This window comes from Delphinapterus leucas, chromosome 3 (genome assembly GCF_059928025.1).
Source record: "Delphinapterus leucas isolate spDelLeu-1000000601 "Yukka" chromosome 3, BTC_Dleu_Yukka2, whole genome shotgun sequence".
Taxonomy (NCBI): domain Eukaryota; kingdom Metazoa; phylum Chordata; class Mammalia; order Artiodactyla; family Monodontidae; genus Delphinapterus; species Delphinapterus leucas.
Window position 1 is genome coordinate 159,617,632 of NC_143131.1, and position 140,225 is coordinate 159,757,856.

General features: G+C 49.7%; 5 protein-coding genes across 14 annotated transcripts; 3 read left to right on the plus strand and 2 right to left on the minus strand.

The window, feature by feature from the left end:
- The first annotated feature begins 5,394 nt into the window (after positions 1-5,394).
- Positions 5,395-53,229, plus strand: TBC1D9B (TBC1 domain family member 9B). Of its 7 annotated transcripts, XM_089909820.1 has the most exons (23): positions 5,395-5,585; positions 8,574-8,684; positions 12,880-12,998; positions 17,516-17,744; positions 18,788-19,046; positions 20,548-20,755; positions 23,234-23,446; positions 33,251-33,412; positions 33,723-33,873; positions 34,355-34,569; positions 36,321-36,438; positions 37,591-37,876; positions 39,609-39,738; positions 39,869-39,967; positions 40,743-40,811; positions 41,818-42,058; positions 42,473-42,538; positions 44,216-44,287; positions 44,551-44,601; positions 46,364-46,423; positions 47,007-47,113; positions 48,218-48,847; positions 48,970-53,229. In XM_089909820.1, the coding sequence occupies exons 1-23, from the start codon at positions 5,468-5,470 to the stop codon at positions 49,024-49,026; spliced, it is 3,771 nt and encodes a 1,256-aa protein (XP_089765946.1). In that variant the 5' UTR covers positions 5,395-5,467; the 3' UTR covers positions 49,027-53,229. The 7 variants fall into 7 exon arrangements, with proteins under 7 accessions (XP_089765946.1, XP_022419014.1, XP_089765945.1 ...); XM_022563306.3 differs by having other exon boundaries at positions 48,218-53,131; XM_089909819.1 differs by lacking the exon at positions 33,251-33,412 and having other exon boundaries at positions 48,218-53,133.
- On the plus strand, positions 53,229-71,044 carry MRNIP (MRN complex interacting protein). Its single transcript, XM_089909822.1, has 8 exons — positions 53,229-53,407; positions 55,427-55,486; positions 61,427-61,515; positions 65,703-65,778; positions 67,042-67,199; positions 68,481-68,568; positions 68,843-68,944; positions 70,292-71,044. Exons 3-8 carry the CDS (start codon positions 61,505-61,507, stop codon positions 70,775-70,777), a joined length of 921 nt encoding a protein of 306 aa, XP_089765948.1. The 5' UTR covers positions 53,229-53,407; positions 55,427-55,486; positions 61,427-61,504; the 3' UTR covers positions 70,778-71,044.
- SQSTM1 (sequestosome 1) lies at positions 70,972-83,155 on the minus strand. The gene is made up of 8 exons (XM_022563302.3): positions 82,912-83,155; positions 80,744-80,839; positions 79,657-79,886; positions 79,420-79,561; positions 78,536-78,616; positions 73,328-73,542; positions 72,867-73,062; positions 70,972-71,861 (listed from the first exon to the last, which is right to left on the minus strand). The coding sequence occupies exons 1-8, from the start codon at positions 83,114-83,116 to the stop codon at positions 71,704-71,706; spliced, it is 1,323 nt and encodes a 440-aa protein (XP_022419010.1). The 5' UTR covers positions 83,117-83,155; the 3' UTR covers positions 70,972-71,703.
- Positions 83,156-123,187: 40,032 nt separating this feature from the next.
- MGAT4B (alpha-1,3-mannosyl-glycoprotein 4-beta-N-acetylglucosaminyltransferase B) lies at positions 123,188-133,254 on the plus strand. 4 transcript variants are annotated; one of them, XM_022563353.3, is made up of 15 exons: positions 123,188-123,533; positions 128,656-128,841; positions 128,927-129,067; positions 129,229-129,281; positions 129,681-129,727; positions 130,059-130,172; positions 130,403-130,478; positions 130,607-130,721; positions 131,084-131,214; positions 131,390-131,497; positions 131,618-131,811; positions 132,233-132,311; positions 132,394-132,481; positions 132,561-132,673; positions 132,779-133,254. In XM_022563353.3, the coding sequence occupies exons 1-15, from the start codon at positions 123,437-123,439 to the stop codon at positions 132,800-132,802; spliced, it is 1,566 nt and encodes a 521-aa protein (XP_022419061.1). In that variant the 5' UTR covers positions 123,188-123,436; the 3' UTR covers positions 132,803-133,254. The 4 variants fall into 4 exon arrangements, 3 of the variants coding, with proteins under 3 accessions (XP_022419061.1, XP_022419062.1, XP_022419060.1); XM_022563352.3 differs by having other exon boundaries at positions 123,192-123,533; positions 129,148-129,281; XM_022563354.3 differs by lacking the exon at positions 130,059-130,172 and having other exon boundaries at positions 123,191-123,533; positions 129,148-129,281.
- Positions 133,255-134,196: 942 nt separating this feature from the next.
- LTC4S (leukotriene C4 synthase) lies at positions 134,197-137,071 on the minus strand. Its single transcript, XM_022563356.3, has 5 exons — positions 136,877-137,071; positions 135,004-135,103; positions 134,828-134,898; positions 134,657-134,738; positions 134,197-134,425 (listed from the first exon to the last, which is right to left on the minus strand). The coding sequence occupies exons 1-5, from the start codon at positions 136,932-136,934 to the stop codon at positions 134,296-134,298; spliced, it is 441 nt and encodes a 146-aa protein (XP_022419064.1). The 5' UTR covers positions 136,935-137,071; the 3' UTR covers positions 134,197-134,295.
- Between the last annotated feature and the right edge of the window lie 3,154 nt (positions 137,072-140,225).

A 140,225-nucleotide genomic window follows, 5' to 3' on the forward strand; every position in this document is an offset into this window, starting at 1 on the left:
TTTGGAAAGAGAGGGAGATGGGGTCAGGGTGAGCCGGGTAGGCCCTGCAATGCCTGAGTGCTGGGGTCTGACAGTGGGAAAGGAGGGAGCCATGAGATTGAAGAGGAAGCCCAGGCGCCAGTCTTGGTGACCCAGTGGTTGTTGGTGGGACACAGGGAGAGAGAGCCCTTGTGGGGACACTTTAGATCTGGGGGCTGGCAGGACCTCTAGGGGAGGCACAGAGATGTAACCTTGGATCTCAGGCAGTGGTTTGGTGAGGCCCCTCTGTGCCTCAGAATCCTGGGAAGCTGTGTTTTAAATGTACATGTCACCTACACCTACCAAAGTAGTCTCCATGTAATCCAGTCCCTCAGGTGCCCCAAGTCTCTCCCTCTCCCCCCTCCCACACACACTCACTGGAGTTAGAATCTCCCAGAGTGGGTGTCCAGCCAGGCCTGGGGTTCCTGAGCTAGGTTCAGATGATGATGGAAGTCAGAATGCGGTGAAAACTGCCCAGTGATTTGAGAACCAGGCTTGGGATAAAGCCCTGGGTACACTTAAGGACAGAAGGGGCTATAGACAGCAACTGATTTAGAAAAACCACTGAGCGTAACTTCCTAATTCAAGAAAAGTGAAAAAAAAAAAAAAAAAAAAAAAGAAAAGTGGTGTTCACCTCACTGCCATGCCAGGAGCAGCCTCACTTATGCCCAGAGATGGGGTTTGGAGTTATTAAACTCAGCATTCACTCCCAACTCCACATACGGGAGTCGACACCCACAGCTTAAAATAAGTGTCTCTTCCCTGTTAAAGGCAGTTGTTACAAGTGGGATGCATCTAGTGTTGCCTTTTCTTTTGGCTTTGTTGGTAAATCATTCCAAAGTCCATTTGGAAAAGGATGAAATGAATGTCGAGTATACAGGTTCATTTGACATCTGTAGATGGTTAAGATCCTTTCAGCAGGACTGGAAAACGCCTTAAAGATTTTGTTTCATAACATCAGAGAAAACTCAGAAAGAAGGATACAGAAGTAAGGTGCCTGTGTTTCCTTCGTGGAACTGTGCTTTTTTTTTTTACTGTCCTGCAAAGCAGCAGGAAAAGCAAAGCATGCCAGTTCCCACAACCAGGGAGAAGGGTTTCTCCCACAGGGGCCGTGTCCCCAACTGGCCAGCTTCTATCACTCCTCTGGGAGTCAAGTCAGGAGGTTTGCCCTCTTTCTTAGGGGTGCCCTGAAAGGTCCCAAAAGACTGAGCCTTGAAGAAGAGAGTCCAGTGGGTCCTCACCAGACATAGGGTAAAAGCAGTCACCTGTGTTCTCCAGAGCTGCGTCCCACCAGCCTTCAGTGACCACGGAGGGGAGGTGATGCTCGACTGCTAAAAGGACACGTCTGCCCAAGACTTGGTTCTAATGGTCTCACAAGGCCCTGGTGGGGGGGCCCAGTCCGTAACCTGGGACTTATCTGGGGTTTTGCCTCTTGCAGTTCCACCATAGCTCAAGCCATTTTTTTCTTCACTCTGACTTGGGGAAGAGGGAAGATAATTTATGACAAACAAAAAACAGAGAAACATTGAACTTCATACAAACTTGAGAATTAAAGTTTCATAAGGATTCAGTGCAGTTGGAGTCACTCAGACCTGTCCCAGTCTTTCCTGGTCCCTCCCACTGACTCTTCCACATACACATACACAAAAAGATGGAGGTTTGAGGTGACACAGACCCAGTTTGGCAGCCTGAAAGGAGTGACTTTCTCAGAAACAACAGGCCTGGGGAAGCATTGCTGGTGGCTCAGAGGCAGCTGCCAGAGCATGCATGCTCAAGCCAAGGGTGGCGTCCAGCTCAGCTGTAAACACCTTTACAAACCACACACATTCTCCTCTGGAAAAGCCAAGAGCTGGAGGATGTCATTAGCACATTTTTCTCAGCTGCAGTGGGCCCTTGATCCCCTGGGACACAGCTTCTAGGGTCCCCCCCCTCGTTTAATGCTGGGCTGAAACGGCTTATTTGTCACCAGTCCATTTGGGCAGGCGTGTGTGTAAGGAAGGGTCATGCCGGTCATCTGGCAAGTCTGACTGGCCTTCATCAGCTCCTTATCCCTCAGCTGATTATCACCCTCTCTCTCCAGCTCTCTTTACAGCTATTAGTTACAGATGAATGTTCTGAGCTATTTTTTACAAATTTAACCCAACACAAAGTGAACTCTAATTTGCTCTTAGAATTATCCTTCATCCATAATTTGGTCCAAGGATATTTACACTATGTGATATTAAAGGAGTTTTCTAGTGACTGGGCGGTACTGAGCCAAGATGTTTGTGGAATACAAAAGATGTGGGGTAGGTAGACTATCACACCTCAGGCCATATCTTTCCCAGGTGAGTAAGCTGTTCCTAAGCAGAAAGGCTAACTGCCTACTGCTTACTGCCACTGCATCCCACGTGGACCAGGTCAGTAGGTGCAGCCAGTGCCAGAGTCCCAGCTCCTTTGCTGGGTGCCCAGCCTGAGATGACATGTGCCATCCTAGAGAGAAGTGGAGAGGGCACTATGTCTGTTCATCCCCTAGAAGCCCAGGCCTGTCTTGCTGACCCAGCTGGATGAGGGGTACCCTCGGACTATGCTTGGGGCCAGAATCTGGTGTCTTAAGCTGAGAATGGAAAGCAGGGTCTACTTCTGAGCAGCAATGGCTCTGGCTAAGGAAACTTGACCAGTGTGATTACAGAAACAGGAAAAGACTCCAAGCTAGGACATGCTATTTGGAATATGGGGAACACCATCACCTAATAGAACAATCCTGTTCCTGTACAAGAGAAGGAGTTGGTCCAAGTCCTAGGCCACATATGTCACAATTGTTTTTTTACCTTCAGTAGCTTTTATACGCATATCAAAGTTACTGCTTTCATATTTAGGTCACTCAAAGAGTTCCTCTTACTCTGGGTTCCTGCTAACTATGCACAACATCTCAGAGGGTGAGTTACAAAACTATTTTTCTAACTGTAGCAAAGGTAATTTGGGGTGGGGGAGGCTTGGGATATACCTAAATGTAGCTAATGACATTGTCCACCTTGAGGGATGAAAGGGAAACTGCACTTAAATTTAATTCACCATTGGATAGCTCGTGCCGTAAAGAACACACATCAAATATCCAAGAAGCAAAATTGATCATTAGCTTAATTTGGGGGTTCACTTTAGGGGGGTTACTTTGTCTAGAACACAGGCACCTGCAAGTAGAATGTGAGCTGACTTCTTGGCAATCAGATCTTAGCCCTTTGAAATGTATGGTTGATGTAAGTATAATTAAGTAGTAAACTTGTATGGTATATACCTATATTCCAATAGTGTATACCTGTATGTGTGGGATTTGCTAATATAACCATTTCAATAAAAACCTATTGAAAAAGATGCATTGGCCACATGGAGTACTGTTGGTGGTAACCTGTATCAGTGAAGACTCTTGGTTGCAAATGTCAGAAACCCCAACCCAAACTGGCTTAAGCCAAAGAGAAGTATGGTGTCTCACAAAAGCTTAAATGCCATGGGTATGCTTACGTCACTTATAGCATGGTTTGGCCCTCAGACACTGACACCAGGACACATTTGCTAGCCTTGCTTCCTCCAAGTAAACTGCATTCTCAGGCTCAGAGAGGTCATAGCCCCATCAGCACAAGAGCTGGTTTAGTTCCCCAAGAGACCAGAATGGCATCTCCTTGACCCTGATTGGCTTGGTTGGAAGCACATGGACATCACCGAACCACTATGGTCACAGAGGTAGAATGTGCCATTAGCTAAGGCCAACATGGGCTCTACTTCTGCAGCCCAGGAGTGCATTCAGCTTCACCTGAAAGATAGGAGCTGAGAGTTGTAAGGTGTGGTTGCCACAGCAAAATCATGATGCTGCACATGAAGAAAAGGATGTTGGGGCAAAAACAGCCAATGTCCAATACATGTAGAATAGAGTTGGAACCTTAAAGGTCTGGACATTAATATTACCTCTGCCACTTATTAGTATGAAATTGGCAAATCACTTCACCTGTCTGGATTTCAGTTTTATCTCTTTAATATGGATCTTAAAATATCTAACTCGTAGGGTAAATGAGTGGGGATTGGATTTAAAATAATGAAAGTAGGCTTAATATCATATATACAATAACAGTCTAGTATCTGGAATATATAAATAACTGTTACAGCTCAACAATCAAAAAGACAACCGGGGTTTCCTTGGTGGCGCAGTGGTTAAGAATCTGCCTGCCAATGCAGGGAACACGGGTTCGAGCCCTGGTCCAGGAAGATCCCACATGCAGCGGAGCAACTAAACCCGTGTGCCACAACTACTGCGTCTGTGCTCTAGAGCCCACGAGCCACAACTACTGAGCCCACGTGCCACAACTACTGAAGCCCGCTCGCCTAGAGCCCGTGCTCCGCAACCAGAGAAGCCACCACAATGAGAAGCCTGCGCACTGCAGCGGAGTAGCCCCCACTCAACGCAATTAGAGATAAGCCCATGCAGCAACAAAGACCCAACCAGCCAAAAATAAATAAATTTATTAAAAAAACAAAACACCTTAAGCCTCCAGGGATGATTCTAAAGTGCCCCCTTCCCTCTGGCCTCCTTCCGGATTCTGGCGGCCTCAGGCCAGATCCTGCATCCCAATTAGCCCTGGATATTCTGGATTTATGCTATTGCCCCAGACGGCATTTAACCGCTCTCTCATTCACTCAAAAGGGTCAATGTTTGGACTGTGAGGCGGTCGACCCCTACAGGCCAGCACTGGGAGAGCAGGGATCCACATCCCCAGCCTCCCTTTGCTGCCCGCCCCATACCCGTTCAGAAGCCCCTGCTGGCCCCAGGGCAGGCCCTGCCCCCGACCCCAAGACCACTCAGCCTCAGTGATCCCATCTATAAAGTGAGGGACTGTACTGGTTTCTGAGGACCCTGCCAGCCTCAGAGCTTCCTGACAACCTGTCCTGGACTCCCGGAGGTTCTCTTTGTCTTAGGCCCAAGTGCCAAAATTGAGTTACCAAAATCGACTAACCCTTTTCCAGCCACCCTTTCCAATGTTAACACGCACTGGCTTGCCCTGCACAATCAGCCAAAACTGTACCTCCAAATGCTGTTTCTCTACATTTTCCCCGCAAACCCTGGATGGGTTTTTACAAAAGGCCAGAAGCCCTGCTATCTGTGGACCGTGGACTCAACCATTCCGGCCAGAGGCGCGTGGCCCCGGCACCTGGCCGCTCCTCCTAGATGAGGCTGCAGCGCAGGGGCCTGCAGCGAGAAGGGCGAAAGTGAAGCGGACACGGCCGGGCTAAGCCGGCCTGTGGCCCGAGGACTGGGCGGGTGGGCGGGGCCGGGTGGCGAGAGCGAAGGGCCCGCTGGTCCCGGCGGCCGCAAGGGGGCGCCGCCCGCTCGCCTCGCCCCGCCCCGCCCGCTCGCCTCCGCGCGGCGACTATCGCGGCGCTTCCGCCTGGCCGGCCACGGCCCGGTGTGAACGGCGCCACGATGTGGCTGGGCCCGGAGGAGGTGCTGGTGGCCAACGCGCTGTGGGTGACGGAGCGGGCCAACCCCTTCTTCGTGCTGCAGCGGCGCCGGGGCCACGGCAAGGGCGGCGGCCTCACGGGTGAGAGGCGCGCGGCGACCGGGCCTGTGGGCGCCGCCGCGGGGCGGGCGAGGAGGGGGCGCCGGGCGGCGGGGCCCAGGACTAGCGGCCCAGGACAGGCCCAGCCTCGGCGCGTCACTGCGGGCGCGCACGTCAGCGCGTGCGGCGGGGGCCTGGGGGCGCGAGGCCGGCACTGAGTGGGGGGGTGGGAGGTAGGAACGCGAACCGCCCGTGGGAGGCAGGGACGGGGTGGGGTGGTGCGAGGTGAGGACGGGGCCAGGGACTCGAGGAAGACAGATGCGCTCGCGTTAGGAGGCGGATGGGGAGACTTCGGTCAACCAGGGCTGCCAGGAGAAGGCTGGAGGCGGCCTCTGCCCGGACTCGCTGCCCGTGAGCTTCCCGGTGCTTAGCGGAGGCGTGTGCCGCTTCCTGGAAGGGGATTTCACAGCTGAAAGTCCGCGAGATCTTCTGGTCTTCTGCTTCAGTTTCTCCAAGTGCCTCCAAGGAGGGGTCAAGTGATACAAGCATTCGTTTTCTTTTGCCTCCTTCATTCCCAACTCACCAAAGAATTGCCTTTTCAGCAAGATCAGAGTTCGCCCAGCTAATGCTGGCCTCAGCCCCCATCCCTCCAGCTTCTCCTCACCCACCTTTCCTGGTTCTTGGTGCGTTGGAGCTGCAGACCGAGGCTTAGCCGAATCACCAGTATATGTGTTCCGGTGAACCAGCCAAGGTGCCTCTTTGCCCGTCTGGGTACTACACAGGACTAGACTAGACCGGCACCTCCTGGAGTGTGTGGCATTTGGGATCCAGGGGATGCCTACTGGGCATTCCCTCTACAGGGGTTGTCCAAGGTCCCTCATGCTCCAGGACCTGCCCCAGGCACTCCCAAGCAGACCTGGGTCAGTCTTAGGGCCAGACCAGTGCCTGCGCTCCTCGGGTGGCCCATTGTTGCCATTTAGGACCTCAGGCCCAATGTTAACAGGTCTTCCAGTTATCAAGAGAATTTTCTGTGAAATGTCCTAATTTTAAACATTAGCAGCTAATGCAGTCCTACCAGATGCAGATAGAAGCTTCCCATAGGAGATCTCTTCCGTCAGTCTTTCCTGGGCCACACCTCCTGATGTGGAAGAGACTGTACCATTCCCAAGAAACCTGTTCCTTTGGTGCCTTGAGCTCTTTCCCAAAGGCCTCTAGAATCACAGGAGCCAGTGCTGGACCTACCTCCTGGACTAGACTGTTCAGTGGTGGTTAGACAGCAGCCCCTCTGGAGAGACTGACCAGTGGTCAACCTTGAAGCCCAAGTAGAAAAGCAATGCTTGGGCGACCAGTATCTTTGGTTGCAGCAGCATACCGTTGTGTCAGATTTCAGGGCTTGTTCTGTGCTCTGTTTCTCCACAGATCATCTCAGCAGGTGGGTGGGTCCCTCTGTGCTCTGCTTTCCTGTACAGAGAAGGCCCTTTCTACCACACTCATCTCTCCATGTCCCCCAAGGCAGAGCTCCCCAGGTGCCCCCTGATAACCACACCTTGAACTCTCTGCTCCAGCTAGGTTTGGTGAGTCCTGGCATGGCCTTCCCTGTGCCATCATGGACATAATGGCTTCCTGACCACTGTCTCCCTGGGGGAGGAACAGTTAGTGATGTGGTTTTATTCAAGCTGTCTTTTAAAAACAGATACCAACCTAGATTCTTCATTGAAGAATGTGATGAGATGGCCTGCCCATTAAAAAGTTTTCAAGTCTTGCAGTATGGATATGCCAACAGTATAGGAATTAAAATAAAATTTCTGAGACCAGAAGAGAAACTTCAACACAAACAGTAAAAAGCAGTTTATTCCAAACACTGATAAGGCTTGAATATGCCGCTTTAACTGAAATTTAGAGAGGCATTTTAGAACATTTCAGTAAAACAAGTGAGAGATTACAGACTCCTGACTTGGATGTATGTGAAGAGTACCTTCTTTTGTAACTGGTTATTTTATTTATTAGAGACTGGAGGGGGAAAAAATCAAATTAAAAATGGAATATGAAACACAAGTGTTAAAATCGAGCAATAAAATCAATAGAAATTATTCTGATATCAACAGGAAAATGGTAACAAAATATTTTCAGATCATACCAAAAGTAGCTCTTCATGAAAAGGAAAAAATAAGTTTCAAATAGGAACAATGGACAGACTTTTATGTAGCTGGATAATTCAATAAATGAAGAAGAATGAATCGAATAGTGGTAAAAGGTAGATGTTTTCTCTAATTTATTGGGGAAATAGTGACATTGACAAATGTCGATGACATTGTGATGAGAAGGAAAACTTGAAATGCCCTAAAATGCTTCAGTTCAGAGGTGGAAAAAAAAAACAAAACAGAATCGGTGTTTTCCTAAATTGGACAATTCTAAAAATTTGCATGTTCTTTTTATTCATGACTTTTGAGGCTACATTATCTTCCTGTTGTTGATGTGGAAAATGATGTTACAAAATCATTGTCTTATGAAGAAGGCATCAGAGTACACAGCCAAAAAGGCCGCACATGTCAGAGAAACATGTCTTAAGAGATGTGTCTGGCAGTTAATAAAACATACTGTATTATTTTTCTGGATTTTGTGATATTTGTAGTATTGTTGTTTTTAATTGTCATTGTTGTACTTTCTCATTCTGAAGAAATACTTGTTTTCAAACCTGATTTTGTATTTTTCTTGAAGAGGGCCTCCCAGATCGTCTAAGCTTTGGGCCCCATAAAACCTGAATCTGCTCCTGTCTGCAAGTATTTCTGAGTCAGGAGGACAAGCAGAAGCTTCCAGGAAGAAGTGGGAGGGGATTTTTTGATAGGGATCAGACACTGGCTGAAGGCCTTTGAGGAAAAAGAAGTAATTTAACAGACCAGGGTAATGTAAGGTGTTTCACCCTCTTGGCTGGGGCTTTGGGGGCACTGCTACCCTCATGGCTGCCTCCAGCCAGGCCCAGCTCTCAGCCCAGCCTTCCCTCACCCTCCCCTCTCTCTGCCCTGTTGCCAGGTCTTCTCGTGGGCACCCTGGATGTGGTGCTGGACTCCAGCGCCCGGGTGGCCCCTTACCGCATCCTGCACCAGACCCAGGACTCGCAGGTCTACTGGACAGTGGCGTGCGGTAGGTGCCCTGAATCACAAGGGGTGCTGGGCAGGGCCTGCCCCAGAGAGGGAGGGGACGCAGCCTGCATTCCTGCATTGGACATGGCCCACTGAGAACCTGATGCTGCCCCTTGTTCAGACAGCACAGCCCAGGCCAGCATCCAGCTTAGGAAGGCAGCTCAGCTGTGCACAGATGCAGGGCAAGCAGACATGGGCCCCATGAAGCCCTGCGTGCCTCTCTGAGGGCTTGGCCTTGGGCAGTGTCCATGTTCTCCTGCTAACCTTTTCTCAAGGCGGATACAGCTTATCAGTATTCATGGACTACATATTTTTTTAATTCACCTACTCACTAAAAGTTATCTATAAACCCCAAAATCAATACTTGTGGTACTTTTGGGGTCATTTGTGGACATCTGTGGAAATGTGTGTCTGCAGAGCAATGAAAAATTTGAGTCACCAGACACACAGGTTCCCAGCTGCGGTGGAACAAGGCATCCTTCTGCCTTCTTGTTTCAGCTCTCAAACCATAAACATGTCTCCTTTTAGAAGTCTAAGCACCATGCTTCTCACATTTTGTGTTATCTGTTGGTGACTTTGCTGTTTAAAATGGCCCCAGGTATAATGCTGAAGTGCTGTGTGGTGTTTTTAAGCGCGGGAAGCTGTGATGTGCCTTATGGAGAAAATACAAGTTAGATGAGCTTCCTTCAGGCATGAGTTACAGTGCTTCTGGCTGTCAGTTCAATGCTAGGGTATTAAAAATATATATTAAATGAGGTGTCTTTAAGCAGAAAGACATATAAGACAAAGTAGTGTATTGATTGGTTGGTGAAAATGTTGTGACCAGAGGCTCGCACGAACTTAGCCCTGTAGCTCCCCTGGTTTGTAGAACATAACCACTGTGAATAACGAGAATCACTGGTAGTTGTCCTTCTCGGAGGACACACCCACCCTCCCAAGAGTCCAGGGGGAAGTCCCCTTTCAGCCTGGCTGAGGTCCCTGGGATAAAACAGCAGTCATAGCTGGCACTCAGACAGCACTTCCTGCATGCCAGACATGTGAACCTCCCAACAACTCCAGAAGGTGGAACTTTGATTTTCCCCATTTTGAAGATGAGGAAACTGTGGCCCAGAGGGGTTAAGTAACCCTCCCAAAGTCACACAGAACCACAGATCAGACCCAGAGCACCTGTTCGTGTCCACTGTGCTGAATATCTCTCTCTGCTAGAAGCCACAGTGTCACTGTCCCCCAGGATAGTGGTTTTCCTTGGAGACCTGAGAAGTGATGGGAGTGTTCACAGCTGGACTTCAGCTTGGGGGGGTGGGGGGAGAGAGGTCAAGGGGTGAAGGCACCAGGGTGCCCAGAGTGGGGCACTGGCAGGAGAGAGGCTTCCTATGTGGTAGGGCCCAGGGCAGTTGGTGTGTGCCTGGGCTAAGATGAGACGCTTCACTCTAAAATGGGCCCTTGAGATGTTCATCTTTGTCTCAAGGTGTTCCTTCTCAGGAGAAGGGCAGTGGTAGTGAGAGCAGCCTCTTTGTGGGGAGAGAGGGGTATGGCTACTCTGTGGGGCCTTGTGGGAACCCCATTGGTGGCATTAGGGCGTGCTGCTGGGGAGGGACCCAGATGCACTGTGGAGCCCCTGCCCTGGTCAGGCCCCTGTGCTCATCTGCTCATGCCTCTCTGTTTTTACCCACCACCTCTCTTCAGCTCTCCAAAAGCAGACACCTACTGACACCTGCCACTGAATCTCCACTCCTTAGACTGCCATTAAAGGACTTTTCAGGGTCTGCCTGCCTCCATTTCTGTCTTCCTCCCCCCACCAGCTCACACCTGGCCTTCGGCCAGACAAGACACTTGCAGGGCCTGAAGTTCTTAACTGTACCTATCCTGGCTGGTGTACCTACAGCGTCGCCCCATGTCTACTTTACTTCCTCCTGCTCTGTTGAGTACCTACGCAGATGTCACATCCAATGGAAAACCTTCCCAGATTCCCTGGACTCATGTACCTACCCTTCTCCCTCCTCTAGACTTGCCGTGTCTCCACCAGCACTTTTGCATTGAAGGCTCACTGGCTCTCCCACTAGGCCAGCAATTCCTTGAGGGTGTGGGCAGGTTCTGCAGCTGGGCAGCCTGGATTAGCGTTATGGTGTGGTCACTTCCCAGCTAGGTGACCTTGGGCAACATACTCAACCTCTCTGTGCCTCAGCTTCATCCTATAAAATGAAAATAACTGTACCTGTCTCCAAGGTGCTCTTAAGAATCAAATAAGATAATCCATAAAAAGTTTTAGAAAACAGAAATAGCACTTAATAATTTAATTAGCTATTATATTTTTTATTCCCAGTACCTAGCATAGAGATGGCATAGTTTCAGTGTTTACTTAGTGCTAAATGAAGATTGAGTTGCTTTTAACTAATAATTCTTTTAAGTGAATATATGTAAATATTTATAATTAAAGTGCAGACAGATCCACACAGGCATTGTGGACAAAATTCCTGTTTTAGGCTGCCGGGAACATGTGTGTAAGAGGGTTGCATCACATGCAAACTCAATTTCCAAATTCAAATGTGGGTTCTTAGCAAAAAGAGCAAGAAAGAAAGAACTCACTTCACCTAACAACTAGACCTTGGCCTCTGTGCACTAGGGAAAGGAGGCCATAATAGATATACAAAGAAAAATGAAAAAAAATAATTTATGGATGATTTAGGAACTTCCAGAGGTAATTTCTATTTATAGTTACCTATTGTTATGATTATCACTGTTGTATGATTCTGGGTTTAATCATTTTCACATGGGCATCCTCCCACAGACCATGGGAGAGGGTCTTTCTGTGGAATTGCTTGTTAGGGTGGTGAGCCTCTTGGGTAAATGTAAAGAAACAAACAAATCAACCCTAACCAAGTCAGGCTGGACTGTGACATGTGACAGAGCAATGAGCAGATGCCTGGGCCAGAGGAGATGACAGGGACAAACTCAGCCTGGCCAGGGCGGGGTCAGAGCTGAGTCTTCAGCTGATGGAAAAGTTGTAGCCAGGTAGTGAAGGATGGGGTGACCAGGGATCGGGCGCCCAGCAAAAAACGTCTGTGGTCCACAGTCATGTCGGACTCACGTCTTTGCTAACGCTCCCTCCATGCCGAGTGTGTGGGCCTGCCGTGGTCACAGAAGCAACTGGGCCTTCTGGGTGCTTACAGTCCACAGACTGTCCCACCCTAGGCTGCTGAAAAGGAAGCAGAGCCTTCACTCCTTTTCTTATTCTTGTGTTAATTCATTCAGAGAAGAGTTCTTAAGTGCAAAAACCCCATGCCAGACACATGAAAAACCCCAAGAAGTGGGGTGCCAGAGGGGCAGGGGAAGCCAGGCCTGGAAGGGACTTCCCTCATCCCTTCAATTTTCCTCCTGGGGCCCCTTTTCCCAATTCCCTGATGGAGGCAGAGAAAACAGCTGCCTCACTCTTTGGGAGTGGCGATGGGCCGCCTCTCTGAGTTCTCCCATTTCCACTGGGCCTACAGTGCCCACAAGGACCCCTCCCTGAGGAGGGCAGGGACCCCCTCCTAGGTGGGGCAGACACTGGGGGCCAGCCAGACACTGAAAGGTCAGACAGGGGTTCCTGGAAGAGACGGGATCCAGGTTGGGATGTGAACTGGGATGAGGAGGAGGAGGCAAAGACCTGGGTGGGGCATCTGGCTTCAGAGAGAGGGATGAGCACCTCTGGCCCAGCAGGAGACCAGCCAGCCAGGGGCCTGGAGTCCTACAGGAAGCTCCAGCTGCCATCTGTGGATGCCTGCATTCTCAGGAGAGCCACAGTCACCTATACCAAGTCTGACTGTGTCTGGCTAATCAGCTGTACATGGAAGACCACATTAAGTCCTTTTATCTCGAAGAAAAGTAAGTAAGCAAACCTGCAAATGTATAGACTATTTCTGGTAGGACACAGAGGAAACTAGCAGTCACTCTTACTCTGGGCATTAGAGGGAAGTTGAGGCTTTATTTTCCTCATGACTCTGTAATTCTATTGGAATTTTTTTATTTTGTGTTTTTATCAGGACCATTTATGACTTTTGTCATATACATGAAGAAGGAAAGAGTAAGCAGCTCAAAGATTGTAGTCACTTTGGTATAGCAAATTAGGTCAGCCATTTTAATCTCTCTTGAGTTTATATTTAAGGCCTGGTGATTTTATGATTTTCCTTTTCTTTATGCCACCAAACCTCTCCTAGGTTCTTCCCGCAAAGAGATCACAAAACACTGGGAATGGCTGGAAAATAACTTACTCCAGACACTGTCCATCTTTGACACTGAGGAAGACATCACCACCTTCGTCAAGGGCAAGATACATGTAAGATTCACTTTCCACTACTGGTTCTCACTCTCTTCTCTGGGCTACCAGTGTTCACCTTTGTCATCTTCTATAACTTTCAGACAACACCGTGTAGTTCTTTCCCCCATTAAACAGAGATGGAAACAAAGGGTCTGATCTTCTTTTAGTGTCGAAAGGGGCAGTTGAACTCATTGTATGCAGGCCCCATCTACTGGCCAGCCACCGGAGTTTAAGCTTAGCTGGGAGTTTCCATTCCCTGCAAAGGGCCTCAGAGCAAATATGCAGATACACAACTCTGATAGCCAGTTCCTTGGCCAACAGAGGAAGAAGTTGGAAATGACAGGATAATTTTAGGTATATTTCTATTATAAAACTAACATTACTTCAAAATGCACAGACACTTTGACCCAGCAAGTCCATTCCTTGGAATTTACCCTACAGAGTATTCATATGTCCAGAATGACGTATGTATTAGGATGTTCCCTGCAACACTGTTAGCAAAAAGGCTGGAAACAATGCCTCCCAGTCCCATGGTAAGAGGGGAAGCAGCTGTTCTTTCCTCTGCAAATTGAGAGGGCTCATACTTGCTAACATAGCATTTATTGAGTATTTTCTTTATGAGTACTGTGCTGAGCACTATATATTCAGGGGACTTGGTCAGTCATATGTGGTATTCTTAGTGGAATATTTTACAGCTAGCAAAATAATTATGAAGATTGTAGCAATGTGTGAAAACATCACAGTGATGTTTAGATTGTTTCCTCTTTAGGGAATAATTACATAATGAGCATTTATCTGAGTTATCTGTGTGTGTGTGTGTGTGTGTGTGTCTTTTTCTTTCTGTTGGATTATTGCCTTGGATTAGATTCCTCAGAGAGGTGTTACCAGGTCAAAGTTTCATGATGCAAACTTACTTTGGGCAAGCCCTTGTGACTTCATTATACCAGAACCTCCTAGACCTGGGCAGATGGCACCAAGAGTTCCTCAGCAGTTCTCTGTGTACCTTGGGGTTCAGGGTGGCACCTGTGTTGCCTTTCTAGTTCCAGGAAAATAGACAAAGAGAGCAGAGGCAAGTCTTCACTCTCCTAATGAGCCAGCTGGGCAATAATAATAATAACAGCAACATTATGGAATGTTTCCTTTATGCCAGGCCCAAACAAACTAACCAACAGAACAGAATAAACTTCTAGATGAGTCAAAGGAAAAAATGGAAATTAGAAAATATTGAGGGAATCCCCAGGCCATCCAGTGGTTAGGACTTGGCACTTTCACTGCTGGGGCCCAGGTTCAATCCCTGGTCAGGGAACTAAGATCCTGTAAGATGCGAGGCCACAAAAAAAAAAAAAAAAAACAAACTGAGAACTGGGCAATTATGGAAATACTACTGTTTATCAGAATTTGTGAGATGTAGCAAAAGCAGGACACAGGAGGAAATTTAAAGCCTTACATTTTCTGTTTTATAATGTGAGGAAAAGAAGAAAGGGTGGAAATTAATGAGCCAGGTGTCCAATTCAGTAAGTTAGAACGCCAGAGAAACCAGGAAATTAGAAAGAAGGAAATATAGTTATCACAAAAAAATTACTATTCGCTGAAGACTCAGATTATAGTTAGCATTTTTTTAGCAATAAAGTATTTTTTAATTAAGATAGGTACCTTATTTTTTTAGACATAACGCTATTGCGTATTTAATATACCACAGTATAGTGTAGACTTAAGTTCTATATGCACTGGGAAACCAAAAAATTTGTGTGACTTGCTTTAGTGCAACATTTGCTTTATTGCTATGGTTCAGAACCAAACCTGCAATATCTTCAGGGTATGCCTGTAACAAAGGGAAGAAGTTAATTCCTTAGAAAATAAAGGAATGATACAGAAGAGCAACAGGTCCAAAAACAGATGTAAAATATAAACAACCCTGTGGCAAAAGTGATCCAGGACAAAAGAGAGAAACCTCAAATAAGTAATGTTGGGAATGAAATATGATAGCATCTATTTAAAATGCAAAGTTAGGGGCTTCCCTGGTGGCACAGTGGTTAAGAATCCACCTGACAGTGCAGGGGACACGGGTTCAAGCCCTGGTCCGGAATGATCCCACATGCTGCGGAGCAGCTAAGCCTGTGTGCCACAACTACTGAGCCTGTGCTCTAGAGCACATGAGCCACAACTACTGAGCCCACATGCCACAATACTGAAGCCCGTGCGCCTAGAGCCCGTGCTCTGCAACAAGAGAAGCCACTGCAATGAGAAGCCTGCGCACTGCAACAAAGAGAGTAGCCCCCGCCCGCCACGACTGGAGAAAGCCCACATGCAGCAGCAAAGACCCAATGCAGCCAAAAATAAGTAAAAATTTAAAATAAAAATAAAAAAAATAAATAAATAAAAGCTGGGTTAAGAAAAAAGAGAGTAAGGGGACTTCCCTGGTGGTCCAGTGGTTAAGACTTCAGCTTCCAATGCAGTGGGTGTGGGTTCGATCCCTGGTCCAGGAGCTAAGATCCCACATGCCTCGTGGCCACAAAACCAAAACATAAAACAGAAGCAATATTGTAACAAATTCAATAAAGACTTTAAAAATGGTCCACATCAAAAAAATCTTAAAAAAAAGAGAGAGAAAGAGAATGCCATAAACAGCTTTAAGCCCATAAATTGTAAGAAGTGAGACAAGATGGACACTCTTAATATGTTTTAGTTTCCAGTTGCTACTGTAACAAGTTACCATAAACTTAGTGGTTTAAAACAACACAAGTTCCTTTTCTTACAGTTCTGGAGGTCAGAAGTCTGAAATGAATCTCACAGGCTAAAATCAAGGAATTGGCAAGGCTGACTCCTGGAGGCTCTAAGGGGAGAATCTGTTTCCTTGCCTTTTCCAGCTTTCAGGAGCTTCGTATCCGTGATTCTTGGCCCTTACCTTTCTGTTGAATGCCAGCAGCATGGCCTCTTCAGTCAACCAGTCAGTCTCTCAACCCTTCTGGGGATTGGGATGTAAACATCTTTGGGGGGGCTGTTATTTGGTCTATCACATAATAGAACTTAAACTGAGACTCACAAAAAAATAGCAAACTTGAATATGCTTAAAACTATTAAAGAAATTGAATCAGTAATTTAAAATCTGCCCAGTGATTTTTACAGTCCAGTTGTATCAGCAAACAAACAAAATCCCAGTCCTGTGGGCCAGGCCGTTCATTCCCATTGGTGAGGACCATTACTCCTGAGTAGAGGCCAGCGGACAATGCAGAGGAAAATGCAAAGCAGAGTGTCAGCCCCTCTGCTCCCTGCTTGGGGGTCTCCCAGGTGCAGCTGAAGGAGTGGGGAAAGGGGACTGCCAACTGAGACCCAGGAAGGTGGCCTGAGGGACAGGATGCCGTGATGGCCCACAGGCTGTCTGGGGCCCACCTTTCCACTGGTGGGGCCCCTTCCCCAACCTCCCAGTAGGTGCATTTGAGGGAAGCAGAAGACAAGGGCAGGGCCTTAGTAACAAGAAGGGTGCTTTGCCAGAGCCTCTTTCCCAGACATAGAGCTAGTTCCTGCAGTAGTGTTCTGGGGAGGCACCAGAGGCAGCTTGAGAGAGAGAAGAGGTTGAAGTTGCAGCTACAGTGGTACTGGCTATACTGAGATGGAGGTACATCTTACCTTTGGGTCTTCACCCAAACTCCTGGCTGTTCTCCCTGCTCATGGTTACAGGAATTCGAGGCTGCCAGGAGGCTCAGCAGAAGCAGCAATCTGGGCCACAGCAGTTGCCTTGAATTACTTTAGCTTATCAAGTCATCATCCTCCTGGAAAATCTGCATGTACATTTTGAGCCAAATGCGCTAAGAACCTGTTTTACCCCAGGAGGTTTGGGGTTGGCTTTGTGGCCCAGGGTGATGTCTCTGGGCACCCTGAGCCCAGTGAAGATGCTGGTGGGATACAGCATAGATATGCCCTGAGTTGGTTGGCCCTGTGGCTGATCTCTGGACCCTGAACTGGGTAGGTCCTGAGCTGGGTGGGTCCTGCAGCTGGTCTGTGGGCCTTGAGCGGGGGCAAGAGGCAGGAGTCCCCTGGTATGTGGGGGGCGAGTATCAAGTACAGAAGATCCTCCAAGACATTGTCACAAGAAATGCACGTCACAGAACAGTGCCACAGCAAGTTCCCATTTGGGCAAAGAAAGAGGGGAAAGAGCAGATTGCAATGTATTTGCTTAAAGGTGCATCAGGGCCAGCCTGTCTGGGAGGAAACCAACAAAGTGGCTACAACAGCAGAGGAGATGGAGACTCCCTTCTCACTGAACACACTCTTTTACTACTTGCATTTTTTTACCATGTTTATGTATTATATTTTTCAGATATTTACATTAAAATAACTAAAATGTAAATTTAAAAATTCCCTTCTCTGATCCAGTAGAGATAATAGCTCAGGGAGTTAGGGGAAATTGCCCAGCATCTGTCTGGCCAGAGCAGACGACAGGCCTACCTGCTTGTGGCCCTTGGGCCAGCGACCAGGAGTCCTGGGTCCCACCACTTGAGTTCCCTGTGGGAACCAGTCCCCTTGTCCTCCTACAGGGCATCATCGCAGAAGAGAACAAGAACCTGCAGCCCCAGGGAGATGAGGACCCTGGGAAATTCAAGGAGGCCGAGCTGAAAATGCGGAAGCAGTTTGGGATGCCCGAGGGAGAGAAGCTGGTCAACTACTACTCCTGCAGCTACTGGAAGGGCCGCGTGCCCCGGCAGGGCTGGCTCTACCTGACCGTCAACCACCTGTGTTTCTACTCCTTCCTGCTGGGCAAGGAGGGTGAGTGCAGGCAGCAGGAGTGCCCCCTGTGTCCCCCCTAGCCCCAGTCCCGCAGCTGGCCCCGTCATCCTCAGGGCATCCTCCTCTGCCCTCACCCTCGACCTCGCCTCTAGAAAATGTACTGCCTCCCCAGACTGTCGAAGTTCCTGAGGGCTGTCCCTCCTCGGCCCCCGGATATTCTGTCCCCACATACCCACCAGAGAGTCTCCCCAGAACCTAGTGGCCCACGACCAGAACTCCAGACTTGAACCAGGCATCACCGGGCTCTTGGGGGCTCCTGTCATGTATACATCAACTAGCACAGTTCTTCACATAGTGACTTTCTGCACAGGGCCTCCCCTCTTTCAAGTAGAGTGCCAGGGCACCCATCATCCCTGAACGGCTCCAGGTTACATGGTGCCTTGGACGTGTGCCCCTGCAGCCACCTGCTGCAGGTCCCTCCCCACAGGAAGCCCTGGCCTCAGGACAAAAGGCAGACTCCCAGCCAGTGCACTCTGCTGCATGTCGCCCCCAGAAAGAGCCTCCAGGGCTCTAGCTGCTCTCAGTGTAGCCTTTCCTGGGCCCAGCAAGGCCAGCTCCCAGCCATGCACACACACCTGTCACAACCTCCCCTGCCTTTCTCCCACCTTTGCATCTTCTCATCAGGCAGGGGCCAGCGTCCTCTCTGTGCTGGTCACACCATGTCGTGACTTGTTCCCACATCAGTGCACTCCCACTAGGTGGGGCTTCTCAAGTCCAGGGTCTCAGCTAGCTCACCTCTGTTTGTTCATTCATCTCATCCTTTAGCCGTTTGGTGGGCAAACCCAGGAGATTCTCGGGGCTGGGCACTGGGTTAGCCCGGGACGGCCCAGTCCCTCCTCGTGGAGCTGGTGTCCCAGCGTAGCTAGGCTCAGGCATGGGGCCTGGGGGTGGGGAACGGGCAGGCAGTAGATGCTGCCCGCTCCCCCACATGGGTTCCAGGCCCAGGCAGGAGTCAGGAGCCTGCCTGCCCAGCCCTCCAGCTGGTTTGACCTGATGGTGTGTCTGTCCCCTCTGGTGTCCAGTGAGCCTGGTGGTGCAGTGGGTGGACGTCACACGGCTGGAGAAGAACGCCACGCTGCTCTTCCCTGAGAGCATCCGTGTGGACACCCGGGACCAGGAGCTCTTCTTCTCCATGTTCCTCAACATCAGCGAGACCTTCAAGCTCATGGAGCAGCTGGCCAACCTTGCCATGCGGCAGCTACTGGACAGCGAGGGCTTCCTGGAAGACAAAGCACTGCCCAGGCCCCCCCGGCCACACAGCAACATCTCGGCTCTGAAGCGGTGCGTTGTGCCTCCCCCACCCCCAGGAGGGACCTGCCCTCCTCGCCCTTCACAGGCTCCCTGCGTGTAAGGGGGGCCAGGTGAAGGGGTGGTTTTCGATAGTGGGGAGGGCACCAGGAGATTCACAGAGGCATCGTCCTGAAAAACCTACCACTGGCACTGACGTGGAGGGAGTTCTTCATGTATTACTTCTCAAAGCCCTGGGGTGGGGAGGCTCTCACAGGCTCCTTGGTCTCAGACAGGAAGCTGAGGCACAGGGAGGTAGAGCAGCTTGCCCCAGACCCCAGTGCCTTAGCTCTAAGTGAGCAGTGGAGCCCAGGACAGGCGCCCCACCACGTCAGCCAGGGTATCCCCAGAGGCCTCTTCGGGAAGGCTTCAGAATCCCAGCTCAGGGTACACCACCTCCATCCCGCCATGATTGACAGCTCTTCTCAGGACCCCTGGGCCCTGACCCCAGGCCCCAGGAGACAGCCCTGCACAGGTCTGAGGTCTCTGCCACCCTGTCTGTGGGAATTGGTAGACAGAGGAACGATTCACTAGGGCTGGCCCCTCCAGAGCACTCTGTTCTCGCTCTTCTGTTGCAGCTTAGGGGAAACCTGTAGGCCAGCCAGGAGCTCAGATATTCCCTGAGCCCCTGGGTCCCACAGCCAGATTCACACCTATGTATGCAGAGACTGTAGCCTAGGCCCAGACTCTTGGGTGCACGTTCAGGACCAGAATGCTGTCCAAGGATATTACTTTCCTGATGCGAGTGACACGGTGGCTTTCAGAACCTTCCAGAAAGAAAATGAGTAGGGCCGGACTTGATAGTCTCTGGCATTGTCCATCGAGGTGTGCCTGCCAGGCCGAGCTCAGGCTGCTAGCGGCCCCCATGGGGCTGGGAAGAGAGAGATGTTTACGAGGACAGGGCCACCGCGGGGGCGAGGAACAGGCTACCGGGCCCCTGCCTCACACAGCCATCGGACTGGCGAGTGTGCATTTCCGTTAAGCAACAGCACCCTGTGTTTTTTTCTTTTGGCTGCACCACGTGACATGTGGAATCTTAGTTCCCCTACCAGGGATCAAACCCATGCCCCCTGCAGTGGAAGCATGGAGTCTTAACCACTGGACCGCTGAGGAAATCCCAGCACCCTGTGTTTTAGACTTGACTCCACACCTGCCTGTCGGGAAGCCTTGTCTGAGTTTCTAGGTGGGGCTGGTCTTCCTAGTGAGAAGCGGCAGGGCGGGTGCAGGCACCCTCTGGGCACCACCCACCCTCAGTACCGAGCATGCTGTTTGTTGACCACTCCTCTGCTGGTCATACGGATGTCCACGTTTTACTACTTGACCATTCAGTGTGCATGTGTTATTGAACTCTGAGATCCCTGGGCACAACTTGCTCACAGGAGGACCCCCACGAGCCTGAGTCCAATGTGGAAACAGAGGGCATGAGGCCGCCTTGTGAGTGTGCTAACCCCAACTCTTGTCTGCTTTTCTATCTCCCCCACCTTGGTTTCACCAGAGACCTGGACGCTCGAGCCAAGAACGAGTGCTACTGTGCCACGTTCCGGCTGCCCGGGGACGAGCGCCTGGACGGCCACACAGGCTGCACCCTGTGGACCCCATTCAACAAGCTGCACATCCCTGGCCAGATGTTTATCTCCAGCAACTACATCTGCTTTGCCAGCAAGGAAGAGGATGCTTGCCACCTCATCATACCCCTGCGGGAGGTGAGCCCTAGGTCCTTGCCAGCTCTTCCCTCTCTTACCAGGGCACGTGGCCAGGTCCCCAGCCCAGGAAGCCCCTCAGGATTTAGTGATGTGAGTACAGAGGGCACATGGTGGTTCATGTGCTCCCCGAGCACCTGTCCTGTACCAGGCCCTGGCGGGAGTGGGTGCACTGGATGCCCCCTCAGGGATCAACCTCACCTGGTGGGGAGATACGGTGGGCTTTGGCCTGCCAGCAGAGCTCACAGTGGGACATACGAAAACCTCAACAAGGACCCACACGTCCCTGGTCAGAGCCCAGTGGCCTCCTGCAGGTGAGTGTCCCCTAGTCCTGCCTCCTTGGGCCTTGCAGTTAGACTTTGGCAAAGCCCTGCTTTGGCTGGGCTTGGAGGACTCTGATCCCACCCCAGCCCCATGTTACTCTCAGGGGCCACCTCACTGTTCCTCTCCTGACACCTGCCTTGGCTGTGGCCCAGGCTCTAGCAGAGTCATCGGAAGTCAGCTCTTACCTTTCAGGAGTGGGGTCAACTATCACCTGTCAAGGGTGGGGTTAGCTCTCACCTGTCAGAGTTATTTTTTCTCCAGTTTCTTGGGCTTCCACAGTGACTCTGGTAGAAACAAGGCCATTTGTCCTGTGCTGCCGTGAAGGTGTAGACAGTGAGGGAGAGCCGTCCACCCCTCCAAGGCCTCCTTTTCCTCATGGCCCAACAGGGCATACTGGCTGTTTAATTGAGGTTTAAGTGAGGTTCTTAAGCTATAAGCTAAAACACAGTATTTTGTTTCTATTTAAAATGTAGAGCAGTGGGACCTCCCTGGCCTTTGTACAAAACCCTGAAGTTGCAGGTATTGTTGCGAACAGGTGTGAGGTAGTGTGCTGCCTCAGTTTCCCCAAGGGAAGTCAGAGGCAAAGGACTTACAGGAGCCACAGCTCCAGGCTCAGGGGCTCAGAGCTGGCCCCTGACTCCTCGCTCTCCTTTGGCACTAGGTCTGTGGATTTGTCCTGGGTGCTGTACTGATCTGACCCTGAGCCCTGGGGGCTGGCTACAGGGTCATCTTAGGCCCAGCTCCATTTCTCCCGATGGGTCCTGACATTCCTGATGGCAGAGAGCTCTGGCTGAGCCAGGAAGCTCTTGGGATGGGGCTCTGCAGCTGGTCCTGATGGAGGCCCCTGCCCAGCACTGACCTCAGTATCCTAGCCAGGGGGCTTCACAGGGGCTCCTCACTCATGCCAGCCACACTCATGTGTCCACTGGGCTCTTGAATTTGCACTCCCAAATCTCATCCTCACCTCTGGAAGTGACACCCCTTCCATCCGTTTGCTGAGGTGGAAAGCGGGAGCCATCCTTGATTCTGACCTGGCCTCGTTCCCACATCCTGACCATGGCATGTCCTGTCAGCTTGCTCTCCAGAGCATGTCCCTTCCTCTCTACAGCCACCATCTAAGACAAGCTGTCTGCTTGGCTCACCTCAGCAGTACCTTGTCTGCACCTAAGGCTTGAGGACCTATCCTTTAGATCCCATCCTTCCACAGAAGCCAACATAATTTAAAAATCTGCTCACCCTGGGTAGAATCCTCCGGTATCTTCTGTGATTAGAAGAATCTCCAGTTCTACAGTTCTACACAGACATGCAGGCACACACACACACACACACACACACACACACACACACACACACACACACACACACACACACACACACACACACACACACACACACACACCCCTTCTCACTCTGCCCCAGCTTCTCTGGTCTTTCTTTGTCCATCACGCCAGTCCAGCCCCCTCCTCAGGGTGGTTGCTGGCCTCTCCCCTAGCTCTTCGTCTGGCTGCACCAGGTCTCAGCTCAGTTACTACCTCCCCAGAGGTGCCTTCAACAGGAAGCAGCCCAGTGGCCTCCCAGCTTGTCCTGTGGCCCCCACCAGCCCTGGTGACCGTGTTCATTAGCCTGCATGTCCATTGTTTGTACCCACCCCAGACTGCAGGCCCTGCCCCCTAAAAGCCCATCCTGTGCCCTGCACACTTGTACTGCTCTGTTCACACACCTCACAGTCAGAACTGGGCCCAGGACGCACATCAGGAAGTGCTGAGGGAATGAGTGCTCAGGAGGGCTTGCAGGCAGGGCTGCTCACTGTGCTTTAGGGCAGGGACATGACTGTCCATCTTGGGGAAGCTGATCAGGGCCAGCAGCTGGGCTCAGGCTTTACATTCTGTGTCACCATCCTGATGATGGTCCTGCAAGGCTGATATGTTCACACCCATCAGCAGCTGAAAAAATGAGGCTCAGACATGCATGTAACTCACACAGCAGCAAGCAGCAGAGTCAGAATATGAATCGGCCAGGCCTGGAGAGCCCCTCGTCCATTCCCTGCCCCATGCCTGAGAGAAGACGACCTAAGCCCACCATGCTGTCAGCTTCACAAAACCATCTGGCTTTACATCCCAAGATACAGACCCCCAAATGGTGTTTTTGTCTTCTCAGGTGACCATTGTGGAAAAAGCTGATAGCTCCAGTGTCCTGCCCAGCCCTCTGTCCATTAGCACTAAGAGCAAAATGACCTTCCTGTTTGCCAACCTGAAAGACCGCGATTTCTTGGTTCAGAGGATCTCTGACTTCCTCCAGAAAATGCCATCCAAGCCGCCAGGCAACAGCAGAGCGGGGAGGAAAGCCAGCATTGTGGACTCAGCCCCAGAGGTGAGAGGGCCCTTCAGAGCAGTGGGGTGGGGGTCAGGGCCAGGAGAAGAGCCCAGGCAGCCCTGTGGTACCTGCCTTGGGCCTTGGGTGGGGAGGGTCCCCGCTTGGTGCAGGGTGGAAAACCTAACCCAGCCCCAGTCTCAGGTGTCCTGGCCACACACGCGATGCCTAGGGTCACAGCCCTCTCTGTACGCCGAGACGTGCCCCAGTCCTCCTGAGCGTCACCCCTGCCTGCCTCAAGTCCTATTCCACATAAGAAGCCTTCTCTGCCTTGCCCAGCCACCCTCATCTCTGTCCCTTATGAACTCTGCTGCACTGAGAGCCACTCTGTTTAGGCCTATCCAGCTTGTGTTTATTTACCTGTTGGGAGATTGATTTCTCCCATCAATCTTTCTTACAGGGTTACCTTTTACTGCAATCTTTTTACTATACCAACAATATTAACAATAATTCTTTAACATCAAAAACTTGTATTTACATTTCCCCAGATGCACATGTTCTTTTTACAATTTAGTCATTTGGATTGAGGTACACATAGGTCATACACATGTTACAGTGGGTTGGTATAATCCCTTTTTATCTATAGGTTTCTACTCCTCCCTCTCTCTCTCTCTCTCTCTCTCTCTCTTTCTCTCTTTCTCTCTTTCTCTCTTTCTCTCTTTCTCTCTTTCTCTCTCTCTCTCTCTCTCTCTCTCTCTTTTCTTTTCTTGCAGTATTTTGTTGAAGGAATTGGGTCATTTGTGCTATAGAGTTTCTCGCAGTCTGGTGTTTGCTGATTGCATCTCTTGGAAACACTTAACGGATTCTTTTGTGCCCTGGTTCTTGTAAGTTGGTGGTTTAGTAATGAGATCCAGCTCAGATTTGGATTCAATTGTTTGTGTTGGGGAGTGGGGGGCAGGTCCACTTGTAGGCAGGATTGAGGTGCTGTGTACTTCCACCAACAGGTATGTAATACCTGGTTATGTGCTGTTACCAGTCATTGACAAGCATTGCCTAGATAATTCATTAGGTAACTCATTAGGATTGCAAATGGGGGCACTCTAATTCTATCATTCCTTCTGTTCATTAGCTGGAATATTTCCATATAGAGAAATTTACCCTCAACAACTATTTGGTTACAGTGAGGCACAGTTCATACAGAAAAGGCAGAATAAATCTTTTTTTTATTTACCAGTTGTTAAAATGATGAATTTGGTTTTCAAATATCCTCAAAATATGACCAATTCAGTTCTTTTATGTTTACGTTTTAGTATAATTATGAACTTACAGATTTAAGCAACTTGATGTGTTTCAGTCCATGACAGTTATTATCCTCATTCCATCTGTGACCAGAGGAAGCTTATTCAGGTGACATCTGAGTCCTTTTGACATCACCCTGGCCATGTTTGATCACTCCCTTGCTTCTTGGTATCTTGGACAAGATGTGTGTGCTAGTAACAATCTGGATTTGTGAAAACACTTCATGATTAGAAGAGTCCATATAAAAATCCACATATCTGGCTGCTCTGGAAAAATCAGGGGCCCTGACATTACAGGGCCCACATTCCCACTGAGTGGCATTGGAGCTGAGTGGTGGCACGTACACTTCAGCTCCCCAGAACCCCACCTGGTCTGGCCCATGAAAGCCTTTAAATTTTTCACCCCTGTAATCGATGCTCAGTCAACTATTAAATAGATAAGGAATGGAAGGGAAGGGAGTGGGCAGAATCAGTGTGCAGTGGAGACATTAAGAAAGGTTTCTTAGAGGAGGTTGGGCTTGATCTGGGATTTCAAGAAACAGTGAGGTTGGATTGGATGAAAAGAGATGTGAGCAGGAATGTTGAGCTGCCTTCTCAAGGCACAGTGCAACAAATGACAGGGCCTGACCAGCCAGTGTAAGCTTGGCCCAGTGACCCCTTCCAAGCACCTGCCCTTCGTTCACCCACACATTTTGTTGCATTCCCAGTAGGTGCCAGGTACTCTTCTAGGCACTAGGAATAGAGCAGATTAGACAAAATTCATGCCCTCTTAGAGCTTATATTCTAGTGAGAGACACTGTCTGTAAGCAAATAAACATACAATATGTCAGGTGGCAATAAGGCCAAGGATAAAAATAAAACAGGGTGAAAGGATCAGGATTGCTAGGGGAAGCGGGGGGCTCTGATCAAGTGGTACTTGAAGGAAGTAAGGGAACAGCCCTAAGGTATCTGGGGAAAGGGTATTCGAGGCAGAGGGAATGGCAGGTGCTAAGGCCTGGAGGCAGGATTGAGCTTGGCACAGGCTGCTGAGATGAGTGGAGACAGGGCGCAGGTAATGAAATTAGAGAGGGAGTGGGAAGCCAGGTCATGTAGTGCCCGTAGGCCCTTGGGAGTACTTAGCTTTGACTCTGAGTGAGATGGGAGCCAGTGGAGTGTTTGACCAGAGTAGGGACACAATCTGTTTATGTTTTAGTAGAATTGCTATGGCTGTCATATTGAGAATGGAATAGAGGTGTAGCCGCCCAGTACAGTAGCCACACGTGACTATTGAGCACTTGAAAGGCAACCACACTGAAATGTGCTGTAAGCATAAACTACACACCAGAGGTGGAAGATTCAGTGTGAAAAAGAGAATGTAAAATATCTTGATTTTTTTAATATTGATTCCATGTTGAAATGATAATATTTTTACTATATTAAATAAAATATATTATTAAAGTTAACCTCACAATTTCTTTTATGTTTTTTAATGTGGCTACTAGAAAATTTTAAATTACATGTGTGGCTCTCATTATATTTCTCTAGAACAGAGCTGGACTAGAGAGTGACGAGAATAGAAGCAGAGATGAGTTGGAAGGCTCTAACAGTTTTCAGGACACAAGATGATAGAGCCTTGGTCAAGTGTGGTAGCAGTGGAGTTGGTGAGAAGTGGTCAAATTCAGGATACATATATATATTTGTGTGTTTATGTGTGTGTGTGTGTGTGTGTGTGTGTGGTAAAATACATATAACATAAAATTTACCATCTTAACCATTTGTAAGTATACAGTTCAGTAGTATCAAGTATATTCACACTGTTATGCAGCCATTACCACCATCCATCTCCAAAGCTCTTTTCATCTTGGAAACTGAAACTCTGTACTCATTAAGTACTAACTCCTCATTTCCGACCCTCAAGCCCCTACCCCCAGGCCCCAGCAATCACCGTTCTACTTTCTGTCTCTATGAATATGACTACTCCAGGTACCTCATATAAGGGGAGTCATACAGTAATGCGATCGGCTTTTGTGATCGGCTTATTTCACTTAGCATAATGTCCTCAAGGTTCATCTTCATTATAGAATCTGTCAGAATTTCCTTCCTTTTTAAGGCTGAATACATACTAGTGTGTGTGTATGTGTGTGTGTGTGTGTGTGTGTGTGTGTATACATATGCCACATTTTGTGTTCATGGATTGGAAAACTTTATATTGTTAAGATGTTAATATTACCCAAAGTGATCTATAGATTCAGGGCAATCCATTCATCTTTTAATGGACGTTTCAGTTACTGTCACCTTTTGGCTGTTGTGAATAATGCTGCTATGAACATGGGTGTTCAAATATCTCTTCAGACCCTACTTTCAGTTATTTGGGGTATGTACCCAGAAGTGGAATTGCTGCGTCATATGGTAAATCAGTGTTTAATATTTTGAGGAATTGCCATAACATCTTCCACAGTGGCTAGACCATTGTACACTCCTATCAGCAATGCATAAGGGTTCCAGTTTTTCCCCATCCATTCCAACACTGTTATTTTCTGTTATTTTTTACAATAACCATTCTAATGGATATGAAGTGGTATCTCATTGTGGTTTTGATTTGCATTTCCCCAGTGATTAGTGACGTTGGACATCTTTTCACATCTTATTGGCCATTTGTATATCTTCTTTGGAGAAATGTCTATTCAAGTCCTTTGCCTATTTCTTTTAATCGGGTTGTTTGTTTCTGTTGTCACATTGTAGAACTTCTGGATATTAACCTCTTATCAGATACATGATTTGTAAATATTTTCCCCCATTCCATGGATTGCCTTCTCATTCTGATTGAGGATGATTGTGTCCTTTGATGCACATAAGTTTTAAATTTTTATGTAGTCCAATTTATTTTTCTTTTATTGTGCTTTTGATGTCATATCAAAGAAATAGTTGCCATACGCTTTTCTTCTATGTTTCGTTCTAAGAATTTTGTAGTTTTAGCTCTTACATTTAGGTCTTTGATCCATTTTGAGTTAATTTTGTAAATGGTACGAGATAGGTGTCCAAACTTATCGTTTTACATGTGGATATCCAGTTTTCCAGTGCCATTTGTTGTACAAAAAACTATCTGTTCCCCGTTGAATGGTCTTGGCACCCTTGTCAAAAATCAGTTGAACATATGTATTGCAAGATTTATTTCTGGACTCTCAATTCTATTCCATTGGTCTGTATCCTTATGCCAGTACTATACTGTTTTAACTACTCTAGCTTTATAGTAAATTTTTAAATCAGGAAATTTGAGACCTCCAACTATGTTCTTTTTCCAAGCTTGTTTTGGCTATTTGGGGTTCCTTGAAATTCCATCTGAATTTTAGGATAGATTTTTTTATTTCTGCAAAAATGTCATTGGGATTTTAATAGCAATTGCCCTGAATCTATAGATCACTTTGGGTAATATTAACATCTTAACAATATGAAGTTTTCTAATCCATGAACACAAAATGTCTTTCCATTTGTTTGCATCTTTAATTTCTTTCATCAGCGTTTTCTAGTTTCCAGTATACAGCATCTGGTCTTTCACCTACTTGGCTAAGTTTATCCCTAAGTATTTTATTCTTTTTGATGCTATTGTAAATAAAATCATTTTCGTAATTTCCTTTTCGGATTGTTCAGTGTTAGTGTACAGGATATAATTCGAAGGTAGATCTGAGAGAACTGACGAATTAGATGGAGGGTATGGGATAAAGAAGGGTTTACAAAAAGATGACCCTATAGTTTTTGGCCTGAGCAGCTTAGAGAATAGAATCACCATTTAATGACATGAGGAAGAGCAGTTTTGGAAGGAGCAGTCAAGAGTTCAGTTTGGATCTGAGGTCAAGTATCATAAGAACTAAGAATTGACTACTGGAGATGGCAAGTAGAAGTCACGGTTGCCTTTTCAAGAGTTGTTCAGTGGAAGAACAGGAAGAAAAGCCCGGTGGAGTGGCCTTCAACTGGGATAAGCTGTTGGTTATTGGGGTAGCTTTTTAAACCTTACCAAATTTTCCGTTAAAATGCACAAAGCAACTTTAAGAGTAAAAATAAAAGCCCACAGACAACAGCTTTAACAAAGCCAGGTGAAAGGGTATCTTACAAACCCCAGACTTCAAGCAGGTGAGGCCAGACCACCAACTGCAGCATTATTCTACAGATACAGAATCAGCAGCTGTGCTGTGGTAGTGGAGGGAAGAGAAAAAGGGTTCTGACAGTCCCAAGAGCCAAGGAATCCAGAAATCACCAAAAATACTTCCCCACACACACCCTCCTCAAAAGAGACTACCCACTGAACAGAAACCTCAGCAAGTGACTAAGAGAAACCACCGGTGAAACTGCAGGCATATTTCTCAGGCTCCAGCTCACAGATGAGTTAACCAACAACACAAAACATGGGAATCCACTGACGAGCTAAGGGAAGATCAGAGAATGCTAGGACATATCTGAAACACCCAACAAAAACTCCCTTCCAAAAGGAAAGAGCCCTCCCTGAGGAAAAAAGAGCTGGAACTGAGCAGGGCAGGAATACTGAGGAGTAAAGAGAGAGAAGCTTCTGACACTAGAGGAGACAGATCAGGAAGTCCTGGAGGGGGGCTCCATAGAGAGACTGCACCAGAAGACAGACCCCCAACTGTACAGTGCAAACAGCTACCCCATACATACAACATCCTCCTGTAAGTACAGAAAAAAAAAAATTTTGGGGGGGGGCAACCAGTCAAGAAGGACCAAGTCATTTATGAAGGAATGAAAATCAGAGAGGCATCAGGCGTTTTTTTTTTTTTTTGGCGGTACGCAGGCCTCTCACTGTTGTGGCCTCTCCCGTTGCAGAGCACAGGCTCCGGACGCGCAAGCTCAGCGGCCATGGCTCACGGGCCCAGCCGCTCCGCGGCATGTGGGATCTTCCCGGACCGGGGCACGAACCCGTGTCCCCTGCATGGGCAGGCAGACTCTCAACCACTGCGCCACCAGGGAAGCCCAGGCATCAGACATTTTGATAGCAAAATTTTATACAAATAGAGTAACATTTTGTAAGATATACAGTAAAAAAGCTGTGACCCTAGGATTTTCTGTCTGGCAAACTGATGTTCAGGTATCAAAACCACAGACCGTCAGGAACATGCAGGAATTCACAGAAGCTATCAGCTTTTGAGGCATCTAATAGTGAACAACCTCAGACAACCAAGAAATGACGGAAGAGGCTTTGGCAGAAGGTCTGGTGGGAGCATTGAATGTATCTAGCTGTAGAAATAGGACTAGATAACAAGGATAAAGGTGACAAGTCATGTGTAATTTTATATGCTCTGAATACATAGAGTACAATGAAAACATGAGAAAAGAAGGTATGGAAAGTAGAATAAGCTCACTGACTGCCTTATTAAGTAAGAGCAAGGTATATCACTTTCAATTATATGTCGGCAGGGAAAGGAGTGGAGGGGGAAGATCAGGGCTACTTGCTAATTTTAGTATTGCCCCTAGGAGGGAGTCCAGTGTATTAAAAAGAGGGGACCCAGGGTACTATATAAAGACATTAGTATAAAGGTAACTGTTAGAACATAAACATACATTTTCTGACACTTTCTCAAGAAAAAACTGGAAAGAGAGGGAAAGGATACAGTGAGTTTAGGCAACTCTTCCCAGAAACTTTGTAGAAAGGCTAGCTGAGAATCACAGGGGTCCCTTCAGGGTGTGACTTTGTAATTGGAGTGTGACGTATATACTCTAAAGTACATGGATCCTAAGTGCACAACTTGATGCACTTTCGCAAAAGTGGACATAACATGTGAGCACCACCCAGTTGAAGAACGGGGAGGGCTTGTAGGGACAACAGCATGATTCTATGCTGATGGTAATTAATCCAGTGGAGAGGGGGCAGTTGACAGAAGAAGGTCCTAGAGGCGAGAGCGGTAGGATCTTGGGCTCGAGTCGGGGGAGAGTTGGGCCTGGCATGCGTGGCCACAGTTGTGGGAAGGTGGGCCGGTGGGGGTGACCATGGATGGCTGTCAGATTGCTCCTGCTTCTGCTTGCTCAGTTCAGTAGTTGGCAGTAGGAAGTGAGGAAGATGGATGGTTTGGGAGGTTTGCACTGGAAAAATGTGTGAGACAGTTACCAAGAGGAAGGAGAGAGAGACTGGATTCCCAGGCAGTATGGGTCTGTGAGCTCACCATCACCCCAGGAACCTGTCTGTCACAAAGGATGGTTATTGCTGAGGTCACATCCTCGAGTCAGTCTCCTTTCTGGCGCTGAGATTTTTGATTCTCTGCAGTGCTCTGTGGCCCGCAAGTCCATCTGTGTCCTTGTTCCTGCAGGGAACCTCGAGCCAGAAGCAGACTCTCTGCATCAGGATGCTTGGGGTCTGGACTGGGGTCATGTCCCTGGATTCGGGCAGTCTGTCATGAAAATGCATTTTAGTTGATCTAAAATCCATTTTGAAAACACCAGCCAGGGGCAGAGGGGCAGACTGTGGATATGAACCTAGCAGAGTTCTCTTTTTTTTTTTTCCTTTTTATTAAAAACAGTTCTACTGAGGTAAATTTGATATACAATATGCTGTACATATTGAAATAGCACAGCTTGATGAGTTTAGCATGTGTTCCCTGTGAAGCCATCACAGCTGTGGTACAGGTTCTCATGTGGAACACAGAGAGGGTGAATGTCTCGGGGGAGGCGTCCAGCACCGCTGCTTGACCACAGCCAGTGGGATCAAAGCTGACAGGCACAAGGGCAGAAACTCAGCTCAGACTGGAGCACGCAGAAGGGGAGCTCACTGGCCCACGAAGCCAAGAAGTCCACACAGTTGGCCGCCTATTATCAGAGCTGGGCTGTCTCCACGGGATGGGTGTCATCCCTGGGGCGTGTGTGGCACCAGCATGGTGGTGCAGCCCCTGCACCCCCCGTGGCTCATCCTGACATTCCCTGCAGAGTGGCTGACACAGTACCCGAAGTCCCCGCAGGCATGGGAAATGCTAATTAGCTTGTGGCCACCACTGCAAACCTCAGTGGATTCCACAAAGTGTGGGTCCAAGAGTGGAGAGAGATGTGTTGCGCCCAAAAATAATTGGAAGCCACTGCTGGCAGAAGGAGAAGTGGATTCAAGGGAGCCAGTGACCAGTGTCCGCCCAAGAGTGGTGTTGTTCCTGCTGGTGGGCACTTGGGGAGGGAGCTGAGAGGAGGACAGACAGAGTGGGCACTGACTCTGTTCCACCTGACCCCCGGGCTAGGGAACAAGCTCCCTGCCCAGGCCATTGCCCACGGCAGTGAGCTCACGTTGAAGTCAGGTGCCTGCAGGTAGAACACAATCCACAAGCAGGGGCAGTTGCCTGGTGTCACCCACACTGTACCTGAAGGGTACTAAGGTTCCAGAAAGCCAGGGGAAGAACCCTGAATGTTAGGGCTTCCTTTTAGACCTTTGTCCTTGATGCCCCCCTTTTCTTCTCCCAGCCCCATATTGCCCCCCAGTATGTTCCCAGAACCACCCAGGATCCATTTCTCTTGCTGTTTGGCCATCCGTGCAACGGGAAAGCAGATTCCCAGGTTCCTACACTGGAGAAGGGCCTACAGCCCTACCAGAGCCCTGTTTATGGTTAGAGATGGCCCACAGGTGGGGACCCCCTCCCCACACACCTAGTTCTAGGCCTGTGTCTTTATTTTCGCCTCCCAAAGCCCCACAGCCTTGTTGCAAGTGTGGCGGACTGCTAAGGAGAACCCGGTTTTGAGCTGCACAAGTGTCCGGAAAGAGGTGGTGCGGCCCAAGAGATGTGTGGCCACTGTAGACCACACCACACACCAGGCAAGTGGCCCAGAGAGAGGGAGCCTTGTAGACAGCCACCAGCCCTCAGAGGGCCTGGGGGCTCCTTCTTCTTTGAGGGGCCCTTGAGGGTGCAGTGGACAGGTAGTCTGAGGGAGGGAGGAGAGGAAAGAGGACTCCTTCCCTCACTCAGCTGTCACTGAGGGCACCCGCAGGAGGCATGCCCTCAATTAGGACTCTGTCAGTCTGAAAAGGGTGAGGCAAGCTGTCAGCCTCAGGACGTACTGGATGAGCAGGCCTGATGTCACCCTGCCTCTGCTCCGCTTTCCCCTCCATGCTTGGGCTCCAGTGGGGGCCCCCGTGCTCTTTCCCAGCACTCCCCACTTGAGCCAATCACTGTGTCCAGGGGCCCCATGGGGCAGCGCTACAATGGTGGGACCCAAGAACAGTCCGGGCAGATGCCACCAGCAGCTGTCCCTACAGGGCTTGGCAGGGTCTGCACCCCAGAGGCTGGAGCAAGAAAGGCATCCCAGGGAGCACCCATGAGTGCTGCCAGTCAAGCCCTTGTAGGGGACACAGAGTTCAGGAAGGGGCACGTGGAGCTGTCTCCTTGCGATTTCTTCTCTCCTGGCCCTGACCTCACAGAGAGGGCCTGACAGGATGAGCACCAGAACCTGTCCCTGGTGAAGGAGGACAACACAGGTGTGTGTCTGGCCAGAGAGGATGTAGGGCTGAGCCACAGCATGGCCTCCTGCTCTTTCCCACACGGCCACCCCGCAGGCAGTGGGGCAGTTCACTCGCTCAGTGCTTTCCTTCCCATGTTGTATTTCCCAGTTTTTCCCAGCTCTTCAGGAGGTGTCAGAACAGCCTGCCAGCCCGACCTCACCCCTCGGTGGCCTCCAGGGGTCCCATGCACAGGAGGCTCCAACCGCTTCCCAGGGCCTGCTCAAACTCTTCCAGAGAAACACGTCCATGGAGGACCTGGGAGCCAAGGGGGTAAGCCCAGACTCGGGGCTCCACCACCATGCAGGCCAGATAGGAGGAAGGGCAGGGCCAGCCTGCGGCCCTTGGGTGACGATGTGCAGTGCCCAGGGACACCCTGAGTGACCTGTTCAGAAGTGCTGGTCATGGGCTTCAGGCCTCTGCAGGGGGTCCCGTGTCCCTGACGCCCGAGGGTGATGCCGTGCACAGCCCAGCCTGGGCTCGTGGCATTTTCGCCACAAGCCCTTGGAGGAGAGGTGGAGGGCCTGACACCTGCCTCAGCACTCGGGTCGCATCCACAGGCCCCTGTCTGCTGTTCCCCCAGGCCAAGGAGAAGATGAAAGAGGAGTCGTGGCACATCCACTTTTTTGAGTATGGGCGCGGCATGTGCATGTACCGCACCGCCAGGACGCGGGAGCTGGTGCTGAAGGGCATCCCCGAGAGCCTCCGGGGGGAGCTGTGGCTCCTCTTCTCTGGTAAGCTGCCCTGGCCTCACGGCCCCACAGCCTCAGCCTCCATGGCCCCCAGTTGGCCTCCTGAGTCGGCCAGGCAGGAACCACCAGCCTTTAGAGGGCGAGAACAGGTCTCAGCTGTAATGAAGCTCATGTGTGCCAGGAGGGGCGTTCCAGGGAGCAAAAACCAGTGAGGCGGTGCCTTCCCACCGGCAGGGGAAGGCAAACAGGCCTCCTGAGGCCTTCTTTCCTTGGGTCAGGCTCTGACAACATTCACACCCTTGGCCACTTTGATGGTTTCAGGAGGGCAAGTCAGCCATTTGAACTTGGGTGGGGTGACTCCTCTCAGAAGCAATCATGAGGGAAACTCTGCCTGGCACCTCTTAGTTGGCCCCAAAGTGCCACTACTCTTCTGCAGTGCATTGACATCTCCACCCTGCCCTGTTGCCCTCGAAGTCCCGGGAGGGGAGGAGGAGGGAGACAGCTACCAGCTGTGTCTCCACAGGGGCCTGGAATGAGATGGTGACTCACCCTGGCTACTATGCTGAGCTGGTGGAGAAGTCCACAGGGAAGTACAGTCTGGCCACGGAGGAGATCGAGCGAGACCTCCACCGCTCCATGCCCGAGCACCCTGCCTTCCAGAATGAGCTCGGGATCGCTGCACTCCGCCGGGTGCTGACTGCCTACGCTTTCCGAAACCCCACCATTGGCTACTGCCAGGTACAGGGGCTTAGCAGGGTCCAGAGACAGCATCTCCCACCAGAAGCTCACAGGAGCACCTCCGCATGGCTCTGGGCCTAAGTGATGGCCCCACACACCTGTGACTGTGCCCTGTCCCCCGCCAGGAAGATCCTAATCACAGAAAAAGATGAAATTAGAAGCAGTGTTCATCGCTCACCTTATCCCCTTGCCATGTATGTGCTTCTGGTCTGGGTCCTGAGGCGTTGGATTATTTTGTGTGTGTGGTAAAATACACATAACATAAAACTTACCATCTTAATCATTTTAAGTTTACAGTTCAGTGGCATTAGGTATATCATTGTACAACCATCACCACTATCCATCTCCAGAACTCTTTTTCATCTTGCAAAATGGAAACTGTACCCATTAAACAACTCCCCTGCTTACCCCTGGCAACCACCATTATCTTTTCTGTCTCTATGATTTTGACTAAGTACCTCATATAAGCATCATACAGTATTGTCTTTTTGTGACTAGCTTATTTCATTTGCATAATGTTCTCAAGTTTCATCTATGTAGCATGTGTCAAAATTTCCTTCCTTTTTAAGGCTGAAGAATATTCCATTGTATGTATACACCGTGTTTTGTTTATCCATTCATCATCCATGGCCACTTGGGTGGCTTCCACATTTTGACTGTTGTGAATAGTGCTGCTATGAGCATAGGTGTACAATATCCAAACTCAGTTCTTTTGGGCATTATACCCAGAAGTGGAATTGCTGGATCATATATTTAATTTTTTGAATTATGAGAGTTGTCATAGCATTTTCCACACGAGCTGCACCATTCTTCATTCCTACCCACAATACACAAAGGCTATAGTTTCTCGCCACCCTCACCAGCACTGGTTATTTTCTGTTTTTTTGATAGTGGCCATCCTAATGGTATGAGGTGGCATCTCACTGCAGTTGTTTTTTTTTTGTTTTTTTTTTTTTTGCGGTACGCGGGCCTCTCACTGTTGTCGCCTCTCCCGTTGCGGAGCGCAGGCTCCAGACGTGCAGGCTCAGCGGCCATGGCTCACGGGCCCAGCCGCTCCACGGCATGTGGAATCTTCCCAGACCGGGGCACGAACCCGTGTCCCCTGCATCGGCAGGTGGACTCTCAACCACTGCGCCACCAGGAAGGCCCCTCACTGCAGTTTTGATTTGCATTTCCAGGGGCATTTGATTTTAAATCTAGTGGGCATTTTCATGGCCAGGTCAGATGGCTTTCTGTTTTCCTATGACTGCCTCTGGATTTCAGAGAAATCACTTTTCTGTAGGACCAGTGTTCTGCAGGACATATTGCCAGTGCATGGAAAACCAGTGTGCTGGCTCTAAATAATTTTTAAGATAATTTGCCACCATTGATGCTTTTTCTTACAAGCCTTGGTATCAGCTCAGGCTGTGCATGGTCACTACTTTGCCATGGCCTCCTTGCAGCCATGTGGCCGTTGCATGCAGCTCACTCACACATCCTTCTGTCCCCGTGCTGCACCTGTGACACCAGACACCACCCCGAAGAAGGCCTCGCCTTCTCGGGTGTCCGAATGTCTGCAGGCCCAATTTGAGGAACTTGGTTGACCGTTTTGGTCAAATTGATTTCCTGCAAATTGTCTTTTAGCAAATTGCCCAGAGTTGGGTGGAAGAGTTTGTTGTTGCCAGGCCTGCTGGTAGAGGAGGATGTGTAGGCCACTTGGGGGGGGGGGGGGACAGCTCCATGACACCCCCTACCTGTCTCTGTGCCCATAGGCCATGAACATCGTCACCTCAGTGCTCCTGCTCTATGGCAGCGAGGAGGAGGCATTCTGGCTGCTGGTGGCCCTCTGTGAACGCATGCTGCCCGACTACTACAACACCAGGGTGGTTGGTGAGTGCCTGAGACTGGCAGCTCCCTGTGGGGGTGGCAGGCCTCCCTGGGCCAGGTCTACATTCAGCACATCCCACAGGTGAGCTCTTGGAGGCCTCGCAGCCTTGCCCCAGGCTGCAGACAGTCACAGGTTCCGCTCCATAGATTAGGAAGCTGCTAAATCTTCACACAGCTGAAAAGTAGAGAGCCAAACACAGACCCCAACCGTCTCTCCCAGACTTTATGCAATTCCCTAGGAGTTGCTGGCAGTGAGAGAAGAAGTTAGCTTGGGGCCTAAATTCACATCCATCTAACTCTTCTTAAACATTTTTATTGTGGAAAATTTCCAGTATCACAGCTAGAGCATATAGTGTACCCCCATGTCAACTGTTAGGAACTCACAGCCAGTAGAATCTGTGTTATTAAATGGAAGTGCACTTGCAAATATATTTAATTACATATATAATTAAGTCTGTTATTCTAAAATGTCCTTCCCTTACTGTTTGCTTTTGGGGGTTTCCACTCTTGGGGTCCTTTAGAATTGCATCTGTTCACAAGCTTCAGGTCAGGACACACACAAGCTACTGAGATCACTGTTTACTTCTTTTTTTGGTTTGGTTTGGTTTTTTTGGTTTTCTTTTTTTTAATTTTTTCTTATTATTTTATTTATTTATTTTTAACATCTTTATTGGAGTATAATTGGTTTACAATTGTGTGTTAGTTTCTGCTTTATAACAAAGTGAATCGGTTATACATATACATGTATCCCCATATCTCTTCCCTCTTGCGTCTCCCTCCCTCCCACCCTCCCTATCCCAACCCTCTAGGTGGTCACAAAGCACCGAGCTGATCTCCCTGTGCTATGCAGCTGCTCACTGTTTACTTTTGATGCCCTAGAGAGAAATTAGTATTTCCCAAAAATAAAATCCAAGTATAGTGGAAGAAATTGTTGTTTTCACACAGCGATTTGGAAGTAGTAGAAAGGAAACTTACATAATTTTTTCCGTTCTTGTTTTCTCCACCCCACCTGCCCCCCTCCAGCCCTCAGTTGTAAGCAGAGCTGGCTGGGGACCAGGTGAGCTTCTTGCAACTCGGACCCTGGGGTCCCACATGAGGGCCTGCCTGAGTCAGGGGTGTGAGCTCACCATTCAGACTCCTTCGTTCTCTCCCTAGGGGCCCTGGTGGACCAAGGCATCTTCGAAGAGCTCACAAGAGACTTCCTGCCCCAGCTCTCCGAGAAGATGCAGGACCTGGGGGTGATTCCCAGCATCTCGCTCTCCTGGTTCCTGACCCTCTTTCTCAGCGTCATGCCCTTTGAGAGCGCTGCAGTCATTGTTGACTGCTTCTTCTACGAGGGCATCAAGGTGATTCTGCAGGTGGCCTTGGCCATCCTGGATGCCAACATGGAGCAGCTACTGGGCTGCAGCGACGAGGGCGAGGCCATGACCGTCCTGGGCAGGTGACTGAGCTGGCCTCCCTCCTCCTGCTGGGGAGCTGGCCAGCACTGACTGCAGCACCCCACCCCTCCCCAGCCCTATGTGCTTCTTGGTCAGCATCCTGGGACTGTACCTACCAAGTGCCCAGACAGGGCTAGACCTGGGGATACTCCAGGGGGGCGGAGAGAGCCTCCTTTCTGGAAGGAGACAGAACAGTACTGGAGTAGTAATAAGTGCTGGGAGAAGGTAAAACAGGTAGTGGGCCAGAGCACACTGGACTGGAGGGCTTGGTGGGCAGGAGGCAGCTGGAACAGCAGGGCCTCCCCCCTCTAGCGAAGGTTGGGTGTCTGTTATTCCCACAAAGCACTCCTGGTCGTGCCTGTCCCAGCTCAGTAGCATCACTGTCGCCCCGTCACCTAGACAAGGGCCCATGTTGGGCCTACTGTAGCTGCTGAATGAGCTGATATCCACCAGGCACGCCTAAGGCCCAGGGTCATCCTGGCTGCCTTGTCCTCCCTCAGTCCCCGCATCCCATCCTCATAGACTCTCTGTGGGGTCCAGCCCCTCCCCTCAACCCCTACAGCCTCGGGGCAGACCCATGACACCCCTGCCAAGGGCCCTGTGTCTGTATCGTCACAGTTTTCCTTGTTCCAGTCTCATCCACCATCCCACAGGTCTCTTCCTGATCAGAATCTGACCCTGTTCCTCCCTTGGGATATGGGGACTCCCTGTGCCACTGGTGGTTTTCTGGACAAAGGATCTAAGTCCCCCAGCCTGGCCTTCAAGACCTTTATAACCAGGTGCCTTCCTAGGGGCTCCTCACTGTGGCCCAGGCCCTGAGCTCTATATATACAGCCTTGCCAGCCCACGTGCATGTACTTGCCCAGCCTGGAATGCTCCTGGCCACCCGGGACAGCCAAGGACGCTGCCACCTGCCTGCCGAGCCAGCCCAGTGCTGACTGGGAACCTATAAGGGTCCCAGGCTGGCAGAGTTGTTGCTTCTCTGCTATGGGCCATGCTAGCTCTTTGTCCTCAGTGATGACAAGATACTCAGCCCATGGCCAGAGTCGGCAAGTGGTTTTCATGCCCATTTCCCACACCAGACAGATGGGTCCCCTCCTCAGCAGCAGGGCCTGACCAGAAACGGTGCCGGAGCCAGTGGGTGTGTCCCACCTGAGTGTCAGGCCGAGCCAGAGAGCCTGGGAGAGTGTGAGGTCCTGGCTGGGCTAGTCCAGCCAAAGTCAGGCCCTGTCCCGAGGCTGTGTTCCTCGGACACCCCCACAGCAGGGCTCCTCCCTCGCCTTCCTCCTGGGACACTCCTTTGGTCCCTGATTCTTCCTGGCCAGGCAGGGAGTCCTCACATCTGGCCCAGTGACCCGCCAGATGGAGGAAGCATGTCATCCCTCCAGCTGGGACAAACCTCTCTCCTGGTTTGGTAGGGTCTGGACTTGTAAAGGTCCCCCCCGCCGTGAGACCCCAGTGGACAGCCTAGCTTTCTCAGAGTTAGTGCTCAAGCCTCTCAACTGCCTCCAGGGGGCATCCCTGATTTGCCAGGGTACCCATCCCTGATTTGCCTCTCCCCCTCCTCCCTGCAGTGGCTCATCTTTCTCTCTCCTGGAGGATGCCCGGCCCTCAGCACACTCACTCATTGATTGGGAATCTGGGCAAATTAGGTCTCTCCACATCACTTAGCCATGGGTAAGACACCCCTGTCACCTGTGGGTGATCTAGATTTCTGTCCTTTAATCCTTACAGATACCTGGATAATGTGGTCAATAAGCAGAGTGTCTCTCCTCCTATCCCACACCTCCATGCCCTGCTGACGAGTGGAGATGACCCTCCTGAAGAGGTGGACATCTTCGACCTCCTGAAAGTGTCATATGAGGTCAGCACTCACTGGGGGCTTCTTGGCCAGACCACTCCCTTGGGCCATGTGGGTGCAGTTGGCCATGGTGGGTGGCTGTCCTCTGCTCTGTGGTTCCACCTTATCTCACTGAATCACCTCTGACTGGTAGAAATTCAGCAGCCTGAGGGCCGAGGACATTGAACAGATGCGGTTTAAACAGAGGCTGAAAGTGATCCAGTCCTTGGAGGATACGGCCAAGAGGAGTGTGGTACGGATGGGCCCGGGCTCCCATGGCCCCAGGGTGCAGGCTGGGAGCTAGGGTGGGGATGGTGACCAAGTGGGCTGCTCCTGCCGAGCCATCTCCAGACTTCCCTGAGGAGCAGGGTGCAGAGTCCCCTAGCACTGTCTTGTGTGGGACTGGAATCCAGAAGTGAAGGGGCAAATTTAGGGAAGTGGGGAGAGGGCTGGGTCACAATTTTCTGCTTGTGGATTGGTCACAGGGAAGCTTCTCTGATGCCTCAATGCCTAAAGGCTAAGCATGATCCCACTCTGGACTGAGCCCTCAGGCCTGGCTTTAACCCCTGCCCCTGGGTAGCGACACTCAGCCACCCAGCCCTCCATCCACTCAGCCCGCTGACCTCTGCTGCAAGCCTTTGTCCTCCTGTCTCTGGAGGGAGAAGTAACTGCGAAGTTCTAGGTCACCTTCCAAAGTGCCAGTGCCAGGGCCTTTCGAGGGATCCAGATAGCAGTGTCTTGATCACCGCCCCTCACCCTGTGTCCCTGACTGGGTGTTCAGAACAGAAAGGCACCCCCAGTGCCCACCAGGAAGGAGCTCAGGGAGTGTGAATTGAGTGACAGGATGGGTGATGAGGGGTAGGAGTGTAGACCACACTTTCTTTCCTGAATGGACTACCCTCATGTGCTCGGCCAGCTGGCAACACCAAGAGGGCAGTTCGTGTCTTCGCCCTCATCCACATGGGGATTCTCTCAAAGAGCAGAAACTTGAGAATTCATTAATACATCCTGTTTCTCTTTCCTTCTAGGTCCGAGCTATACCTGGGGACATTGGTTTCTCAATTGAAGAGCTGGAGGACCTTTACATGGTGTTTAAGGTGACAGCCAAGAGCAAGGGAGGACCACTATCCCATCCTAGTCCCCTAACTTCATCCTCAGGGTAGCAGCCTCCTGCCAGGAGAGAAATAGGTTTAAAAGCATCCTCAGATGCAGTTACTACAAAGTTCACGTGGTAGAATTTAATCCTTCTTGGAGTTTAGGCAGGACACTCTTTTAAGTGGAAGAAAATCCACTCAAGTCAGCTTATATAAAAGGGAATGCATTGGCTCATGAAACTGAAAAGTCTAGGAATGTACAGCTTCAGGCATGACTGAATCTAGGTGTTCCAACATCCTGTCAAGCTCCCCTACCTCAGATATCACCTGGACTGCTCTTCCTACAGAGTGGCAGGACTGTTGTCAGCATCTCCAAGGTCATCCTGTCCACTCAGTAACCCCAGTGAAAAGAAAATTTTTCTTTCCAAGTGGTTTTAGCAAAAAGCCTAGGGTTAATTGTTGGAATGACTCAAGTTAGGTGCTGTGGCTACAGGAGGGTGTTTGCTGCTGACCCAAAACTGGGCCACGTGCCCACCCCATGGCCTGAGGGTGGGACAAGAGGGGCTCCCCAGGAAAAGTTCAGGTGCTGTTAACAGAAGAAGGGGAAAGGGTGTGAAGAGCAGGCAGAAACAGCCATGTCTACAATGCCTTTCTGATCTCATTGTCGGGTCCCATCTGCCCCTCCAGCTGCCTCTGGTTCAACCCCCAAGATAACCACCCTGCTATGGCCTTAAGGTCAGAGCAGTCCAGTCAGTGCTGCCTCTCACTCGCTGTGGCCGCCGTGGCTGGCAGTCCTAGGGCCCTGTCTTGACTCACACGGCTATAAACTAGGGACTGATGGTACCAACGCAGGAGGTTCTGCGAGATGCTCTGTGTAGCCCAGTGCTCACTATCCAGGACTCTGCAGACTTGGATGGAGGAGGAGGGTGAACACACCAACCAGCCTGGTAATCCTAAGCACCCAGGGGCCAGGAGGCCAGGCCATCTCACCAGGCTATGCCCCCTGCAGGCCAAGCAGCTGGCGAGTCAGTACTGGGGGAGCAGCCGCCCTGCAGCTGTGCGTCGGGACCCCAGCCTGCCCTACCTGGAGCAGTACCGCATCGACACGAACCAGTTCCAGGAACTCTTTGCCAGCCTAACACCCTGGGCCTGTGGCTCCCACACATCCGTGCTGGCGGGGCGCATGTTTCGGCTCCTGGATGAAAATAAGGACTCGCTGATCAACTTCAAGGAGTTCGTGACAGGGATAAGTGAGTGGTTCCAGGGCCTGCAGGGGCCTTTCCGTGCCCACGCCCTTTCTGAGGAAGCCTCCAGATGCCAGCCCTGGCCAGTCTTCCCACTGCAGCGAGCTGAGGGCAGCCTGGAGCCCTTGACCCTTGATAAAGGAAGTGCAGTTTTCCCACTGGAGATACATGGAGGTCCAATGGGAGCCCTCCCTCCCCTCCCCTCCCTCAGTCCACTGCTGGAGGCCGGGTCTGCAGGTCCCAGAGAAGGGGCAAGCCAGAGGCCTGGTGCTCACCCCCAGGGTCCTCTCCAGGAGAGAGTCAGGTGGTGAGGAGGGTCCCACCAGAACCCATTGGAAGGGGAGGTATTCGAATATGGACTGGCCGTGGGACTCTTGTGCCCTTTTGCCAGCGTGCCTCCTTGCTGGCCTTCCTCCACAGGTAGGATGTACCATGGGGACCTGACAGAGAAGCTCAAGGTGCTCTACAAGCTGCACTTGCCTCCAGGTGAGAGCCTTCTGTCCCACTCCCCAGCAGGGGCTTCTCATGTGTCCAGAGCTGGAGGTGCAGCATTCCATGGCACAGGCTTCTGTGGAGTTCTGGGCCTTGCGGCAGCTAGGGTCCCAACATAGTGGAGGCTCGCCCGTCCTGACAGAGAGTGTGGAGGAGCCAGAGCATGGGGGCTGAGGCCCAGCCCAATCTTGGTCTGAGAGCAGGGCCATGACCTGAGTGACCTGGGAGGGAATGTGCGGGAGTCTCAGGGAGGAGTCTGCCGACAGGCAAAGGCCCAGATGGAGCACTATGCCACTCAACTAGAACACCCCCTCGTGAGGGGGACTCACAGGAGTGGATATTCAGGTTTGAATCTCTTGTGTTCATTAGCTTATCCTTAAGTCTCTCAAGGGTTCCTGTTTCTCACCAGAGGAGCGGCCTGGGGGTGCCAAGGCCAGGGAGCCCTGTTGTATGGCTGCTCTCCTCTGGTTTCTCTAGCAGTGCCGGGCCTGCTGGGACACTGACAGTGGATTGTCCGCAGTAGCTGGTCCCAAAGCAGGGGCTCTTGCTGCTTCATGAGCCTAGCTCACCTGGCTCAGCAGGGGTGGCCACTCAGAGTTGTGCAAGTGCAGTGGGGGAGGGCTTCCCCATTTTCACAGGAGGGAATTGAGACGGGCTGGTGAAAATTTGGCCCCAGGGGTTCTGCTCTGGGGTGGAGCTGTCCTGGGTTCCTGCTGCTGTTCATGACCTGCCCCTGGGAGTCGGCAGCTGCCTCAGAGTTAGCCTGAGTGATTTTTCATCCCAGAGGCTCTCACTTGATTGGCCTGGGGCGGGGTCCAGACTGTAGTTTTAAAGCTTCCCCCAGGGTTGTTCTCTGCATCCAGAGTTGGAGAGACAACTGCTCCTGACACAGATATTCTCACCTTTGGATGGTTGTTCCCTGTAACGCAACAAGGAACACTTCCATGGAAAGACTGGTATAGGCCACCTCTCATTCTGCTGAGAGAGAGGCCTGGGCTGGGCAGACCCCACTGTGCCGAGAGCCTGTCCACGAGGGCACATGTGGCCAGCGCTGCCACTTCCAAGCCGCCTCTGCCCGCCTTGCTTCATCTAGGGCTCTAGTTGCGACCCACACCTGCCACCTCCCCTTGTGCCACACACTGTTAAAACTCGCTCACTTCTTCCCCCTCTGTACAATGGGGAGAATAAGCCCCCTGCACAGAACCAAATGGATCCGACACCCCAGAGACTACTTTATCGCAAAATGAGGCAGGCCAGTATGTGCTGGTGTGGAACAATGCCCAAGTGTATAAAGTGAGAACAAGTCACTTGTGCCTGGCCTGTCCCTGCATATGTACCTGCAGGAGCATAAAACATCCCAAAAGAATCCTCTGGGCCGCATCATCGTGGGGTAGGAGAAAGGATGGCCGCTCAACCAACTCCCAGCTGCACTGACTGGATTTTTATCTGGGATATGTATATATTACATTTTCAAACACAATGCACGAGTCAACCAGAATCAGTCGTCAGCTGTTACCACTATGACCATCCACCATATTGGTGGGGCTGGGAGCTGTGGAGCACACAGTGACAGGTGCAGGGAGGGCCCTTGTCCAGGACTCAGGGAGGTTTCGTTTGGTGAGAATCATGTTGTTCCCTCCTGCCCTCACTCTTCTTTTGCTCCGAGCACAGCCCTGAGCCCAGAGGAGGCTGAGTCAGCCCTGGAAGCGACCCATTATTTCACTGAGAACAGCTCCTCAGAAGGTGAGCACTCTGTATACCACTGGCCTCGGACCCTGTGCCAAGCAACACTGCTGTGGGGCGCATGCAGGTGGCCTACGGCCCTCCATGGGCTCGGGGAGTGTGCTGCGTGGGGAGGTGCAGAGTGAGAGCCAGGGGAAGCTGCCTCTCTCTCTAGGGCCAGGCCCCCCGGTGGTGGTCTCACTCCTGTTTCTCTTGTCTCTGCCATCCCGGACCCGGGCTTCTTCCTCCCTCTGCCTCTGCTCCTCCTCTGCTGTCCCTTCCAGCATCTCCTCTGGCCTCCGACCTGGATCTTTTCCTGCCCTGGGAGGCTCAAGGTCAGTGCCTGGGGGGCAGGGGCGCCCCCTTTGCACTTGGCTTCCCCAGGGCCTTGGGTTTTATCTCCTGAACGCTCCCCTGCATGGTCAGGAGGCCTGGAAGCTCTTAGTTCCAGAGACGCCTCCTGTGTGGCTAAGTTCCGAGGAGGACCCAGAGCCAGCCGTGGACTGGGGTGGAGAGGGGCAGCTGCTGTGCTTGCGTGAGGGCAGTAAATGAGGACACACAGTATAGTGGGTGTTGCACAGGCACTAGGGTGTCACCTCCCCAGGCACGTGCAGAAAGTATTCTGTCATCATGGTCATAGGAAAAACACAAAATGCTATCATTGCAAAGCTGTCATTGTGAAACAGACAAAGCACAGATGAGCAGAGCTGGAGGAGAGTGGTAGATGCTTTCTTTGGAAACATTTTCATGTTCCACACAACTTTTTTGTTGGGGAAAAATACGTATGTTGAGTGCCTATTAGAAGTCATCCCTGTGCTACACTTAAAACCTGTTGGGAGTACTGGGTACAGGGTGATGGGGCATTCTGGGCCTGGGATTTGACAATCAAGCTGGTGGTATGTAATACACCTAGAAAACCAACCAAAACACCACCCTATAATTTCTCATGGGGGATAGGTAATAACACACCAAGGATAATACACACTCAAAAGTGAAAGTAAAAGGTACTATCAAGATATTATCGGGCTTCCCTGGTGGCGCAGTGGTTGGGAGTCCGCCTGCTGATGCAGGGGACACAGGTTCGTGCCCCGGTCCGGGAGGATCCCACGTGCCACGAAGCGGCTGGGCCCATGGGACATGGCTGCTGGGCCTGCGCGTCCAGAGCCTGTGCTCCGCAACGGGAGAGGCCACAGCAGTGAGAGGCCCACGTACTGCAAAAAAAAAGATATTATCAAGACACCCAAAGCAAACCTGTTGACAGTGCCAAAATCTTACTTAACTTGACTATGAAGCTTGAGGACCTTGATTTCAAGTATACAAACTAAAGAAACAGATGTATCTTCTGTTTTATCAAGGATGCTTTAGGCTTGTCCCAGGCACTTCCAGGAGATGCCAGGGACTCGGGGTACAGATCCCTGTCCTCAGACCTCACATAGCCTCCAGGCAGCAGTCCGTTCCCTGGTGAGAAGCCTCAGCCTGGAGCGCTGCGCCCTTCCCTGCCACCACATAGCTGCCAAGGGCCATTCAGAGCTGGGACACTGCCTTTCCACCTGAGGTCCCCCCACCGGCCACATTCTCTCAGGGAACAGGTCTGCAAAAGCTGGGCAGCCTGCTCGCCCCAAGTTTATGGTCACCATAAGGAGCACGGTGTATGCAGACTCCAGCAAATATGTCACTTTAAGAAATACAGTGCTGAGTGCAGGATTCACGTACATAAAATTCCTCATCAGCTAGTGTGGCAGTTGCAGGTTGAATTGGTAATTAGGACTCCCCTGAGTTTGACCTTTATCAGCAGAAACTATAGAAATCGTTGGTCTCAGACTTCTTGCCCATAACGTGCGCCATCGTTCACTTAAGAACTGTGTGGTATGACTTGTATTCTTTTGAAAAGAGGATGTGAGGGTTCAGTGGCTCTGTGGTTCAGGTGGAGTGAGACAGCCCTTCTCAGAGAAGGCAGAGAAGAAGCAGCATCCAGGGCCCAGGGCCAGGTCCGCTTCCGCAGGAGAGCACAGACTAGACCGACCACTCAAGGACCTTAGTGGTTTGGAGTCATAACAGAAGAATGTTCTTGTTCTTTTTATTCATCCCATTGTCCAGAAGCACTACAGCAGGAAGAGCAAGAGGGAGCTGGAAATGACGTCCAAGAAAAAAGAAGAGGTGTATATTTAGGCCAACATCTGCTGATGCTGGTAGAGGTCTCAGGGTGGGTGGGGTCTGGTTGCCCTGTCACTGCAGAAGAGCCCCGTACCCTGGGGAGATGGCAGATGCATGCCTGACACCACAGCTCTCCTTGAGGTGAATGCCCAGCCCATCAGCTGTCCAGCTGTCATCAGCCCCAGGCCTGAATCTCCTATAGCTGTGAACACCCCCAGCCATCACCGCCTCCCTCTGGGGGTGCCTGCTTCCTGCCAGGACTCCTCTAGGTGCCCAGCTGGCCTCTCCGTCTCATGCCACCCTCTCTCCAGCCTCCACATGGTTCTGTCACCATCCTGGGGAAGACAGATTGGGGCCATCCTCATCAGCTTAGCTCAGACCTACTTCAGCATGACTTGGGAGACCCATGAGTGTTCTAGGGTGTTTTTTCCATCACCACCTCCCCAAATGCCAGGGTGTTTTGTAATAGGGCCCAGGTAACTCCATGCCAGACAATACTTAAACCCACTTACCCCCTGCTACCAGCCCCCAGCCCTCTTTCTCTCATTTGACAGATGGAGATTAATTTTTTTCTCCCAACTCGCAGAGGAGAAGGGAACCAGCCCTCCTGACTATCGGCACTACCTTCGAATGTGGGCCAAGGAGAAAGAGGTTCAGAAGGAGACGATTAAGGATCTTCCCAAGATGAACCAGGTAGGCCCAATCAGAACACACAACAGATGTTTCTGGAAAATTCTGACCAAGGCTGAGCCCTCCCACCCGGCACCTCACCACCGTCCCAGCACCCCCTGGAATGTAGGGATTCTCCTGCCTACCTTTAGAACCTCTAGTCAGGCAGCAGTCAGGGACTATTCTAGTAGGACAAGGGGTCAGTTGCTTCAGGGCCTTGTCCAGAACACTCTGCTGGTGATGACTTGCTTTGGTTTAATTGGTATCCGTGAACCAGAGGAGCACTGGGGAAGGTTAGCCTCAAAAGGCAGAGACTCACACCACCATTTATGAGACAACATCACAGCACTTCTGCTCCCTCCCATGCCCCGCTCGGAGCTGTGCACACACAGGCCCACTCAACCCACCACCCAATGTTTGTTTGCTGGTCTCTGCATCAGGACCGTGGCATCTTGCCAAGGGTCTTACAGCCAGGACCACAGACATCTAACCAAAGGCAGTTGTTGAGCTGCAGCCTGACCACGGTCTCCTGTGCCCGAAGGGGAACCTTGCAATCTGGGTGCTCTCTCATCCACAGCCTGAAGAATGGGGTGCCCGTGGAGGGAGGTTTCATCCCATTCTCAGGCCAGGAAGCCTAAATATGGTTTCAGGACCTGGAACCTGACCTCTTCACCCTTCTCAACCAACCCAGGTTACCTTACCTTGTCATCACTCTCTAAAGAGCGTCATAAAGGAGAATTGAAGGTGCTTCTGATTAAAGATATAAAAAACTCAATGTGATTCTAAAACACAGTGAAGAAGTACCTGTAGTCACTGGATTTAGAAAGGTATGATAGAAATAGGTCTGTCTCTGCTAACAGAATGGACATAGAGACAGGGAGAGACTCCAAATGTTCCTATATGTGCTGAAAGAATGGCAGCTGGAAAAGAAAGCTCTTTCCCTCTCTGCACCTCAGTGTCCTAATCTGTGAAATGGACATATCAAGACACAGGTGTACGGAGTCAACTAATGGGACAACACCCTCACACCAATCATAATGGCCAGCACTGTGAGTCTGGATGATCTGAGGGCAATCTGACCCATTCTTTACCATCTCCCTGCCCTTTTTCTGTTTTTCTCCTTAAAAGGAGCAGTTCATAGAGCTGTGCAAGACGCTTTACAACATGTTCAGCGAAGACCCCATGGAGCAGGACTTGTACCATGCTATCGCCACGGTGGCCAGCCTGCTGCTCCGCATTGGGGAAGTGGGGAGGAGGTTCTCTGCATGGTCGGGCAGAGAGTCCAGGGACAGTGCCCCTGAGGAGGGCGAGCCGCCAGCCCCACACCCCCCTCAAGACGTGGCCCAGGAGCTTCAGCCGCCAGCTGCAGGGGACCCCCAGGCCAAAGCGGGTGGAGACACCCACCTTGGGAAAGCACCGCAGGAGAGCCAGGTGGTGGGCGAAGGGGGCGGCGGCGAGGGGCAGGGCTCCCCCCCCCAGCCTCTGTCTGACGATGAAACCAAAGATGACATGTCTATGTCCTCGTACTCAGTGGTCAGCACGGGCTCCCTGCAGTGTGAGGACCTGGCTGATGACACAGTGCTGGTGGGTGGGGAGGCCCACAGCCCCGTGGCCACCACTCACAGTGGGGGTGCCGTTGATACAGACTGGTGCATCTCCTTCGAGCAGATCCTGGCCTCCATCCTGACGGAGTCCGTGCTGGTGAACTTCTTTGAGAAGAGGGTAGACATTGGACTCAAGATCAAGGACCAGAGGAAGGTGGAGAGACAGTTTAGTACCTCCAGTGACCATGAGCAGTCTGCAGTTTTGGGCTGAGGGCTCCCGGGCCTGGGGGCTGGCCTCTCTCTCCTCCCTCCCTCCCATTCTGTTTTCTCTTGAAGGACACACCCCTCCAGTTCTCCCCAGAAGCAGTGAGTTGTAAATGGAAAGAAGGCTGAACAGTCGCAGTTGGGACCTAGGCAGGGGCTCCCCACCCCCTCGTTCTGCCTTGGACCTCCTGGCCCCTGCATAGTGTCAGGGGCTCTCTGATCTGCCCTTGCTTGCCCTGCACTGTGGCCAGGCCACACCCTGTCCTCCACCTCCTCTTCTGCAGCTGCGTGCTCTGGGGGCTTTCCTGCCACTTGGCGCCAGGTAGGAGGGTCGAGTGCCTATTGGGCACCAAAGTGGTGAGAACTTCGAGATGCTCTCCAGAAGCCCCTGAGCCTGCGCTTCTGGCTGGGGGACATGGGCAGAAAGCATCTGCTGCACCAGGGTGGGTGCCGCCTGCACAGGCGTTACTCTCAATTCTCTTTCAGCTCGTCATCCTCACCATTAACCTTAAAAGCATATCCCTCAGGTCCTGATATATTTCCTTGTATTCATTTCAGTTGGCTAAAAATCACACTATGCTCAATGCCTTAATAAATCCCTGAAAGAACTAAAAACTACACTGTGTATAGAGAATTAATGTGACCCTCAACCACTGCTTTGGCCTCCTGGCTTCTTCCCAGGCAGGTATGGGGCCCAGGCCATATTCCAGAGGTTCCCAACACTTAGTCTCCCACAGGAGGTGGGGGTTCAAGACCCCTAGGGAGGATGGGGACATGGAAGCTGCTGATGCAGGCTGGGCAGGGCCTGTGAAGACCTGCACCAGCAGAGGAAACCTGCTCCGCAGGTATAAACAGCCTGGGTCCAGGTGCAGGACATGTGTGCTCAGGCCTGGGCTGCAGCAAGCCTTTGGGTTCAGAAAGCAGACTGTGGGGACACGGGCAACAGGCTGAGCCATGAGGACCCCTTAGCTTTGCAGCAGGAGCTGATCATCATGTCCAGCGTTTGCCCCCAACACAGGACCACTCTTATTTGTACTAAAAGATAACATCTCTATGGCTGTTGTTTGGTTTTAAACTTAATAGCTTTATTGAGGCAAAACTTACATACCATAAAATTCACTTGTTTTAAGTTATAATTCAATGATTTTTTAGTAAACTTAGAGTTGTGCAAACATCACCACAATTCAACTTTAGAATATTTCCATCACCCCAGAAAGATCCCTCCTGCCCATGTGCTGCCAATCCATGTACCCTCCCCCAGCTCCAGGGAACCACCAATCTATTTTCTATCTCTTTAGATTTTATGGATGGTTTTAAAATAATCTCTGTGATTTTACCTTGTTTACAGCTGCTGAGTCACTTCTCGATAAATGCAGCAAAATAACATCAAGGAAACGGAACAGCTGTTTTCTTTCTTAATGACAACAACAACAAAAAGTAATTTCCTTTCTAGTATTGACACAAACTGACTACATGCTTTGTCATAAATTAATTTCAAAGAATTTATTGCTAGAAAGCCTACATTCTTGGGACTTCCCTGGTGGTCCAGTGGTAAAGAATCCGCCTTACAATGCAAGAGATGTGGGTTCGATCCCCAGTCAGGGAGCTAAGATCCTACATGCTGCGGGGCAACTAAGCCTGCCACCACAACTACTGAGCTTGCATACCTCAACTAGAAAGCCTGTGTGCTGCAAACTACAGAGCCCACGTGCTCTGAAGCCCGCGCATCCTGGAGCCTGCGGGCCACAACAAGAGAAGAGAAAACCCGCAGGCCATACTAGAGAGATGCCAACGCGCCGCAACGAGAGATCCCGCATACCTCAACGAAGATCCTGTGCTCCACAACTAAGACCTGATGCAGCCAAAAAAAAAAGACTATGTTCTTGGTCATAATAAAATTAAGTAAAGATATACATAAGAATTACACAAAATTGGCAGAGTCAAATTGATTGTAATCAATTAGAAAGATTTAAATGACTTGGAATTTTAAAATATTTATTTGGCTGCATCGGGTCTTAGTTGTGGCACGTGGGATCTTCTTTGGGACATGCGGGATCTTTCGTTACAGAGCGCGGGCTGTTCGTCGCGGTGCATGGGCTCAGTAATTGCAGCATGCAGACTTAGTTGCCCCGTGCCATGTGCAATCTTAGTTCCCTGACCAGGGATCAAACCCTTGTGCCCTGCATTGGAAGGCAGATTCTTAACCACTGGACCACCACCAGGGAAGTCCTGGAATTTAAATAAATGTTTTATATGCCATGTAGAAGTATAAATTTGAGAATATACCAAAGAAAGTAAACAACATAAAAGAGGACACTATCCTTTTTACGTGATAAAAGAAGGTACAAAAATGTACAATAAAATAGTACTTTCATCCATTAATTATTTAACCTCGCATGATAAAATGTTTAACAAGAGCAGTAACACTAAATAATAAGTGGATAATAAAAATAAAGTTTTAAATATATTTGTGTTCTGTAAGTAAACATAATTGTATATTTTAAAACTCCTTACCAAGTGATATGTTGTACCAAACCATTCAAGTCATTCTTATAATTTCCAAGAAAAAAAATACGTATATGAATTTTTAAAGGATTACAGAAAGGAGGAAAAAACAAAAGTAGAAAAACAATTTTTCCTTGTATTTAAGACTACTAATTATTTTGGTGTTTTTTCCCTATATTTCCCTATATTTGAACTCATACCACGTGTGAAATTTTTATTCTTCTCTTTTCATTAACCACAAAACATTCTTTGTAGTTGCCAGAAGCTCAGCCACAATGAGACAGGTAGAGATAAACAAAAACCACCCAAATGAGAACAGGGACCATTTATCCAGAGCTTGCTATAGAAAAGAAGTCAGCCACCATTACTTGCGTTTGGCAGAGACTAAAATGTAGTCAGAAGAGTGGGAAGGCCTTATGGTGAAAGCAAGGGAAGGCTTCAGGTGTGCTCTGATTAGAGGCTGCTAGTGGGGAAACAGGCTGGCTAACCTGAAGCAGGATGTTTTCGGTAATTGGTTTGGGGAGCATAATTGGCGTTCTCTTGGTTGGTCCTGAGATGAAGTGGGCAGGTGCAAAAAGGAGGGCAACTGGCAGTCATTGCCCAAGTCCTGACTGCTGCAGAAGTTGTGGTTTGGGGTGTGATGAGGGAGTCTGGTCACTCTCTGTTTGCATATTCAGTCTCAAACATAATTTTTAAAATTAATTTGGTTTTTTCTAATATATGCTATTGTGCAAAATTTGGAAAATATTAAAAATTTTAAACCATTTATAACCCTTGCCCGTGCACATCTGGAAATAAATAATGCCTGGTTTTACCTAACTGATATCATGTACACTTTGTAACCTCCTTGCTTCCCAACAATACACATGCCAGCATTTTCACTCCAAACTCTTTGTAATGGACCTGCATAATGGTCCATTCTTTAGAATACTTATTTCCATTTTTTCCTGTTATACTTCAGTTAACACTACTGCATAAACAATAAATCTGCGTGATTCAGATTATTAGGATAGAGATAACTGCCAGATTGTTTTTTCCTTTTACCGTTCTATCAGCATCCTTGTCAGGATTGGGCGTTTTAAATTTTCTTTTAACAAGATTATTTATGTTGTCAGGCACGTGGGAATGTCTTGGCGGGCTGGCATTAAGGTGAGGTTGGGACATGAGGGGTGCAATATTTTTCCTCTATGCCCAGACTGGGACTTGGGCTCCACCTTTTAGAGCGGGTCTTCCTCGGGACTGCAGTAAGGACTGATTTCGTTTTCAACCACCAGGCGTCTCCGTTTCCCTCTCTGAGAAGCGTAGGGTTGGTGAACTGCCTATTTTCCCAGGATTCTCGGTGCTCCGGCTCAAACGTTAACTAACCACCTCTGACCAGAGGTCCTGAAAATGCCTACCGTGGGCCCCAGGGAGTGGGCCCGAGCAGGGAGGCGCCCTCCGGCTCCCTCTCCCCGACTTGAAGAAGCAGAAGAAACCGTGCCAGCAAAGGCCGGACCCCCAGCGGCGGCTGGAGACCCAGCCCTTGCAACTTCAATCTTCCCAGGGAGCCCAGGCAGAAACGCTGGTTTAGATAGAGGCGGGAACTGCTTCGGGCTGAGACAGACAACCAGTGACCTGACTGACGCAAAGCCCAAACAACGCCCGACTCAGCAGCAGTGATACGGCCCGAGTCCTGAGGTGGCCCGGGGTCCCAGTTGACAGCCGACTAACGCTAAACTTTCCGATGGCCCAAGTGCGCACTAGGGGCGAAGCTCGAGTGGGCCGGAGCGCAGGGCGCACGCTCTCCTCGGGCCAGAGGGTCCCGAGCGCCTGAAGCGGGCGGAGCCAGGGCAGACAGGGTAGCGCGGCGCACGCGCGGCGCACGCGCGGCGGCGACGGCCGTCGCAATGGCGCCTCCGCAGCGGGTTTAGGTGTTGCGGTGCTCCTGTTGCCGCCTCTTCCAGGCGCACCAGGTGGGGCCTCCTCCTCCTCCTCCTCAGAGCACGGGGATGGCGAGCAGGACGAGGTGGGGTCGCTGGGGGGCCAGACCTCCTCCCCCAGGCTGGGCGAGGTTTCGTGCGGTTGCGGGGTGTGTGTCTGGGTCCCGGACAAATGACGATGTCTGTCCTGAGAACTAGGTTTTATTGATGTCGCTTCTCGATAACGTTGTTCTGGGCTTTTTTCGTTTTTTGCTTGGTGGTTGTAAGATTCGCAGAAACCAGCCAATGGTTTCTGCCGAGGCGGCCTCGTGAATTCTATCTGGCCGGTGGTCGGGCACACCAGGTTGGGGGTAGAGGATAGCCTCCTTTATGCAGAGCCTAGCCCCCAAAATGGCTCCTTCTTCATTTAAATACAAGGGAAATGATAGTTTTAAAAACTGAGGCACGACTGGGCACCCGTGCTGGCACTCTTTGGCTCTGCTCGTAGTGAGGGCCTCGACGCCTATTCAGAGTGTAAATAATCTCGCGCCTTTAAACAGGATAATCGAAGTTTCTAAAACGTAATGCTTCCCTGACTCAAAACGTAAAATAGGGGATGTCACTTAACCTGTTCTTTCCTGAATCACGTTCCGTCTCCCTGCTTGATGCTGTCAAGGCTGTCATTGTATCCGCTTCTGGTAGTCCCCTGCTAATCTGCTGTGCCCTGAAGAAGGGTAGCATCAAATTGCATACAAAATGTATGTACAAACATACAAAATGTATGTTTAAAAGCCAGTAAGAGGCTGGGTATGCACCTGTAAGTTCGCTGTGACTTTGTAAGGGTCATTTTAGGGGCTTAGAAACTTTTTACTTACTTCATTGTTTTGGTTCTAGGAGTTGAGAATAAATGGGAATCATTTCCACTTTTAAATTATTATATAATGTAGTTCGTGTTCTCATGGTCACTTTCAACTCTGAAAAGTGATTTGAAGCCAAGTGGGAAAAGTGGGTTAACAGTTTAATTCCAAGTCGGCTGTGTATCAGGCAGTTTAACACATCTCATTTAATTTCAACAGCTTCTGAATTCTGTATCTTCATTCCCCAGAGCTAGCCAGTTACTGTGTGTCCTTCCAGAGCTTTTATTATTTTTTTAATGCATTTCTTACTTGCATATGTACCTGTAGAAGATACACAGTATTTTTATGGTGTTTGAAGATAGATGCTGAGAAGTAGAATCTTAGGATATACCCACTTAAATTTGTAATAGATGCTGCTTGTCCTCCTTAGAATCCTTTTAGGTACTTCCCCAAAAGCCCTGATAGTTTTTGTGTTAGGATCATATTAATCATGTTAATTTTTATGAATCAACCGAGACATCTTTGTGATGTTAAGCATGGCATTTCATTCCATCTCTTAAAACAGTTTTGGTGCCCCTTGATAACATTTTCTTTGTTACCTTTACAAATGGATTTATTTCTTTAATTATCTCTTCTAAGTAGATGTTTGCTTATAAGCTATATTAATTTTTGAAGATATATTAATTTTCTACCTAGCCCCTATATTAGATTGTCTTACTGGTTTTAGTAGTTTTTCATTTAGTTATCTTGACTTTTAAAGAAATAAATCATATCATCCATAAATAAGGATTGTTTTTTTTTTCCTTTCCATTTTCATACCTCTTGCTATGTCCTCTTTTCCAAGTCTATCAGTTAGTACATCCAGAAAAAAATGGTAAATAATAGTGCAGATCCTTGACTTGTTCTTGACTTTCATGGGAATGCTGGTGGTGATTCTGCAGGTTTAGAGCTAGATGTAAGGCATTTTATTATGTTAAGAGAGAATCCACCTAGTCAGATTTATCAAGAATTGAAATATCATGGAATTTTTTTTTGAGAATCACATATAGTAGAGATCTAATTTGATTTTGTTTCATATGGATAGCCAGTTTTCCAGAACCACTTATTAGTCTCTTCTTTCTTCACCTTTATAATATACTAAATTTTCATACATGTGTTGGTTTGTTTCTGGACTCTTTATTCTTTTCCACTGATCTCTTTATTATTTCTGATCTAGTTCAACCTGTTTCAAATAATTACTTTAGCTATAATTCTGAAATTTCATTGTAGGTGAAAAAGAGTCTCAAATGGACATGCAAAGCTTGTGGAGAGAAGCAGTCATTTTTGCGGGTGAGTCCCAAGCAGCAAAGTGTCTAATACCCATACCAGGAAGCAGGTGGGACGCAGCCCTGCAGAAACATATTTCTCATGGAACCCAGTGTTCCATTATTGGCTCAAGTTCATTGGATATAGCGCTCCTGCTCCCTAAGATCATCTTCCTTCAGGAAGCGAAATGAATGGAGCAGTGCCTGGAAAGTTACCTTCCTTTTTTTATTCAGTCAGTAAGTATTTACTGAGTAACTTCTGTATGCAGGCATGGGACACAATGGAAGGTAAGACCATGTTGTTAATTGCCTTCACCGATCTGCTGTTGTGGAACAGGATGAGAAACTAAAACACACACATGTAAATTAAAACTAGACTGAGCAAAATGAGAGGAAAGTACAGGGGTCTGTAAGAAGATAACTGAGTAATCAGACCTAAGTGGGGATGGGCAGACAGCTGTTGGTAGATGCAGGGGTGTGAGAGGGGCCAGGCAGGTTGTGAAGGAAGTCAGGAGATGAAAGAGCATGTGGACTGAGGGGAGCATGTTGTAAATGCTCTTATTAGCCCAGTTTTTTCACCCAGCATCACAGTTCTTTTCAAGTCCATACTTAGCGACCCACTTGATCTCTAATATCACAGGGTCCTCATTGAGCCCCTTGTTCACCTGCTCCAGCCCTTGATGCCACCTCTCCAGCCTCATCTCATCATTCTCCTCCTTCAGCCATAGGGGCTTTTCCTTCTGACCTTGAAACAATCCAAATCTGCTTCCCTCTTAGGGCCTTTGTGCTCATTGTTGGGGCTTCCCCTAGTTAATCTCATTACCCTGATCAGAAATATAGGCAAGTATGTTTATGTGAGTATTGTCCATCTGAGACTGTAAATTCCATGGGAAGAGAGGGTTTGCCTATTTTACTTATATACCCTTTTTAAAAAAGTTGAAGTATAGTTGATTTACAATATTATGTTAGTATCAGGTGTATAGCAAAGTGATTCAGTTATACATATTTTTTTTCTTATTTTCCATTATAGTTTATTATAAGAAATTGAATGTAGTTCCCTGTGCTATACAGTAAATCCTTGTTGTTAATCTATTTTATATAATGTGTATCTGTTAATCCCATACTCCTAATTTATTCCTCTCTCCCTCTTCCCCTTTTGGTAACCATAAGTTTATTTTCTATGTCTGTGTGTTTCTGTTTTGTAAATAAATTCACTTGTATTATTTTTTTAGATTCCACATATAAGTGATATCATATAATATTTGTCTTTGTCTGACTTGCTTCACTTAATACGATACACTCTGGGTCCATCCTTGTTGTTGCAAATGGCAATATTTCATTCTTTTTTATGGCTAATATTCCATTATATATGTGTGTGTGTGTGTGTGTGTGTGTCTATACACACACACACACACACACACACACATACATACACCCCATATCTTCTTTATCCACTCATCTGTTGATGGACACTTATATACCCTTTTTTGTATGTTTTGCTGATGGACTCTTGGCACCTAGCACAGTGCCTGTCACATAGTGCTTGCTCAAGTAATGTTTGTTGAATGAGTTAAGTGACAAACCCCACACTGATGGGCATTTAGGTTGATTTTAGTTTTCATTGTTATGAACAACTCTGCAATGAAGCTTCTTACAAATACCTCTTTCTTCACTTGACCAATTATTTCCTTAGGACGAATTCCTAGAAGTTAAATCAGAGGAATTCTTTTGACCAAGGTTCTTTTAGTTACAAATAATAGGAAAAAAACACTTCAGCAAAATTTAAAATGTACTGGCAAGGTAATGGGGTATCTTGGGGGGATCCAAGGAAGGAGCTTCATTCTTGACCCCTTGAAGAACCAACCCCAAGAACTGAAAAGCTGCCAACAACACAAGCATCATCTTTTCCCTCCCTTCTCCTCCCTTCACCCAGTTTCTCCCTATACCTTCCTCCCTCTCTCCCTATCTCCTCTCCTTCCCTTCCTCTCTGTTCCCAGTTCAAAGTAACATACTCTACTCACAGACCACAGAATCTCATTTCAAACCAACTGGAATAGCTGAGTCCCAATTATAAACTCCTGGGAGAAACAATCTGATTGACCTGGTTGATTCAGTTGTCCACCACTGGTCCAGTCAGTTGGGATGGGTGGGAGTGGGGACAGTTTGGTCATCTGTCAGTAAGTGTAGCTGCTGAGGCCTACCTTGAGATTGGGTCTCAGAAGGCAGGGGCTGGCTCATAGCTAGTGACTTCTGCTTGTTTTAGATGTCAGCATGTATTTCTGAATTCTTGAGGAAGCTTTGCCTTCCTCTCAGCACCCCCATGCTTGTGCACTGGTATATGGCTTATGACTGACTAGGCCACAGTAATGAACAGACACCAAAATTGTGGTGGCTTAACGCAATAGAAGTTGTTTCTCTTGCTCTTGTAACACTCCTGGGAGAGATTGAGATCAGCAGGACAGCTGTCCTTGGTATGGTCATCCAGGGACCGAGGCACCTGTAATCTTGAGGTTCTGTTATTCCCTGAGGCTTGTCTCCCACTGCCTCTTGTCCCGCAAAGGAGCAAGATCAGGGAGGAGCTACCCAGGAAGGATCTGGAAGTGGCTTACATTCCACTGGGAAGAACCTAGTCTCATGGCCACACCTGACTGCAAGGAAGACTGGAAAATGTAGTCTAGTCTGCTCCCAGATGAGGGGAGAATGCATTTCAGTATTCAGGCAGCAGTCTCTGCTATGCAGGAGAGCATGCACCCTACCAGTTATGCCAGACATAAGTTGTCAGTCATTTTAGAATTTTGTTTTTCAATTTATTGTGTGGACGTATAGTTGAGTTACAATGTTGTGCTAATTTCTGTTGCACAGCAAAGTGATTCAGTTTTTTATTTACATATATGTGTGTGTGTGTATATATATATACACACACACACACATACACATCCTTTTTCATATTTTTTTCCATTATGGTTTATCACAGAATATTGAATGTAGTTCCCTATGCTATACAGCAGGGCCTTGTTGTTTATCCATTCTATATATAATAGTTTGCATCGCTAATCCCAAACTCCCAATCCATCCCTCCCCCAGCCCACTCCCTCTTGGCAACCATAAGTCAGTTATCAGTCTTTTTAAACTTTGCCTGTCCCCTCTCCAGTTCCTTTCCTCCCATTCTCACTTGAACTTTCCCCAGACGGGATTTCACTCCCCACCAGTCCGCTAAAATTGCTCATGTCAAAGTCAGCAGTGGTCTCTATGTTGCTAAAAATAATGGTTGGTTCTCAGTCCTCAAGTGACTTGACTTATTGGTGGCATTTGTCAGAGTTTGTCACTTCCTCCTCCTTGAAGCATTGTCTTCACTTGTACTTCTAGTCATCCTGCTCCTGGTTTTCCTCCTATCTTCCTGGCTGTGTTTCAATCCTCTTTGCTAGTTTTTTCCCATCTCCTCATCTTCTAAACCTTAGAGTGCTCTGGCACTCAGTTTTTGGACCTCTTGTCTAGCTACACTCATTCCCTTGGTCATCTGAGATGAGACAATCTGACAATTCTCAAATGTCCATCTCAGACCCCAGACCTGCCCCTGAACTTGTGTATGCTTCCAACCACTTACCGCTCTCCTGGATATCTAAGAGGCATCCCAAACCTGTATCCCAGAACGAAGCCCTCACCTTACCCTCACCAACCTGCTCTTCCCACAGTCATCCCCAACTCTTAAGAGTGCCAAGTCCCTCTTTCTAGTTGTTTGGGCTAAAAACCTTGAACTCATCCCTGACTTCTCTTTTTCTTTTACACTCTTCATCTGATCCATCAGCAAATTTTGTCAGCCCTACCTTCAGGATATACCCAGACTGTGCCCACTTGCTACCACAGTGGCCTGAGTTGCCTCAGTATTTGCTGCAACCTCCTGACTGGTCACCTGCTTCTGCCATACAGTCTTAGCACCACAGCTGCAGGGTCCTACTGAAACATATGCAAGATCATGTCAGACCTCCCAGGTTAGAGCAACATTCATGCTCCTACAGACAGGGCCAGGTTGGGGCAGGGGGCCCCTTTTCAAAAGCAGAAAAAAAAATGCTATTAAAAGTACTAGAATATTAAGCTTTTCCTTTCTTTCATGGTCTCCTGACTTTTCCTGATGTCTTTTATTTACTAGTTTTAAAATTTACTATTTAATATCTTCCTGTGTCAAGAAAAACTAACATTTAAAATTGTGCAGCACCATTTATGTTGTGCAACACCAGTTATAAATGCAAAGACCATTTAGTACATATGTGGAACATATGCAGAATAATATAAGAGCATTTGGTGTATACGTAGAATCATCAAAATTGCACAATTTTTATTTTGTAGCTCATACATGCCTACATATTTCATTCCTACCAGAACAGTGGAGATGTTGCACAAAATTAACTATTTTTACTTCACTGCTTGATACACGCACATTCTACCCATACTCTCAACCTTTAGCTCACTGATGAGTAAGGAAGTACTGAGAGGAAAAGGAACTGGGAAAGATTGCCCTATCTTTCACTTTTTTTTCTGTGTTATTATTTTCAGCATAGGCTATTCCAGGGAGGTAACAGGAGTAAGAAAAGATATGACACGTTTCCTTGGTTGTTCATGTTTTTTAGAATACCCTTGCCTCCTTTCTGCAACTGAAGCAAGTTCTGATTCCAGTGGAAAGCCTGGCCTCTCAGGCTGAGGTTGCCCCCCACGTACTTTTGTTGTACTTTACTTTGTGAGAAAGTTCTAATGAGGAAAAAAATAAGTAATAAATGTTCTCTTTTTGGGAAAAAAAAAAAGACTTGTACACCCCATCTGAACTTGGAGTCTCACTGAACTCCCACACCTTGTGAGTTCACTGCAATTCTGTGCTCCTCAGTCATCAGGCATGCTGTATGTAAAAGCAGTGACGAGAAACAGTGGACACATTTGGTGTCCACGACTCACAAACATGCTTCATTATCTCATCACACTTTACTTACACAATACAAGTTCAATGATTATTAAGAATTTCAAGATGGAGACAGCAGAGCAGATCTCATGCCTATAAGGCTGACTCTGCCTGTAACGGGGCCTACACTCTCAAACCTCATCTCCTACCATCTTCCCCCTAGACCATTCAGCTCCAGCCACTTGGCCTCCTCACCGTTCCTCCAAAATGCCAGGCTCAGGGTCTTTGCACTCCTTTCCGTTTCATTGCTTCTGCTGAATGTTCTTCCCCTATGTATCTACGTGGCTTGTTTCTGCCTATCTTCCTATTTTGTGCTCAGATGTCACCCTCTCAGTGATCCACTCCTTGACTTCTTGAACACACATATAAAATTGTCTACTGTGTCCACACTCTGCCCCACCCTGCTTCATTGCCTTACTTTCCTCAGAAGCACTTCTCACCATCTGATGGACATATAGGTGACTTATGTGCTTATTATCTGTCTATTCTCACTACAGTGTGAGCTCCATAATGACAGTAGTGTTTGTCCATTCCTGTATTGTGTTGTCCTTACCTAGTTCAGGGCCTGGCACATAATAGCTGCTTAATAAATATTTATTGAACAAATGAGTGACTGCTAAGTGAAAAAATGTATCTCATCTATTTTATATTATTTTGATAATGAGTGAGTGAGGTGTATCATTTCATATGTTTATTGGCAATTTGCGTTACTTCTCTTCTGAATTTCTTATGTTCATTAACCAATTTGTGTGGGATTTTGGGTTGAGTTTAGCTTTGATATATAAAGTTCAGGGTGATGGTGGGCAGCCAGATAGACTGAAACTATTAGTCCCTGAGACTGTTAGTTTGTAAATCACTGCAGAAACAGCAATCATTGTTTGGGTTCCTGCATGGTGCTTTGGGCCTTGCGAAGTACAGTTTTATCCTCCCTGGGTTGCAGCTCTAATGGATCTATTTCTCAGCATTCTATCAACACTTTTTAAACTTGATATTTTTGTTTGTTTGTTTGTTTCTCAGGCTTACGGTGAGGGCTCTGGTGCTGACTGTAGACACCATGTCCAAAAATTAAATCTGCTGCAGGGACAGATTTCAGAGATGTCACTCAGGTATAGTAATTTGAGGGAGGCATGGTTATCTTGCTCTGTTTTTATCTTGATTGGATGGTGGAAGTCTATGATGGAGAAATCCCTTAGAGTTCCATGTCTTACAATATGGCAATTAGATATTGAACAATCTTCCCACTGAAATTAATTTAAAATGCCAGCCACAGTTTTTTGTTTTTTGGTTTTTTTTTTTTTTTTTTTGCGGTACGCAGGCCTCTCACTCTTGTGGCCTCTCCCGTTGCGGAGCACAGGCTCCGGACGTGCAGGCTCAGCGGCCATGACTCACGGGCCCAGCCGCTCTGCGGCATGTGGGATCCTCCCGGACCGGGGCACAAACCCGTGTCCCCTGCATCGGCAGGCGGACTCTCAGCCACTGCGCCACCAGGGAAGCCCCCAGCCACAATATTTTAAGTGCACTGAAGAGATGACAAGAAGGTAAGTAACCATCAGAGGCCAAAAATGAAGCAAAAGCCAAAATCCAGAGAATAAGCAGCTGGGCTGCTGAGGCGATTGAAACCTGTTGCCCTTCAGCTTCCATGCATCTGGGAGGGAAGCAGGAGACAAAGACAAAGCCGAGGGTCTGTTCACTGTGGGAAGGTCCATAGGAGACCACCACATAAAGCTGAGTCCCCGAAGGACTACACCCTCAGCATTCAAATGAACTAGAAATGCACCCCGTCCATAGCAGGGACCCAGCCTGTGTTGACCTTGGCACTGACTGAAGAAGGGAAATACTGCTCCAGGATTTTATAAGCACAAGGAATCTGTCACATGGCCTTTAAGCCTTTTACACATGCTGTGTGAAAAGTCTCAAGCTGAGAGCTTATTTTTAAATTGTCCCAGGAACAGAGGTAAATGCAGCTCCTTTTTGGAGCAATACATCTTCAACCCAGGTATCAAAGAATTCCCACATATAAAGTTCCAAGGAGCATATACCCAAACTTAAAAATCATTTAACTTAAGGAAGTATGTCACCATGAGCAAGACAGCAGAAATGACAGAAAAGTCAGACCCAAAAAGAGTTCAGAATACATAATATTTCATGTTTAATATATTTAATGAAATTAAAAGAGGGGGGTTGCTAATATGAGGAGCAAGAGACTTTTAAAAATAACCAGTTTTTTAAAAAAACCAAAAAGTTTGTAGAAATGAAAAGTATAGTCATTGAAATTAAAAGTCTAGTGGACCATTAAACAGATCAAGTGCAACTGAAGAGAGAATTAGTGAAATGGAAGACCAATCTGAAGAAATTAATCACAGTGCAGCACAGAAAGACAAAAAGGTGGAAAATATAAGTTCAGAGACATGAAGGATACAGAGAAGAGTTCCAGCAGGAGATAATAAAGAGAAGGGGACAAAGGCAATATTTGCAGGGAAATGAACAGAACATTTTCCAGAATCAAAGGGCTTACATTCTTAGATTAAGGAAACACAGTAAATCCCAATCTAGATGAAAACATTGTGTATGTAGGAAATCCTAATGAGCCTATCTATACAGAAGCTACTAGAACTAATAAGTCAATTTAGTAAGATCACAAGGATACATGGTCAACATACAAAACTAGATTTTATTTTTATATAAATGCAGTGAACAGTTGGAAAATAATTTTAAAAATCAAATACCATTTATAATACCATCAAAAAATAAAGGGGCTTCCCTGGTGGCGCAGTGGTTGAGAGTCTGCCTGCCAGTGCAGGGGACACAGGTTCGTGCCCCGGTCCGGGAAGATCCCACATGCCGCGGAGCGGCTGGGCCTGTGAGCCATGGCTGCTGAGCCTGCACGTCTGGAGCCTGTGCTCCACAATGGGAGAGGCCACAACAGTGAGAGGCCCGCATACCGCAAAAGAAATAAAAAATAAAAAAATAATAAAATGAAATAAAATACATAGGGATAAACATAACCCAAAAATGTGCAAGAAATTTTCAGTAAAAACTATAAAACATTGCTGAGAGAAATTAAAGAAGATCTAAATGAAGAAATATGACACGTTCATGGATTGGAAAACTCAATATTGTTAAGATGTCAGTTCATCCTAAATTGATCTGTAGAGTCTGCCATTAGGTTCCAATCAAAATTCCAGCAGTTTTGTTTTTTTTTTTAAGAAATTGACAAACTGATCCTAAAATTTATATAGAAATGCAATTGCCAAAACAATGCTGATAAAGAACAAAACTGGAGGACTTCTACAGCCTGATTTCAAGATTCACTATAACACTATAGCAATCAAGATGATAGTGTGATTTTGGTGAAAGACTAGATATATAGATAACATCAGAAGGCAAATGAAGGGACTTCCCTGGTGGTCCAGTGGTAAAGAATCCGCCTTATGCAGGGGACATGGGTTCGATCCCTGGTCAGGGAACTAAGATCCCACATGCCGTGGGACAGCTGAGCCTGTGCACCACAACTACTGAGCTCACACGCCTCAACTAGAGAGCCTGTGTGCTGCAAACTACAGAGCCCACATGCCCTTGAACCTGCGCGCCACAGCTAGAGAAGAGAAAACACGCACACCACAACTAGAGAGAAGCCCACGTGCCACAACTGAGACCTGACACAGCCAAAAATAAATAAAATAAATAGAGTCAATGAAGGATGAAAAAAAAAAGCAAGTGAATAAACAAATAGTGGTATTTCCGTACAATAGAATACTACTCAGCAACAAAAACAACATGGGCAAACCTCAAAAACATTGCTAAGTGAAAGAAATCAGACACAAGAGACCACACTATAGGGATGAGTGGTATTCTGGGGAGGGGGAATCACCTACAAAGGCATATAAGGGAACCTTGGGGTGATGACAGTTTTCTATATCTTGCTAATTATATCTCAGTAAATTTTTTTTCTATATCTTGATGGGAGTAATAGATTCAAAGATAAAATTTACCAAACTCATCTAATTGTACACTTAAATTGTTACATTTTAGTGTATATTAATTATAAATTATACCTCAATAAGTTAATTTTAAAAGACAAAAAAAATCTGCCCTTAGACACAACAACATAATGAAATTGCAGAACATGGAAGACAAAGGGAAGAGTTGAAAAGTAGCTGGAGAGAAGAGAGATCACCTACATAAGAACAGTAGACACCCAGCTTCTCAGGGGTAACATTAGAAGCGAGAAGACAGACCATTAACCTTCATATTGCTGAGAGATGTTCTGGAGTTGATGGAGTTGAGTTCCTGAATCATAGTACGGTGAGCAGAGTTCTGGCTAGTAGCTGGTAGGACACTGCTCAGCTGGACATTGGAGTATCGACCATGTGGCACGGTAGGCAGTTCATATGCGTGATCTTATTTCATCTTCCTCATCACCCTGTGAGGATAATTGGCTTCTGTTTACAGATGAAGAAACTGAAGTAGAGGTGCCGACATTTGGTAGAGTTGGGGTTCTCATTGTATTTCTCTAGAGAGAGCTCCAATCTGATCGTGTGATGTAACAACCCTGTCTGACATGGGTGGATGTGGCTTTGGTGCTAACCTTCAGTCCTTGCACTATGAATGTTTTCACTGGCCATCCAGCCCTACTCGAGGCTGCAAAGGTTCCGGCTCCTCACTCTGCTTTATGTGGTAAAAGAGCCCTGCTGTCCCTGGGAGGCTGGATGAAGTCACTATGACACATCAAGCTCAGTAAAATGCCTTCTCTTGTAGTGGTTGAGATATAATACAACTGTAAAGACACTCATATGACCCTATGCAATGGGGACATCTCCATTGCTAATGGGAGGGACTCTGTGCTGTCAGAGTTCAGCTGACATTAGTCTCTGTGTTCAGGCACTGAGCAGGGCACATGCACACGTATTGTCTTATTTATCTTCACAGTGACCCTTGCAATATTATCCCCATTTGTAAATAAGGAAACTGGGATACAGTGATATACCCAGAATCACGGTCAGTGACAGCCAGTCATTGGCAAAGCCATGATGCAAACTCTGGTCCTCTGGGTTAAGAGTGCCACTTCTGCCCTGTGTCACTTTTCCTCTTGCTCCAAGTAACAGATGGTCCCTCTGCCTTCTGAACTGCTGGAAGATTACAAATCACATCAAAACAACAGAGATAAGTTCTAAGTTCCCCTAAACAGGCTTTGATATCCACATCAAGTTCGTGCATCTTGCCGTTCCCATCTTCATTGTCCTTCATCTTCCTGGTCATTTTACAAAAGACAACTGTACAATCTTTCCCTAAGGTCTCTGGAAGAATCCATAAATGCCGATGAGGAGGAAAATGCACGTCCTCGGCAGGCTGTGCCTGCAAGCCTGCAGGTAAGCCAGCAGCACCACCTCGGCCCAGATGCCTGAGCCAGCTCTGTCACAGAGGGGGGTTCCATTTATTCATTCATTCCTCATTTCTTCAGCAAACGCTTGTTGATGTTACCGAATGATGAGCACTTGGCTTAAAGCTACAGGGAACTCAAAAATGAATAAACCTATCCCTTTCATATGTGTGGAGACAGCAGTGTAAAATAATTACAATACTGTGAAAAGAGCTTTTTCTTCTGGCCGCTTGGTGAATTCTTCTGAACTTAGCTTGAACTTCACCTCCTTGTGCTTCTCCCCTTGTCCCACAGCACTCTCAGCACACTTGTGGTAGGGAAGGCATGCTGTTGTAAAGTGCCTGGGTTTCCATGTTCCCTTTCTCCAGACTGAGCCCCACAGCAGGGCTCACATCCAGTTGTTCATTCCCAGGGCCTGGTTAAAGTAGGTACTCAAACAGTATTTGGATGGGCAGTTGCATGTAAGAGCTTGAGTGACTGAGTAGGTGACGCCATTGGTACATCCAAGATGCCATGGGTACACGGAACACTGTGTCCTGCCAGGGACGGGGGGAGTGGGAACAACTGACAGCCTCCCTGGCAGAGCCCCACCTCTGCTCACAGAATCACACTGGCAACGCCCGCTTTCCAGGTGCTCTTCATATTTTTATTATATCAATAAATAGGGGAGATGCTCGTAAGCACACTAACACATCAGCTCTTGCATATTTGGGTCTATACTTCCAGTTTCTTTACTTACAGACTTAATCTTTCATCATTCCTTCTGTAAGAAACACTTGTTTGCATCCTGGAATTTTCACTTACATCATATCTTCTATGTTGCTATATAGCTTTCAATTCTTTTCATTTCTAAAAAGTACCTACAGAATATAGTGGATATGGCAATATTTATTCCCTTCTTATTGGGCATTTAGGATGTTCGCAAACTTTTGCTACTATAAATATTTGCTATTATTTGTAACACTTTGAACATCTTTATGCCTTTGTCTTCATTTGGAACTACTGGGCCAGGGAGTGTGGACATTTGCAAAGTTCTTGGTAAAGTTCTTGTGACCTGCAGCTTTCCCAAAGTGTGTGCCAGTGTGCTCCAGTCAAGATATCTGTCTCCCATTACCTTCCAATCAAATTCCTTTGCTGGTGACAGTGTAGACATGGGTCCTGAGGCCCTTAGGCCTCACAGTTGCACTGGAGATTTTCAGTAAAGGTGTCTGCTTTCCAACTCTGAGAATAAACTTACTTCCCAATCCTGTAGGAAAAACTCCAGCCCTCAAAGAACCGCTGGCTGAAGTATCTGGAAAGGGACTCCAAAGAACTGCAGCTGGAAGAAGGAGGAGTGTGTTTCAACAGACAGCCCTCATCCAAGAGAGAGAAGCCAGACCCTCCCTTCAGTACAGGCCTGCCTAGGAAAAGGTGCCAAGCTAGTAGCTAATCCAGCCCTCACCCATGCCCACCTTGCTGACCTACGGTTGGGGGTACTGACGAGCAGCTTCCTGTGGTCAGCAGGAAGCCTGAGGGATGTGAGCCAGCAGGCGCCATCACCGCAGGCCCTCTGGCGTGGCCAGGTACCAGGTGCAGCCAGTGCAGAGGTGAGGGCTAGGCAGGATTCCAGTGGGGGTGCCTTTTATGATGCTCCCTTAATTCTGAACATCTAGACTGCACTGACCTCAGGGAAGAGCTTAAGGGCAAGGTTGAGAAAGTGAAGTGGGGCCAGAGAAGCCAACAGGCCTGGGAACCTTTAGCTGAGAGCAGGAAAGACCTGACTTTCATGGGTCTCTACTCCAGTCTTAATCTGCATTTCAGTGAGTTTTCTTTCTTTCTTTTTTTTTTTTAAAGATTTATTTATTTATTTTTGGCTGCATCTGGTCTTGGTTGCAGCACTCGGGATCTTCACTGAGGCATGCAGGATCTTTCATTGTGGCACCCGGGCCCTTCATTGTGGTGCACGGGCTTCTCTCTAGTTGTGGCATGTGGGTTTTCTCTTCTTTATTTGCAGCATGCAGGTTTTCTCTCTGTAGTTGTGGTGCACAGGCTCCAGGGTGTGTGGTCTCTGTAGTTGTGGCGTGCGGGTTCCAGAGTGCGTGGGCTCTGTAGTTTGCGGCGTGTGAGCTCAGTACTTGTGGCGTGCGGGCCTACTTGCCCCATGGCACATGGGGTCCTAATTCCTGTGTCCCCTGCATTGGAAGGCGGATTCTTTACCACTGGACCACCAGGGAAGTCCCTCAGTGAGTTTTCTGAGAGACTGCCTCATCTAGATTAGGATGGCTCTTCCAGGGCAGATGCTATTGGGAGGTAGATTCCAGTTCAGAATAAGAACTTTCTAGCAACTACAAGCTATAGAGCAGAGAAATGGACTGCCTTAGATGTCATTAGACAACCTGTTGTTGGCAGTGGGACAGAAGCTGAGCAGCCAGTTGGGAAGCTATAAGGGATGGCAAGGTCCCTACCTGTGCTAGGTGTCAGACGGGGTGACCACCAAGTCAGACTAAGGGTCACTGCTCAATGGTAGAACTGGGTTCTTTTTTTTTTTAATTTTTATTGAAATATAGTTGATTTACAATGTTGTGTTAGTTTCAGGTATACAGCAAAGTGATTCCGTTTATTTATATATATATATATATATATATTCTTTTTGAGATTCTTTTCCATTGTAATTACAAGACTGGATTCTTGACAGCACTTTTCCTCTGCCAGGAAATGGAGCCAGAGCACAGTCCAGCCTTCATGCAGCCCTAATATCCAGGACTCCAGAAACTGTGAGGTCACCTTGAAGTCCCTGAAGGTCAGTGATTGAGGACAGTGTCCCAGTGGCCATTGAGCAGACGCAGGATTTTTCAATTGTTTTGTGGACAATTAAAATATCAGACTTACATCCCCTAAAAGCCCAACTTCCCGCATGGGTGTCTTGTTTTCTGTGTCTTAAGCCAACTCCTTTCTCTGGCCTGCACTGTTTCCCTGCCACACTCCTCCTGTCACTGATGTTAACTCGGGGTCAAAAGGGCAGCTTGATGCCTTGGAGGCAATCAAGGTTGACCAGTAGGGCTTTTCTGCATCAGGACCGTTCCCTTCATTCTGCATGGAGTACCGGGTCTTTGTCAGACTGTTCAGCTTGGGACCTGCCCTGGGTTTCTGAGGAACTGTCACCTTCATTTATCCAGGTGGGTTCTTGTGCATTTGAGGCACTCTTTTCACCTAGGACCTGCTCTTGTTCCTGATGCTTCAAACCTAGACCTTCCAGGCCGCAGAATGCAGGTTTTGCTTTATGCCACAGGCACCCAGGCAGAGGAACTCTGCCAGGCATTTGTCACTGCCATGCCCCAACATAGGCCAGGGTCGTCCTGGCCGGCTTCAGACAGTAGTGGAGAGTGCCCGTCCAAAGCCAAGAGGCAGTGATCAAACTCTGGTGTTGCTACTAACTAGCTATGTGACCCCCAGGTAAGGATGTGGCCCTGAATCTCTAAATTATAATGAGTGTGACAGTTACTGATGTACCAGTCCCAGGGCTAAATATTTTTTATGCACTAATTCTTACCACAAGCCTGTTTTGTTTTGAAGGTGAGGAACTAAGGCTGGTGAAGGTTCAGTTGAGGTCACAGCAAATCAGTGGCAGAGCTGGCAGTCTCGAATCACTAACAACTGCCCACAGAGCCTCTTCCATACTGCCTGGGGGTGGTGATGCAGGGTCCCTCCTGTCATTGCTTGCAAATTCCTTTGTAGGCAGTGAAATCCAATTTTTTCTTTTTTTTTGAATTTTAGAATTTTTTTATACATCAGGTTCTTATTAGTCATCCATTTTATACACATCAGTGTATAAATGTCAATCCCAATCGCCCAATTCATCACACCACCACCCCACCCCCCGCCACTTTCCCCCCTTGGTGTCTATACATTTGTTTTCTACATCTGTGTCTCTATTTCTGCCCTGCAAACTGGTTCATCTGTACCATTTTTCTAGGAGTGAAACCCAATTTTCAATGCAGCCTCATTTTCTGAGGTAGAAGGGAGAAGCCAGGCCTCTGTCACTGTCATGTCCCCTGGGGTATTCTGTGCAGCCACTAGTACAGCTTCAAAACCCTGAACATGGTTCTAGAGAGACCTTCCCAGCTGCCTGGCAATAAGCACATGGTCTTTCCAGGTGGTCTCTAGGGCCCTTCCTGCTTGCACCCCTCAGGCACTCCCTCACCTGATGCTAAGGTCCCCATGACATACCCTGATTACAGGAGAACATCTTCCTTTTTTGGGAAGCCTGGTCATGGAATTTGGCAGGGGATTTGGAGTGACGGAGAGGGCATTTATTTGCTGTGCTTTGCTAAACCTCAAAATCAAGGCATGTCCCTAGCCTGCCAGGCTACAGAATAGTAGACAGCACAGAGCAGAAAGTGTCAGCACCCAGAGGTACAGTCAAGGACTAGTACAAGCACAGGACCTCCTCTCCTTGTCCCTTGAGCCTGCTGGGCATTCTTCTGAATGGAGAACATGGCCATCATCTTGTGTTTCCACCTCAGGACCACACTGGCCTGACAGGGAAGGTCAAAGAAGGAAGCAGTCGTGAGGACTGGGACACCAGGGAGCTCGTCGTTCCTCGGGGGGAACCACCGTGTCCTGCCCAGCAGGTCAGGACCGTGTCTCGTAAGTGGGAACAATTTCTTCCGCCACTTGGAAACAGCTCACATTTGGACACGGAGCCCCTGACCCCCCTGCAAAGAGGCCCCAGGCCAGCTCGAGCAGCATGGACTCAGCAGGGGACCCCCAGGACCCAGACCCCAAGGGAAGGCCTCTGCAGGACCCTTGGTGCACTCCAGCTTCCTCAGGCTACACACACTCCCACGCCTGGGCCCAAGAGGCTCTGCGGAAAAACCCCCGAGCAGTCAGGGGGCACAGGCCCTTGGGCAGAGGGTGGGGTCTTGGTCAAAGGGATGCAGGAGTCTTCTTCACTCCTGCGACTGTGTGACCTCTTTAAAACCGGAGAGGACTTTGATGACCATCTGTGAATTGAAACTAATGTGTTACTAATGTAGACATATTTGTTAAGTGAGCCCTTCTCCACTTGATCTCTGCGCCACTGGAAACAGGGCTCCCCAAGTTGCTTTTAAATAGTAGGACTAAGGATGACTTATGGGAACTACCAAGAACCAACAATAAACATAACTATCAAACAGATCATCTCTCATCTCACCATCTCTGATTAAAGTGCTTATACCATTTAATTAAGATTGTTTACAAATATAACAGAATGGCTACAAAGCGATTTTCTTACTTTAAAAGCAGTTGACACATTGGGAAATGAGAGAATTACAGTAGTTGTGAAACAGGCAGTACTCACTCAGTGAACAACATCAGTTCCCCTGTCAGCCCTTCTTTATTCCCAGATGTTTAGCCAAAGTCCTGAGCTGTCCTACCCTCTAGTAATCACTACAGCACAGCCTCATCCGCCCCAACAGAATGTTGGCTATACTCTAGACAAATTCAGAGTATATCAGATTTCTAGCAGAAAATCAGTTACATGTCAGGGTACTATAGTCATTTTAAAAAAAGCAAAAAAGCAGAAGGCCGTTAGGCAAGGTCTGTTCTGGACTGCTGGTGTAATCCTGCAGGGAGAGAGTGGGAATATGATGCAGTGTGGCCTCCGCATCCTCCCCAGCAAGGAGTCTCTCACTCTGCCCCAGGGGGGCACCCCCGGCTGCAAGGAGCCGGGCACCCCCAGCTGCAAGGAGGCAGGCGCCCACAGGAAGCTGGTTGGAATTACCCCCTCGTGTCACTTGTTCTACTGCCCTAAATGGCTTTGTGCGTCCCCACCCCCCAGATTCTGGAAGAAGAATGCAGAGAAACTGGCCCTTACAGAGGCACTGGGGTTCTATACTAGCTTAACACAACTATGAGAGAAGAAAGGGGACACAGAATGGGTGAGCAGACTTTGTCACAACGGTGGTGGGTGTTTTGAATACTGGATGGTGTCTAGGGCAGCCCCGATGTCATAATCCTTGGTCTGTAGGAGCCTGGTGAGCCAGCCGCCTTCATCAGAGAACCCCATGGATAGCATCTGGGAGAGGGACTCAATCAGCCGGGGGTCCGCTTCTGCCAGAGAGAGTAATGACAGCCATAAGGAAGAGTCACTGGGCCCCAAATGTGACCTGTTATGTGGCAGCATCCTGTCCAGCCACCAAGTACCCAGGGCCTGCAGGGCCTGGCCCTTTTACAAGGTCTTAACCCTCACAGGGACCCTCCAAGGCAGGAACTGGCAACCTTTTTCTATACAAGGTCAGAGAATAAATATTTTAAGCTGCTTTGCAGGCTATGTGTCCCTGTCACAACTACTCAACTCTGCTGTTACAAGCATAAAAGCAGCCAAACAAAATGTAAACAAATGATCATCGCTGTGTTCCAGTAAAACTTACATTTATGAACACAAATTTGAATTTCATCTAATTTTCCCATCTTGACTTTTTTCCAACCATTATAAAAATGAAAAAATCATTCTTGGCCCATAGGGCATAGTTTGCCACTCCCTGCTTTAAGGCAGAGAAGATAAATACTGGTAGCCCAAGGGCTAAATTTGGCCCATAGAATGGATTTCCACTTGAATACTGTTTTAAAAGTCATTGCCATGTGACAGTGATGAACCAGAGCAGGGTGTGAGTGGCCTCTTTTATTCAGTGTGAGTTCTCCAGGCTGGCACACTCTCCACCCGATCCTACTGCTTCCACGCCACCTACTTTACACGGTGGCTTCCTGCCTGGCTCCTACCGGAGCCTTGGCTAGGACCCCTGCTCCAAGGTCAGCACTTTCCATGAGGAAACAGTGAAGATGGACCCCAAGTCCACTTTTAGTAGTGCCAAAGCCAGCGCCGCCACCACATCACATCTGCCTTCGTAATTCTGGGTCTGGATGTTAAGTTTTAGAAAGCTGAGCTTACTAAGGCTCAGTATAGACACAGAGGACAAAACCAACTCCCAATTTTCTCTTACGTCAACAGACAAGCCATGCAGTACAGAACATGATGTCTTTCTGTGTTGCTAAAAGCAAGTGATAGGATGCTCTGAACTGAAAAGATAGAAATACAAAATACTTGAAATCTCTTGCCTGGTGGCAAATGTGGGTACAATGCAGCTTCCTTCAGCCCTGTGGGTCCTTCCTGGGAAGGGTCCAGAGAGCTTGGCCCTTCAGATTCAGGCATCTGTAAAGACTGGAGTTCACCTGTAGATGGGTCCACCTCTTTTGAAGACAAATGAGTCCAGTCATCATCTCCTCCTGAACAGTTATCAGACTCCATCTGTTCCTGGAACAAAACCCCCCATGAGCACAAGGACAAGGACAACAGGCCACCTGACCACAGCCTGGGAGAGTCAGGGCATGGAGGACTGGAAAGAGGCTTTTGCTTTACAAAGTTCTAGCGGAGGGTTCACAGAACTTAAATGCCACCGACACTCTGCAACAGAAATGGGTCCCTCTGGCTGTGTGAGTGCCAGGGAAGGGCTGTGCCTGGGGTGCTGGGATAAGCTCTGGGCGGCCACAACCTGGGGATGGCGTGGGAGGGTGCTTGCCTCAGGCTGACCCCCTGACTCCAGGGCGATCTTGTTCACTTGCTCCACCAGAGACTGTGCCATGCCCTCCACGTCCCCGTCTGGCTTGCTGGGGTTGGAACAGCAGCTGCTTGTCTGAGAGCTACACTTCTCCTCTGGGGTGGAGCTGCCTGGGGAGGTGGGTGTCAGGCGGCTTCTCTTTCCTCCATGTTCCACGTCAATATCGACTTCAATGCCTGGAAGCCAAGGAGAAAACAAAAACTTGATTAATAGCTAGCATCCCAGGTGAGCTTCAGAGCCAGAAAGTCCATAAACAGACCTCGTTTTCCCCTAACCATGTAGGACAGCGGCTGCACAGCAGGCAGGGCCAGGCCCTTGGAACAGGGTGAGAGCCAAATACCACGTGTGGCCAGTACCACCTGTGCCACAGTGGTGAGGACCACATAAAGCATCGCACTTGCGTGCAGGGGCCTAGTGATGTGAAAAACATGCACACTGAACACACGAATTTTGTTTAGGCAGGCAGACAGCCCGTGCAAGCTCTGTGCAAGACCCATTAGGCTGCAAGCACTGGCTGGTGTGTCTACCTCCAGTCTCTCACACTCTGGGGCACATGCTCACTGAGGGGAAGGGAGGGAACAATCACCAGGGCTATGTTTTTAATTATTTTTAATTTCTCAAAGGGCATGCCCATAGCTTAGAGTCAAACAATTTTAAAAGACTATAGAATGGATAAACAACAAGGTCCTACTGTATAACACATGGAACCATATTCAATATCCTGTGATAAACCATAATGGAAAAGAATATGAAAAAGAATATATATATATATTACTGACTCACTTTGCTGTACAGCAGAAATTAACACAACATTGTAAATCAACTACACTTCAATAAAATTTTTAAAAAAGACTACAGTCTTCTATAGAAGATTCCCTGCCCCTCGCCACACAGCCTGGCCCACTCCCCAGAGACAGCTGTCAACCCACAAATGCTCTTTCTTTCTTGACTGCTCAAGTTTACTGCTTATTTCTTACTCTGGAAGATCAACACTTTACCACCCCTTCCCCTGTCCTTTCACAAACTCAAGTTTTGGTAAAAACAGCATTCAGTGTTTACATTAGTGCCACTACATAAATACTGTTCTTTGCTGGGCCAAGTACTGGCCTTATTTACTCTACAGTCTGTTTCTGTAGCAGTAACGATGTCCTCCTTTTCATTTGCTAACTTCCCCCTTATTCTCCCACAGCTTCTCTATAGTGTTTTCTACAACACAGGTTAAGTGTATCAGATACCGCATCCGTTCTGTTTTTTTCCCTGAAGACCACCCCTGGCGGGCATGGAGCTTCCAGCTCCAGCCTGGACAGGCAGCTCTCGGGGTCAGAGGCACAGCTACACCTTTCCTTCCATCCTGGCGACTCCTCTTGTCACTCTTTCATGTATTGGGTACCATTTTCAAGCACCTCTTTCTTCATTCTGGGCTTATTTCTTCATTTTGGCCAGAGAAAGGGAGTTCAAGCCCAGGTAAGATGATTAAGACCCTTGCATTCCTGACAACTTTGTTCTGCTCCCACACGATCATTTTAGTTGGGTACAGAATTCGAGGTTGAAAAACCATTTTAGATGAGCCTTTTGAAGTCACTTGTCTTCCAGCTCTTGCTGTGCTCCTTGAATTCCCAAGCTTTTATAGCAACCTGGAGTGTTTCCAGAGTCTCTATCCCAAGGGTTCTGACACTTGACAATAACCTTTGGTGTGGGGTCTTTTTTTAGTCATTGTCCAAGGCATTTGGGGTCCCTTTCGATCCAGAGGTTAATGTCCTTAGTGCCAAGAGACTGTCTTGTATTCTTTGTTCATTTCCTCCCTACAGTATGTTCTCTTTCTGGAATTCCTTCATCCTATATTGGACCTCCAGGATTAATCCTCAAATTATCCCGTCTTTTCTCTCCTTCTGCCTCTATTTGTTTTGCTTCTAGAATATTTCCTTGAGATGATCTTAAAATCTGAGACTTCTTTTGAAGTTGTCTTTTTTCTATTTTTTTTTTAATTTCCAAGAACATTCTTATTCTGTTCCTTTATGTTATCATTTTTATGGTATCCTGTTTTTCATGGATACAAATACTTTTTTGTATCTCACTGAGGATGTTACCATTCTCTTCCCTATTAAGTCCTTCCTCAAGTTCCTTCTTTCCCGTGCATGGAGGTTTTCCCCAAACTGTTGGTGATCCATAGCTGTCTGATCCTAACGAGGCACTAAGGAAAAGATGATGGGAAGCACTCTCCATGGGGCCAGGGCTGTCATTATCTTCCAACTGCAGGCTGACAGGGTGCCCAGCCAGGTACTGGGATCCTAGGTGGCAGAGCTTCAGATGCTCCTCTGGTGCATTCAGCCTCTCCTGAGCAGGGACTCCCCAGCTTCTGCTGGACTCTCTCATTCATGATGCCCAGTTTCAGGCTGGTGCCTCACCCTGCCCTGTGTCCCTAGTGTCCCCACCTCTGAAGCTTCCCTGGGTCAAGTGCTCCAGCAATTAAATTAAACACCAGGTCTCCTGCAAGGGTTGGCAAGGGCCAGCATCTGGCTGACTGGGACTTTGAAGTCTCTACATGATCCTTAATAGGCGTCTTCAACCCCTCCCCTGGTTCCCTGGCCTTCTCTGGTCCCTGCACAGCCAGTCTTGCTTCTCAGTGGCATCTCTAATGCAGGTGCATAGGTTTCTGATGCCTCCACTCTGTTGGTTACTGTTCTCCATCCACTTCCCATCTTCCAAAGTTTGATAACTTCATTTTATCTTGTCCTCTATTACTTTTTTCTCTTGTTCTTTATCCATGATGCTTTATATTTTTTCGTTTAATCCCTTCACTGTTATTTTAGTGGAGTTTGAGGAGCAAGCAGAGATGAAAGCAGGCTTAGCTACTGGTACCCCATCTGCAAAATTTAAATTGTTCTTCTTCCATTTCCCCCACAGCTTTTCATTAGGAAAAGGTTCAAGCAGTCAGAAAAGCTGGAAGAACAGTACAATGAATACCCATATACTTTCTCACTTTTCTAAATGGGTGAATGATGTGACACTTCTGTAAATGGATCATTGAGATTTTTGAACTAGGGTTTCTCCAACTTAATGATAATCTGAGACTTCGGGGCTTACAAGACTGTACCAGTCTCTGCCATGCTGTCCCCAAAGCCTCTGTGTGGGGGCATTTATGGAAGACCCCATGACGAGGAAGGGCCCTGCTATTTTACATCCTAGGTGTCGGTGACTGCGACCTCCACCCTGGGCCTCACGGTGTTGCTCAGCTGGCTCTCACAGCACCTACCAAAAAAAGGCCTCAGGTTTGCACTTTAAAGCCACCGACTCTCTGCACACATTGCCCTCTGGGAGGTGTCAGTGGTTACATCCCCTCTGGGCCCATGCTCTGGGAACAAATGGTCCCTTGTAGGCAGTTAGCAGAGTAAGTCATCCTGTTAGTTCCTCATAAGAAAGGAAAATGCCCATAACTCCAACAACAGAGTTTAACCCATTCCTCGAATGGCTTTTGTCAATGGAAATTACTCAAAAATTATTTTACTGAAACTTTTCTTGTATTGTAGGGTTCCAGGCTCCTCCCTAGTTAGTAGAAACCAACTCCATCCACTTCGAAAGATCTGAAAAGGCCTTAATCCTTATCCCAAAAGACCTCTGAGCACTTGTGTCCTGAGTGGGGAATCCAGGTCAAGTTCTGAAACACTTCACAAGCTCAGATGGGTCTCGGGATGGAGAGCAAGCGTGACGCAGAGTCTCCTGGGAAGCCTTCAGAACACACAGACCCCAGGCCCTACCCAAGACCCACTTACCGAATCAAGGGACCTGGGACTCCGCACTCTTTTAAAGTCCCCTGCCTGAACCTAGACTTGGTATTGTGACTTCCCAGTTCATCTCATTCATTCTTTTAGTGAAAAACTTTGTTCTTCAGAATAGTTTTAATAGTTTCCATACACCAAATTATATACCAAAAAACCAAAAAAAAAACCCCAACCCTTTGTTGGTGATTCTGATACTCAGCCAGAACCACTGTCCATTTACTATCTTCCAGAGAAAAACTTCCCATGGCCCCTAAGTAGCAACCCATTAGTTGGAATTTCTTAAAATTCTACTATGTCTTTCACTTATGTCTTAAGTGAGTGGCAGGGTTTAGGGATAACCTATCTCCCAATTATTTCATCACTACTCCACTGTTACCCTCCTTAGAAAGCATTAAATATAGCAATTCTTTTTCCTCACTCTCTCAAGAACCTTTAACTCCAGTACAGAAACCATGTGTGAATTGAGCTATTTCATGTAGCAGCAATACCAAGATGTCACTGTTGCTTCAAAGCTACTTCAATGAGTGTGAACAGAAATGGTCTCAGTTTGGAAGCAATGGCAGTCATGCTCTGTGAGCCACAAGCTGGATGGCGGGTGGGGTTGGGCACCCTCCTACAGCATTCTTTCAGACATGGACACAACTTTTGGACAGACCAGGTGGGCACTTTCTGCCACTGCAGTCACAAAGATGAGCTCTCTTCTAGTCCAAGATCATGGATTCATCATAATCACCTTCATCAACTGATTCTTGCTGCCAAAACACAGCAAGTGCTTTCTAAATTCTTGGAGCTTTTGGCCTCAGGCCGGGCACACTACGGAGGCTCATCCACCCAGACACCTACCCTGGGCCTGCGCACTGGGAACCTGGCGGCACACAGAGAACCTTCCTCCCTTACTCCTTTCTCTCCGGCACCGGCACAAGACCAGCACTCAGGAAGCGCCAGGAAAGGTTGGGGGTTGCAAAAAGGGAGGAAAGGCAATATGGCATCTCAACTAACTACTCACCCAAGTCCTTGAAGAAACCCCAAGACTCACACTAGGAGAAATACAGACTGGTCTTCTCCCAAAGGACAAACAGGCAGAAGATGACAGGCCAGCCCTGCAACTGAGCCTGGGCACCCTCCCTAGTGGGATTACTCCAACCAAACGTTGGCTGATTCCACACTCCATGTGGAAAGCTCAAGAATCTGTCAGGGGATGCACCTTCAAGTGGCCTGTGGTGCAGCACTTGGCGAAGTTTGATATGTGGCAACACACCTTTGCGGTCTCAAGCACACATGAGCTGCCGCTCCTCTGCAGTACCCCAAGTGAAAGCCACACAGCAGCCACCTACACACTGGTCACCAAAATGCTCTGCTGGCATCAAAGGACGGACAGGCAACCACTTACCCAGAGGGCTCAGGGCAGCTGCCACACTCTCTCCTACATTCTTGAGGAAATTCACACTGGGATCCTCCGATGGACCAGAAGCTTTGATTTTAAAAAACAAAAACAAAGATACACTTAATTCAAAGCATGTCTCTCAATGACTGATACCCATTGCAGTCCTGTCACCTTCATCCCAGGAGCCCTCCCCCCGGGGCCTTGTCCCAGCAGCCTACACTCCAGTGCTTCCCTCTCTCCCTCCCTCTCTAGGCCACCTCCTGGGCCCCTTCGTCCTTCAAACCACTTCCCCTTCTGCTCCCCCTTCATCTGTGTTCCTGGTGCCTAGGTACTCCGCAGGGGGCTCAGTACATACAGTATAAAATATTATTTACTCGAATCAAACATCCCCATCTTTGTCTCTAAAGATAAAGTGAATCAAAGGACACAGTAAGATTAATAAAATCAGAATAAAACCAGAATCCAAAAGTTCAGAATGCAAGCTATATGTAAGTTTTTGACTTGGGGACTGTTTTAAAAGACTCATGCAAATTTGGCTCTGACTTTCCTGACAGCTAGCATAAAAGAGAAGGGAGTACACTGCGGAGATGCAGGTGCTGGAGGGGGCCTCCCGTCTATATGTGAGGACCACCTCAGAGGGCAGCATGAGGAGATGGGCAAGGGCAGATGCATTAGTGGCCTTGGGCACTTAGGCGCCTCAGTTTTCCCACCTGTACAATGGAGATAATGCTCCACACTTTGCTGGGTTTTGTGAGGATTAAATGCCAGGAATGGCCATGAAGTGCCCAGCCCAGCCATAGGCACACAGGATTTCAGGACACAGGGAAGGCCCTCCAGCTCTGCCAGCCCTCACATCTCGCCCTTCCGAGGCCAGCAGACACAAGCCTCACCTGATTCTGCAGCGGGGCCAGGGTGGGCATCCCCCGCTCGAGGAGGACGTGGGCTCCAGTTCCCCGGTGGGCCCATCTCCCAGCCAGGCCACCCAAAGTGCCCGTGTTTCAGCTTCCGCAGCCAGCGGCTGTGAGAGAAGCCCTGGGGAGGGGTAGACAGAGGGGCAGGGTGGTGCCAGGTCAGGGGGCTCCTGCCACCCTGCACCCACCCCGAGCCCACAGGGAGGCCCCACTCACCTCAGAAGGGCGCCCAAAGGGGCTGGGGAAGGCAAGCTTGCTGTGCTCCCTGTGCATGCCCTTCCCCTCGCAGACAGAGCATAGGTCGTAGTCAGGACAGACGCTGCACTTGTAGCGGGTCCCCACCACTGGCCCGTTGCAACCATCACAGATAACGTTGGGGTGCACCATGTTTCGGGGCACCTCCTGAGCACACGGGGGTCGGTGGTCCCGCCGGCACTCCTTCTTCTCTGCAGGCAGGGCAGAAAACCATGACACTCTTTGTGAGCCACGGAAGACTCCTGCTTGTCAGCGCTATGGGGCCATCACAGTCAGCAGGTCCCTCATGCCACCCTTCAGACACCGAATCCAGGCGAATTCACTTACTGAAGTGGCAACAACAACACAACCTCAGAGCCTGCTAGGAGGTTCTCAATCCCTGCGCCTGTGACCTGGGGATGAGTGGCCCAGGCAAGAGCAAAGCAACAGAGAGTTGTGTCTGCATGGCTTTGGCCTTGCCCCGCACTAAAATAAACCCTCAGCTCGTGAGCACAATCAAGAGTGAACCCAGGGACTTCCCTGGTGGCGCAGTGGTTAAGAATCCGCTTGCCAATGCAGGGGACACAGGTTCAAGCCATGGTCCGGGAAGATCCCACATGCCATGGAGCAACTAAGCCCGTGCGCCACAACTACTGAGCCTGCGTTCTAGAGCCCGCGAGCCACAACGACTGAAGCCCGCATGTCTAGAGCCAGTGCTCTGCAACAAGAGAAGCCAACGCACCGCAACGAAGAGCAGCTCCCGTCGCTGCAACAAGAGAAAGCCTGCGCACAGCAACGAAGACCCAATGCAACCAAAATGAAAAATAAATTTATTAAATTTATTTTTTTAATTTATTTTATATATATATATTTTTAAAGTGAACCCAGAGACCCTCCGACCTCACCCCCTGTGGTGGGCATGTACTCCTTTTTCAGGCCAAGCACAGCGATGACTATGGCCCTGTCTTAAACAGCCTTCAGTCTCCTCTCCCCTTCTTTAGGGGAACGTCTCCATAACCTCAAGCCAGTTGTACTCAGCAGGAACACCTGGCTTCAGGCTGCCCCTTACCTTTAATGTAAATACGGAAGATGTCGTCCTTCACATATGACATCGCCATCTTCAGTTCCTCGTCACTGGAGAAGGCAACCAAGTCCCCGTCCTCATCTAGATTGTTTAAAAGACAGCAAGTGAGCACCCAGGGCCTCTCAGTTGGACACAAGCTGCTGAAAAGGGCTGAGGCCAGTGCAAAAGGGGCACTTGTAGGGCTATAAACTGAAGCCCACTTGTCTGAGCCAGGGGAAAGTAGGGCTGAGGACAAACTGCCCATTCACTCTGCCACTGCCTGGAGAGCAAGTACTCCAACCTGGACCCGGGGTGCACACGAGAGGCAGAGTACGTGTGTGCAGACGCAGCAATGGTAGCACCTGGCCACCTGCCACTCTGCCTCTGCACTAGCTGCCCCATCAGAAAGGTGCTGTCTCCATCCACATCCAACCAGACCCAGCTCCTCATCAACTGTGGGAGATCCCCATCTGTGACCTGCTCGTCAGGGGTCCAGCACCTCCAAAGGCCTTGGATCTCTTGTGTCTTAGGAGAGTAAAGTAGAATGCATCTGCCTGCTTCCTCCCCCAACAAAGCTAAAATTGCGTATTTATATGTAGTCTCTAGTTTTTAGATGTTGGCTCAAATGGTTTAAAGCATCACCATGCAAGACAAACCACACCATACATCTGCAGGCTGGTTCAGGTCTATGGGTCACCAGATGCAACATCTACCATAAAAACAGGGGCTGTGTCAAAAGGTGGAAACAACCCAAATGTCCATCAACTAATACACAGCTCAACAAAATGTGCTGTGTCCATAAAATTGAAACTTTCCCAGCCCCAAAAAGGAATGAAATACTGATACATACTACAACATAGGTGAACCTTGAAAACATTATGCTAAGTAAAAGAAGCCAGTTACAATAGACTACATATTTTTACAGGAAATGTTCGGAATAGGGAAATCCATAAACAAAGTAGATTAGTGGTAGTTTAGGGCTGGGGGTATGGGATGATGGGGATGGGAGGATAGCTAAAGCGCAGAGTTTCTTTATAAGGTGATGGAAAGGTTCCAAGATGACTGTGATAACGGCTGCACAAATCTGTAAATATGCCGAAAACTGTACACTTTAAATGGATGAATTCTATAGTATGTGAACTGTAGCTCAATAAAACTGTTATTTTAAAAAAAGGTGGAAGAAATCCAAAAAAGAGGGGATATATGTGTATGTATGCCTGGTTTACTTTGCTGTACAGCAGAAACTAACACAACATTGTAAAGCAACTACACTCCAGTAAAAATTTTAAAAATAAATAAACAACGATCTACTCTGAAAATAAATAAATTTTAAAATTTGGGGCCCTGGCAAGATGGCAGCAGTCCTGAGGAAGGTCCTAGCACGGACCCACCTACCGGCAGGCCCGCCTCCGTCCCAGTCACAACAACTTCCCCCAACCCCACCCCCAGCAGCCACCAGTCTTGCCAGCGCAGCTAGAAACTGAGCTGGCTCCTGGGCTCTGTCCCTACACCAACACTTCTCAAGAACGTTTTCATCTGGTTCCTCTATCCACTGCCAATGGGATAACGTCTGGACTCCGCCTGGTCTTGGGCGTTCTGTGGTCTGTCCCCGATCTCCCCTCCCAGCCGCCGGCCCGGAACTCGCGGGCCAGGCCGCACAGCTGAGTCCTCCTCCCCAGCCAGCCCTTCCTCCTAGTCTGCCGGCCCAGGCTCTTCCGGGTTATTATCACAACCCCCACCTGGCACTAGCAGGCCCAGACTCGGCAGCAACAAGATGTCACTGTAACCTGAGTGCCCCTCTGACCACCCTGTGCCTGCTCGCGAGCCGGTGAGGACGCCCCGGTGCGCCTTCGCCAAGATCTGCAACATCATGGCGGGCGGGGGTGGGGGTGGGGGAGGAGGTCTCTTACGCCGCCAGGCCTGAGATCCGCCCGGAGAGCCTGGCAGCGCCTGACCCTACTAGGGACGGCTGTAGTCACCACTCCTCGTCACCAGGATGGCACCCGAAGCCGAACTAGGGACCCACGCGGGCCGCCGTCCACCCAGCGAGCAGCCAGAGCAAACCCCCGCAGACGCCACCAGGCCCGACGAGAAAGAAGAGACAGCCACCCCGCCAGCAGAGCAGGACTGCGTCACGACCCCGCGCCGCTGCCTTAGGGCGCCCGGCCGCTCACCGCGGTAGTGAGCCTGGAAGCCGCCGGGCCGTAGTACGGGGAACAGGGCGGCCACCCGGCTCAGCAGCCGCTCGCAGGGCCGCGGGCCAGCTGTGGACTCAGCTTCCGCTTCGGGCTCCGGGCTAAAACAGAAGCTGAAGCGGCGGATCTCGCGGGCTGCGTCCTCCTTGCCCAGAAGGTAGGCCTTCACGGTGAGCGACGCCATCGCCGGTTGGGAAGCAGGAGTGGAGCCGCTGGGGAACCGCTCAGGCGTGCGGCTTTTGTAGGGCACTCTGGGAGCCCCGCCCTCCCCACTTCCTGGGGGCGGGGTCTGAGCGCGCCCGGTCCAGCCCTTGTCGCCAGGCCGTCGCGCGCGAGCCACCCTGCGGGAGCCCCAGACTCACTACAGCCTCCTCGCCGCCGGGCCCCCTCATTGCCGCCCCCTTTCCTCATTGCCCCTAATGCATCAGGGACCCCAAGAGGCCGGCCCCGCAGTCCGACATCTCGGTCTGGCGCCCGCCTCTGCACCTAGGGAAAGGGACCGGCCAGGGTCCCGCCCCAGATCCCTCGCAGGTCTGGTCCCGGCCGTGACTCAGCAGAGCAGAGCCCAGGCCGCCCGGAGATGGCCAGTGCAGGAGGGAGGTGGACAACAGAGGCCGGAAGCCAGGAAGTTCCTAGGCGCTCAGCGAGCACCGCCAGCTAGAACAAATTGGCTCCCGAGGTGCTGTCCTGACCTTGTCACTCTTGGCAGCCGACCCCATTCGAAGCCATCGGCTTTTCAGGTGGCAGCCCACTCCGCCATCCCCAGCATCCTCCATGACTGTCCCTTACTGAGTTGAGGGACAGACCCCCAACTGAAGCCTGAGCACCAGAGGAGCTCCCAGTTTGATAGGGGGTAGGGTTGAGAAGTGCCAGAAGGGTGCAGGATCTTCCCATCCCCACCTGACTGGAGGGCCTGCTAAGGCTTCCTGGAGTCTCAGTGGCCACCAAGTGTTCACTGCAGCCCAAGAGACTCCCCATTGGTGCCTGGACACCCACTAGTCAGCCGGTGGTGCCCAAGGGCCTGAGGGGTCTCAGGTCTGTTGGCCTCATGGGTAGCCCAGTATTTAGCTCAACAGCCCCCAGCTAGGGACCAAGAAACAGAGGCTTTGGGCCTCTGTTGCCCACCTCCCTCCTGCACTGGACATCTCCGGCTTTATGTGACAAAAGTGACCTGTTCAAATGGCCTGGGGGAAGGGGGCTGTTGCGGGTGGGTGTCTTAGAAGAAGGTAGGCAGGAAGGTTATGTCACCCTATGAATCCTCCCAGATACGGTTCTGTGAGTAGAAAGTCAAACCTACTGAGTCAAATTCATGCTTTTTCATGGTAGGGTTTGTGGAAGCAGGTAAAACTTCAAGGGATGGGAAACCTGGAGACCACAGGAAAGTAGGTTGGATTTGGTTAATCAGGTGCAAGGGGGACTTGGTTGTGGAAGCACAGCAGGGACCTGTCCACAGGTGTGGCTTGTCCTTCGCAGAGAGCTCCAGAGCAGCCCTGTAGAGAAGACAGTCCCCTCTCAGGCTTCTCTCTGCATCCCTGCTGTAAGCCTGTGAAAGTGACCCTATCTGCCTGCTGCCCTACAGACAGGGTCAGGGGACAAAGAGGGAACAGCCTCCACTGGGTGGAGGCTGCAGTGGCCCACAGGTGCCCCAGTGTGACTCAGCAGCTTGGGAGCCACTCAGCCCTGGGCAGGCCAGGCCAAGAGCCCAGCTTCCTGACCCCAGAACTACATCATCCCCATCTGAGAGCGTGGGGGGTGCACAAGGAAAGTCCTGTGGCTCTAGGGAACCTCAGGTTTCAGGAAGGACTCCAGGCACAGCCTCTGTCTAAACAGGCAGCTGAGACGGAGGCCGCCCCTAGGAACACATTTGCTTTCTTGCCTTTTGGCTCTGTTTGGGACCGTGGTGGGTTTGCAGGGAGGGATGGAAAGCTCAGGGAGAAAGGGGTTGGAAGGAAATGGGGCCCTGGGAAGCAGGGAGACCCCTGCCCCTGGAGAGCCCAGGTTCTGGCCTTCCCAGCATGCCCCACTGCTGAGCCCTGCCCTCCTCCTGCCCTCCCCCAAGGCTTGCTAGAGGTAAACAAGGCTGCAGCTGGGGAACTCCCTTGCAGGGCCCTCTCCGCCTGCACTTGTGGTCAGGTGGTCTGGCCGGCAGTGAGTCAGCGTCCCATGACCAGCTGTCATAACCAGGGGATCCCCGGCCCCCTTGCTGCCACCCATCTCAATGACATCAGGCAGCCAGGCAGCCGAGGTGAGGAGCTGTTGCATGGGTCTCTTCAGGACGCAGGGGTCAAAAGAGCAAGTAGAGGCCAGGGTGGCAGGGAGCTGGCCACCAGACCCTGTCCCTATGATCCAAGACCTCCTTCCCACATCTGATTTCCTTACCCTCCCAGGGCTGCAGGGAGCTCCCTGCCCACTGACTCCCCTCCCTACCCTCCAGGACATAGCATGCACACTCCGCCAATGGGAAAGCTTGGTGCCTGAATCAGGAGACCCACTATCCACCAGCCCTGCCACTGTTGGGCAAATGACCAGCCTCTCAGTTTCCTCACCTTTGAAATGGAACTGGAGTGGGACAATCTGAGTCACCGTTCCCTGGTGATGCCCCCTAGGTGTGTTAGTTGTTGTTTGATTGCCTTTGGGGGTGTCAGCTGGGAGGGGGGTGTCAAGCAGGAGACTACAGCCAAGACTGAGGTGAAAGAGTGGGGAGCACAGAAGAGACCTTGAGTCAAAAGGTTCTGGAAGATGAGAGGAGCAGGGGTGCCTGGAAAGCCTTCTGCTTTTATTGCTCTCTGGTGTGTTGTAACCACCTCCTCAGTTCTCCCTTCCAAAAATAATCCTGATACCCACCAGGGTTCTGGGCCTTCCCCAATCAACAGAAATTGACGAGAGGCCAGACAAGAAATTCAGGCAAGCCTTTCTTGGGACGCCTGCTGCAGCAGGGGGGAGCAAAAACACATAATAGGTTTCCTTACTCACTCTCTCTGGGGGGGTGGGGGACAGTGAGCTTGTTTCTTATATGGGGTGAGGGTAGGGGCGTGTCCAGGGGCCAGGCCAGAGGGGTGGCTTAGGTGGTGTGCCCACCCCTCTGGTGGTGGTGCGTGTAGGGGGCACGTGCAGTACCCTGCTTTTGCTGCCAACATCCTGTTTTTGCTCCCGGCTCTTCAGAAGTGGCAGTTGCGTTTTTTTGGTCTTTTTGTATCTTGTTGTCCATAATTTGCCCCAAATGCATATGTGAGCAGTTATTTTTAGTCCCTTATAGTTTCTTTGTGTTTCCTTGCTGAAGAAGTTTGTCCAGGTGCAGAAGAAGTTTGTCCAGGTGCAACCACTGCAGCAAAGAGTCACAGGTCCCAGCCTGTCTCAATCCCATCCCTTGACAATGGTTTCCTGAAGTTCCCTTTAGTTTATTTTCTTTGGGGTGTGGAGCCAAGCCTAGAGGTAGGTGGTGGGGCAGCCAGAGACAAGGCCACCACAGGTCACAGGCTGAGCTGCTCTGGGCCACCATTTAGATTGAAGATCACAGGGGATCAAGCCTCTCCCCACCCCAACCCCAGGCCCAAGGTTTGAGTTTGTTTCTCCATGGGGGAACAGTGTCATGGATAGGGTGCCTTCAGGACACACTGCCCAAGGACCTGTCTGCTATTCTCTTCCTCTCCCTAAGGAAGAAGGCACACACCCTCTCCTTGGTTCCTAACCAGTCAAATCATTCCACCTGGTGACTTTTTCCTGGCTCCTCCCCTTGCCTGGACCACTTTCCCCACTGCCTCCAGTCGCTGCTTCCAGTGGCAACCTCCCACCCTAAATGCCATCTTCTCAGTGGGGCCTTCCCTGAGCACCCCCTCAGGAAAATCCCCAGGCACTGGACATCACCTCATTTTAGCTCTTCCTGCAAAAGCCCACAGCCCAGCCCAGAAGGCTGAGGGCCTTCTGAAAGGGGGCTTCTGAAAGAAAAGGAGCTCAAAGAGTCAGTGGCCCTGGGGAAATAAAGCTACGGAGGAGACATGGTTGGAGAGTTAGGTAATGCCAAGTTGTGGGCTACCTGGGAGCCCCGGGGCCCTCCTGCATGGCTGCTGGAGGGCACGATTGGCCTTTCTGGGCTGGGCTGCTCGCACTAGAAGGGGGAGGGGGGACACGACAGGCCCTGCGGGGGTCATCGAGGGGGCGCAGGCTGAGTTGGACGTTACCATGCTGTGCGCGGGGGACCGTGGAGACGGCTCTCACCTAAGCTGAACGGGGAAAGGGAGGCCAAGGGAGGCCCAATGCCGGGCCACGTTTGTAAATACGTATCCGAAAGCTCGGCGCCCAAGATCAAAAGAAGCATGAGGGCTTCCCTGGTGGTGCAGTGGTTAAGAGTCTGCCTGCTAATGTAGGGGACACGGGTTCGAGCCCTGGTCTGGGAGGATCCCACATGCCACGGAGCAACTGGGCCCGTGGGCCGCAACTACTGAACCTGCGCGTCTGGAGCCTGTGCTCGGCAACAAGAGAGGCCCGCGCACCGCGATGAAGAGTGGCCCCCGCTTGACACAACTAGAGAAAGCCCTCGCACAGAAACGAAGACCCAACACAGCAAAAATAAATAAATTAATTAATAAAACTCCTACCCCCAACATCTTAAAAAAAAATAATAATAATCATGAGATAAGACGGGCGGCGCCAGGGACCTCTCCCGTTGAGACCCCTGGCCTGCACGCCTGCCCGGAAGGAACCTGCGACCCGGAGCGGAAGCGGCCGGGATTCGGGCCAAGGTGGGGGCGAGGGGCGCCGCAGGCCGCCTGGGGGAAGGCTTTTCCGACCCCGGCAGTGTCCGCCAGCCAGCGCCTTCCCCTCCAACATGTGTCCTTGGGCTCCCGGCGCCGGGCGGTGTCCTTGCCTGACTGAAAAGCCGGCAGGGGCTTCGGTTTTCCCGCACGATAGGGAGCGCACACCTCGCTCTATGCGTCAGGTCCGCTGGTCAGAAGTGGTCTGGCCAGGCCGCCGGGTCGCAGGCCCCCTAAGACACTTAACGAAGTTAAGTAGAACCTGCCTGCCCCTGCCTGGGGTGGGGGATGTAGCGGGGCTCGGACGAGGGTCACGACTGGGATCCGAAAGCCCCGGCCCTTACCGGCCTCTCCGGTCGGTGGAGACCTACCCCTGGGCGCACAGGGCCCGGGGCCCCCAAAGCAGAGGACCAGCCTGACTGCGCAAGGTTCTGGAAAAATCAAGGGAGGAGCCATGAGGTGTGGTGGGGAGAGGAGCTGTGAGGAAGCCACGCAGCGACCCCTGCCGGGAACTGGTGCCCCCAGCGGGTCCAGGCCGGAGACCCGCAGAGGTGCCTGGTCCTTCAGGACAGGTGGACAACAGCTCAAGGCAGAGGGGGAGGAGGAGGCGCGGGAGAAGGTGCGGGGGCTCCCAGCTGGGCTCGGGGCAGCAGAGGTCAGCGTAGCAGTCTCCCAGGAGCGTCACACCCAGGCCCAGCAGTGAGAGGGTGACCGGGGGGCGGGAGCCGCTTTCCCGACCTGGTTGGGAGTTTAGGATCACATGGAACGGGCGGCCGCTGCCAGTCAGGCACAGGGCCCTTTCCCTCCTCTCTCCGTCGAAAACTTTATGGAAAGTTATCTGGCATTCTCTCGTGCTCCGAAGTCCTGGCGCACGGCCCCTACGGCCAGGCTCCCGGCACCCACCAGTGCTTCTCTGGGAGGGGTACTTAAACGGTCGCCACCGCCCCCGGCCCTACAGGCCCCAAGCACGCTCTTCTCTCTTGCCGCTCGGCCTCATGGCCGCGCTGGCTCTCGCCACGGCCCTGCGCGCCCTCTGCTAATGGCGCGGGCTCTGGGCACCTCCTTTGCTCAGCCTAGGTGCCCGCGCCTGGCATTTGAGGGAGCTCAGGTAGCGTTTGCGGGGTGCGTGGGGGTCATGCGAGTGTTGGACGTAGCGTGTATTCCTTATCGTGTAACCCTGACTCTCTGGAGAGGCGGCGGCGCGGTCCCCCTCGGACCTCTTGTAATATCCCGGGTGCCCCCTTCCCATGACGGCCGCGTCGCGCAGGAGCCACCAGACCTGCCCACGAAAAGAAGGGGCCACGAGCACGGGCTCTGCAGGGGCCGCGGTGTGGGGCTGCATTGTTCCAGTCGCCCTGTCATGGTGGCAAAAGGGTGTGTCCCGGGGCTTCCCTGGTGGCGCAGTGGTTGGGAGTCCGCCTGCCGATGCAGGGGACACGGGTTCGTGCCCCGGTCCGGGAGGATCCCACATGTCGCGGAGCGGCTGGGCCCATGAGCCATGGCCGCTGGGCCTGCGCGTCCAGAGCCTGTGCTCCGCAACAGGAGAGGCCACAACAGTGAGAGGCCCGCGTACCAAAAAAAAAAAAAAAAGGTTGTGCCCGGGCTTCGCGGAAGCGACTGGTCAAGGGGAAGGCGTGCCCTGGCCCTGGCGGCTGAGGCAGGGTCCTCAGCAGCCGCTCTGCCTGGCGCCCAGTAGTTACTGTCTGGCAGGCCCTGAGCGGAGGAGAGAGTAGAGGACTGGAGAGCCCACAGAGCCTGAGCTTCTCGGGGTCGTGCTAAAGTTGGCAGGATGGCAGCCACTGCGACCTGGTTAAAAGCATGTCAGGTAGGAAGAAGTCCGCAGGGCATGGGTCACAGCTGCTGAGAAGGGCACAGCCCCCTCACCCCCAGGGACCCACACTCTTCCACCCTCAGACTGCAGTTCTAGAGGAGGAGCTGAGGTTCCCTTAGACAAAACTTCTGGAGAGAGAAGGAGGCTAAAGCCCCTCCCCACCCCTGGATTTTGCATTCCCTAGTCCCCTTGTTAACACCTGGGCTTATGGACTCTTTAATCAATAGAAACTGATAAGAGGCCAGGCCAGAAATTCAGGCAAGGCTTTATTGGGACTCCTGCTGCAGCAGAGAGGAGCGAAAACAAGTAACAGGTTCTCTTGCTCCCTCTCTCAGGGGAGGGGGGAGGGGGGTGCAAACTGGTTCCTTAAATGGGGTGACAGTAGGGGCAGATTGGTGTGTCACTCTGGAGGGGTGGCTTAGGTGTCTGCCCATTCCCTCGGTGGTGCTGTGTGCAGGGATCATGCCTGGTACCCTGTTTTTGCTCCAGGCACCTCAGAAGTGGCAGTTGGGTTTGGGCCTTTTTGTATCTTATTGTTCATAATTTGCCCCAATTGTGCAAGCATGCAGTTTCTTTTAATCCCTTATATTTTGTATTTTGTTGCTAGAGAAGATATTTGTCCAGGTGCAAGCACTGCTGTAAAGGGTCCCAGTTCCCAAGTCCCAGCCTATCTCACCCTCACCCTGCTCAATTTCCATCCCTTTTCTAGATGGAAATTTTCCTTTGGGGAGTCATTTCTCCCCTGCCATTGTGGGTAGGGTGGGGTATGCACATGACCCAGGCTTGGCCAGACAGAGCATTTGTAGCCCCCTGGGTCAGGGATGGTCATGGAAATGCCCACTGGGGCCACCTGAAAGCAGGAGCTTGCCTGTAAGCTTCTGGGTCCCTGCAGGCCCAGTGCTGGATCATGAAATGGCTTAAACCAGTTGATTTTGGTCTTGGTCAGTTGTATCCAAGAGGACTGAACCACCACCTCCCCACACGCCGTGCCTGCCACAGGGTTCCCAATGGCGGTGATGGTCACCATAATGCAGACCAGAAATAGGGGAGTCAGCTGTGGCCATGCCATGCCCTCAAACCACCAGCAGTTCCTGTTGATTGTGCTTCCCCAAAAATAAAAGTAATAACACTCTTGTAGTGCTCCTCTTATGCTAGGGAGCATTCTCAATTTTTTATATATGTTAACTCACCTTCTCCCTTGAGGTGAGACCATGTGATTAGCTCTGGCCAAGCACCTGAGACAGAAGAGCCATTTATTTGCCAAAGCATTTATTTATTTGCCAAAGCCAGAGCTTCTAAAGCTCTCTTTCCCTTTTCCAGGGAAGCCTTCAGTGTTCAGGTGGTTACTCCTGGAGCCTGGGCAGGAACTACCAGACCCTCAGGCTTTGAAAAATATACCTTTATTAAGTCATAGAGACTTGGGGTTTTTGCAGCAGCATAATTAAACCCATCCAGACTGATTATTATCCCCAGTTTACATGTCGATGAAATGTGCACAGAAAGGATAAAGTAACTTGCCCAAGGTCACACAGCTTGTGTCAAGTGGAGCCAGTATTATGAACCCAGGCAGGCTGTCTTTCTAGTCCACGCTCTTGACCTCAATGATTAAAAATCTTCTAATGAATGTCCTGAACCCATCTATTATTTATCTATTTATTTATTTATTTGCGGTATGCGGGCCTCTCACCACTGTGACCTCTCCCGTTGCTGAGCACAGGCTCTGGACGCGCAGGCCCAGCAGCCATGGCCCACAGGCCCAGCCGCTCCGCGGCACGCGGGATCCTCCCGGACCGGGGCACGAACCTGTGCCCCCTGCATCGGCAGGCAGACTCTCAACCACTGCGCCACCTGGGAAGCCCCCCATTTACTTTTCATTTCCAATCCCTGTCCCCCATTCCAGACAATGTCTCTCCTAGCTGCCTATGTCAGGGCAGAAAACCTTTTCCTCTACCCTCTTAGATTCAGTACTTGGGGGCTGTGAATTAAACCAACAAAAGACAGATGAGCAAGAAAATGTTTTTATTCATGTACTAGAAAGTTATAATTTGGGGCTTATATACCAATTTAATGGGGGTAGCAGAGAGGAAAGAGGGGGAGAAAGGTACTTATGTGGAAAACACATGACTTTTAGGAAGGACAAATGGGTCCTTAGGAGAATATCTGGGAGTTTTGTGACAACGTCTATTTGGGTTATCAGGTGAAAAGAGTCAATCTGTTGCTGAATGCAAGTTTGTGTGCCTGATGCACAGTGAGGCCAAACAAACCAAAACGTTGGGGTCCAGAGCAGAGAAAGGTTTATTGCAGGGCCACACAAGGAGAACACATGGCTCCTGCCGAAAAAACCCGGAACTCCCCAAAGGGTTTCAGCAAAGCATTTTTAAAGGCAAGGTGAGGGAGGGGTGTGGTTGGTTGTTGAAAACTTCTTGGTGCAGGAATCCTTTGTTCTTGTACCTGTCCACATAGGTCAGGTCACAACAGTTCCTGTAAACCTCCAGCAAGACAAATGTTATTCTCTGTTCTGCAACTTTTTATCTCTATATGAATGGAAAAGTGTTATACCCTTAAAGGTCAGAGCCTTGAGAATGGGCTGTCTTGTATATTTCAGGCTATAGGCAACATTCTTTACTCAAACGTTAAAGTAAAAGAAACATCTAATATAGAGTCAGATTTGTTCTTTCCTATTACAAATCTTTCCCTACCTAGTTGCTCCCAGGGAGGGGATTTAGGATACTGGAATTCTTTGGGGAGGCTCTGCTTTTAGGCAGATAAGGGAGTTCCAGGAGAAAAAAAAACAAAAACAAAAACTATTCTCGAATGCCTTCAGCTCAAAATAATTTTTATGTCACAGTGGCACATCCTGGACCCCCTTCTCTACCACAGCCCTGGCTGGTCTTCCTGCTTCCTCTTACTTTCTCCAGTTCCTTCTCCATGCCTGCCAAAGCAATCATTTCAGAATGCAAATATGACTCACTCCCACCACAGCCCCCACTCCTCTCCCTGCTTTGGATGGATCCCACAGTTCCAAGGGTAAAAACCCAAATCCCTGACAAGGTGTGCTAGATGCTAGTGCTCTGCTCTGCCCCTGCCGGTTCCAGGCCTCCTCTCTCACTGAGCTCTACCCAGGCTGGCACTGACTGCTTATGCTAATCAATCCTGTACTGAGGCAACTCCTTTTCTCCCCTGGGTCATACAGCTAACCTCACTTTCCCAGGAAAGCTCTCTGTCCTTGTGTGGTAATTCCCCACATTATAAGCTTTCTGAGCCCCATGGACCTTACCTTCCCAGCACTGGGCACAGTGGCTGCAGATGGGACTCTGGCAGGGTAGGGACTAGGTCGATGTCCGTGCACAGTGCTTCTATGTCACCAGTGACTCAAGCATGATCTGGTACAGGTGGACGCTCAGAACATTTGTTATGAATGAATAAGGAAATACCGTTGAGACAGGCTGGGACCTGAAACCTGGGATCCTTTGCTGCAGTGCTTGCATCTGGACAGACATCTCCTCCAGCAACAAAATACAAAGAAACTGTAAGGGACTAAAAATAACTGCCTGTGCATGCAAGTTGGGGCAAGTTATGAATAACAAGATACAAAAACCCAGCTGCCACTTCTGAGGAGCCAGGAGCAAAAGCAGGGTACCACACATGACCCCTGCACACAGCACCACCCAGGGGGTGGCAGACCACCTAAGCCACCCCTCAGGCCTGACTCCTGGACCCGCCCCTACCCTCACCCCATATAAGGAACCAGCTTGCCCCGGCCTCGGGAGCAAGCAACAGAAACTGTTAACTTGTTTTCACTCCCTCCTGCTGCAACACAGGTCCCAGTAAAGCCTTGCCTGGATTTCTTGTCTGGCCTCTTACCAGTTTCTATTAATTAAGGAGTCTAAGAACCCTGGTCAGTAACAGACTTTGTGGAGACTCCACAAAGGGACATTGTCTCCCTCCTGGGAGAGGATGTGGGCACCTCCAGGACCACTGAATGCAGCTGTCACCACACCTGGTAAGTCTCCCTTCCTGGTCCCTGAGGACCTCAGGACCCTCACTCAAGCAACGTTTTGCCCCTCCCCTTTGTCCTTTTACCCTCACTGCTTTCCCCCTCCCCTTTGTCCCTTTCCTCTCCTGATATCTACTTCTCTCTCCGTCTTCTCCTCTCTCTGTCCTCTCCTACTTCTGGCCTATCCTTCTGAGAGTGTTGCACAGCTACAGCATCACTCCTCTCAGCTCGTGAGACCTGCTTCCTCTGGCTGGCAATGGTTCACCTTGACTGGTGACAGAGGTCGGAGAGGCTCCCCTCACACCATGCAGATCTTGGTCCAGCAGGCTCTCCCTGAATGGGAGATTTATGAGAGTGATAGAAGTTCAAATCATATCCTGTAGTGGCTAGAAGTCTTATCGTCGCAATATGCTCACCTTTATTTTCCTGCTGCCAAGAGAAGTCCTGTTGGGAGGGAACAGGCTGAAGCAGCAGATTTCTATATACTGGTGTATGTGTGGGTGAGAGTCTCACCTGTGGGTTGGAGTCCCACAGACGACTTACAACTGACTGGTTTCCAGGCTTGATCACCCTGGTGGGCAATGGACAGGGTGCTCCCTCCTTCACTGGTCCTTTCTGGAAGCACACAGTCTGGTGCCTGAATAGACACCCACAGGGGGCAGGTTGAAATAGCAATCCCTCTCTTTTTTTCATTCTTTTCTGTCCCTCCTCCCTTTACCTCTCCCTTGGTCCTCATACCTATACTCCCATCCCTTCCATCTTGGAGACTCCCTGTTGGCTCACCTTTTTCATGACCCCCCCCCCATACTTTTCTGTTTTGTGTTCCTAACTCTGGCTGGCAGAAGGGCCAGTTGAGAGAGGAGCTGGGCTGGACAAAGTCCTCCAGAGGCCACCTCGCCATAACACCATGTCTTTGTTTCTTGTTTGTGTCTTTAAGTTTCTGTCATTGGTACATGTTGAGTCTCAGTCAGTAAATGTAAAAGGATCTTTGTCTTATGTAGTTTTGTCTGTGCAACCACTCCTGCAAGTCTCTGCCTCATTGTGGGCATGGGTCGAGCACTTAAGCCTTGAAATACAAACACAGCTCACGTTGCCTGAGACTCCACCCTTGGATTACTTAGTAGGACTTTAAAGAAGGGAGAGGGGGAGAAGGGAGCTTGCATTTCTCTCCCCTGCTTTTAAAATGTAACTGTTCTGCCTGAGCTCTCAGGAACTATCTGATCCATCTGTAGTCCCCAAGACTGAGGAGGAAAAAAAAAAAGAGGCCTTTTTAAACTCAAGCAGGAAAACTGTGGTCTCTGGTGCTGTCTGTCTTTATGTAAAAATCAACCTGTAAATAAGCTATATTTAATTGGCTTAAAGGAAATTAAGCACTTATATAAATTCTCAGAAATATAAAAGAAACTCACCAGAATACATTTCAGGTTCAGGTTCGTGTGATCTGGGAAATACTCAGTATTGAATTATTATCTGGATTAAAGTTAGCTTAAACTTGTAGGTTTAATTAATATAGACCTGTCTTTAAAGTCATCAACATTAAGTATAATACTTTTATTGTACCTAGGGTTACTGAAAGTCAATAAGTGCATATTGTTTCTGTTATAAAATTTGTCAACACGGAAGATAACCGGATATGATTAAACTTTTAAGTAAATGTAACTGAGATAAGAGCTTTTTGGTAAACTCCATAGAAATAATTATATTTTGGAAATGTGCATCTAAAATAGTTTCTCCAAATTTTGATAACTTGAAACTAAATTAAGTTAAATGATAGGAATTCATTGAATATCCAGGCCATTTCAAATAAGATAAAATATTGGAACATTAATTGCTATACAGGTCTAAATTTACCTATTTTTCTCTTCCAAGAGGGAAATTAAATGTTTGGGTTTATTAGACACATGTCTTGTACCACACTGAAGAAAGAAATAGTGCTTTGGGAAGATGCATGTTTCTAGAGGTTACGGGATATTCCAATGAGAAAATGCTGGTATGACAAACAGTTTACAATTACTTGCTTCTTAGTTTTTTCTAGAGATTAAGACTTTAGGGCTTCCCTGGTGGCACAGTGGTTAAGAATCCACCTGCCAATGCAGGGGGACACGGGTTGAGCCCTGGTCTGGGAAGATCCCACATACCGCGGAGCAACTAAGCTTGTGCGCTGCAACTACTGAGCCTGTGCTCTAGAGCATGCAAGCCACAACTACTGAGCCCACGTGCCACAACTACTGAAGCCCATGCACCTAGAGCCCGTGCTCCGCAACAAGAGAAGCCACCACAATGAGAAGCCTGTGCACCACAACTAAGAGTAGCCCCCGCTCACCACAACTAGAGAAAGCCTGCGCGCACAACAACGAAGACCCAACGCAGCCAAAAATAAAGAAATTAAATAAATTTAAATATAAAAGAAAAAGACTTTAAGGTTAAGAATTATAAGGAAAACATTTCAGTATGCAAGGAAAATGGGAAACATGTTTTCAGTAAATGAAGGTATGAGGAATGGAAATGCATTTTGTTAAAAGGAAAAAAAAAGTGATTTTGTCCTAGAGCTGGTTGTTTCTAAATGAAAAAGAAAATGAGGGACAGAATAATATATGATACATAAAGTTGGAAAAGGTTTGCTGGAAAAGGAACATTGGGAAAAGAATTTTGTATGTGGTCAGGATTTTCTAAGATTGGATTCAATTTAATTAGGTAAATGGATTTTAAGAGTAGACTGGTACAGGATTTGGTTTCCCGCTCCCTTAAGAGAACAAAGTTTTCTTGGAACCCTGCTTTTGATAACAGACTGTGAGAATTTCTTTGCCTTTAAATAATTTGTTCCCTGTTTGCCCTTTGAAATCTTTTATTGTCACTTTGGTTAAATGAGTATTAAAGTGACCTGTGATCCTATCTGACCAAGTGTTTTAAAACTTTTTGATATTTTTGACAGACTTTCCAAATAGCAAATTCTAATTAAAGTTCTTTTGACCTCCAGCTAACTTTGGGATGCTTCAAGGGCCCCTGGAGCATCCCAAAGATGGACTTCCTAAAAATCTCGTATGTTCTGATAAAGTGTTATCAGTCATAATTCTAGTTGTTGTGACCAAGCTTCTTTGTCAATTGCATTGTGATCAGGTGCTCAACTGTGCCTTAATTTTAAGTCTTTTGCCATTCATAGACAGTTAAGCTGACGGTTCGCAAAAATGCTTCATCTTCAAGAAGATGCACAGAAAGAGCTTTTTGACAAGTACAGGTTTCTCATAACTTTCATATCATACCACTAAATTGGGTAAATGTGATGGCCTTATAAAACTGCTAAATGGGATTGCGTGAACTGATGGATATGGTTACAATTTTTCAGTTTTGTCTGAGATATTACTGGCTTTTATTCTGTGTTTTCCAGATATAAGGAAATGCTTCCCCTCAAACTAATTATAATTTACAGCAGTTTGGTAATTTACACCCCAAAGTAGAATTGAAACATTTATCCTTCCCTCTACCTGATCCCTCCAGAAATGGGAAACTCAGAGGTTCCCAGCAGCTTTATCAGGTAAATAAGAAAGGCCAGCTCCTAACAGATGCAAGAATCTCAAAGTATTTTGGGGAGACCTCAAAAAGGGAGGAATTCATCCAAATCTGTAAGGCAAAATCTGTGATAAGTGCTTGGCATTGCTTTCCTGGCACTGAGCGGCCTTTTAAAGGTTTAGTCTGAGATTCCTTATGAAAAGTTCCAGCACAATCAATTTAAAATAACCTATATGATCAATTACACTTACATAAGTAATCAAGTTTATTGAAATCAGACTTAATTTGCAATCAAATAAATTGTAATTTGGCTGTATTTGGGAAAAACAAGGGTAATTTTAGAGAGAAAAAGATTGTGTTTCAGTGGACATCAAATTCTGATTCTGTTTTGAGGTCTGTATTTACTAAGACTACTTCCCAGATAGTTCTTTGTTGTCATGCAACATAATTGTAAGGTTTAATTGAACTATTATTTTTTAAATTGGGTTATAGTTGCTTTACAATGTTGTTAGTTTCTGCCGTACAGCGAAGTGAATCAGCTATATGTATACATATATCCCCTCATTTTTGGATTTCCTTCCCACTTAGGTCACCACAAAGCATTGAGTAGAGTTCCCTGTGCTATACAGCAGGTTCTCATTAGTTATCTATTTTATATATAGTAGTGTATATATGTCAATCCCAATCTCCCAATTCATCCCACCCTCCCTTTCACCCCTTGGTGTTCATACAATTGTTCTCTACATCTGTGTCTCTATTTTTGCTTTGCAAATAGGTTCATCTGTACCATTTTTCTAGATTCCACATATGTGTTAATATACGATATTTGTTTTTCTTTCTGACTTACTTCACTCTGTATGACAGTCTCTAGATCCATCCACGTCTCTACAAATGACCCAGTTTCATTCCTTTTTATGGCTAATATTCCATTGTATATGTGTACCACATCTTCTTTATCCATTCATCTGTTGATGGACATTTAGGTTGCTTCCATGTCCTGGCTATTGTAATTTTTTTTTTAATAAATTTATTTATTTTTGGCTGCATTGGGTCTTTGTTGCTGCGTGGGCTCTCTCTAGTTGCAGCGAGCAGGGGCTACTCTCAGTTGCAGTGCATGGGCTTCTCATTGCGGTGGCTTCTCTTGTTGCAGAGCACAGGCTCTAGGCACGCAGGCTTCAGTAGTTGTAGCGTGCAGGCTCAGTAGTTGTGGCACACAGGCTTAGTTGCTCCATGGCATGTGGGATCTTCCCAGACCAGGGCTCAAACCGTATCCCCTGCATTGGCAGGCGGATTCTTAACCACTGTGCCACCAGGGAAGCCCTAAAGTCTTAATCTCTAGAAAAAACTAATTAAAAAAAAAAGAAATAATTCCTTAGTTTGGACTTCCAAAGTCCCTGTAGAGTGATAATGGGCCCTCTTTTATACCTAAAATCACACAGGGGCTCACAATAGCCCTAGGGATAGACTATAAGCTACACACTTCTTGGGACCCCCAATCTTCAGGGAAAGTAGAGAAAATGAACCATACTTTAAAGAAACCTTAGCAAAACTCTGCCAAGAGACTCATGCACCCTGGACCAACTTGCTTCCTATTGCACTCCTCAGGGTCCATGTAGCCCCCAGGAGTAGTCTGAGTCTTAGCCCATTTGAAATGACCTATAGGAGGCCTTTTCTTACTACTGACATTCTGCTAGATAAGAAAGTGAACCAGACCCTGAGATATATATATTTTTTAATATATTTATTTATTTTATTTATTTTTGGCTGCGTTGGGTCTTCGTTGCTGCACGTGGGCTTTCTCTAGTTGTGGCGAGTGGGGGCTACTCTTCGCTGCGGTGCGTGGGCTTCTCATTGCGGTGGCTCCTCTTGTTGCGGAGCACGGGCTCTAGGTGCACGGGCTTCAGTAGTTGCAGCACGTGGGCTCAGTAGTTAAGGCTCACGGGCTCTAGAGCGCAGGCTCAGTAGTTACGGCACACAGGCTTACCTGCTCTGCGGCATGTGGGATCTTCCTGGACCAGGGCTCGAACCCGTGTCCCCTGCACTGGCAGGTGGATTCTTAACCACTGTGCCACCAGGGAAGTCCCGAGATATATTATTAATCTAGGACAAGTTCAGAAAGCAGTCGAGGACTATGCCAACAGGCACTGCCAGCTCCCACTAAAAATACAGTGGAAGGGGCAGTTCCTTCAAAAGTAAACCCCGGGGACCAAGTTCTTCTTAAAACCTGGAAAGAAGTGTCCCCAAAGACCAACTATGGCTAAAATGGAAAGGCCTCTATAAAGTAATTTTAGCCACGCCCACTGCTGTCAGACTTCAAGGGATAGCTAGTTGGGTACATTTGTCCAGACTAAAGCTTACCTCCAAAAACCCCAAAGGTCACAACAGAAGGACACTACACCTGTGAGCAGTGGAAAATCGGAAATACCTATTCAGAAGACAGGCACCATCGACAGATAAGTAAAATGATGTGGTGGTTTGGACTCCTATGTGCCATCCTTGCTATTGTAACTCTGGCTTGCCTTCTACCACTTTGCTCAGCCACCCCCACCAGGGAAGCAGCTCCTTTGTCTGCCCTGGGTTTAAGGGAAACAGTCCACTATAGAAATGCTCCTCCTATTGACTCTGTCTACCTTACTAGTCCCTGTAACTAGGGGATAATGGCAAGAAAACTCACTTACCAACATTTCCAGAATCATACCCTAAGGAGAGCATTTCAAAGAATGCTGGATGTGCCATCAACACCCCCAGCTGGCTACTGGCCCTCCTCTTGCATTTCCCCTGAACCTGCTGGTTCCAATGGTAATTAACAATCTAAATCAGGGACAATTACCACCCCCACGACCTCTGCTGGTCACACTTGCACCTTCCAGGGGGCTATTCCAATGCTTTAACCTGACTCCTCCATACAACTGGACGTGAGGGGTGGGGCATGCTATGTTAAATTGCACAAATGGCTTTTGTTTCACATGTCCCAAGATATAGTTACACCAGGTATCCTGCCTCTTCTATAGAGATAAATTGTATCTACAACCTTACTCACTGGTGCCCTGTTTCAAATTATGGCCCCATACCCCTAAACAACACAGAAGGGGAATGTGAGTGGTGGAAAGGAAATGTCGTATCCACCTGGTCAATCCAATTCAACCCACCTGTGGGATTCTTTGCTGTCGAGTACAACCCTCTGATGGTACCAGCAGGATCACGCATGACCGTCTTGTTAAAAATATCATAGAGCTTTATACGCTTAATTATCAACATAATGGTCTGCTGTCCCCTAATTATTCAAGTACTAACAACAGTTATCTCCTTCAAGGACTGTCCGCTCTTAACAACTGTGAGACAGACATCCAGGTCTGCATCCCTGAAGGGTTTGTTTTCCTCTGCAGATACCCAAACCAGTATGTGTTATGGAATTATGGCCAGGCCCTGTCCTTTTTCCAACCAAGCTATGGCCTATAAATGCATTGATAATGTCCACTTCATAGGAGAGTACACTCTAGGGACTATAGGAATATGAGGGATTTTTTTAATCTATAACAGGACCACTCCAGCTCACCACTGAACCCAGAGAGCACTAGGAATGATCTTAGCAGGGGCAGGGCTGGCCATAGGACTGGCAGCTCTATGGGGAGGCTTTACCTATCATGAAACAACACCAAGTAATCTCACCAGACAGCTTGGTTATATGATGGAACAGACAGGTCAAGCCTTAACAGGACATAAAACCTCTCTTCTTTCTTTGGCTAATGTAGTTCTTGACAGTCATCTAACTCTTGACTATCTTCTGGCAGAACAAGGTGGAGTTTGTACAATAACTAATACTTCTGCTGCACCTGGATCAATGCAACACGACAGGTAGAAGTTAATATTAAGGAAATATACACCCAAGCAGAATGGCTTCACAGTTTTGGCAGGGGCGATATTGCCTCTACTGTCTGGTCAACCGTTAAGGAAGCCCTCCCAAAGTTAATCTGGTTCCTTCCCTTCCTAGGCCCTTTAGTGGCTATTGTTGTTCTCTTTTTTGGCCCTTGTTTGTTTAACCTTTTGGTTAAGTTTGTGTCTTCTAGGCTCCAACAGTTTCAAGTAAGGCTCATGATGGCTCAAGGAATTCAACCTATTCCAGCAGAGGGCAGCCTAAATCCTACAGGTCCTTGGAACAGTCAGCTAGGGACTTCTACACCTCTAGGTTAGGGTAGGGTCTGTGCCCCCTGTCCAGCAGGAGGAAATTTCAGAAGAAGAGACCTTTGGCTCCTTTAACATAGGAGGTAGATGGGCCCCAGGCTGAGCAGTTGGAGCTTGTCAGGCTGAGCAATTAGTGCTCCCCCTGATATATCAAGAAAAAGTTAACAGCAGGAGCAGAGAGGAACTAAGCTCTGCTGGAGTAGAAAAATAAGATGACCACATCTTTCATTCTTGAGGCCTAGAATGCTCCCCAACTGCACATGCGCAGAAAAGTTTCCTCAGGAGTCAAAAAGAGAGGGGGCACTAGCCCATAATATGTCTCATCAACCTCCCAGAGACCCTCCCACTGGAATCCATCTTGGCTAAAAGATGCGTGTGCACATCGGGGAGAGCCTTGAGTCAGTTCAGATATGGGCAGCAAGCAAGGTGATTGGCCAAAGAGAACAAAGAAGACTGCCCCTACATAAATGATTGAGCCACCCCTTTAGTGCACTCCTCATTAGCAAGGACACCCACACTCTTCTCTGAGTGTGTAGCTCCACTTTGCTTCTGTCCTAAATAAACTGCTTCTTTGTGTGCTCTCCCACACATACTGTGCTGCTGATAAACTCTGTGCCTATTTTACAACCTCAGTCACTTTGTAAAATAATTTTTTCAAAGAAGACAAGAGCCAGGGCTCTGCTTCTAGCCACTAGTCCCTGGTGGTCTTGCAGTTAGATTCCTGGTTTTCACCCAGGTGGCCCAGGTTTGAGTCTCCGGTAGGGAACTAAGATCTCACCTCAAGCCACCACACACTGCTGTCACCCCAAGATCACTTTAACCCTTATGAATAAGGGGCGTAGAATCCCTCAGGGGGGAGTGAGACAGGCTGGGACCTAAAACTTGGGACCTGGGACCCTTTGCTGCAGTGTTTGCACCTGGACAAACCCCCTCAAGCAACAAAATACAAAGAAAGTATAAGGGACTATAAATAACTGCGTGTGCATGGACAGCTGGGGCAAATTATGAATAACTAATAACAAGAACCCAACTGCCACTTTTGAGGAACCAGGAGCAAAAGCAGGGTGCTGCACATGCACCCTGCACACAGCACCACCAAGCAGGTGGGCAGACCACCTAAGACACCCCGGACTTCCCTGGTGGTGCAGTGGTTGGGAATCCACCTGCCAATGCAGAGGACATGGGTTCGAGCCCTGGTCTGGGAGGATCCCACATGCCGTGGAGCAGCTGAGCCTGTGCACCACGGCTGCTAAGCCTGCACTCTGGAGCCCGTGAGCCACAGCTGATGAGGCCCATGCACCTAGAGCCTGTGCTGCACATGGGAGAGGCCACTGCAATGAGAAGCCCGCTCGCCACAACTGGAGGGAGCCCGCGCGCAGCAGTGAAGACCCAACACAGCCAAAAATAAATAAATAATGTATATTTTAAAAAAAAAAGAGACCCCCACCCTCACCCCATACAAGGAACCAGCTCACCCCTACCTCAAAGAGTGAGCAAGGGAACTTGTTACTTGTTTTTGTTCCCTCCTGCTGCAACACTGAGTCCCAATAAAGCCTTGCCTGAATTTCTTGCCTGGCCTCTTACCAATTTCTGTTGATTAACGGGTCCAGGAACCTGGTTGGTAACAAGGTCTCTAAGGAAAGACCAGTGGAGGAATGAGGTGAGCCTTTAGGGCTGCCAAACTCTCACTGTGCCAGAGACACCCATCAGCATCTGGAGAAGGACTCCTGCTTAGAACCATGTTTTGAAATGCATAGATAAAGTATGTTGCATTACAAAAAGACTACTAACATTGAAACACAAATATCAAAATATAAAAACATACAAATTTGTGATATAGAAATACCTGTGACTCTTTACTCATTAAATTATAGAACAGACATTATAAGTAATGCCTCTGGATTAATAAATACCAGAAACATGAGGCAGTAGTGAGTATATAACTGCTATTTTGAAGTGTCTGCAACACCTGTAGTGAGTATGAAAATACCTGTGATTTCTGTTTGACACTCGCAAACACTGCTAATTCTGATGGACTTTGCTGCCTCCATCCATAATTGAAGGAAATTCCAAGTTTCAGTTAGAGGTTAGTGAAAATGATTTCTTTTCTCAGCTCTTGGATGGCACCAATTCTGGATCCTTGGACCACAGGTTAAGAAGCTCCGTGAAGATGGATGGAAGGACTGGCCACCTCCAAGTGCTATCCCAGCAACTCTAGAGGAAGGCAAAATGAGCTGAGAGCTGGCATGTAATCCCAACACAAAAGGGCATTTTCACTCCGTGGGAAGCAAGAACAGAGGAGGAAGGGCCCACAGCCTGAGGTCTGGCGAGAAAGGAGAACTTTTCTGTGCCCACTGGGCTCCATCCTTCCTAGCTGGGGGCCAGAGTTGCTGTCTCCAGGCACAAGCAGCTGAACCATCAGCAGGGTAAGAGGCAGAACTCACCTGCTTGGAAGTGCCCAGAGGGAGTCTGGGTTGCAGGCAGGCCCCAAGGAATTCATAACTGCAGGGGCACAAAGAGCAGTGGAAAACTGGCCCAGAGCCAGGCAACCCCAGTTTCAAAGGGAAAAGTTGGGAGTCCAGAGGCTACAGTGAGGGACAAGCTAAAGCCTGCCAGTTCTGGGTCAGCAGGGCCTATAGGTGCACCCACCCCTCCCAGCAGTGGACAGAATGAATGCATGCATGCATGCCAGAATTAATGAATCAAGGGACAGTAGGCCTTCCCTCACTGTGATGTCACTTCCGCAGGCCCAGGGTGACGTCACCCCCTTAGGCTTCTCTCTTTCCATGACTGCCTCACCTTTAGCCCCTTCTGGTGGTAGCATCGGCTTTCATTTGGGATGTCCCTTCCCTCCCTCAGCATACAACCCTGGCAGATCAGTCAGGCATGGTGCTGACCCATTCTCAGCCAAGTGGTGGGTGTGTATCTCTGAGTGGATGTGTGGCACAGAGGACTCTCTCCTGGAATTCCGAAGGGGCACTGGGGAGAAGGTACAGAAAGGCAGCCTGGCAGTTGGCAGGGTGGTGGGATCTGGAAAGACTACCCTGAGTCTCCACTGCCTGCACCCCTATAGCTGCCCAACACCAGCCATCAGTTTTGGTGCATGGCCCCCACCAGCTTACTTACCCTTGCCCCATCTCCCGCTCTTCATCACTCCAGACCTCACACTTTCCAAAGTCAATCACCACACTTCTCCCTCACCCTGGCCCTGGACAGTCCCATTTCTGACAGAGGCCCTATATTCACCAGATGTCAGGGCAGAATTCTGTCAACTTCCCAGGCCTCCCCTTTCCTGCTCCTCCCCAAAGCCAGAGTGTGGAGGGGGAAGGGACGCAGATGAACTTCCCAAATTTACAGCACTGACAGACCACCTCCTTAACTTTTACAATTTTTCTTAAATCAATTTACTTTTAAACTTAAATATGCATTTAGAAAAAAATTTAAACCCTTTGTATCATAGTCCAAATGAAAAACCATTATCCCTGCCACAAATAAAAGATGTCCGTGAAAACATAAGAACACAAAACAAGACAGTTTACTCCAGAAAGCTCAGACAGCCCAGTCTGTTAACAAAGTCCATTAGCAAGTAGAGAGCAGTACCACTGTGTCAGTGTTGGAATCTGGTCTGCAGGAAAACTGAGGCCACTCATTTAATCAGGCCCCAGAGTCAAGCCCTCTCAGCCACTGGCCCTGCCTCACATGCCCCTGGCATAAATACCTCTGCAGAAGTGAATGCCCAGAACCTACCACACTCCCAGGCTTCCATCCTGCCGGCCTGTGCTGGATGAGGAAGATAAATGCCCAGCATCTCCCGGTCTGAACCCACCCAAGAGGCCTCTCCCACTAGCCCCCCCCAACCCCCAACCGAGGCCTTACAGCCAATGCTGGGAACCAGGACTCTTAGGAATAGTGCCCAAGCAGGGAAATGGCAAGGGCACTCCCCCAAGTGCTTGCCCAGAGCCTGAGTTAGACGAATCCCTTTCTTGCTTGCACTCCTCCTGGTTCCACAGAGCACTGGGAAAAGCCTGCAATTAGTACAGGTATGAAGGTGTAAGCGTCCTGTGGTCAGGGAGAGGAGGTGCTTGGCACAGCCCCCATCACCTGGCAGCTCCTCTGCCTCCAGCCCTCCCTCTCCTGGCACCCAGGAGACCAGCCCCACCCTGGGCTGGTGACTGAGCCAACACCCACATACACTGGCCCTTTTACTCCTGAAAACAGCCCACTTCCCCCATTTCGCAGAGCAGGAATGGCTCCTGGTCCTCAGCATGCCTTTATCCAGTAGAGTAGAGAAAGTAACCCCCAAAGGGAGGGGGAGTGAAGTGCCCATAGGCATCAGTGCAGGAAGCCACCACTCTGCCTTCTCCCAGCTGGAGGCAATGCCAGCTCCAGCCACATCTCTCTCCATCCTGAGGAAGGAGATAGATGGACCCCAGGCTGAGCAGCTGGAATCTGTCCCCTGTGGACAGATGCCGGGAAAAAAGATAAGGAGACCACATATTTCTCATTCTTGAGGTCAAGGAGACCTCCCCGACTACACATGTGCAGAACGGTTCCTCAGGGGTCAGAGAAGGGAGGGGGCACCAGACCATAATATGCCCTGTCAACTTCTCAAAGACCCTTGCACTGGAATGCATCTTAGCTAAAAGATGTGTGCACACACAGGGGAGGACCCTGAGCCAGACCAAATATGGACTCAGAGCCAAAGCAAGATGATTGGCCAGAGGAAACCCGGAAGAACTGTGCACACACAGGGGAGGACCCTGAGCCAGACCAAATATGGACTCAGAGCCAGACAAAGCAAGATGATTGGCCAGAGGAAACCCGGAAGAACTGCCCCCATGTAAGTGACTTAAACTACCCCAAGAGCGTACGACTCTTTCTCTGAGCCCGCCTGTGTGCCTATCCACATGTAATTTTTGTCTTAATAAACACTTTACTTGTTTCGCTACTTTCCGTCCCTTTGCTGGATTTCTTCTCCAGAGCAGATAAAAAGCCAGGGCCCTACCCCTAGCTACTAATCCCTGGTGGTCTAGTGGCTAGGATTCAGCGCTTTCACCATCACAGCCCAGGTTCAATCCATGGTTGGGGAACTGATACCCTACTTCAAGCCACCGCAGGCCACGGCCACCCCACAGCCACCTGAGATCACTCCCACTGTTACCAATCAGGGCTTTTGGCTTTCCTTAATCAACAGAAATTGATAAGAGGCCAGAGAAGAAATTCAGGCAAGGCTCTATTGGGGCCCCTGCTGGAGCTGGGAAGAGTGAAAACAAGTAACAGGTTTCCTTGCTCACTCCCCAAGGCAGGGCAAGCTAGTTCCTTATATGGTGTGATGGTAGGGCTGTGTCCAGGGGGTCGGGCAGAAGGGGTGGGTTAGGTGATCTGCCCACCCCCTTGGTGGTGGTGTGTGCAGGGGGCATGCACAGTACCCTGCTTTTGCTCCCCACACCCTGTTTTTGCCCCAGCTCTTCAGAAGTGGCAGCTGGGTTTTTGGCCTTTTGTATCTTGTTGTCCATAATTTGCCCCAACTGCACATACAGGCAGTTATTTTTAGTCCCTTATAGTTTCGTTGTATTTTGTTGCTGGAGGAGACGTTTGTCCAGGTGCAAGCATTGTAGCACTGCAGCAAAGGGTCCCAGGTCCCAGGTCCCAGCCTGCCTCATTCACCCTTGAGAGACTCTACACCCTTATTCTTAAGGGGTAAGGGGCTAAAGGTCTCTTCTTCTGAAACTTCTTCCTGCTGGACAGGAGCCACAGATCCTACCCTACCGCAGAGGTATAGAAGTCCCTCGCTGACTGTACCAAGGACCTGTAGGGACCTGGGCCACTCTCCGCTGAAATGGTTTAAATTCCTTGAGACATCATGAGGCTTACATGAAGTTGTTGGAGCCTAGAAGATACAAACTTAACCAAAAGGTTAATTAAACAAACAAGGGCTAAAAAGGAGAACAACAACAATAGCCTAGAAAGGGAAGAAACCAGGTTAACATTGGGAGGGCTTCCTTAACTGTTGACTAGACAGGGGAAGTGATATCGTCTTTGCCAAAATTATGAAGCCATTCTGCTTGGGTGTATATTTTTGTTAATCTCAGGGTTAAAGTTTGACATGTTTCTCTATTTTTAGAATGGAAGGTCTGGACCTGTTGGTCCCAGGTCTCCTTTTTGGACCAAAAAGTCTTAGTCACAGATTTACAACAGTAGGGAAGACAACAAAACACTAGATGAAATATAGCATAAATTAGTATGACTGAAAAGAGAAGGGTTATGAGAAAATGAAAACCTCCCACCAGAAAGTTTTTATACCTTGTGGGATCCAAGAGAACAAACTAGAGTACCAGTTTTCAATTTCCCTGCCCATACTGAATAGTGAGGATTGTTGGTTAATTGTACTACTTTTGGGTTTTGAACTGCTTCTATGATATGTAAAATCTCAGCCCCATATTTTACAGGGGATTTTTTTGCATTTGAAAGTCCTTTTTTTTTTTTTCAGATAGCTGCATGGGCATGTAAAACAAGGAAGTCTGTGTATATATTTACAATTTTTCCTTCCCCTAAAGTTACGGTTCAGGTTAGGGCTATCAGTTCAGCTCTCCGGGCCAAAGTGTTGGGTAGCAAAGGTTTTGCTTCTATAACACTAGGGGTGCTCACAATAGCATACTCTGCTCTCCTGGCTCCATCTTTAATGAAACTACTGCCATCAGTAAACCATTCTTCCTCAGGGTTTTCTATGGCCTGCTCTGTTAGATCAGGCCTACAGGCATAAAACTGGTTGAGGGTTTCGAGGCAGGAATATGTTAGTTTTGGGCTTTCATCAGGCATCAGTGTAGCCGAGTTGAGGGTATGGCAAGTTTTGAGGGTTACCTCTAAGGAGTCAAGGAGTAAAGACTGGTATTTAGTAAGGCAGCCTCCAGTTAGCCAATGGTAGCCTTTAATCTCCAGAATCCCTTGTACTTGATGAGGGGTCTGGACTTCCAGAGGCTGTCCAAAGGTGAGCTTGTTAGTTTCTTCCACTAATGAAGCAGTGGTGGCTACTGCCTGGAGGCAACCAGGCCAACCTCAGGCAGTGGAATCTAGTTGTTTGGAAAAATAGCCTATAGGCTGAGGAACTTCTCCTAGCTTCTGTATAAGGACCCCCAGAGCTATCCCTTGCTTTTCAGCCACCTACAAAATGAATGGCTTTTTTAAATTGGGGAGGTGTGCTCATCCCTTCTTACAAGAACACCATAATCACAACTAACTGCTGAACAACCATTGACAAAAAAACCCGCTGGAACCTACCAAAAAGATACCCTACATCCAAGACAAAGAAGAAGCCACAACGAGATGGTACGAGGGGCACAATCATGATAAAATCAAATCCCATACCTTCCAGGAGACTGACCCACATCTGGAAAACAATTATACCACAGAAGTTCTCCCACTGGAGTGAAAGTTCTGAGCCCCACATCAGGCTTCCCAGCATGGAGGTCCAGCAACGGGAAGAGGAGTCCCCAGAGAATCTGGTTTTGGAGGGCAGTGGGATTTGATTGCAGGACTTCCAAAGGACTGGGAGAAACAGAAACTCCACTCTTGGAGGGCACACACAAAGTCTCAGGTGCATCAGGACCCAGGGGAAAAAGCAGTGACTGCATAAAAGACTGGGTCAGACCTACCTGCTAGTATTGGAGAGTCTCCTGAAGAGGCAGGGGGTGACTGTGGCTCGCTGCAGGAACAAAGACACTGGCAGCAGCAGTTCTGGGAAGTACTCATTGGCGTGAGCCCTCCTGGAGGCCACCATCAGCCCGACCAAACAGCCTGTAGGCTCCAGTGCTAGGTTGTGTCAGGCCAAACAACCAACACAGCCCCACCCATCAGCAGACAAGCAGATTAAAGTTTTACTGAGTACAACCCTGCCCACCAGAGGGACAAGACCCAGCTCCACCCACCACCAGTCCCTCCCATCAGGAAGCTTGCACAAGCCTCTTAGATGGCCTCATCCACAGAGGGCAGACAGCAGAAGCAAGAAGAACTACAATCCTGCAGCCTGTGGAATGGAAACTATAATCACAGGAAGTTAGACAAAATGAAATGGCAGAGGAATATGTCCCAGATGAAGGAACAAGATAAAACCCCAGAAAAACAACTAAGTGAAGTGGAGGCAGGTAACCTTCCAGAAAAAGAATTCAGAATAATTATAGTGAAGATGATCCAGGATCTCGGAAAAAGAATGGAGGCAAGGATCAAGAAGATGCAAGAAATGTTTAACAAAGACCTAGAAGAACTAAAGAACAAACAGAGATGAACAATATAATAAGTGAAATGAAAAATACACTAGAAGGAATCAATAGCAGAATAACTGAGGCAGAAGAATGAATAAGTTACCTGAAAAACAGAATGGTAGAAATCACTGCCGCAGAACAAAATAAAGAAAAAAGAATGAAAAGAAATGAAGACAGTCTAAGAGACTAGAAGGAATCAATAGCAGGATAACTGAGGCAAAAAACGGATAAGTGAAAAACAGAATGGTGGAAATCACTGCCACAGAACAGAATAAGGAAAAAAGAATGAAAAGAAATGAAGACAGCCTAAGAGACCTCTGGGACAACATTAAACACACCAACATTCACATTATAGGGGTCCCAGAAGGAGAAGATAGAGAGAAAGGACCTGAGAAGATATTTGAAGAGATAACAGCTGAAAACGTCCCTAACATGGGAAAGAAAACAGTCACCCAAGTCCAGGAAGCGCAGAGAGCCCCAGGCAGGATAAACCCAAGAAGGAACACGCCGAGACACATAGTAATTAAATTGACAAAAGTTAAAGACAAAGAAAAAAATATTAAAAGCAACAAGGGGGGCTTCCCTGGTGGCGCAGTGGTTGAGAGTCCGCCTGCCAATACAGGGGACACGGGTTTGTGCCCCGGTCCAGGAAGATCCCACATGCCATGGAGCAGCTAGGCCTGTGAGCCATGGCCACTGAGCCTGTGCATCCGGAGCCTGTGCTCCACAACGGGAGAGGCCACAGCAGTGAGAGGCCCGCACACCACAAAAAAAAAAAAAAAAAAAAAGCAACAAGGGATAAACGACAAACAACATACAAGGGAACTTCCATAAGGTTATCAGCTGATTTTTCAGCAGAAACTCTACAGGCCAGAAGGGAGTGGCATGATATATTTAAAGTAATAAAAGGGAAGAAACTACAACTAAGAATACTCTACCCTTGGGCTTCCCTGCTGGCGCAGTGGTTGAGAGTCCGCCTGCTGATGCAGTGGACACGGGTTCGTGCCCCGGTCCGGGAAGATCCCACATGCTGCGGAGCAGCTGGGCCTGTGAGCCATGGCCGCTGAGCCTGCGTGTCTGGAGCCTGTGCTCCACAACGGAAGAGGCCACAAGAGTGAGAAGCCCGCGTACCGCAAAAAAAAAAAAAAGAATACTCTACCCAGCAAGGCTCTCATTCAAATTTGATGGAGAAATCAAAAGCTTTACAGACAAGCAAGACATAAGAGAATTCAGCATCACCAGACCAGCTTTGTAACAGATGCTAAAGGAACTTCTCCAGGTGGGAAAGAGACCAGAAACTTAAAATAACCTTGTACATATATAGACTTCTATATCAAAACTTCATGGGAACAGCAAACCTAAAAACTACAATAGATACACACACACAAAAGGAAAAGCAAGGTGGTCCAGTGGTTAAGACTCTGCACTCCCAATGCAGGGGTCACAGGTTCAATCCCTGGTTGGGGAACTAAGATCCTGCACAGCGTGGCCAAAAAACAAAACAGAATAAAACAAAAACAAACAAACAAACAAAACCCATAAGATACAGCAAAAGCAGTTCTAAGAGGGAAGTTTATATCCTACCTCAAGAAACAAGAAAAATATCAAATAAACAACCTAACCGTACACCTGAAGCAACTAGAGAAAGAAGAACAAACATAACCTAAAGTTGGTAGAAGGAAAGAAATCATAAAGATCAGAGAAGAAATAAATGAAATAGAGATGAAGAAAACAATAGCAAAGATCAATGAAACTAAAAGCTGGTTCTTTGAAAAGATAAACAAAACTGATAAACCTTTTAGCCAGACTCATCAAGAAAAAAAGGGAGAGGACTCAAATCAATAAAATTAGAAATGAAAAAGGAGAAGTTAAAACTAACTCCACAGAAATACAAAGCACAGGGACTTCCCTGGTGGTCCACTGGCTAAGACTCTGTGCTCCCAGTGCAGGGGGCCTGGGTTCGATCCTTGGTCAGGGAACTAGATCCCACATGCTGCAACTAACAGTTCACATGCCAGGGCTTCCCTGGTGGTGTAGTGGTTAAGAAGCCCCCTGCCAATGCAGGAGACACGGGTTTGGTCCCTGGTCCGGGAAGATCCCACATGCCGCGGAGCCACTAAGCTCGTGCACTACAATTACTGAGCCTGCACTCTAGAGCCCACAAGCCACAACTACTGAACCCGAATGCCACAACTACTGAAGTCCACGTGCCTAGAGCCCATGCTCCACAAGAGAAGCCACCTCAATGAGAAGCCCACACACCACAAAGAACAGTTGCCCCCGCTCTCCGCAACTAGAGAAAGCCCGTGCACAGCAACAAAGACCCAATGCAGCGAAAAATTAATTAAAAAAAAAAGAGTTCACATGCCACAACTAAAGACCCCTCATGCCACAACTAAAGATCCAACGTGCCACAACAAAGATCCCGCATGTGGCAATGAAGATCCCGCGTGCTGCAACTAAGACCTGGTACAGCCAAATAAATAAATAAATAAATAATTTAAAAAATAAATGCCATTTGGCTTTCTTTAGGAAAAAAAGGAAATACAAAGGATCATAGGAGACTACTACAAGCAACTGTAGGCCAATAAATGGACAACCTGGAAGAAATGGACAAATTCTTAGAAAGGTACAATCTCCCAAGACTGAACCAGGAAGAAATAGAAAATATGAACAGACCAATCACAAGGTCTGAAATTGAAACTGTGATTAAAGAATTCCCAACAAACAGAAGCCCAGGACCTGATGGCTTTACAGGCGAATTCTATGAAACATTTAGGGAAGACCTAACACCTATCCTTCTGAAACAGTTCCAGAAAATTGCAGAGGAAGGAAAACTCCCAAACTCATTCTATGAGGCCACCATCACCCTGATACCGAAACCGGACAAAGATACCACAAAAACGAAAATTACAGGCCAATATCATTGATGAACACAGATGCAAAAATCCTCAACAAAGGGACTTCCCTGGTAGTCCAGTGGTTAAGAGTCTGCCTTCCAATGCAGGGACACAGGTTCAATCCCTGGTCAGGGAAGTAAGATCCCACATGCCACCGGGCAACTAAGCCTGCACACCACAACTACTGAGCCTGTGCGCCACAACTAGAGAGCCCATGCTGCAACTACTGGGCCCGCGTGCCACAGTGAAGAGCCCGTGCAGTGCAACAAAAGGTCCCACGTGCCACAACTAAGACCCAACGTGCCCAAAAATAAATAAATAGATAAATAAGTAAATAAATATTTTTTTAAAATCCTCAACAAAATACTAGCAATCCGAATCCAACAACACGTTAAAAGGATCATACCCCATGATCAAGTGGGATTTATCCCAGGAATGCAAGAATTTTCCAATATCTGCAAATCAATCTGTGTGACACATGACATTAACAAATTGAAGAATAAAAAAGCCATATGATCATCTCAATAGATGCAGAAAAAGCTTTTGACAAAATTCAACACCTATTTATGACAAAAGCTCTACAGAAAGTGGGCAAAGAGGGAACATACCTCAACATAATAAAGGCCACATACAACAAACCTGCAGCTAACATCATACTCAACGGTGAAAAGCTGAAATCATTTCCTCTAAGATCAGGAGCAAGACAAGGATGTCCACTTTCACCACTTTTATTCAACATAGTTTTGGAAGTCCTAGCTATGGCAATCAGAGAAGAAAAAGAAATAAAAGGAATCCAAATTGGAAACGGAGAAGTTAAACTGTCACTGTTTGCAGATGACATGACACTATACACAGAAAATCCTAAAGTCACTACCAGAAAACTACTAGAGTTCATCAATGAATTTGGTAAAGTTGCGGGTTAAAAAATTAATACACAGAAATCTGCTGCATTTCTATACACTAGCAACAAAAGATCAGAAAAAGAAATTCAAGAAACAATCCCATTTAACATCACATCAAAAAGAATAAAATACCTAGGAATAAACCTACCTAGTGAGGCAATAGACCTGTACTCCAAAAACTGTAAGACACTGATGAAAGAAACTGAAGACGACACAAACAGATGGAAAGATATACCATATTCTTGGATTGGAAGAATCAATATTGTCAAAATGACTATACTACCCAAGGCAATCTACGGATTCAATGCAATCCCTATCAAATTACCAATGGCATTTTTCACAGAACTAAAACAAAAATATCTTAAAATCTGTATGGAGACACAAAAGACCCCGAATAGCCAAAGCAATCCTGAGAAAGAAAAATGGAGCTGGAGGAATCAGGCTCCCTGACTTCAGACTCTACTACAAAGCTATAGTCATCAAAACAGTATGGTACTGGCACAGAAACAGAAATATAGATCAATGGAACAGGATAGAAAGCCCATAAATAAACCCACACAAGTATGGTCAATTAATCTACGACAAAGAAGGCAAGACTATACAATGGTGGAAAAATAGTCTCTTCAATAAATAGTGCTGGGAAAACTGGACAGCTACATGTAAAAAAAAAAAAGAAATTAAAACTTTTTTTTAAATTTATTTTATTTATTTGTGGCTGCTTTGGATCTTCATTGCTGCGCGTGGACCTTCTCTAGTTGAGGCGAGGGGGGGCTACTCTTCATTGTGGTGGGCAGGCTTCTCACTGTGGTGGCATCTCTTGTTGGGAGCACGGGCTCTAGGCGTGGGGGCTTCAGTAGTTGTGGAAAGTGGGCTCAGTTGTTGCGGTTTGCGGGCTCCAGAGCGCAGGCTCAGTAGTTGTGGTGCACAGGCTTAGCTGCTCCGTGGCATGTGGGATCTTCCCGGACCAGGGCTCAAACCCATGTCTCCTGCCTTGGCAGGCGGATTCTTACCCACTGCACCACCAGGGAAGTCCCAAAATTAGAACACTCTTAACACCATACAAAAAAATAAGCTCAAAATGGATTAAAGACCTAAATGTGAGACCAGACACTATAAAATTCTTAGAGGAAAACAGGCAGAACACTCTCTGACATAAATTGCAGCAGTATCTTTTTCCATCCGTCTCCCAGAGCAATTGAAATAAAACAACAGTAAACAAATGGGACATAATTAAACTCAAAAGTTTTTGCACAGCAAAGGAAACCATAAACTAAACGAAAAGACAAACCACAGAATGGGAGAAAATACTGGCAAATGATGTGACTGACAAGGGATTAGTCTCCAAAATTTACAAACAGCTCATGCAGCTCAATAGCTTCAAAACAAACAACCCAATCAAAAAATGGGCAGAAGACCTAAATAGACATTTCTCCAGAGAAGACGTACAGATGGCCAAGAGGCACATGAAAAGATGTTCAACATGGCTATTTATTAGAGAAATGCAAATCAAAACTACATTGAGAGAAGTTCTCTGGTGGCACAGTGGTTGAGAGTCCGCCTGCCGATGCAGGGGACACAGGTTTGTGCCCCAGTCCGGGAGGATCCCACATGCCGCGGAGCAGCTAGGCCCGTGAGCCATGGCCGCTGAGCCTGCGCATCCGGAGCCTGTGCTCCGCAACGGGAGAGGCCACAACAGTGAGAGGCCCGCGTACTGCAAAAAAACAAAACAAACAAACAAACAAAAACTACATCGAGATATCACCTCACACTAGTCAGAATCACCATCATCAAAAAATCCACAAACAATAAATGCTGGAGAGGGTGTGGAGAGAAGGGAACCCTCCTACACTGTTGGTGGGAATATAAATTGGTACAGCCACTATGGAGAACAGTATGGAGGTACCCTAAAAAACTAAAAATAGAGCTGCCATATGATCCTGCAATCCCACTCCTGGGCATATATCTGGAGAAAAACATGGTCCGAAAGGATACATGCTCCCCAATGTTCATTGCAGCACTGTTCACAATAGCTAAGACACGGAAGCAACCTACTGTCCATTGACAGAGGAATGGATAAAGAAGATGTGGTACATATATACAATGGAATATTACTCAGCCATTAAAAAGAATGAAATAATGTCATTTGCAGCAATATGGATGGACCTAGAGACTGTCTACAGGGTGAAGTCAGACAGACAAAGTGAAATATCATATGAGGGCCTCCCTGGTGGCACAGTGGTTGGGAGTCTGCCTGCCAATGCAGGGGACACGGGTTTGAGCCCTGGCCTGGGAGGATCCCACGTGCCGCAGAGCAACTGGGCCTGTGCGGCACAGCTGCTGAGCCTGCACTCTAGAGCTCTCGTGCCACAGCTGCTGAGCCCGCGTGCCACGGCTGCTGAGGCCCGTGCACCTAGAGCCTGTGCTCCGCAGCAAGAGAAGCCACCGCACTGCAATGAAGAGTAGCCCCCGCTCGCCGCAGCCAGGGAGGGCCCGTGCACAGCAACAAAGACCCAATGCAGCCAAAAATAAAAATAAAATAAATAAAAAATATATATCATATGATATTGCTTATATGCAGAATCTTAAAAAAAAAGATACAAATGAACTTATTTACAAAACAGAAACAGACTCACAGACTTAGAGAACAAACTTATGGTTGGGGGGGGAGGGTGGCGGGAAGAGATAGTTAGAAAGTCTGGGATTAACATGTACACACTGCTATATTTAAAATGGATAACCAACAAGGACTTACTGTAGAGCACACTGAACTCTGCTCAATATTATGTAACAACCTAAATGGGAAAGAATTTGAAAAGGATAGATACATGTATATGTATAACTGAATCACTTTGCTGTACACCTGAAACTAACACAACACTGTTAAACAACTATACTCCAATATAAAATGAAAAGTTAAATAAATAAATAAATAAATAATGGAGACCCAGAGCAAGAGCTCTGGTGAGGCCCTGTTTGGTATTATTAAAAGACTTTTCTTGTTCCCCAGTCCAAAGTAATGGTTCTGTATCTGGGCCTTCAGTGGCTTCACATAGAGGCTTAGCCATTATCCCAAATCCTGGAATCCAAATTCTGCAAAATCCTGCCATGCCTAAGAGTGTACGAAGATGTTTCATTGTCTCTGGGGCACTTTGGCTCAATATAGTTTGTTTTCTATCTGGAGATAACTGTCTACTTCCAGGGTTTATAATATATCCCAGATATTTAAATTGTTGCTTTGAGATTTGTGCCTTTTTGTGGGAGACCCTGCAGCCCTGGGCCCCAAGGAAATTAAGGACTTCAACGGTATTCCGATCTAAGGTCTCCATGGTAGGGCTACATATTAATATATCATCCACATACTGTAGAACAGATCCTTTTAGTCCTTTTAGAACAGCTCCCTTAGTTCTTTTCTTAGGGCCTGGGAGAACAAGTGTGGGCTGTCCCGAAACCCCTGAGGCAACACTGTCCAGGTATACTGTTGCATTTGGCCCAACTGGGGGTTAGTCCACTTGAAGGCCAACAGATACTGTGATGAGGAATGAACTGGGATGAAAAAAAAGACATCTTTGAGGTCAAGCACAGTAAACGATTTTGCATCCCCCAGAACCTGGACTAATATAAGGATTGGCCACGGGGGATGTATAGGGACCACTGCATCATTTACTGCTCTAAGGCCTTGTACCATTCATTATTCCTCAATTAACTTAACAACTGGCAGAATAGGGGCATTGCATGGAGACTAACAGGGCACTAAGAGGCCATGGTTTAAGAATTTATCTATGAGGGGTTGCAAACTCTTTTTTGCTTCCAACTTTATGGGGTAATGTCTCTTGTTAGGATAAGCGACTTCTGGCTTAAGGCTAATTTTTACAGGTTTGGCATTTATAGCCTTCCCAGAGATTCCTTTGTCTCAAAGGAAACTGCAGGGTTTACTGTGTGTAGAATATGGCTGGGAATAAGCCGTTGTTCTTCCAGCTGATTTGTCTTAGCCAGAGTCAAGAAAAGGGGCTGCTCGGGGTCTCCTAATTATAACATGGCTCCAAGTGAGCCCAGAAGGTCTCTCCCCAGTAGTGGGGTAGGACACTCAGGCACAACTAAAAAGCCATGTGAGATCAAACACTATTCAGATTGGAAAGTGAGAGGCCCAGTTAAGTAATGGGTATGAGGCTTTCCATCGACACCGATCACTGTACAGCTTTCAGAGAAGAGAGGCCCAGTGTGAGAGATCAGGACAGAGTAAGTGGCTCCTGTATCAGTTAAAAAAATGGATTTTCTTACCTGCCACATCAAAGACCACCCAGGGCTCCTTGATGGAGATGGACATCTCACATGGGGGGAACCGCCAGAATCCCTGGGCTGCCTCAGTCACGTAGCATGGCCACCTCACGAGCGGGAATCCCCCACCCCTTTGGGAATAGGGAAGGTCCCACTTCCTATGGCCTGTTCGTTTGCAGACTGGGCATGGACCAGGGGACTCTTTCTGATATCTGTGGGCCCAGTGGCCAGTTGACTTGCATTTGAAGCATTCCCCCTTGCTAGTTTTACCTCCAGATGAATGGTTAGACTTCCTTGGCTCCCTTGGGTTGTCCTGAGGTTGCAAGGCATGGCTGACAGCAACGGCCATCAGTTTAGCACGAGCACTAGCCTGCCTGTTTTCACATTGGTTCTCTCTTCCTCTTCAGCTTGATCTCGATTATTAAATACCCCAAAGGCCAGCTCTAGGAGTTGGGGCATAGGGGTTTGTGGGCATAATATCAGTGGCAGACTGGCTGATAAAATGTTGTCCCAGCAGGGATTGACACACAGGAGTGGAGGGATCAATGTTAGTAAATTTTCTAAAAACCTTCATACCCGAAAGAGGACTGGATTTTCTTTTTCTTCTTGGGTCACTCCTTTAACCTTTTCATAGTTAACTGGCTTTTTTTTTTTTTTAAATAAATTTATTTATTATTTATTTTTGGCTGCACTGGGTCTTCACTGATGCGCGCGGCCCCTCTCCAGTTGTGGCGAGCAGGGGCCCCTCCTCGTTGTGGTGCGCTGGCCTCTTATTGCAGTGGTTTCTCCCGTTGCGGAGCACGGGCTCTAGGTGCTCGGGCTTCAGTAGTTGTGCCTCGCTGGCTCCAGAGCGCAGGCCCAGCAGCCATGACGCACGGGCCCAGCTGCTCTGCGGCATGTGGGATCTTCCGGGACCAGGGCTCGAACCCATGTCCCCAGCATTGGCAGGCGGATTCTTAACCACTGCACCACAAGGGAAGCCCAGTTAACTGGCTTTTTGATACACTTTCTCATCCCTTCTAATACACATTGGATGATGTGGTTCCTGGCTTCTGTTCCCTCTGGGGAATTATATTCCCAACAGGGCTCCTGGCTTAGAAGAGGATCCACCCATGATGAGTAACCTGCAACTGAGAAAGCAGTCCTACAAATGAAGTCCGGCATCCCAGAGACATTTACCAGGAGGCTTTTGTCAGAAGGGGGTCAGAGTGTCCTCCAAATTCCCTTCTTACCTAATGGGATTTTGAGCATCCTCTACTCTCCCATTACCTAACCCGATGTTTCTGGTCAACCCAGTCCCTTGCATAAGAGGTGGGGGGGTGGGCATGACATTTGTTTCAGTGCACTGCCAGGACTCTCCTTGAGGGGATCTGTTATCTATAAAGCTTATGCCTTATAATACATTTCCTTATGCGAGGGTGTATTCCTCAAGATTGAGCGTTTACAAGTTTATAGTGAGGGCTTCTCAGCAGCAGCCAGTCCAAAAGGCTGTCTGTAGCAGTGTATGGGCTGCCAAGGCCTGAAGTGAAGGGGGTCCTAGAGGTGCAAAAAAGGAACTCCTGGAGGAATTGAAGTTGGGCGCAGTAGAAAAAGCCACAGGGGTCAGGACCTCAGGGTCTAGAGGTGGGAGTATTCCCATAGGGGATTTTTGGACATAGAGTAAGGTGAGAGACCAGACAGCAGAAGAACCGAAAACCCTCTCCCCTATCTGCTTGGCAGCTATGATAAAATTGGGAAGAGCCTGATGATTCCATCTGACACAGGCAACAGTAAGTCTAGACAGTGTTTCCTGTGTAATTTAACATACCAATGAACCCAGTTAGCTTAGGATCTGTCTTTGGGATGCTCCCAGGGCCCTTTGAAGTACCCCAAAGTTAGCTGGAGGTCAAAAGAACTTTAATTAGAATTTGGTATTTGGGAAGTCTGTCAAAACTTTCAAAAAGTTTTTTTTTTGGCTATGCTGCACAGCTTGTGGAATCTTACTTCCCCAACCAGGGATTGAACCCGTGCCCCCTGCAGTGGAAGCATGGAGCCCTAACCACTGGACAATCAAGGAATTCCCTCAAAAAGCTTTAAAACACCTGGTCAGATAGGATCATAGGTCATTGTGAAACAATATTTATTCCTTGAGCTAAGGTGAAAAAAGGATTTCAAAAGTAAATACAGGGGCTTATTTCACCATTGGTGGAGCAGTGGTTGAGAATCCTCCTGCCAATGCAGGGGACACGGGTTTGAGCCCTGGTCTGGGAAGATCCCACATGCCGCGGAGCAACTAAGCCTGTGCACCACAACTACTGAGCCTGGGATCTAGAGCCCACGAGCCACAACTACTGAGCCCACGCACCTAGAGACCGTGCTCCGCAACAAAAGAAGCCACTGCAATGAGAAGCCTGCACACAGCAACGAAGAGTAGCCCCCCACTCACCACAACTAGCGATAACCTGTGTGCAGCAATGAAGACCCAACACAGCCAAAAATAAATAAATAAATAAATGTATTTTTTTTTAAAAGTAAATACAGACAACTTAAAGGCACTGAAACTCACACAATCTTTTATCAAAAGCAGCATTCCAGGAAAACTGTTCTCTTATGAGAGAAAATAAATCCAGTCCTGCATCAGCCTACTCTTAATAAAATCCATTTACCTAGTCAAATTTAATCCAACCTTAGAAAATCTTGACCATACACAAAACTCTTTTCCCAATGTTCCTTTTCCACAAATCTTTTGCAACTTCCTGTAGTCATATTATTTTGTCCCTTATTCTTTTCCCATTCAGAAACAACCAGCTCTAGGACAAAATCACCCTTTTTTTTTTCCGGTACGCAGGCCTCTCACTGCTGTGGCCTCTCCAGTTGCGGAGCACAGGCTCCAGACGCACAGGCTCAGTGGCCATGGCTCACGGGCCTAGCCGCTCCGTGGCATGTGGGATCCTCCCGGACCGGGGCACAAACCCGCGTCCCCTGCATCGGCAGGCGTACTCTCAACCACTGCGCCACCAGGGAAGCCCTCTTTTAACAAAATATATTTCCACTCCTCATACCTTCTTTTACTGAAAATGCACATCCTACTTTCCTCAAGCAACCATGAACTGTCTTTACATTAGCATTCCCTGATTGGAATATCCCATAACCTCTAGAAACATGTAACTTCCCAAAGCACTATTTTTTTGCTCAGTGGGGTATGTGGTACAAGACATGTGTTTAATAAAGCCAAACATCTTTAGTTTCCCCCTCATAAGAAGACAAAAGTTGTAAAGTCGTAAATTTAAATCTGTTTAGCAATTAATGTGCCAATATTTCATCTTATTTGAAATGGCCTAGATACTCAATGAATTCCTATCATTTAACTTAATATTGCTTCAAGTTACCAAAATGTGGAGAGACTATTTTAGATGGATATTTCCAAAACATAATTATTCCTATACAGTTTACCAAAAAGCTCTTACCTCAGTAACATTTACTTAAAAATGTAATCATATCAGGTTATTTTCCCTGTTGACAGATTATATAACAGAAACAATATGCATTTATTGACTTCCAGTAACCCTAGGAACAATGAAAATATTATATTATTCTTAATGTTGATGACTCTAAAGACAGGTCTGTATTAAGCCCACAACCTTAAACTAGCTCTAATACCAGATATTAGTTTAATATTGAATATCTCCCAGATCACATGAAGGTGGAATGTATTCTGGCGAGTTTTATATTTCTGAGAATGTATATACATGCTCAGTTTCCTTTAAGCCAATTAAATACAGCTCATTTACAAGTTAATGTTTACATAAAGAGAAACAGAACCAGAGATCTCATAGTTTTCCCACTTGAATTTAAAAAGGTCTCTTTTTTTTCCTCAGTCTGGGGGACTACAGATGGATCAGATAGTTCCTAGAGCCCAGGCAGAACAGTTACATTGCAAAGGCAGAGGAGAGAAATGCACGCTCCTCTTTTTTATTCTTTTTAAAATCCCACTAAGTAACCCAAGGCTGGAGTCTCAGGCAATGTGAGCTGTGTTTGTATTTCAAGGCTTAAGTCCTCCACAGGGCCCACAATTTCAGCAGAGACTTGCAGGAGCGGTTGGACAGACAAAACTACATAAGACAAAGATCCTTTTACTCGACATGTACCACCGACAAAAACTTGACACAAACAAGAACTTTTCAGGATAAAGGGGATGGGAGTGCAGGTGTAAGGATCAAGGGAGAGGTGAAGGGAGGAGAGAAAGACTAAAAAAAAGGAGACAGCAGGAAAATAAAGGTGAGAATACTGGGACAATAGAACTTCCAGCCACTACATGATATGAGGTTTGAATTCTATCACTGTCATAAATCTCCCATCAGGGAGAGCCCACTGGACCAAGGTCTGCATGGTGTGAGGCGAGCCTCTCCCACCTCTGCTTGTCACCCATTGACGGCCAGAGGGAGCATGGTCTCACGTGCTGAGAGGAGTGATACTGTAGCTGCCCAATGTCCACTCTCTCCAAAGGATAAGACAGAGGAATAGGAAAAGACAGAGAAAGAAGTAGAGAGATATAAGCAGAGGGAAAGGGACAAACGGGAGGGGGAAAGCATTGCATGAATGAGGGTACTGAGGCCCCTAGGGGCCAGAAAGGCAGACTTACCAAATGTGGTGACAAGGTGAGGTTCAGGCGATCTCTTGTCACCCACAGGGAAGCTGCTTTCAGTGGTCCCAGAGGTGACCAGATCCTCTCCCGTGAAGAGGGAGAGGTCCCATGTTGGGTGCCAGAAATCTGTTACTGGTCAAGGTTCTTGGCCTTCCTTAATCAATGGAAATTGATAAGAGGCCAGACAAGAAATTTGGGCAAGGCTTTACTGGGGGCCCTGCTGCAGCAGGGGGGCAGTGAAAACAAGTAACAGGTTCCCTTGCTCGCTCCCGGTGGGGCTCTCTGGTTCCTTACATGGGGTGAGGTTAGGGGTGTGTCCGGGGGTTGGGCAGGAGGGGTGGCTTAGGTGGTCTGCCCACCCCTTTGATGGTGCACAGTGGGCATGTGCAGTACCCTGTTTTTGCTCCCGGCTCTTCAGAAGTGGCAGTCAGGTTTTTGGTCTTTTTCTATCTTGCTGTTCATAATTTGCCCCAACTGCCCATGCACACAGTACTTTTTAGTCCCTTGTAGTTTCTTCGTATTTTGTTGCTGGAGGAGATGTTTGTCCAGGAGCAAGCACTGCAGCAAAGGGTTCCAGGTCCCAGGTCCCAGCTTGTCTCACCTTTATTTGCCTAGGCTTCTCAGACCTGGCGAAGGGACCTGAGGGGCCTCAAGTTAATGTGATTGAAGTCCAGATCTGGGTTTCGAGAGTTCACAACGAAAATGTTACTGAGAAGGGGTCGGGGGACCCCCTCACATGGCCTCCACCACATTAGACGCGAACTCGCGAAGGCCCCAGCTTTGACCTACCTGAGGCCGGTGCCCAGGGCCGTGAAGTCTGGGACGCATGAGCCCACGCGGGGGCCGCTGTCCGGAGCCAGGAGGGCGGGATCCCGGGCCTTGGTCCCCCACCCCGCCCCCTCGTGGTGCTGGTGGCAGCAGCGGATGATGCGGCCCCTTTAAATCCCGGCCGCCCCGCCCTTCGCAGCCGACTCCGCGGCGGCCCGGGATCCAGGCCGGGCCGCGGCTCTCACCGCCCAGCCTAGCCCAGCCTGGCCCGGCCCAAGCGCCGAGCCTAGGCGGTCCACTCCCCGCGCCTCAGAGGAGCCGTCAGCGCGGTGCCCGGCCCAGTCCCCAGCCCGGCAGGCCCGCCCGCATCCCTGCCCGGCCCCGGGCTCCCAGCCCCTCCCTGCCCCGGGGCCGGGGCCCCTGCAGCCTCCAGGTCCCCGCGCCCCGGCCCCGGCCCCCCCGGGCCATGCGGCCTCGGCCCCGCCGGCGCCCACCGCGCACCTGAGGAGATGAGGCTCCGCAATGGCGCCTTCCTGACGCTGCTGCTCTTCTGCCTGTGCGCCTTCCTCTCGCTCTCCTGGTACGCGGCGCTCAGCGGCCAGAAAGGTGAGCCCCTCCCCCGCCGTCGCTCGCTTCGCGCCCCCTCCCACACCTGGGCGCCGGCGGCTGGAGCGGGGTCCGGGCGGCTGCCGCGGAAAGCGGCCGGAAGCCGACGCGGGCGCCCCTTCCCCGCCCGGGCGGTGCGAGAGGACGCCCCTCCCATCCTCGCTCCCACTTGTTTGCTGCTGGAATAACGAAATTCTCCTCTGGCCTGGGCTGGGCCGCGCCGGTGAGCGGGAGTCGGGTGCCCCGTGCGCGCTCAGGACCGGCCTTCGTGAGTACAGTTCTGCCCGTGTTAGGGCGGGTCGCTCCCTCTGGTGAGCTGGGGACCTCAGGGTTCTCAGAGAGGGACAGAGACACAAGGTCACAGAGGTGGCTGTGCCAGAGGGTCCCCAGGGTACCGCTCCAGGCACCTGGGTACACCGATCCTGAGACACGAGTGAGGAGGCAGCCAGACATCCAGGCAGTACCATCACTTCACACCACCTCTCCACCCCAGCCCACTGTGGGTGCGGCTCCCTGGGGCCTCCACAGCCCTCCTCCAGGACATCTGGCCCCAGGACTCCTCCACAGGGATGTGGGTGCTGCGGAATGCTTCCTGTGGCTACTGGCCCGGGGGGATGCATGGAGGGCCTCATGAGCGCCCCACCCAGTCCTGGCTACCGGCTAACTTATTTTGTGTGGTCTCACCTTAAGTTTGGTTAAGCTGGCCAGTCCACCGTCATGGCCCCTCTGCATCTGGCCACCACACTTAGGACTGAGGGGGCAGGCCCCAGCACTGGCTGGAGTTGCTCTGTGTTGGTTGGGATGGCTGGGGCTGAGTGGGGCCTTGGCTGAGGGTTGAAGGCTGATGAGGCGCTCGCAGGCCCTTGTCTACCCAGCCTTTAGCACAGGAGGCACCGGGAAAAGCTGCTTCCTTCCTGCCGTCTGGCTTTCCTGCAGGAGGCCTAAGCAGGATCAGGCTGAGGCCAACTGACCCTCTGCCTCCCTCCCACCTCCTGCTTCCCTGTTCCGCAACAGAGGCTGCGGGAGAAGCTGGAGCCTTTCTGACCCTCCAAGTCCCAGTGTCCCCGCCTGGCTCCTGCCCGCCTGGCTCCTGCCCGCCTGGCTCCTGCCCGCCCAGCTCAGCCCAGCCCTGTTTGGGTGAAGGCCTGGGCTGCCCTAGGGGCTCCAGAGCACCTGAGGGGAGACCCCCTAGGACTTGGTACATGGAGGGCATGGCTGGGGCGGAGTTCTCCGTAGATGGGGTGTGTCACCTGGGGGAGGGCATTTTGGACCCTTGAGAGAGTGGCCATGTAAGCAGCCTGGCATGGAGGCCAAGGTGGGGCCATATCTGATGGGCTGGGGCACATTTGTTCAGCTGTGAGTGGAACGATGACCCCTTGTACCTTGTCCTGGGCTAGGCCGCAGTTCCTGTGTGCCTCCTATGGCAGCCACTGGCCCTCAGCCAGGTGTCAGGAACTGCAGCACCAGCCTCCCACCAGGACACCTTCTCTGTGAGTCTGGCTGGCCACAGTGTCCAGGAGTGAGGGGGATACCCATGGCTCCATTTAGAGCCTACTCTCCCTAAGCGGGGCATCGAGGAGGGCCTGTGGAGCAGGAGAGCACCCCTACTCAAAGAAATGTGGGGGTCAGATGCAGGGGTCCTTGTCCCTTGGGTGTGGCAGTCCAGAAGCCTGTGTGACATGTGACAAGAGGGTCACCTGGGCCTTCCCCATCAAGGGCTGTTACTGTTTTGGGAGTCCCAGTAGGGTCTGGTCTTTGGAAGCTTGAAGAGAAGACTGAGTCTGGGCTCTTATATGAACCTTTCTCATTCTTACATTCAGATGACTGTATTAAGCCCATGGGGAAACCAGACTAAGTCTGAGGCCAGACTGGACCTTGGCTTCCAGCTTGCAGTGAGTAGGAGGCTCAGGAGAGGGCTGGCCCAGGCACCGATGCTTAGAGGAAAGGCAGAGGAAGCCATATCTGTAGGGAAGGGAAGAGGTGGGCAAGAAGCCAGAGAGGAAGGGAAAGCAGGAACAGGTGGCATCCTGGAAGCCAAGGGCCAGGAAGGACACATAGGCCTTAGCAAGACGGACCCTAGATACGGGGTTTCAGGCCCACTTTCATATCCAGCCTTGACCAAATTTGTGCAGCAGCTCCACTAATGCTCAAACTGTAGCCCTCAGCCAAGCACCTGCTGAAGGTCCCCAGGGAAAACGGCAAACCCTCCAGGGAGGTGGCCTCAGCCACACAGCCCTCCCCAATGTCTAGGCTGTCCCCTCTCTTGGATTTCAGCAATGATGGATGCCTGTCTTGACCACTGGGATGGTGGGTGCAAGTCCTGGAGAGGAGGTGAACACCTGCACCCTCTCCATGCCCCTGCCCTACTGCAAGACTTTTTAAAAAAAATATTCATTTATTTATTTGGCTGCTCCAGGTCTTAGTTGCTGCCCGCAGGATCTTCGTTGCCACATGTGTGATCTTCCCTGCCATGTGCAGGATCTTTTAGTTGAGACTTGCGAAGTCTTAGTTGCGGCATATGGGATCTAGTTCCCTGACCAGGGATTGAACCTGGGCCCCCTGCATTGGGAGCTCAGAGTCTTAGCCACTGGACCGCAAGGGAAGTCCCCTCACCGCAGGTTAACAGCAGACCTTTGCTGGGCCTGGAACCAGCCTGTGCTCCTCTGAGCCTGTTTCCCCTTCCCTAAGTACAGAGCACAAGGTCTGTGCCCCAGCCTGGCTCTTGAATCTGTTTCTTTAACAAAGAGGGAACCAAAGGGAAGACTGTGGTCCATGGGCTTCAGGTATCCTGATTACTCTGCCTTCTGGTGGAGGAAGGGGCGGGAAAGCCTCCAGTAGTGTGACCACAGCTGCCCCCAGGACTTGGGCAGAAGAAGGCTCCTAGGAAGGGAGGCCAGGGTAGGGAGCAGGCTGTGCCCAGGCCTTGGTGGTCAGGGTGATTCAGGTCAGCAGGCCTGTCCCCCTGGGGCAGGCTAAGGTTGGACAGAGCTCAGCCTACTTAAAGATCAGAGAAGGCCACGGGTTTGCGGGGGGGGGGGGGCGGGGGGGGGGACGACAGGGGCAGCAACAGCAGTCAGAGGGGGATGAGGTCTCCTTACCCTCCCTCCACTTCACAGAGGGCCCCACTGCAGGGAGCTGCCTTGGGTGTAGCCAGTAGCACAAGGGCTGCCCCTGCAAGACTCAGCAGCTCCACAACACTGGGGTGGCATTGGGGAGGGCATCAGGGACAATAGGTGGGTGGGTAGGGACCCAGGCGGGAGGGAGGCCACCTGCCTGTGTAGGCAGCTCTGAACTCCCTCCTGCTGGGCCTCAGCACCTACAGTCCCTCCTCCCTACTGGCAGCTGGGCAGGTGAGTGCTGGGGTGGCCAGCTCCCTGTTCAAGGGGTCAGGTTTCCAGGGTAACCTGGCCTCAGAACCCAGAGCAGAGCCTCAAAGATCTGGTAACCTGACTCCTGACTCCCTCCCCCTGCAGGGCTGTCCCTGAGCACAGAAGCTTGAAGTGGCCTGGCCTTTGGCCCCATGGGCAGGGTGTGGGAAGGGAGATCGGGCAAGCTGCTAACTCTGGAGTGCCTCATCAAGGATCTGCTTGGCTCCCCTGCCCCTCCCCCCACAGCCTCTCCATCCTGCGTAGGGGCTACCCCTCCCTCTTCCCCAGGACTTAGCACTTCAGCCTCTGCCCCAGCTGCAGAAAGGGGGTGTCCTGAGATGACCGAACTTTGCCTTAGTCATGACCTTTGGTATACCCGATTGTGGGGAGGTGACACCATCCCAGGGCATTCTAGGGGCTGTGACCACCCCTCTGCAAGGGATCAAGGAACATAAGAGCTGCCTGAGGGTGAGAGGGGAGATCTGGAAGGCAACTAGGCCTTGAAGGCTACATGGGTTTTCATCAGGCCCAGAAGAGAAAAGGGGATTCCAGTCAGAAGAGACAGCATGTGTGAAAGCATAGACCTCAGACAAGGAAAAGGAGGTGTGTGTGATGGCAAATAAAGAGGGCAAAAGCCGATTAGAAAAGGCCTTGAGAGTGCACAGCCTGGCAGGACCTGGCTGCCTCAGCAGCAGATAACGACGTTGTTGATGTTGTTTGTCTCATTCTTGCTCACTGGGCCCTGCCAGACCAGTGGAGCCAGGTACTTGGCACCCTGGAGATCCCTCTCCACTGTCAGGCAGCCCTACCTCTGTGCTGCTTCTGGCCCATGTGCACCCCTAGTGCCTGCACATGGTGCCCAGTTGGAGGTTCTGACACAGGCCCCCCTGGGGTGGCATGGTCTAGGCCTAGGACACATCTCCAGAGAAGCAGGCCTCAGCGCACTTAGAGCTCTTGTCGCCTTTCTGCTGCTGACTTGCTGAGGTACCCCTGACTAGTTTCTCAACTTCATTTGCTCCTCTGAGCACTGGGGGCTGTAACTGCAACAGTCCCCACCCACCCACCCCCGCCGGACTGTGTGAGATTGCAAATCCAGAGCTGGTGCCTAGTGTAGAATGACAACCATGAGGACAGTGACAAATGGGTGCATGGGGCTCAGTACTACTTGCAGGATATGGGGGAGAGTCAAGGGAGGTTTTCTGTCCCCATGGGGCCTTGGGGATGGGGCTGCCTGTGATCTCTGTGAATGGGGATGGGAAGCAAAGTGCAGAGGCTGAAAGAAGGAACAGGGCAAGGTTGGCCTCAATGCCAAGGGCTCCTTGAGGAAGGTCTGGGTCCTTGTGCCCTGTGTGGGACCTTGGGTGCCCTACTTCCTGGAAGGAGGAGATGCTGCAAGGAGAAGCAAGAGGGGGCTTTGGGAGGAGAGGGGAGGGGATGGAGAGGATTCAGTCTGAGCCTTTTCAGCCTCAGCTTAGGTTTGTCTCACCTGGGGCTGGAAGTGGTCCTGTAGCCCTCCCACTTCAGATGTCTCCTCAATGCAGAAAATAAAGGGAGAGCACTGGAGAGGGCTAATTCCCCCAGGGGAGGCTTTTCTTCCCCAAGTGTGAGTGTCACTGTGACTTCAGAGTGACCCTTATGTAACCCCATGTGGCTCACATGTGGCAGGCATATGAACAGATGTGTAGGCTAACACTAAAGGAGCAGTACCTCAGCTGTATGCTGCCCCCTGGTGACAGCCTGTGTACCACCCACAGGCGATGTGGTGGATGTGTACCAGCGGGAGTTTCTGGCGCTGCGTGACCGGTTGCATGCAGCTGAGCAGGAGAGCCTCAAGCGCTCCAAGGAGCTCAACCTGGTGCTGGACGAGATCAAGAGGGCCGTGTCGGAGAGACAAGCGCTGCGAGACGGAGACAGCAATCGCACCTGGGGCCGCCTAACCGGTGAGCGCAGGAGCGGGAAGTGGCAGGGGATGCGAGGCTGATGGCAGACCGCGTTGTCTGACCTGTCCCTTCCCGACCCACCCAGAGGATCCACGCCTGAAGCCGTGGAACGTCTCGCACAAGCACGTGCTGCACCTACCCACTGTCTTCCACCACCTGCCACACCTACTAGCCAAGGAAAGCAGCCTGCAGCCCGCCGTGCGCGTGGGCCAGGGCCGCACCGGAGGTAGGGGTGGGGCCCGGGAGTGGCGGGTGGTGGGACGACCCCCACGCAGTGCCCAGTACCAACCCTCCGCGTCCCTGCAGTGTCAGTGGTGATGGGCATCCCCAGCGTGCGGCGCGAGGTGCACTCGTACCTGACTGACACGCTGCACTCGCTCATCTCAGAGCTAAGCCCACAGGAGAAAGAGGACTCGGTCATCGTGGTGCTGATCGCTGAGGCAAGTGGGCTGGGGCACGGGTCGAGGGGACATTCAGAGGAAGACACACGGCACAAAATAACAAGGAGAATGAAAACAGCAACATTTCGGAGGAAAAAACTCTCAGAAGTTCAATCGTCAGTTTCACTCACAAACTTAACAAGATAAAAAGTTAAAAGACATTTTAGCGCCCCCTCGTGGAGATGCCAGTTATAGTCTGTCCCACCCCTTGGACCGAGGTATCTAAAAGGGCTTTTTCTGAGGCACCTGTGACCCCCAGGCCCAGCCTTACTTAGCCTTCAGGATGGTGGGCTCACTCCCTCAATGTGGGAGAGAAGGCTGTGTCCTTCCCTCAGCCCTTTCTTCCAGGCCATTTGGGCTGGCAGCCTGGCTCATGGAGGGCACTTGGTCTCCCCACAGACTGACCCACAGTATACCTCGCTGGTGACGGAGAATATCAAGGCCTTGTGAGTACAGACAGCCCGACAAGGCTGGTGGAGGGAGGACACTTTGCGGGGTGTTGGGCAGACAGGTGCCGGCTGTGCCGCGCCCCCCCCCCCCCCAGCAAGATGCACCATCCCTCTGTGGGAAAGGGTGCTTCCCTTCTTGATGAAAGGGGGTGGGCATGTAGAGATGACCCAACCCCTCTGGAGCCTCAGTGCCTCAGTAGGATGGGTGTGGTGTCAGGGGATGTCTGCCTGGTGGGCCTTAAGAAAAGGACGGGGTCTAGCTAGCTCAGCTCTGTCCCTGCTCCAGTCCCTGGAGGCTGCACACTCACTGGGCCTTCCTGTCCCCCAGGTTCCCTACAGAGATCCATTCTGGGCTCCTAGAGGTCATCTCCCCTTCTCCCCACTTCTACCCTGACTTCTCCCGCCTCCGAGAGTCCTTTGGGGACCCCAAGGAGAGAGTCAGGTACTAGCACTACCCACCTCCCTGTGCCCCCAGCACCTGCCCACCTGTGCTAAGAACCTAGTTTGTGGGTGTATGAGTCCTGGGCACTTCCCTGCAGTGCCTCCATTGTTCCATTGGAGGACCCCTGCATGGGGGGGTGGGGGTCTCCTACCCACTCAGTGGCCTCTGTGGTAGCCACATTGGAGGTGGAGGGGGTCTGAGCTCTTGAGGCCCCTGCCCCTGGCCCACAGGTGGAGGACCAAACAGAACCTTGATTACTGCTTCCTCATGATGTATGCGCAGTCCAAAGGCATTTACTACGTGCAGGTGAGCACTGAGACCCTGCTCTGTCCCTTTTCCCCCTGGACCCTGGATGAGCCTGGGTGGCAAGCCCTGCCCTGCCCCTGTGCCCATCCTGAGTCCCGGCCCCCTTCTACCTACCCACCACTGTGCAGCTGGAGGATGACATCATAGCCAAGCCCAACTACCTGAGCACCATGAAGAACTTCGCACTCCAGCAGCCCTCGGAGGACTGGATGATCCTGGAGTTCTCCCAGCTGGGCTTCATTGGTGTGCCACCCCCCTCCCTGCCCCGCTGACCTAACCAAAATATCTCCATCCAGCCCACTTCTGCCTCTCTCATCATCTCAGTCCCACGCCCTGTTCCGAGCCCTAGTACCATGCAGTGTCGTGCTCTGAGCCTTTGCCTGGAGTGCCTGCTGCAGCCCCACCTGGCCTGTTCCTGCCTGCCCTCTGCATCGGGATGTTTGGGCTCACCATCCCGTCTGCTCTCTTGTTACCTGCACCTGCCTGCAGCCAGCCAGAGGTTTTGCTGTGGGACCCTTCCCAGAGTCCCCCACAGGGACTAAGAGGAAGTAGGGCAGGGCAGAGCTGCCTACTCAGCACCCCTTTCCCTCCAATCCCACCCCCAGGGAAGATGTTCAAGTCACTGGACTTGAGCGTCATTGTGGAGTTCATCCTCATGTTCTACCGGGACAAGCCCATCGACTGGCTCCTGGACCATATTCTGTGGGTGAAGGTCTGCAATCCTGAGAAGGATGCGGTGAGCAGAACCTGCACAGAGGCGAGAGGGGGCGGTGGAGCAAGCAGCCTCCAGTAGGGACTGTGTCGGTGACCATGCACCTGACAGGAGGAGACTGCGCTGCTGGCTGGAGGAGTTTCTGTCTTCAGAGGTAGAGTTGAGTTGAGCCCTTGTGTGTGTCACCCTCCCTCCACAGAAGCACTGTGACCGGCAGAAGGCCAACCTGCGGATCCGCTTCAAGCCATCCCTCTTCCAGCATGTGGGCACTCACTCCTCACTGGCGGGCAAGATCCAGAAACTGAAGGTGGGCAGTGCCACACTCAAGCCTAGTTGAGTACAGCAGAGCCTGGGCTGAGGTTGGACAAGGAGGTAGCAGGGCAAGTCCAGGGCCCACCCTAACACCATTGTCCCTCCTCCACTGTAGGACAAGGACTTTGGGAAGCAGGCATTGCGGAAGGAGCATGTGAACCCGCCAGCGGAAGTGAGCACGAGCCTCAAGACATACCAGCACTTCACCCTGGAGAAGGCCTACCTGCGCGAGGATTTCTTCTGGGCCTTCACGCCCGCTGCAGGGGACTTCATCCGCTTCCGCTTCTTCCAGCCACTGCGACTGGAGCGGTCAGTGCCAGCGCCCACAGGTCCACCTTGGGGGAGGGGCAGGGTGGCTACCAGGGTAGAGGCCTCACCACAAATTTCTGAACCTGCAGATTTCCCTCTGTGACCCTCCCCTGCAAATTACTTAACCTTATTAAGTTTTCTTATCTGAAAAGTGGGGCTCAGAACAGTAGTCACTTTGTAAAGACTAAGTCCAACAGTGCCCACAGGAGCTCAGTGACATTGCCCATCACCAGTGTCCTTACAAGTAAGGCCCTGGTTGCCTTGCACAGTCCAACGGCTGCCCCGGGTGGTGCCCAGCCTCACCCAGTACCTCAGGGCCCACCTCCTGCACTCCTAGCCCAGGCCTGGCCTTTCTCTGCTGGGTAGTGTGCCTGGGCAGTGCCCCACCCCTGCAGCAGCTCACAGGCCTGTCTGGCCACAGGTTCTTCTTCCGAAGTGGGAACATTGAGCACCCAGAGGACAAGCTCTTCAACACATCTGTGGAGGTGCTGCCCTTTGATGTGAGTGTAGTAGCAGGTGGGTGTGCACTGAGGCCTGCCCCTTCCACAGCCACTGTCTTCAGCCCCTTGATTTTGTCCCCAGAACCTCCAGTCAGACAAGGAGGCCCTGCAGGAGGGCCGTTCAGCCACTCTCCAGTACCCTCGGAGCTCTGATGGCTACCTCCAGATCGGTGAGTGAGGGGCAGTCAAGTGGAGGTGAGGGGAGAGGCAGGAGTCTTGGGACAACCTCTCATTGCTGCACTCCCCCAGGCTCTTTCTACAAGGGTGTGGCACAGGGAGAAGTGGACCCAGCCTTTGGCCCCCTGGAAGCACTGCGCCTCTCCATCCAGACAGACTCGCCGGTGTGGGTCATTCTGAGTGAGGTGATATAGGGCAGGGCTGGGTACAGGGAATGGGGAGCTGTACCAAATAGCTAGACCAGGGCTGCTCTCTGAGACCCCAGCTGACACTGAGCCCTGCTCTTCCAGATCTTCCTGAAAAAGGCTGACTAAGCCAAGGGCTTCTGAGGGTGCGTTTTGGCTGGCCCTGAAGCCCACGAGACCTGGGATGTCGTCGCCGCTGCCCCCGGAGGGCCAGGCATGGCCACCCCAGTCTGAGGGGTTCTGCCTGGCACCCCACTCCATTGGCCTGGGGTGGCCGCTGGCCCGGAGGCCCCAGGAACTGGTGCTGCCCCGCCCGCCGGCCGCGGGGAAGAGGCAGGAGGCCCCCACACTGTGCCTGAGGCCGGTCCGCGCCGCCCGGAACCGTTCGCACCCTGGCCCCCTTGAGCCAGGCCTTTATAGAAGAGCCTTTTCCTGGGCGACCACTGTCTTCGCGCGAACACTGGAATGCATATACTACTTTATGTGCTGTGTTTTTTATTCTTGGATACATTTGATTTTTTTCACGTTAAGTCCACATATACTTCTATAAGAGCGCTCCTTGTAATAAAGGGTTAATGAAGTGTGTGCCTGCTCCGAGCTCACAGCCTGGCGCCTAGCCACCCGGCGACCCCGCCCTCCGCGCAGTTCCGCAGGACCTCGCTCGCATTCTCTGGGAGGGTCCCGGCCGCCCGGTCGGTACCTCGCTGATGGAGCTGGTGCAGAATCTGGGTCCACACCCCCAAACCGCCCCCACTTCCGTGATAACCCTCCTCGGAGCGTGCCCCCTAGCGCCCATCATACCTCCCCAAGTGCCTGCAGCCGCCTCTCACGAAAGGCATCCCCCCGCCTCCTCCTCCCACTCCTTCCTGGGTCTCAGTCCCACCTTTTCCACCGTCTCCAAGGCTCTGCTCCTGTCCCCAGTCTGTGACTCATTTTAGGTTCTCCCATCCATCTCAGGGCCTTTGTTTTTGCCCTGCTTTGAAAGCTCCTCTGCCTGCTCAGCTAAAAGTCACCTTTTTAGGGACTCTTCCCGGCCAGCAGGCCTTCCCCAGATCTGGTCCCCCGAGACACTAGGACGTTTACTGGAGAGCGCCTCTTAAAACTACATTGATTAAGTTCATCGTCGTTCTCCGCGGGCCGCAACAGGTTGCCCTGAACACTGCATTGTTCTAGATGCCGGTAACCGAGTACCGACCCAAAAAAAGCCCCTCGTATCGGCTGTGAAGTCCAGGGTATGAGGAATAGGGCGGCTCAGGGTCGGTGGAGAGGCAGGCCTCATAGGAGGGGGACAGGCGAGGAAAGAGCTGACCGCAGGGAGGAGGAGCCGTGGGGGGAGCCCCGGCGGGAAAGGATGTGTGACTAGCAGCGTGGGGGAGCAGGGCGGGAGAGGACCGGACCCAGGGCCCGATCGAGCCCCTGCCCGAGAGAGGCCTCTTTCCTTCCGCAGCCCGACAGACTGCTGTGGCCTGAAGCTAGGCCCCTCCAAGCTCTACAACCCGCAGTGCGCAACCCACTCCGACCCAGACAGTGCACTCGAGATCACGCTTTAATGAGAGACTGGGATGGGGGCGAGCACCCTCCCCCGTCCTCCAGGAGGCTCCGCCCACCCGGCGTCCTCCGTCTCAGGCCTTCTGCAGCAGTTTCTGGAACTGTCCGAGGAGCGCGGCCGGGAGGAAGTGGGCGAGTAGGCCAAGCGCCGCCAACACCACGAGAAGCCAGAGCGCGCGCGCGCTCGCGTACAGCGGGGCCAGCCTGCGGGCAGTGCTCAGCGGGGGCGGGGCGGGGGCAATGGCCCCACCCCAACCCTACGGCCCGCCTCCACCAGGGCCCGCCCACCTGCCCCCAAAAGGGAACAGCCTCCAACCAGTCTCCTGGTCCCGCCCGGCATCCGCTTGCGGCCTCTGCCGTCAAGACCCTGCCCACAAGCCAAGCCACCTTTCCCCGCCCCGGTGGAGCTCCCGGGAGCCCCGCTCCGGTTCTCACCTTTGCTGCGCAGATCTCGCGTAGCCCTGAAAGTAGCGGAGGCGCGCGAACAGGTATACCAGGCCACACAGTGCTGCCGCCCCTGGGAAAGGGGAGGGCGGGGTGGGGTGAGCCCGCTGATGCGGGGACCCCCGGGGCTCTAGTGCGTATGCCCCTGGCCCGCTCTCAGACCTTCGTGAAAGAAGATGCCGGCGACCCAGAGCGTGGCGAGGAACAGCGGGAAATACTCGCTGCAGTTCACTCTGCGGTGGGGGAGGAGCGGCATGAGGGCGCCGGCCTGGGGCCTCCGAGCCTGACCGCCCGGGGCTGCCTAGCTCCCTGCCCCGCGCCCTCCCACCGCGCCTCACTGGGCTCGGTAGATGCGCTCGAACTCCGGCGGGCCGGTGGTGAGCGGCGGAGACACGTGGAAGGCCCTGCGCGCCGAGATCACCTGCAGCAAGAAGTAGGCTGGGGGAGGAGGTGTTGCCGGAGTCAGATCTGGCACCCAGACTCCCGGCCCCGCCTCCAGTCTGGCCGCGCATCTTTTCTTTTCCCAGCTCCACACCTTGCTCGTCACGACTCCCCTTTAAAAGCCCGACCAAGGGGACCGCCGGCCCCTGCTCTTCGAGCTTGCCCTGTGTCCACGACACTCAGTGGGGAGGGCAGGGTGCCCGCCTGGGGCTCTGAGAGGCCCTGTCCAGCCCAATGAGTGTAGGGGAAGGGATGACACGTCACAGGACACCTGCCCGCAGGACTTTGCTTCTGAATCATTTCACTTGCAAAACACAGGCAAATGTCCAACTCCCATCCTCTAGGCCTGGACTTTGGCCCAGATTCCTGGAATGGGAGTGCCACCCGAGGGCAGAGTTGGCTGCATCCTTCCAGCTACAGAGGATCACACACTCTGTGACCAACTGTCCCTGCTCCGCCACCCACAGAGCTCACCAGGAGGGACCTCCCGACCAAGCCTGGGTGGCTGTGCCTCCAAACTGTGGTGTGGGTTCCTGCCTCAGTTTCTCTGTTCAGGCTCTGCCTCAATCTGACAGACACCCTCTCCTCTGCCCCCAGGTGGTTACGGCTGGGACTATTCTAGTCCAACCCCAAGCCACCAGGGCTCTGACCCTCTCCCTTGCAACATGGGTGGGTACAGAGGGTGGGCTGGCCCTTGAGGGTATGAGTGCACAGGAGCCCTTCTCTTCGCCTGAAGCCAGGTGCCCACCACACAAACAGTCCCAGTACTGGGTGTCTCCAACTATCTTCCTGCAAGTCCCATGGCCCTGGTGCGCTTGGTGCCAGGCCCTCTGCAGACATATCCCAACCTTAGTGCACTGTGGATACCAAGGGTAGCCTTGCCAGCACAGTGTATGTGAGGAAGGGCTGAGGGCCAAGCTTACTGGTATGGCTGGAGATCAAGTCAGCCTGTCTGCTCAGCCACTCCAGGGCCCCTGCCCCAGGCTGTGTCTTGTCCTAGCCCATACAGTGTGAGGCAATGGTGTCCTCCAAAGCCAGAATATCTATCCCAGGAATGTGTCTCTAGGGCTGGTCTGAGAAGGGCACCAAGCAGGCACCTTTGGGGGCCAAAAAGCAGGTTTCAACCCTGTCTAGCTCCACATGGTTCCAGCATAGAGAGGGTGACTTTGAAGGCAGGCCCAGGGGATGGGGCCCTCCCACTGGGACACCCAGAGAGGGGACCGCTGGGGAGGGCAGGGATCAGCTGGAGTAGGGCTGCATCAAGCCCATGGCTGTCCCACTTCTGTACTGACCATCAGAACACCCATTCATCCTGGCACCCTGCCCCCCGCTCAGGTCCTAGAGCCCAACATAGCTGGATGCCCCACCTGCCCCCTGAAAGCCCCTGCCCCCCTCCAGGGTTCTTTATGCTGGCTGAGGTGCCAGCCTCCAACCCCAAGCCAGGCAGCCCACATGCCTACCTCAGTTGTTCCTCAGGGGCCATTTTCAATTTCGCTGCCCATCCCCTAGGTTGGGTACCTCTCAGCCTTGGTCCCTGCCCAGGGTTTCACAGTTTGCCCTGCAGACACCCCTCCAGGGCTTCCCCCTCCCCACTTGGGGAAAATGCAAGCCCCTCAGCCCTCTGGTGGGGGCCAGAAGAGCTTTCATACCAGGAGCCTGGGCTGTCCCTCACCTGGGCCTGGACCCCAGCACCTCCCCAGTACCTAGAGGGCAGAAGGCAGACTGCAGGGGTCTGAAGCCCACCCAGTGCCAGAGCAGAAGCCAGCCCACCTTGCAGCAAGACTCCCAGGAGGGTGACAGTGGCCAGAAGAGCCACTTCGTCCTTCATGGTGCCGGTGGCTCTGTCGGGCCAGGCTGGACTCTGAGAGGGCTTGCTGTGGGGCTCTTATCACCCTTGTCTGCTGCTCAGAGGCTGGTCCAGGAGAGGAAGAGTGGCCCGCTCTCCCCGCCCCTTCTCAGTGGAGGGGGTTGAGGAAGGGGGCGTGACCATTGCCTGAGAGACCTGGGGAGCCTGGTCAGGCTGAGCAAGAGGAAACCAGGGCCAGAGCTTCCCTGGTGGCGCAGTGTTAAGAATCCGTGAACACAGCCTGCAGGGGGTTAGTGCACCACGGCTAGCCGGGAGGGAGTCCGGGGAAAAGTCTGGACCTGCCGAAGAGGCAAGAGACTTTTTCTTCCCTCTTCGTTTCCTGGTGCGCGAGGAGAGGGGATTAAGAGCGCTGCTTAAAGGAGCTCCAGAGACCCGCGGCTAACAGCGCGGACCACAGAGACGGGCATGAGACGCTAAGGCTGCTGCTGCCGCGACCAAGAAGCCTGTGTGCGAGCACAGGTCACTATCCACACCCCCCTTCCGGGGAGCCTGTGCAGCCCGCCACTGCCAGGGTCCCGGGATCCAGGGACAACTCCCCCGGGAGAACGCACAGCGCGCCTCAGGCTGGTACAACGTCACTCTGGCCTCTGCCGCCGCAGGCTCCCCCCGGCCTGAGTGAGCCAGAGCCCCCGAAGCAGCTGCTCCTTTAACCCCGTCCTGTCTGAGCAAAGAACAGACGCCCTCCGGCGACCTACACGCAGAGGCGGGGCCAAATCCAAAACTGAGCCCCTGGAGCTGTGAGAACAAAGAAGAGAAAGGGAAATCTCTCCCAGCAGCCTCAGAAGCAGCGGATTAAAGCTCCACAATCAACTTGATGTACCCTGCATCTGTGGAATACATGAATAGACAACGAATCGTCCCAAATTGAGGAGGTGGCCTTTGAGAGCAAGATTTATGATTTTTTCCCCTTTTCCTCTTTTTGTGTGTATGTGTACTCTTCTGTGTGAGATTTTGTCTGTATAGCTTTGCTTCCACCATTTGTCCTAGGGTTCTATCCATCCGTCTTTTTTTTTCTTAAAAATTTTTTTTCTTAATAATTATTTTTTATTTTAATAACTTTATTTTATCTTCTTTCTTTCTTTCCTTCCTTCCCTCCTTCCTTCCTTTCTCCCTCCCTCCCTCCCTCCTTTCTTTCTTCCTTCCTTTCTTTCTTTCTTTCTCTTTCTTTCTTTCTTCCTTTCTTTCTTTCTTTCTTTCTTTCTTTCTTTCTTTCTTTCTTTCTTTCTTTCTTTCTTTCTTTCTTTCTTTCTTTCTTTCTTTCTTTCTTTCTTTCTTTCTACTTTTTCTCCCTTTTATTCCGAGCCATGTGGATGAAAGCCTCTTAGTGCTGCAGCCAGGAGTCAGTGCTGTCTGTGCCTCTGAGGTGGGAGAGCCAACTTCAGGACACTGGTCCACAAGAGAACTCCCAGCTCCACATAATATCAAATGGCAAAAATCTCCCAGAGATCTCCATCTCAACACCAGCACCCAGCTTCACTCAACAACCAGCAAGCTACAGTGCTGGACACCCTATGGCAAACAACTAACAAGAAAGGAACACAGCCCCATCCATTAGCAGAGAGGCTGTCTAAAATCATAATAAGTCCACAGACACCCCAAAACACACCACCAGATGTGGACCTGCCCACCAGAAAGACAAGATCCAGCCTCATCCACCAGAACACAGGCACTAGTCCCCTCCACCAGGAAGCCTACACAACCCACTGAGCCAACTTTAGCCACTGGGGACAGACACCAAAAACAACACGAACTGCGAACCTGCAGCCTGCAAAAAGGAGACCCCAAACACAGTAAGATAAGCAAAATGAGAAGACAGAAAAACACACAGCAGATGAAGGAGCAAGATAAAAACCCACCAGACCTAACAAATGAAGAGGAAATAGGCAGTCTACCTGAAAAGGAATTCAGAATAATGATAGTAAAGATGATCCAAAATCTTGGAAATAGAATAGAGAAAATGCAAGAAACACTTAACAAGGATCTAGAAGAACTAAAGATGAAACAAGCAACAATGAACAACACAGTAAATGAAATTAAAAATACTCTAGATGGGATCAATAGCAGAATAACTGAGGCAGAAGAACGAATAAGTGTCCTGGAAAATAAAGTAGTGGAAATAACTACTGCAGAGCAGAATAAAGAAAAAAGAATGAAAAGAACTGAGGACAGTCTCAGAGACCTCTGGGACAACATTAAACGCACCAACATTCGAATTATATGGGTTTCAGAAGAAGAAGAGAAAAAGAAAGGGACTGAGAAAATATTTGAAGAGATTATAGTTGAAAACTTCCCTAATATGGGAAAGGAAATAGTTAATCAAGTCCAGGAAGCACAGAGAGTCCCATACAGGATAAATCCAAGGAGAAATACGCCAAGACACATATTAATCAAACTGTCAAAAATTAAATACAAAGAAAACATATTAAAAGCAGCAAGGGAAAACCAACAAAAAACACACAAGGGAATCCCCATAAAGTTAACAGCTGATCTTTCAGCAGAAACTCTGCAAGCCAGAAGGGACTGGCAGGACATATTTAAAGTGATGAAGGAGAAAAACCTGCAACCAAGATTACTCTACCCATCAAGGATCTCATTCAACTGAAAGCATTTCCTCTCAGATCAGGAACAAGACAAGGATGTCCACTCTCACCACTATTATTCAACATAGTTTTGGAGTCCTAGCCACAGCAATCAGAGAAGGAAAAGAAATAAAAGGAATACAAATTGGAAAAGAAGAATTAAAACTACCACTGTTTGCAGATAACATGATACTATACATAGAGAATCCTAAAGATGCCACCAGAAAACTACTAGGGCTAATCAATGAATTTGGTAAAGTTGCAGGATATAAAATTAATGCACAGAAATCTCTTTCATTCTTATATACTAATGATGAAATATCTGAAAGAGAAATTAAGGAAACACTCCCATTTACCATTGCAACAAAAAGAATAAAATCCCTAGGAATAAACCTACCTAGGGAGACAAAAGACCTGTATGCAGAAAACTATAAGACACTGATGAAAGAAATTAAAGTTGATACCAGCAGATGGAGAGATATACCATGTTCTTGGGTTGGAAGAATCAATATTGTGAAAATGACTATATTACCCAAAGCAATCTACAGATTCAATGCAATCCCTATCAAATTACCAATGGCATTTTTTTACAGAACTAGAACAAAAAAATCTTAAAATTTGTATGGAGACAAAAAAGACCCTGAATAGCCAAAGCAGTCTTGAGGGAAAAAAG

What these genes read in the sequence shown, in the direction of transcription:
- TBC1D9B (XM_089909820.1), top strand. Translation starts at nt 5,468, where the DNA reads ATGTGGCTGGGCCCGGAGGAGGTGCTGGTGGCCAACGCGCTGTGGGTG. An exon ending in TTGTGGACTCAGCCCCAGAG is followed by an intron (nt 23,447 to 33,250) that starts GTGAGAGGGCCC and finishes TGTATTTCCCAG; the next exon opens with TTTTTCCCAGCTCTTCAGGA. An exon ending in ATCTTCCCAAGATGAACCAG is followed by an intron (nt 47,114 to 48,217) that starts GTAGGCCCAATC and finishes TCTCCTTAAAAG; the next exon opens with GAGCAGTTCATAGAGCTGTG.
- MRNIP (XM_089909822.1), top strand. An exon ending in TCACCTTGAAGTCCCTGAAG is followed by an intron (nt 68,569 to 68,842) that starts GTCAGTGATTGA and finishes TTTCTGCATCAG; the next exon opens with GACCGTTCCCTTCATTCTGC. An exon ending in TGTCACCTTCATTTATCCAG is followed by an intron (nt 68,945 to 70,291) that starts GTGGGTTCTTGT and finishes TTTCCACCTCAG; the next exon opens with GACCACACTGGCCTGACAGG.
- SQSTM1 (XM_022563302.3), bottom strand. Translation starts at nt 83,116, where the DNA reads ATGGCGTCGCTCACCGTGAAGGCCTACCTTCTGGGCAAGGAGGACGCA. An exon ending in CTTCCAGGCTCACTACCGCG is followed by an intron (nt 80,840 to 82,911) that starts GTGAGCGGCCGG and finishes TAAACAATCTAG; the next exon opens with ATGAGGACGGGGACTTGGTT. An exon ending in CTTCCGTATTTACATTAAAG is followed by an intron (nt 79,887 to 80,743) that starts GTAAGGGGCAGC and finishes CCCTGCCTGCAG; the next exon opens with AGAAGAAGGAGTGCCGGCGG.
- MGAT4B (XM_022563352.3), top strand. Translation starts at nt 123,437, where the DNA reads ATGAGGCTCCGCAATGGCGCCTTCCTGACGCTGCTGCTCTTCTGCCTG. An exon ending in GACCCCAAGGAGAGAGTCAG is followed by an intron (nt 130,173 to 130,402) that starts GTACTAGCACTA and finishes CCTGGCCCACAG; the next exon opens with GTGGAGGACCAAACAGAACC. An exon ending in GCAATCCTGAGAAGGATGCG is followed by an intron (nt 131,215 to 131,389) that starts GTGAGCAGAACC and finishes CTCCCTCCACAG; the next exon opens with AAGCACTGTGACCGGCAGAA.
- LTC4S (XM_022563356.3), bottom strand. Translation starts at nt 136,934, where the DNA reads ATGAAGGACGAAGTGGCTCTTCTGGCCACTGTCACCCTCCTGGGAGTC. An exon ending in CCTGGGAGTCTTGCTGCAAG is followed by an intron (nt 135,104 to 136,876) that starts GTGGGCTGGCTT and finishes CTCCTCCCCCAG; the next exon opens with CCTACTTCTTGCTGCAGGTG. An exon ending in CGGCATCTTCTTTCACGAAG is followed by an intron (nt 134,739 to 134,827) that starts GTCTGAGAGCGG and finishes CCCCTTTCCCAG; the next exon opens with GGGCGGCAGCACTGTGTGGC.